The 144,179-nt window shown below is 40.8% G+C and overlaps 4 protein-coding genes across 7 annotated transcripts; 1 reads left to right on the top strand and 3 right to left on the bottom strand.

Annotated features, from left to right (window-relative positions):
• Positions 1–61,011: 61,011 nt before the first annotated feature.
• Positions 61,012–78,437, bottom strand: Mat2b (methionine adenosyltransferase 2B). Of its 2 annotated transcripts, none has more exons than XM_052196780.1 (7): positions 78,007–78,437; positions 70,756–70,950; positions 68,067–68,181; positions 67,328–67,480; positions 64,380–64,573; positions 62,344–62,457; positions 61,012–61,883 (listed from the first exon to the last, which is right to left on the bottom strand). In XM_052196780.1, the coding sequence occupies exons 1-7, from the start codon at positions 78,034–78,036 to the stop codon at positions 61,713–61,715; spliced, it is 972 nt and encodes a 323-aa protein (XP_052052740.1). In that variant the 5' UTR covers positions 78,037–78,437; the 3' UTR covers positions 61,012–61,712. The 2 variants fall into 2 exon arrangements, with proteins under 2 accessions (XP_052052740.1, XP_052052739.1); XM_052196779.1 differs by lacking the exon at positions 78,007–78,437 and adding an exon at positions 75,590–75,784.
• A 6,003-nt stretch (positions 78,438–84,440) lies between these two features.
• Positions 84,441–112,836, bottom strand: Hmmr (hyaluronan mediated motility receptor). 2 transcript variants are annotated; one of them, XM_052196777.1, is made up of 18 exons: positions 112,714–112,836; positions 109,445–109,543; positions 108,878–108,957; positions 106,214–106,261; positions 104,901–105,089; positions 103,091–103,177; positions 102,900–103,000; positions 98,017–98,091; positions 97,393–97,568; positions 96,860–97,008; positions 94,167–94,381; positions 91,520–91,636; positions 89,881–90,027; positions 89,427–89,579; positions 89,230–89,329; positions 87,842–88,018; positions 86,083–86,245; positions 84,441–85,376 (listed from the first exon to the last, which is right to left on the bottom strand). In XM_052196777.1, the coding sequence occupies exons 1-18, from the start codon at positions 112,757–112,759 to the stop codon at positions 85,357–85,359; spliced, it is 2,142 nt and encodes a 713-aa protein (XP_052052737.1). In that variant the 5' UTR covers positions 112,760–112,836; the 3' UTR covers positions 84,441–85,356. The 2 variants fall into 2 exon arrangements, with proteins under 2 accessions (XP_052052737.1, XP_052052738.1); XM_052196778.1 differs by lacking the exon at positions 108,878–108,957 and having other exon boundaries at positions 112,714–112,826.
• Positions 112,837–113,125: 289 nt separating this feature from the next.
• On the top strand, positions 113,126–119,028 carry Nudcd2 (NudC domain containing 2). 2 transcript variants are annotated; one of them, XM_052196782.1, is made up of 4 exons: positions 113,126–113,556; positions 115,697–115,745; positions 115,949–116,100; positions 118,374–119,028. In XM_052196782.1, the coding sequence occupies exons 1-4, from the start codon at positions 113,368–113,370 to the stop codon at positions 118,455–118,457; spliced, it is 474 nt and encodes a 157-aa protein (XP_052052742.1). In that variant the 5' UTR covers positions 113,126–113,367; the 3' UTR covers positions 118,458–119,028. The 2 variants fall into 2 exon arrangements, with proteins under 2 accessions (XP_052052742.1, XP_052052744.1); XM_052196784.1 differs by having other exon boundaries at positions 115,949–116,163; positions 118,374–118,461.
• Positions 119,029–131,894: 12,866 nt separating this feature from the next.
• On the bottom strand, positions 131,895–138,724 carry Ccng1 (cyclin G1). The gene is made up of 6 exons (XM_052196781.1): positions 138,452–138,724; positions 137,277–137,537; positions 135,407–135,660; positions 134,805–134,883; positions 134,629–134,727; positions 131,895–134,442 (listed from the first exon to the last, which is right to left on the bottom strand). The coding sequence occupies exons 2-6, from the start codon at positions 137,535–137,537 to the stop codon at positions 134,251–134,253; spliced, it is 885 nt and encodes a 294-aa protein (XP_052052741.1). The 5' UTR covers positions 138,452–138,724; the 3' UTR covers positions 131,895–134,250.
• Positions 138,725–144,179: the final 5,455 nt, after the last annotated feature.

The raw sequence follows: 144,179 nt of genomic DNA, 5'->3' as shown, positions 1-144,179 counted from the left end.
TCAAGGCTGTCTTCAGCAACATAGTGAGTTTGACATTGAGTTGGACTCTTCGGAACTTGTGTCAGAAGAGAATATTTTAAAAATATGAGGAATGATTTTGGCAATATTTGAAAAAGTTTACTATAAGAGTCCTAAGATTCTGAGAAGAACTTTCCCAAAGCTTCACAACCAGGTGTCCCCATCTGTCACATAACCGTGAGAGTACGTACTACACATATCATTCAGGGCTAAATGAGTTAAATAAGTTAAAAAAAAAATCCAAGTGCTTCAAACAGTACCCATAATATATTAACAATCAACATGCCTTTGCAAGAAAAGGCTGCTCAGAATGTCTTAAAAGTAAGAAGGTCACTGGAGAGATGGCTTGGTGGTTAAAAGTACTGGCTACCCTTCCAGAGAACCCAGGTTCAATTCCCACCACCTGCATGCCAGACCACAGCTGTCAGTAACTCCAGTACCAGGATTTCTGACAGCCTTACATAGACACATAGACACAGGTGAGGGCAAAACACAAATTTTGTGGATGGATAGATGATAGATAGATAGATAGATAGATAGATAGATAGATAGATAGATAGATAGATAGATAGATAGGTGAACAGACAGATGATGGATAGATGAATAAATGGATGGACAGACAAACATACAGATGATGGAAGGAAGGATGGATGGATGGATGGATGGATGGATGGAAGGTTACATAGACAGATGATAGAAGATAGATAGATAGGTAGTTATTTTAGTAAGATTGTCATTCATCATTTATTTGCCCCAGCACCTGTTACAGTCCAGCTGCCTATAAAACAATAAAGACCACCTGAAGATGGTCAGGGTAATAAGTACCTTAGAAATAAAAGGCTTCTGGGAATGTTGCCTACCAATAGACCTTAGGAATCATTCCCCTTTGGGGTAGCCATTAGAAGTGCCATCATCAGGAAAATCTAAGTCAAAAAGCACAGAAAAATGATATCTTGTCCCAGGAATTAATGAAAAGACAAAATAATAATAATAATAATAATAATAATAATAATAATAATAATAACAGCAATAATAATAATGTTGACAAGAATATGGAGAAAGGGGGATGAAGACCTGTGATTTTAGCTAATGTAAACCTCTAGGATGTCCATTAGCATGGAGGTACCTTATCAGTGTAGAAAGAGAAATATTGAGGGATTGAATAATCCCACTAGTGAATAGATATCCAAAGGCAATTAAATCAGTCTAAAGAGGTATCAGTTTAGCTAGGTTTACTGCAGCATTACTCACAAAAACCAAGGTGTGAAGCCACAAGCATCCAGCCCCAGGTCAGTATATAAAGAAAACGTGGTATGGAAATACAACAGAATGCTATTCATCCACAGAAATGAATGAAATCCTGTTATTCAGATCTGGAGGACATCATGTTTAGTTGGATAAGTCAACCACAAAAAGACAAATACTGTAGGTTTTTCACTCGAGGCAGAATCTAAAGAGTTGGCGCCAAAAGTGGTACAGTCACACAGTAGTGACCAGAGCCTGGAGAGAGACTGGGGAAGGAGAACGGAGAGAGAATAGTTAATGGATTAGAGGTACAGATAGCATTCTGTAACAGTGAGGAAATTATAGTTAACCATGATTCACTGAATGTTTCAAAACCTAGCAGGGATGATTTTGAAGGTCGTTAACACACATGAACAGTTACCATCCGAAAGGACAGACATGCCGACTACCCTCACCTAATCACAGACATGCCGATTACCCTCACATAATTGTCTATGTGTATGAATCGCCGTGCATCCCACAAGTATTCACTGTGGGGATTAAAAATATATGAACAACAAAGCCCTTTCCCCAGGCACTTAGCTTACTACCTGACTTGCACGAAGCATCCCGTATTAAGTTTGTGTGTTGAAACACTCGGTTGAGAGCTGGTTGCACTGTTCTGTAAGACTGCAAAGCCAAAATGAAATAGAGAAATTTGCGGGAGAAATAAAGCCAGGTGTGGGTTTGATATCCCTGCTCTAGTTCCTCTCTGCTCTCTGTGAGGGCAACTTGACAGGAGCCTCCATGCCTTCCCCTCCCTGGTAAATGGTGGCCCTTTGTGAACTGTAAGGCAAGCCCTTCTTCTTCCGTAAGTTGCTTCTTGTCAGTTATTTGGTTACAATAGGAATGTAATTAATACCTTTGTTACAATACTGACAAGTTCACCCTTTCTCACAGACCAGATATCAGAAAAGCCACTTTAGGACCCCAGCTCCTCAGGTCAATCCCCTTGGGCATGCATGCGGGCTCAACATCTCTCTCACGGTCCTGTTTCCTTCCCTTCTTCTCCATACGTCCTCATTCTAAATGCACACCCCACTAAACAACCTGCATGTTAGCAAACAACACACACAACCACTCCTAATGAGACAACAGCTGTCTGTTGAAATAAGACTTGGGACAGGGTACATCTAGTGAACTGTGCATCTAGCCAGACTAAGGGTCTGAGTTCCATTCTCCCTTTACTTTTTTACAGAAAAGTAAAAAATAGTGAATGCATAATATTTAGCCATTTTACCTAGCAATTTGTATTAACCAGGTTACTGTAAATGCGCTGTATACCACACCTTATTTTCTCTCTCTCTCTCTCTCTCTCTCTCTCTCTCTCTCTCTCTCTGACTCTCCTACCAGTGTCTCATTTCTTTTCCAAGCCATACAACCAAGCAGTGAGAGAAAAAAAATGAGAACAGCTGGAAGCACTGAGAGTCTTTCAAGAAATCCTCTTTCTTCTTTGGGTTATCCAAGACCACACGATACAACCAGATGCATGCCGGCGTGAGCCCAAACCACTGAATTCTCTCGCATCTCGGACTTTCAAAATCTTAAATTTGCCCTTTACTTAAAAAAGTCAATGATTTCACCAAGAAAGTTTGATTAGTTTCTTTTACTTTCTGTAATGAAGTGCCATCCTTTTTACACTTGAAAGGATCTTTGTAATAATGCAACATTGATCTTTTGAATACAGATGAGCTAACCTAGATAATAGGATTTAGAATGTGAAAAACTGGACCTGCAGCGATATTTAAGGTTCCAGTGCCATCATGAGGAATTATGGCACAAAACATCTGCTTTCCCAAGACAGTGTCTGAGTCTCCATGAATAAATGGAGACTCATGTTTCCTCCTACAAACAGTTTTCATTTCATTCAACATCCTAAGAGAAGTAACATGCTGTGTCCCTAGATGTCAATCATCCCATGTTGAGAGGGAGGGAAGAGGGGCATTTAGCTCTCAGATCTGTCTTCTTCTGTTTTTCGTTTTATGCCTCAAAGTTCTAGAAAGAGGACCCAGATCGAATACTAGGAAGCAGTTCTAATAACAAACTGGAGAGATGTTCATTCAAACCGTTTGCGATCTCTGTTAGAGGGTAAAGATACAAAATGATTAAACACGCTGTAATCTCCTGAAGAGATTAGGGAGTCTCTTCAGGAGATTGCCTCCTGAAGAGGCAAGGGAAAGGGCAGGGAGGAAGCTCTGGAAAATGATGTAAGTCCTCCAAAGAACAATAAGATGTAGCTCTGGCTTGGTATTCCTCATTCCTTGAAGGGAAATTGGAGTTTGGGTCAGGGGGCTTTTGTGTGCCCACACTCCAAGAAAGGCAGAGCAAGCACCTCTTTGTATAAATCCTTACATATACGAAGTAACTTGTACTGTCGGGGTCAATGCCATGCCACCTATAGAGGACCAGTGAGATGGCTCAGTGGGCAAAGATGCTTACTAAGTATTTATAATTATAAAATGTTCAAATTGGGATTTGAACTCATTTTGTCCAGCCTCAAGGCCTGAAATCTTTGATAACTACACTATACCAATTATTTGACAGCAAAGCAGAGAACCAAAGATCAAGACTGGGATACCCAGACAGGTCTATCAAGACGAGCAAATTGAGGAAAAAGATCCAGATGGGTGCAAGTAGTGTCTTGGGGAAAAACAAGTAATATGAAGTTGAGTTTGGAAACAGGGTCAGATGCCAGACCTTGCAATGATAAACCAGGTCAAAGGAATTAGGATAATGCAAAACAGGACAAAGCAGGATGCACTCACTGGACTGTCTCATAAAAGAAGGTCTTAAGGACCAGGCAAGGCAGCAACAGCAAAAATCTAAATGCAAAATTCAAGTTCTGCAGAGCAGTAGCTGGGATGACTGCTGCCCTCATCACAGCCAGATGAGGAATACAATTAGCCCAGGAGTCTGGCCTTCAGCGAATCCTGATTATGAATTCAGTAACCTTAACTGTAATGGTCAGAACTGTATCCCGCAGAAAACATTCACTAAGGTATTCAAGTCCCACAAAATATATTTTTTGTTTTGTATGGTTTTGTAAGTAGGGGAGATTCTAAGTGAACACAAGTTCATTACGTTGCATAAAATTTGGGTCTGGCTAATTTAGGCATGTAATGTCTTTATTAGTGAGGTGGTTTTTTTTTTTTTCAAAAATAATCAAGCTTACTTAAAAAGACAAGTAAAATAATGTAATACATGGAAAGAAGGAAGTCGGGAGGAAGAATGTGGAAGGAAGGAGGGATGTAAGGGAGAGAAAAGATGGGAGAGAAGCAATCTCATCATCTCGAGATAGGGAGGGTGGCTCAGTGGGAATGTGTTTGCTATGCGACCATGAGGACTAGAGTTTGATCTGTAGCATCCACAAAAGCAACATATGGCTATAACCCCAGTGCCAGAGGCTAGTAGCAGGCAGATCGTGAGGCAGGCTAATCCAACAGCAAGCCTCAGGTTCAGTAGAAGACCCTGTCTCAGGAAAACTACACCCATGGAAACACAACAAAATGGCTAGCTAAATGAGACATGGAGAAGAAGAGGTCATGAACTTGTGAAGTAAGGGGAGAGAGAAGTGATGGTAAAGGGTGGAGAGAGGAGAGAGATGGGGAGATGATGTAACTGTATTTCCTTTTTAAACCTTACAAATAAAAGATTTTTAAAGCGAGAAAAAGAGATAGAGTCCCTGTCTCAAAAACAAGGTGAAATGGTTACAAAATGACATTCCCATGTTAACCTCTTGTCTGTATGTGTGTCCACACAGGCAAATGCACCCACACAAGTACATGTGCACACACATATGCAATGTCTAGACAAAAAGAGGATTCCTGAATGAAGCCATATCCATTGAGAAAATGACGGCATACATTAGCATAAAATTCACTTTAAGCCATCAACCTTTGACTTGAGTGCTGAACCCCACGGGGTACTTGCTGGGAAAGTATAGTTTGAGAAGAATACAGTTATCAGCGAGGGAGAACCATGCTACCTTTGGAGGATGATGAAGAGAATTACAGAAGATGTGGACAGCATGAGAGCAAGAAGCTTGAAGAGAAGGCAAAGGTTAGTGGAATCGTAGTCAAGGAAACTCAACAATTCAGTTTGAAAGACTTAGATCTGGACCACAAATCTGGAAAACCTCAATGGGAAGCGGACGTTTTCTGAAGAAGCACTCGCATCTCAAGCAGCTAGGAAGAAGCAACATAGTCTACTAATTTAAGCCCGCACCAAAATGAAATGTTGAGAACGGTAGAACAGAAGGAGATGGTGAGGTGGTTTGTATTTTTACTGGTGGTAAGGTGACCCATTTCAAACAGGTCATATCTGTTTTAATGTCAGCACTATCATTAATGTTACTATAGGCAAGGACCTGGCCCTCTCCTCATCCCTTATCTAGCAGGAGGAGAAACTGAATTTTAAAGAAGTACTTAGCATACTCAACATGGCACTGAGAGAAAACATTATAGCTAGGACTCAACACCAGATGGGATTTCCACTAGAAGCATACATAGTTCCTGACCTCTTACTTTCAAAAACTCCTCCGTCAACAAAGTTTAGTCACTTACCCAATCCCCATGGTGCCTCCTGGCATACACCCCTATATTGTGTTCCCCCAAAATATATTTCCTTTCCCTCACTTCCTACACAGGAAAGTGTTTACCGAACAGAGAGAGGCAGAATATCTGTGCTATTATTTTTTTAATCCACAAAATGCCACCTTTAAGCCACATTACTTTCTATTCCAAATATTAGCAATTTTTATAGGTCTTTCATTTCAAGCTAACAGATCCACTCTGCTAAGTGTAATACTGGCCATTGTACGGGTGACATTCAGTGTCATCTCTTGAAACGATGTATCTTAAACGTATTCTACTCATTGAAAGACCTACTTTAAGCAAGCACCTTTGTGCACTCGATTTCCATATATACATTCTTTGGCATTAAAAAAAAAAAAAAAAAAAAAAAAAAACAGGCTCCCACTATGTGCCTCAGACTGACTTCAAATCCATGACAATCGTTATGTCTCTGTCTCTAAAGATCATGGGACTGAATTTCTTTTTCCAGTTTCTTTATCCACAATAAGATATGATAAAACATTCCAGACTCACAAGATCTTAGGATGTTCGTAATTTGTTCGTTTTCCCTAAATACCCCCATGTCACCCCATGGGGAACCCCATGAGCTCAACCCCAGTGAGTATCCAGGCTAAACCTGTAGCGGAATCTATTCTCTACCGCAGGAGCTAAAGCCTGAAGCCAGCAGCTGTAGCGTCTCCAGTAACAAAAGGCCAGCTACACTGAAGCGAAGGTGCGGGAGAAAGCTCCAGTGAACTTTGGCTTTGACTTGTAAACAAGGGCTTTGAAGGAGCAAAGTTGTAAGTTTGTCTCCACTAAAGCAAACTTCCCGAGCTGTTTGCTTTGGGCGTTTTGCCGAAGTACACGCAGCAGGGAATGGATTTCCTGTCTGCCCTTCTAGCCACTGTAGGCTGTGCTTGGCTCAGTCTCCACAGAAACTGGAGAGCAGGCTTGGAGAGGCATCCGTGTCAGAAGCCCAGAAGCCTCAGCTCGCTATTCTAGTTGCTCCTTTCCAACCTGTTCTTCCCTGCCCAGTCAGGCAGTGACTTTCCTACACGATAGTTAGGGGTTCCGTGGGCCGCCACTTCCAACGGGAAAATAAGAAGAATAAAAAAAAACCTAGGGCGTGGCCGACCCAGTGAGTCAAATCCTGCTAGGCAGGGCACCAGGGAAACAAAGTAAACACATCCTAGGACTGGTGAGAGGGAAGTGAGGCACTTTGTGTAAGGTCCAACCTGAAGCCCTCCTGGGCCAAAGATGGAGCTCTCCCAGGTGCTGAAAATGGAAACTTGCGAGGTCAGTTTATTTCTCTTAGTCTTGATTTTCTTGAGCCATGAATCTCTCCCTGCTTAAATTATCATTTTTCTTTGTTTGACAAAAACTTCCAATGCGTTTACCAGGGCATTTCTCTTTGTTTCTGAAGCAAAGCAAGGGAGGGGCTGTGTGGGTAGCGACTCTACACAACCACAAAGAAGGTGATTGCCCCGATACTCACAGCAACTGTTCAGGGTAGCACTACTACACCGTCCAATGTTGCCAGACGCAAGAAATCTGGGTCTTTAATGAGAACCGTTTGCATTTAAGTGTTGACAGCTAATTTGAAAAGCCTGCACGGGCCAATACAGCATGATAAACCACATATGCCCAAGGCAAGAATCTTAAAACTGTCTACCTTTACAATGCATGAATCTCTGCTTCCTTACACCTTGGGAAGAGGGAGCTGATTAGCTTTGCGTTAAGAGCTGAAGAGCCCAGAGGGAGGCAAGGACATTAGGAACCCAGCAGGAACCAGCCCATCTGTGAAAGGGACACTTCAGAGTTTCTATGATCATAGGGTTAAGAAAGGTCACACAACATCATTCGCACAGAAAGTTTGCTGGATTGTAGCTACTTAAAGGTGCAGAGACAGATAAAACACAAGGACGTCCTGGGAACAACAGGATCTGAGAGGTACTGGAGGGCTTGGTTGAGGATGAGTTTTGCATTAGCCTTGTGACATTTCCAATTAAATGCAAAATCAACAGAGCATCTTCTGCAGGGTCATAGTGATGGAGACCGCTCACCTAAGCTTGTTCACACACTAATCCCTCAAAACAGCAACAAAGGAAGATAAATCAATTGCCTTTGCTACCTTTATCAGCATAAACAAAGAGATAAAAATACAGTATAAAATTTTAACTATCTTTGCCCATCCTACCTGCAAATGTGAAATTCCCCTGTGCTTCAATAAAGGAAAAATACATCCAATGAAGTCTAACAAATGTGCCATCTGTTCAGAAAGGGGTAGACAGGCATTTTTTTACATGTGACACAATTGCCCTCTTGTGGTCAAAGAAAATAGTGCAGCTGTTTTTCCAATGAGGTTTTAAAGGTTACACCTAAAAATGTACTTCTCACAAATATAAATCATTTATAAATAGAGCAATATGTATAGAAACTTCTATTTTAAATAGTTTGGATATTATTTATAAATAAAATATCTATTCAAATTAGACCTTGATCCCTGAGCTTAGTTTTCTTATAAAGGGAAAGGAAATCAAGGGGAAAATAAAATGTCATTTAGAAACAGCTGGGTGGCGGGAACATGCAGCTCATGAAGCTAATGATGGTATCAGTCACTCCTCTGTCATAGTGCCCTTACCTGGTTTCCTGCCTCCCTACCTCCCTGCTGACTCCTGCAAGGGGACAGGGTAAGTTTCCTGTCACTTCCTGCCTTCATTTCCTGGCTCTCCACTATTCCACTACTCCACCTTTGGCTACATCATTTAAGCTCAGCCTGGCAAGATGATACCATTAAGATGTTCCTGGATAGGTATCCTTCAAGCGACTAACAGGAATTCACAGTCCGGACAGAGGAAGAGAAGATTTTCTCTAGAAAAGTGAGCCAGTCAGAATTGGGTGCACACAACATCCGAACCTACATAAACCACCCCTCCCCTGACCATAAAGTGACTTGGTCAGTAAAGAACAGCAATAAATGTCTGTATTTTTAAATGTACACATATAAATATATTATTAAACATTTAGGACATAGATATCACCACAGTCTCAGTTTAGAAGATTTCTAGCAACCAAAAAAAAATAAATTAATTAATTAATTAATTAAATTAAAAAAAAAAAACCAACCTGCCCTTTGAGTACTTCATATTCTCAGCTCCAGAATTTTGATACTTCATGTAAGTGGAATCGTAACTGTGTTCATATATATCACAACATCCTAAGTTGCATTTACCTGTTCTAGAACCTCAGGTATCACACTGGGGACAGATCAGAATCACTCACCCTCCCTCTCTTCCCCCCAGTTCTTCAAGACAGCATCTGGCTTTCTGAATAATCTCCTTCACTTTCTACTGGAAATATGTTGGATTTCACCTAAAGATACAGTGTCCAGCAAAACTCAACATAGCACTTCTCCTTACAGTGTCCCACAGATATCCCTTTTACCCAAATAAATTTAAACTTAACAAGGTGGTATGTTCTATGAAAAAGAAGCAAGCTTGGCAGGGTGGTATCTACCTGTAATCTCAGCACTCAAATGTCATAGACAGAATAATGAATTTTAGGCAAGCATAGACTATAAAGGAAGGCACACTGTCTAAACAGGGGTACAGGAAACTGGAGCAATGTCTCAGCGGTTAACAGCCTGCTGTGCATTTCCAAGGTCTAGAGTTTGGATACCTGCATCCACCTAGCAAGATGGAAATCCTATACCTTCTTATACCCCTCAAAACTAGAAGAATCGCTAGGGTGTGCTGGCTTGCAGCAGCAGCATAGCTAAGACAATGTGGATGCCCAAGTTAAGAGAAGACTCTGCTTCAAAGGAGAAAACAGAGAATAGGAGAGGAGAAATTCAGCACCATATTCTGGCCTTCACACTTTTCTGTGAACATGCACACATGCATACCTGTACACATGCACATTTGCACCTTAGTTTCTTCAACAAGGCAACTGGACTTTTGATAAGAATTGTACTGCATATCAAAATTCCAGTTGCCTTGTTGAAGAAACTAAGGTGCTTTCCCAGAATTCATGGGAAATGCACAGCTCTTCCAAACAGCAAAAATAATTTTGAAAAGAGTAAAGATGTAGGGTAATAATCATACTTTCTAATTTAAAAATGTACTACATGGTCTCATCAATGAAGACTGTGTGTCTTACCACAGAGATGAGAATATAGACCAATGGCATAGAATTCAGAGTCTAGAAGCTGATTAATTTTAAATAAGTTCACTAAAATGATGTCATATGGAAACAATTGTTACCAAATAATGCTGAGACAACCAGATATCCATATGCAAAAATTAACTGAATCTGAATCAAAGACCCAAGTGAAAAACTAAAGCTATAAAATACTTAGAAGAAAACAGGTAAGTCACCTTGCAGTAAGCAATGGATGCAAAGATGCAAAATGATAAAAATTCAAATATGAGGGGCTGGAGAGATGGCTCAGCAGTTAAGAGCACTGACCCCTCTTCCAGAGGTCATGAGTTTATTCCCAGCAACCACTAACAACCATATGTAATGGGATCTGATGCCCTCTTCTGGTGTGTCTGAAGACAGCTACAATGTACTCATATACATACAATAAATACATCTTAAAAAAAAAAAGACAAACATAGTGTGTGTGTGTGTGTGTGTGTGTGTGTGTGTGAGAGAGAGAGAGAGAGAGAGAGAGAGAGAGAGAGAGAGAGAGAGAGATGAAACTCAGTAGTAAAACAGCTGCCTAACATGCATGAAGCCCTGGATGAAAGAGAGAGAGAGAGAGAGAGAGAGAGAGAGAGAGAGAGAGAGAGAGAGAGGGGGGGGGGAAAGGGAGAGGGAGAGGGAGAGGGAGAGGGAGAGGGAGAGGAGGGAGAGGGAGAGGGAGAGCAACTAAAGATAAACAAGACAGGACTAGAGAGGTGGCTCATCAGTTAATAACACAGACTATTTTTTCCAGAAGTTATGAGCTCAATTCCCAGCACCCACACAGCAGTTCACAAACTTTGTAATTTAGACACATAGGATCTGATGCCTCCCTCTCGTATGCAGACATGCATGAAGACAAAATACTTATACACATAAACAAATAGATGTTTTTAAATGCACTGTAGATAAATTAGACTTCATAAAAAGTATTTAAAATTTCTTTTTTCCCCCATTGGATGCCTGAAGACAGATGGGTATCAGCAGCACATGGGAGTCACCCTTGAAAACTCAGCCATGGTTTACTATCTTGAAGTATCTACTCAGATATGGTCTGATAGAGAAACACAGCTGAATGTATGCTCTCAGTGCTCCTGTCACTACTTGAAAGACAATGGGCTTCATTAAGTTGTACTAAGAAACTTTTCTTGACTAGATTATGCAAGAACATCTATTCAAGAGAAAGATAGTACTAGCATTAGTACATAGATATTTTAAAGCGCAAGACCTTTAAAAAATTACTTAAAACTTTGTTTAACAAAATTTCCACTTATTAAAAGGTTAAAAAAAAGACTATACAATAGAAGAGTATAGTTAAATTCAGGATATCAGATAACGGACTAATATACATAATAGAGAACCCAAAACAAAACAGCTAAAAGGTAAACCATCAATTCTGGTCATAAGACTGATGGACATTTCTCAAAATATATATGCAAATGATCAACAAGAATATAAATGATGCCAATACTATTATCAATATACCATTCCATTTTATATAAATAATCATATCTTTTTACTTCATTTATATAGAATGATTATAATGAGAAATACAGAACCAGTCCTGTCAAGGATTTACAGAAGTAGAACCTCCATGTAAGACGGATGTAAAATGTAACTGTTAACTATGGTCAACAATTTAGCAAATTCTTAAATATTGCACACAAACTTGGCACATGACCCATGTAGTTCTACTGCATAGCAAACACCAAATAGCAATGAAAATATAGGTCATACCACAGCAACTTTTAAATAGAAATAGTCCAAATGTCCATGAATTAATGAATAAGCAACATGTCGCATGTTCCTAGAATTGGTTTCGAGTCAATCCATAAGACATAGTGAAGTATTAAGACATGCCACAATGGATGAACATTGATGAAATTTTGTAATGTAATAGAAACTAATCAAGGAAGATCTAGGTTGTACAAAAAGTTTCCAAAGAGAGAGAAACGCATGGAAACAGAAGAGAGGTTAAGGATGGCCTAGAACAGGAGCTACAGCAGGTGAGAGAAATAAAGGTGAGTGCTAAAGAATGCATAGGATATCATCTGGATCTGAAGAAGATAATCTGGTTAGAAAGTAAGGTTTGTTGCACGAGTCTGCAAAACTACTACAGGGTGCGCTAAAAGGGACCGCTCAGACAGACATAGGACTAGTATCTCAAGGCAGGTTTGACTCCATGACTCAACTGAAACAAAACAGAGCACATAAAAATCTGTGGTAAGAGGTAGAACCCAGAGAACCAAATAACCCTATCAAAAAGTGGGCTCCAGAGCTAAACAAAGAATTTTCACATGAAGAACTTCGGATGGCTGAGAAGCACCTTAAGAAATGTTCAACATCATTAATCATTAGGGAAATGCAAGTCAAAACAACCCTGAGATTTCACCTCACACCAGTCAGAATGGCTAAGGTCAAAAAATCAGGAGACAGCAGGTGTTGGCGAGGATGTGGAGAAAGAGGAACACTCCTCCACTGCTGGTGGGATTGCAAGATGGTGCAACTACTGTGGAAATCAGTCTGGCGGTTCCTCAGAATTCTGGGCATGACACTTCCTGAGGACCTTGTTATACCACTTCTGGGCATATCCCCAGAGGATTCCCTGGCATGCAATAAGGACATATGTTCCACTATGTTCATAGCAGCCCTATTTGTAGTAGCCAGAAACTGGAAAGAACCCAGGTGTCCCTCAATGGAAGAATGGGTACAAAAAATATGGTATATATACACAATGGAGTACTATTCAGCCATTAGAAACAATGAATTCATGAAATTCCTAGACAAATGGATGGAGCTGGAGAACATCATACTAAGTGAGGTAACCCAGTCTCAAAAGATCAATCATGGTGTGCACTCACTGATAAGTGGATATTAGCCTAGAAACTTTGAATACCCAAGACATAATCCACATATTAAATGATGTCCAAAAAGAATGGAGGAGTGGCCCCTGGTTCTGGAAAGACTCAGTGCAGCAGTGTAGGGGAATTCCAGAACAGGGAAGTGGGAAGGGGTAGATAAGGGAACAGGGGGAGGGAAGAGGGCTTATGGGACTTGCGGGGAGTGGGGATCCAGAAAAGGGCAAATCATTTGAAATGTAAATAAAGGATATTTCAAATAAAAAAAAAAAAGCTGTAGTAAATGTGTAACCCTTGTTGGTGACCTTGCAGCTACAAGCCTACACCCAAGGTCTGCTTGGCACTGCTCCTAATGGGAGCTTATACTGACTGAAGGAAGAGTGGAAGGCTGCAAGCACACTCTGCTTCCTATCTTTTTCTATCTGCTACTTGCTTGCTGTTCTTGCAAGCCTCAAGGTTATGGCCCTAGGCCCCAGGTCTGCGGCTGACTTTACCCTCAGCCTCCAGCTCTCTAGCACTTCTCAGCCATTCCTGGAGCACTCCTTTGGAAAGGACAACAAAACCAAACAGTAATGCCCCCGCCCTGAGAGACCTGCCCTCTTCTGAGGCACTGATATACACTAACCACATCTTTTGCTTCTCCTTCTGATGTGAGAGAGCTGTTTCCCACAGTGAGTGTCCCTGTGACACCTCAGCAGCCAGCCCTTATTCTCCTTGCAGTCTACCCTTGTAAACACATTGCATGCTAAATTCCCTATACTGAAATATTTTGTTTCTTTTTTTCCTTAATTGCATTCTAATAAAACCCATCACGTGTATTAATAGTCTTTTAACATTCTATAATTCATATGGTAAATCACCTACAATTTTTCTTAATACAATGACATCCTATGTCATACCATAACCTGCTTAACATTATGGACATCTTTATCAGTGTACTTCCACATTATGTTGGATACAGCCAATATATCCTTTTTATGGTAATTGGATCCATTCCATCTTCTTGCATAATTGTGTTCATTGCCCTAAATTTGTCTAAAGTATACTGGTCTTCTGAGGAACTTTAATTGTCTGGATTCTAATTGAAGTTATTTATTTATTGAGTACATGTTCTCTAAAAACATTATACTGGATGTTTGAAGAATGCAATAGATAGTCAGACTTGGAGTGAAAGAGCTAGAATTTAGTAGGAAGACGGAAGAAAGACTGTAACTTGATTTTTCTAAACATGTACAGTTTCAAGATCACTTTCGAAACAATAAATCTTGTGCTCAAGGTTTGGCTTTTTTGAGGTCAATGTCACAGTAAACACAGACGTCCCTTTCCCTAATCATATGCAACTCTTTATCCATCTCTTACCTGCACCATAAAAACAGGGAATCTAATTATGGTTCAATAATGATTTTGAGATTGGAAGAAATCCTGAGAGCACATCTGCATTTAATTGTTTCCAAGTTGGCTGGTCATAGTTCTAAGGATATAAAAAATTTATCAAACTAGAAAACAAATAGTAATAAGCTTACACCTAATATTATACTAGCATTCAGAGAATTATCTGAACCAGTTTCAACTTTGACTGTATTGCAACATCAACAGGACTCCACGGGGGCTCCAAAAGACATTTTCTTAGACATCCTAACAAGGTCATTTTTCTTGGTGAACATTTTACTCAAGGGTGAGATACCAATCCTACATTTCATTTACAAATGGTAGAAGCCCAGAGGCCCAGAACAATTTATTAAGGACATTTTCTTTAAATAAGTTCTCTTCATAAGCCCATAATATATTCAAAAGGGGGGAAAGGGGGAAGTTGGGAATTAAATAAACTCATTGGTCATCACTGAAGAGCACCAACTCATTACTCTGAAATTTGATAATGAAAAGGAAGGGGAGGAAGGTCGCTGTGCATTATGACTTACTAAGTAAATAAATCTCAATGTAAAGCAAATAGCCTGAGTGAAAAAAGAAGAGCTTCCTCTGTTCAAAGAATTCCAGCTAGCAAAGGCAGAAAAATAAATATAATTCAGTAGTCACCAACCCTTATCCTTCAAAGAGATAACCCATGCAGAACATGGTCTTTTAGTTTCCCGGTATGGACATTACAAATTACCTCATACTCACATTGCTTAAAATACCAGAAACCAATTTTCTGACAGGTCTAGAAGGAAGTGTTCCAAGGTCAAAATGACCATAGGTCTATCTCTGTCCCTTCTGCAACTCTCAAATTAGTCTGTCTTTGCATCTCTCTCCCATCTGGCTGAGCTGCCCATCCGTGGTATTTCCGCTGTATCATTCCAACATTTGTGCCTAGCTTCACATGACATTTCCTAATATAAAGTCACAGTCATACTACATTTATATCTATCTTACTGACCTCCCTTGAACTCTGTTATATGAATTAAGACTTTACTTCAACCGACAGAGTCAACTAACTTGGACCCTTGGAACTCCCAGGAACGGAACCATCAACCAAAAAGTATTCATGGGCTGGACCTAGGCTAGCCTGCACGTAGGTAGCAGATGTGCAGCTTGGTCTTCATGTGGGTCCTCTAATAACTGGAGTAGGAGCTGTCCCTGACTCTGTCCCCTGCCTGTGGATCCTGTTCCTCTAACTGAAAATATCTGCTGAGGCCTTGTCTGGCCTCAGTGAGAGAGGCTATGCCTAGTCCTTCAGTGACTTTAGGTGCTAGCTGGTTGGTGCCCAGGGGAGGCCTCCCCCTTCTCAGAGGAGAAGGGGAGAGGGAAGCAGAGGGGCAATGATTGGAATGTAATGTATATAAATGAGTAAATTAGGGGCTGGAGAGATGGCTCAGCACTACTGCTCTTCGAGAGGTCCTGAGTTCAATTCTCAATGACCACATGATGGTTCACAACCATCTGTAATAGGACCCGATGCCCTCTTCTGAGTATCTGAAAATAGCTACAGTGTACTCATATAAATAAAATAAATAGGTTTTAAAAATAAGTAAGTTAATGGGAAAATCTAAAAAAAACATTCAGGCTTCTGTCTTTACTTTCAAAAAAAATCCCTTTTATGGAAAACCACAGCTCAGACACAGTCTTAATTCCTCCATATTGACTATTTGATTCAATATCCTCATTTGGAATCATGAGGAGCATAATCCTAAAACTATTCATTTTCTGATCACCTACTATGTGGCAAATACCAGGGACAGTCAATAACCCCTACTTTCTCCACCAATGCTGAAATATTCATGTGAAACTAGTACCTCTTAAAACCTCCATTTCACAAGTGAAGTATAGATTATAGAGTATTGATTGATGTTGTTGCCTCAGTAGAGTGAGAAGTTCACCAAGATGCTAAGCCTTCATTTCCCCAAAAAGCAGAGGTGTTCAGCCTTCTGAAAAAAGACTGAGAGCAAGCTCACTCCAGTTACCTTATTCACACATTATACAATGTTAATTGGGGCTGGGAAAGGTTCCAGCTCCCAAAGTTATCTCGCCCTTGCTGCCCGTGAGAGCAGACAACTCACACAAATTTCAGTTTGTTTTGACCATGGCTAGCCATATTAAAAAGTAAGAACTCCAGGTTTGCCAACCGTATCTTAGGACCAAGGTCTGTGCAGTTGCAAGTTCTCACGTAGCACCAAGTGCAGATTATCTAGAGAAACATTTCTTCAAGGTTCAAACAGTCTCAAAACAATTTCTCAGCCTCTACTCATTAACCCAAACATAGCAAGGGCTTTGCGGAGACATTTCATTCAAACGAAATGGCTAGAAGGTGAAGGCAGAGAGATCAGAGATTCAAAGTCATGTTTGCCTTCATAAGGAGCTTGAGGCCAACACAGGCTATATGAGACACTGTCAAGAATAAAAGCAACGCAAAGCAAGCAAGCAAGCAAATGAACAAACAAACAAACAAACAAAAAGCTCAGGCACTAAAGAGATAGCTCAATGGTTAAAAGCAGTTATTGCTTTTTACAAAGACCTGGATTTTATTCCTGGTACCCACATGGTGGTTCACAATTGTCTAGTTGCAGGAAATCCAGTGCCCTCTTCTGGCTTGCTTTCATGGGCAACAAGCATGCATGGCATGAACAAATGTGCTAACAGAAAAGATATTCATGCATAAAAGAATTTAAAATGAATCAATTTCATTTAAAAATTAAAAGCAAACAAAACAATCCAGTTGTAGTTTTCAAGAGAACAAAATCCTAAAGATTTCCAATAGAAATATCCAAGAAGCAACCCAGATGTATCAGAGCCCAAACTGATGCCATCTATAGCAGGAAATACCTTAGGTAACATGGAGTAAGAAAGAAACAAAAATGAAATTGGCAGAAGCTGTTTCATGCATAGTCATAGACGCATGATCTATGTTTCATACATAGCCACTCAGCCTTGCCCCTCCTCACAGAGGGCCATTGAGAGCAACAAGGAACAAAAAGCAGGAATCCTTTATCAAAAACAGAACCCAGAGCTGGGCAGTGGTGGCGCACGCCTGTAATCCCAGTACTCTGGGAGGCAGAGACAGGCAGATTTCTGAGTCTGAGGCCAGCCTGGTCTACAGAGTGAGTTCCAGGACAGCCAGGGCTATACAGAGAAACCCTGTCTCAAAAAAATAAAATAAAATAAAATAAAAAAATAAATCCAAAAAAACAAAAACAAACAAAAAAACAACAAACAAAAGCAAAAAAACAGAACCTAGATTCTTGGTACCTGAATTATATCTCTAGTAAAAACATGACCAAAGGCTTCTCTAGGGATTCTGTGTAGCCAAAGGCAAAGTCTCATAGTATTAATATTTTAATAGACCAATGAGGCAACTGAGAACATCACCTTAAGTGACCCTCACAGCTAACAATCTATGTTCTCTATGAGTTTTAAGGCATTTTGTGTTGTGTTCTTAAAAGTTGAAATGACTTGGGGCTGGAGAGTTGTCTCATCATTTATTGCTCTCGCAGAGAAGTCAGCTCTGGAACCCAGCATCTATCCGAAGGCTCACGGATGCCTCTAACTGCAGGTCCATAGTATCTGCTGCTCTTGGCTGGCTTCCATGGGCCCCTCCCTGCATGTGGTACATATACACCCATGCAGGCTCTCACACACATGTAAATAAATTGCTCTTTATTGGAAAGAGTTGACCAGATATGACACATTTGTATACCCCACACTCAAGAAGTAGAAGGAGGAGTGTTTACGATATTCCTCAGCTGTGCAAGGACTGTCAGGCCAGCATGAGCTAGAGACCATGTCTCACAAAAATGTTCAAAGAAAAGGATAGTATGAGAAGGGTAAAAATGAAAAGACTTACATGTTTTCAACTCTATGATATTCTAGAAAAGGCAAGTCCATGAAGCGAATCGCTTCAAGTCCATGATCGTTAGGGCTTGGTATGGAGGAGGGAATATACGGGGCACAGAGGACTTTTGTACAATACCATGCCAGTGGGTACACACCATTGTGCATTTATGAAAAGTGCCAAGTGAACCCTCTGGTCCACTATGGACCTTTTGTGGCAATGAAGTCCACATCAGCTTATGAGTTGTGATAAGCATCGGAACTGTACACAAAGCTAAGGTGATTTCGGGTAATCTCTGTGCCCAACTGCCATACAGAGCAAAAATTGTCCTAAAGAAACAATATCTGATTTATCAAATGAAAAATTAATAATGACCAGACAAAAAAAAGAGAACATTTTCTATCAGGAAGAAAGAAAGAAAAGAAGCAATCAAACAAATGTTTGCTTCATTCATTCCTGATAGCACCCACTCTGTAGAAGATGAAATCCCAAATACTGCCAAATTCCAGCAGTTTCTTCAGGATGGAATGACAGTAAGAGAGGCAAGCTAGGAATCTTAGTAGTGGGGTTGTGACTATCAAAATGACCAAGAGCAAGATCACTGTAACTTTCAAGATGTCTTTTCCCAAAAGGTATTGAAATATACCTCACCAAAAACAATACTTGAAGAATAAGATACATGATTGGTTATGTGCAGTGACCAACAGCAATGAGACTACATTTCTTTCATATTAACAAGGCTGATAAAGTGAAAAAACTCATGATCTGAAATTTTTCTATGAATTTATAAACACGATTTGTTAACAAAAATAAAAGACTACAGGTGACATGAAAGGAGAGGTAGGAAATACTCAGGTTAAAGAATTGTCTGGGAATGGTGGCCTCAGAAACTGAGTGGAGATAGGGAGAGCACAGAGGGTGAGTTGGCCAAAGCTAAGGATACATGAAAGAGCTTTAGGGTATCTCACACGGGTAGATAATGCTACCCCAGGATATATAGGTTATTAAATGAAAATATCAGTGCTAGGCAGAAATTACCTCCCAACAAGTTATAGAGTCAGAAAGATCCTAGATGTGCCTAAAACAACACAGGCTATTTTACTCCTGATTGCCTTCTATAAGTAGATGGTAATATCTAATTGTTTCAGGTAATATGTATAGCTAAGGTAATATCTATTAACTTAGTTTGGATGCTGGACAGAAAAAAAATCAACCTTGAACGGAATAGAATACTACTCTCCCTGTAGGCTAGCAGGCATTGTGCTAGAATGTTCACTATAGGCTGCTGGGGAAGAAAAGATGCAGTGGTTTTTACCCAGTGCTTGCTAAGTCATGCTTCAACACTGACCCACTAACAAGACTGGTTTTACTGGTGCAATAGTGGCAGGAACACTATGGAGATGACCATTTTCTGTTTGGATAGAAGGCATGCTCCATAGAAAGGAAGTCATATGTAGTACTGTAAACCTGCTCAAAAGCCCATGTTTGGGGAGACCATACACCCAAAGGGTAGAATATGGTGTTGATTTTCTAAATGTACCAACAAACTCTATTATAAATATTTATAACCATATATTTAAACCATTGTCAGAAGGGCCTCTTTCCTCAGCAAGTGATGGTTAATGCACAGAGACTCATAACTGGTTAAAATAGCAAGTATAAATAATTGAGTAGATGGGTCATCTATACCAACCACAAGTATTCAGGGTACAGGAAATCTGTGGAAGAAAGAACGTAGGAGCCAGTGGATAGAGAGGAGAGTTGTGAAATGGGAACTTCTGGACGTGCTGTAGTACCATGAAGGCCACCCTCCTTTGGGCCGTTCAGGATTATCAATAAAAATCAACTAAAGAGAATATAAATCTTCGAGGAGCTGGGGAGGAGGGGACTAGGAAGTTGGAGAAGGTAGTAGTAGATGAAAATGACCAATACATACTGTTTAAATGTATACAGTTTTCAAATAATGAAAATTAGTTTTTTAAAAAAATCTTCAAGATGAAAAATCCCACTAAAGAGAAAACATAATGAGACAGGTACAGGGGTGATACGCATAGTCCTAGCACTTGGGAGGTGGAGTCAGAAGGAAAGTTCAAGAAGAGGAGTACATCCCCTTATTTGTCGAGCCTTCTCTCCAGTTTAAGGGAGAGAACTAGGGAGTTCAAGGCCAGATTGGGCTAAATGAAATATTGTCTCAGGTCAAGAGCAAATTTTAAAAGGAAGAAAGATAAACATACAATGAAATTAACATATACATATGTTTGTATATATATACATTTGTATATTTATATACAGCTATACACACTCTTACATTTGCTAAACCTTCTCAAACAGCATAAGAGAGACAGTATAAAGCCTTGCAGAAGTCTCTCAGGAGATACTCACTAAATCTTTTATTCAGAATCGTACACTTAACCGTGATTGGAAATTAGCACAAAGGGAAGAGATACGTTATTTAAACATATGTTTTGTGACTTAACAGCTAAAGGAAGACTTTAGGATCTTTCTAATGGTTCTGTCTGTGGACCCCTGCAGACTGAAGTCTGTCTACCTTATCTTCTAAACTAAACCAGCACCAACCAGCTCCTGAACAGGGCCATGCGTTCTGTCAGCATTAATGAGCAGATCTAAACTTTTGCTTCTGGAAGCTCTTGTGTCTACCTATAATTTCCCTCCCTATATGTTGCTGAGAATAGAACCTAGAAAAGTTTTTGTACTTGAGACAATTTCTTCCAAAAAAGAAAAAAAAAAAAACACACACAAAATTCCTCAGAACTGAGTCAACCATTTTGTGCAACAGAATGATCAAACTAATCATGTTTGGATCTTCTTCACACCTCTGCCACAGACAGGGCTGCAAAGATACTGTTTCTTGGGGATGGGAATATCCTGATACTTCTCACTTTATTCTGATTTTACCCTGCCTGGGAGATGGTTATAGAACAATCAAAATACCTCATCGTGCTCCTCTCAGCAGGGGGAGACATCAAAGCAGAGAGAATCATCACTCATCAAAGTAGTGAGAGTAAGTGACTGCCGAGTGCCCATGCCCAAATGGAACATCTATATCCCCAACTCTGAAGCCAAAGTAATGTCTTGGAAGAGGGAGCAGAAAGACTGTCAGAGCTATAGCGTAAGGAGGAGTTGAGCAAAATGCTTCTGAGTATGGCACGGCCATTGCAATCGCAAACACACAGCACTTGTGAGCACTTGCACACACTTAAAAAAGGATGCAAAGACTTAGAAGTAGAAGGGGAACTGGTTGGGGAGATGAAAGAGTCAACAGGCATGGGAGAGAAATAACAGGAGGTAATAGGAGCAAGGAATATGATCATAATACCTTGCATGCAAGTAAGAGACTGTCACTCACTGAGACTCTGATTAGCTGCACAAGAACTGTACAAGACCAAAGCAATCAATAATTCTAACATGAATGGAGGGACTCATGAGGCTCCACCTCTGGCTACTTGGCAACTGCTGGGAGGAGTCCTGCTTCTTTGGGAGTATGGCTGCTGGTGTATTGCCGAAGTTCATGCAGACAACATTGATTGGACTGGGCAGTTATTGAAAGAAAGAAAGAAAGAAAGAAAGAAAGAAAGAAAGAAAGAAAGAAAGAAAGAAAGAAAGAAAGAAAGAAAGAAAGAAAGAAAGGAAGGAAGGAAGGAAGGAAGGAAGAGAGAAAGAGAAAAAGAAAAAGAAAAAAGAAAAAGAAAGAGAAAGAGAAAGAGAAAGAGAAAGAGAAAAAGAAAAAAGAAAAAGAAAAAGAAAAAGAAAAAGAAAAAGAAAAAGAAAAAGAAAAAGAAAAAAAGATGGGGTCATGGAGAGGAGCCCTGCTATAGAAGCATCATTGGGTGTGAGAAAGTAGAATTGGTGGTGGATATGATCAAGATATATTTAATATGGGTATTAAATTGTTTTAAAAATGTAAAATAATTTTAAAAATATATCCAAAATATTCTGTGCCTACATCAGACAAACCTAGATAGTACTCTTCTTCCCTTTAGGCTTGCATAAGTTTGAGTCACAGAAAACCGTGAGAAAAATCCCTGCAACATTTATTCATGATACTTAGAGACACATGATGGGATCACAAAGATTTTGTCTCTAGCAAGAAGAAAAAATAACTTCCATGAGAAAGTAAAGATGCTCCACTGTTCTCTAAATGACCCAAAGCCACTGTAAAATTTACTTCTGCAAAAGCCTCAGTGTTGCTGACCTAACAGGAGTCAGATTTCTAGTTAATATGAGGCTCATCTTTGCAGTGACAAAAGAAAGCCCAGCAAGGAACTCCAGCTACCAGCTACTTCTTAGTCAAGTTTCTCTTCCCCATTATCTGCAGAGCAGATATTATTGGGGTCTGTCCCTTTCCTTTGAGACACTAAAGCCAAGAATCTCTGCCACAATATACACACAGTGAACCTGAGCCTGCTCCAGGGCAGGCTTTTGTTGGCCTCTCTTAATGATTTGCTTGACCCTAGGAGCACGTAGTAAATAGCACTGTGTTCAACTTGAAAAGAGAAACTAGACTCTGAACACAGCCCCTAACAATATGAATTCTTCACTGATTTAAAAACAAAGGCAAGATGAGGTAGCGGGGTTGGAGGGGGGGCAATAGGCATTAAATCAAATCCTCAAAAAACTAAATGACAGGTTTCAGAAAGCAGACACAGTGTTCGCTGATGATTTTTTTTTTTAAGATTTTATTTATTATATGTAAGTACACTGTAGCTGTCTTCAGACACTCCAGAAGAGGGAGTCAGATCTTGTTAGGGATGGTTGTGAGCCACCATGTGGTTGCTGGGATTTGAACTCAGGACCTTCTGAAGAGCAGTTGGTGCTCTTAACCGCTGAACCATCTCTCCAGCCCTCGCTGATGAATTTAAAAGCTTCCATGCATCAAACTATAACCAGTCACGTCTTCTTCGTCTGTTATCTGCAAAGCAGATATTATTGGAGTCTGCCCATTTCCTTTGACATACTAAAGCCAAGATTCTTTAGGTGGTAGGTCGTTAGTGACGAAACACTAGAGAACGTGTGTTGGAGTCCAGGAGTCCTTGCGCGCCCCTGAATAGACTACCTTGCATGACCTCAGCTGCCTTACATTTTTAATATGACAGTTGTCCTTCACACTGAGAGTCGTTAAGTCTAGACCTATGTAAATGATCCTCATCTTTAGTTGGTATTATATGTTCCTTTCTACCTGCATATTCCCCAAGAGCTTCTACAGGATAAATGCCATGGGAAAATGGTACTGGGAACTCAAGTCTCCACTTTCGTCTTAATGTTTACTCCTAAGTTGATGATGAATGAATTTCAAGGCTTGAGATAGCTACATTTGCTCTTATGTAGCCTATGAAACAGAGATGAGAGCGGTTTAAAGGGCAGGAAATAATACAGGATCTATAGTGGGAATGCTATTTCTCAATTACTTCACAAGAACTAGGAAAGGCCATTCAGAAATCTCATTGGAAATCACTAAGGACACTGTGTCATCAAAGACTTTATCTGTGAACCATACCATCAATATGGTGGGAAACTGTATGTTATATGATTGTATGAAAAATCCTTATGCAACCCCATACCACATACAATGAATATAAACTAATAAAAATAAAATCTTATTTAAGTCAAAAACTAGAAAGATCAGTGGGAAAAATGCTGGCTCTGTGGGTATGGAGACCTGACCCTGGACACACATATTAAAAGCTGGGAGTGGTGACACACACCTGGAGCCCGGGCACTTCGTGAATGTTGCAGACAAATCCCAGGGCCTTGCTGGCAAGCCAATATAAACAATCAATGAATTCTGGCCTCAATGAGAGATCTTAGCTCAAAAACTGAGATGGAGAGAGAGAGATACTCAACATTCATTTTTGATGTGTACACATATGTGCATGGATACATACTCCTGCTACACCCCACACACACACACATTTTGGTGGGTGATCCTCCCATTTCCTGTGTGTCCTGGAATAACCTTTGACACATAGGCAAGTGAAGGCAATGACAGTAAGCTGGAATGCTTCTCTGGCACTCAGAAAAGTTAAGTTTTTATATGCACGCTGAGCAGGTTTCTAAGGTAATTCTTCTACAAATGGTGCATTGAAACAGGACTTCCAAAGCCTATGCAATTACGCAAAGCCCATCGTGAGATCGGAGTTTATGTAATTACACAATGCCAACGGTGCAGTCTGCATTTTACTCCACCTGACTGAACTCAAGTCAGAGTTTTGGCTCCAGCTGGTTTTAAAGAGTTGAAGTGATAAAGCAGTCTCTCTCAGCATTTTGGATTTAAATCCCAATTTCTCTTTTCAGGAATGCAACTTCTATCTCACCCAGAAGCTTCAGACAGTGAGTGCTGTTTTACATTTCCAGTTTGTTTGGCTTAGTAATTATTCACAAAGTGCTTTATGGGGTCTCTTTGGTCTTCCCAGCTTGATCATAAACTCCTGAACTAGGTAGAAAGGTTTCAAAAATTAAAGGAAGTTGGAGAGAAATTTTGCTCAGTTTTCTGTTGCTGCAAAGAAACGCCATGAGCAAAAAAAGCACGTTGTGGCAGAAAGGGTTTATTCTGCTTACACAGTTATCATTGATGTTCATCACTGAAGGAAGTCAGGAACACAAACTTGGCAAGATCCTGGAGGCAGGAGCTGATGCAGAGGCCACTGAAGGGTGCTGTTTACTGGCTTGCTCCCTAGAGTTTGGTTAATCTGCTTACTTATAGAACCAAGGACCAGCAGCCCAGGAACCCAGGAACCTCTACCCACAATCACTTAGGCCCTACTCCATTGATCACTAATTATGAACATGCCTTACAGCCAGATTTTATGGAGACATTTCCTCAATTACAGTTCCCTTCTTTCAGATAACTCAACTTTGTGTGTCAAGTTCAGATAAAGACTAGCTTGCACAATCAGTCAGAGAAGAGCATCTGAAGTCATAGGTAGAAATTTTCTGCTACCTCGTCCATCTCAACTCTGGAGAATGAATCCCTAAATCGCCACCCACTTGGAAGAATTTAAATCAACAAAGTTTTCTTGGCTGGTCTGCTCAGTGGTTAAGAGCACTTATTGATCTTGCAGAAGACAGGTTTCAGTTCTCAACCTGTACCTGGTGGGTCACAGCCATTTGTAACTCTAGTTCCAGAGGATCTAACACCCACTTCTGGACTCTAAGGGTACCAGGCATGCATATAGTACCCATCTGGACATGCTGGCAATGTTTGCAGACACTCATACACATAAAATAAGTAAAGCTTTTTTTAAAAGAAATTAAAGCTACTATGTAATCAGCATGTATATTCTTCTTGCTAAAAGAAGAAAAAAAGAAACACTAGTTGTAAAATATCAGGCATGCATGAAATGGAAACACATTCCTTCACTCATATATTTATATATAATAGAGAAAAGCTATCCAACGTTAATAAAATAGCTCTCATTATTATTATGAGAACTTCGTCTCATTCCATCTCACTGAGTTCTCTAAATGCCCTGAGATGCAGAGGAGGTATGTCTATCTGTTTTGCTTTTTTTTTTTTTAAGATTTATTTCTTTATTATATGTAAGTATGCTGTAGCTGTCTTCAGACACTCCAGAAGAGGGCATCAGATCTCGTTATGGATAGCTACCATGTGCTTGGTGAGATTTGAACTCAGGACCTTCGGAAGAGCAGGCAGTGCTCTTAACCACTGACCCACCTCTCCAGCCCCATGTCTATCTGTTTTATAGCTGGAGAATCCTAAGCACAGAGCTGGCCTGGCAAGTCACATCGCTACCAAGAGCTGCCTTTATTCTGTCTTCTCTTCCCACCACCAAATAACATTGCTTTCTTATCTGAAAAGTGAGGAAATTCCTGTTTCCTCACTCAGCTTTCTGAAGACTGTGGTTAGGGTCCCCTTCCAGCACTCCTTGCTAGTATGTTTATTGTCCGTATGCCCTTTCCTTCACTCAAGAATTAACAGCTTGTCCTCGGATTATCCAGATGGATGGCTGCACCTGGTTAATTGAAGATGTAAGATGAATAAATAGATTAAAGAGGGCAATGGCTGGAGAGCTCGCTGCTGGCCAGACCTAATTAAGACACGGGGCGTGTGCAGGGTCTGCTGGGGCATCAGCAAGAGAAGGACCCAGTTGACCAATTTCCTGAAAACGCTTCAACTGCGAAGTTGTGAGGTGCATTTGCTACTACGTACTTCATTGGCAGAGCGTCGACGCTGCCTTGCTGACAGGGTGCACACTCTGCTCTTTCTCCGAGATGTTCATTTCAAGCAATGCTGCTCAGGATCCATCCGTCAGTCGCCTGTCTGAAAACATCTGGGTGTTTATTAAAAATTCAGATTGCTTAATCTCTTCCAGGACCTACTGATTTAGTATATTATAGGACTCTCCCGGTGGTCGTGATGGGGCCATTACGCTGCAGTATCTAACAGCCTTCCTCTAAAATTGAACTATTGACTCGCTGTCCTTTAATATGCGGGATTTCTGAAATCAGCTTTAAAAGACTGCAAACACTTCTACTTTCTGAAACACCTCTAGTAACATCTTTGACTGTCATCAATCACATCTCCAAAATTATAAAATCCTGGAGTTAGCATCAGACATCAAGAGGGTTTGTCTCAAAATGTGCTTTAGAATGCAAATCCTTAGCCTGGCACGGGGGGGGGGGGGGGGGGGGGCTCCAGAGGCAGGTGCTTTCCCCATGAGTCTGCTGTACTCTCCAACTCTGGGCCGGCCGCTCCAGACTCGTGCTGCTCAAACTCCTGTGAGAGTTTAGATTTTGTGAGGAGCTTGTAAAAAAAAACCCTGTAAATTGTGAATTTAAGAACTGTAGTGCCCTGGGTCATATTGGTGCTGCTGATTTGTAGACCAGACTTTGTGTAAGCAAACCCCTGCATCTTTTCTTTTTAATCTAACACCAGGAGCAAAAATATCGTACTTAGACATGAGAGTAGGGCACGTGATTCAATGGATAAAAGCATTCACTGTGAAAGCAAGGAGACCTGAGTTCAAATCCCCAACATTTAAATGGAAAGCCAAGTACGTGTGTGTGTGTGTGTGTGTTTTAATCATTTATGTATGGAAAGTCATGTGTTGGTTCTTTAAATTATTTTTATTTGTTTATTTATTTATTTTTTATTTATTTTACACTCCAGATTTTATTTTCCTCTCTGTCCACCCTCTGATTGTTCCACATCCAATACCTCCTCCAGCCCCTCTGTCTCCACAAGGGTGTCCCCACCCCCATACCACCAGACCTTTAAATTCCCTGGGGCCGCCAGTCTCTTGAGGGTTAGGTGCATCTTCTCTGACTCAACCCAGATCCCACAGTCCTCTGCTGTATATGTGTTGGGGCCTCATACCAACTGGTGTATGATGCCTGGTTGATAGTCCAGTGTTTGAGAGATCTCGGGGGTCCAGGTTAATTGAGATTGCTGGTCCTCCTACAGGGTTGCCCTTCTCCTCAGCTTCTTTCACCTTTTCCCTAATTCAACCACAGAGGTCAGCAGTTTCTGTCCATTGGTTGGGTGCAAATATCTGCATCTGACTCACTCAGCTGCTTGTTTTATGTGCACATAACTACACCATTGGTGGACAGAAATAGATCCAAGGAACTCATTGGCCTGCCCATCTGATGCTACAGGGTCAGGGATGAATCCGATCTCAAAAAGTTATGTGGGTGTCAATAGAGGAAGACTTCTAACATCCTGAACATGAACCTCTTCATGTTCTTGCATGAACATGCATACCTACACCTGCCCCAAACACAAGCACCACAAAAGAACAAAACAAAATTGAGGAGGGGTATGATATGTAACAATTTTTTTAAAAGAGGATATGAATTGGGTTAAGAGATGGGTTTGTGGGGAATACATGTTGAACCGGAGAAGATAGAGAGGGGAAGGAAATAATGTAGATACAGTATTTAGGTCTAAAGTTCTAAAAACAATTGTTAAAAAATAAACAGAACCAGAAGGGGACTCCAGCCCAGTGTGATGTTCAGTCTTTATTGTCTACTTGGATGGATTTAGAATCATATGGAAACACAGCCTGGTGCATCTATAAAGGTATTTGTGGGGTTTTTTTCCTTAACAAAAATCTCAACTGTTTGATTTTTATCAATGAAGACTCAGGAGCCAGGTACTGAGGTAAAAGCCGGTTACCTCAGAGAAGCAGAGAAAGTACCCAGTAGCAAACCCCTCTCTCTCAAAACAACCTTCTCCCAACTGAGGGCCCCTTCTCCCTACTTCCTGTGTGTCTCTTTACCTGTCCTCCTGACTCCCCCATACTCTCTATAATTGTTTCTTAATAATCCTAAATTCATTTCCTATCACCTGGTTGCTTGCCCTGCCTCTTGGCCGATGATTGATTTTATTTAAAATCCTGTTTACGATATTCAAGCAGAAAGCTCTTGGATTAAAGGTGTGTGCTAAGACTGAGCCACACCAAAACTAAAAACAGGTTTTGCCAGTAACAACACAATCTAGGGGTTCACAGTGTGATCAAATAGCCTACAAAATATTTCCAAAAAGGTTAGGCCACAGGGGGAAGGCTCCTCACACCCCACATGGGGACAGCAATGTTCACTGGACTGGGATTTCCATAGTGAATAATAGGGGTGAAGCCAGTTGAGCATGTGCGGCTATCACTGTTTCCTGACTGTAGGTGCCATGTGGCCAGCTGCCTTCCACTCCTACTACCATGCTTTTCCTGTCAGGATGAACTAACTATACCTTCTCAAACTGAAAACCAAAATAAGCCTGTCGTCAGGTGCACGCTATGAGAAAAATAACCTATGCACTTGTACTGAAGTGGTTGGTTATTCAGTAGGCTACAGACATAGAAAATGAGGTTGCTAATAAACCATCAGGTGTGTGTGTGTGTATGTGTGTGTGTTCAGAGGCTAGAGATTGACTTTGGAACACACATATTCCTCTATTGTTCCTACACCTTTTTAAAAAAGCAGACTTGCTCATTAAAGTTAGAGCCGGCTAATTGGCTAGGCTGGTTAGGCATCAAGGGTGGGGTGGCTCAGCCTTAGCACATAATCTTAGTCCAAGATCCTCCTGGCTTCACCTCTTCAGCACAGGGATTATAGGCCCACGCTACCATTCTCAGCTTTAAACATGAGTACTGGGTATCTGAACTCTAGTCCTCGTGTTTGCAAAGCAAGTACTTTACCAACCGGCTCATTTCCCTAGCTCCTATTTTGGCTTTGAAGTTTAAAAATTAGTGGTGTGTTTGCCCTAACTAGTCTTCAAGCCACCCTCTAAATCCCTGAAATACAAGGCCATACATTTTTATGTGCCTAGGGAAGGAAACTAAAACGTGGCTCAACAGGGACCAAACTTCGTCTTTTTGCCTAGTGTACAATGAAACAGGATTAACACTTAGCTGAAGAAGCTGATAAATTGACTTAATTTGTCTATAGAGAGACAGTATGTTATATGTTGTGCACAGCTCTGGTCTTGGATTTACGAGTCTTACACTGGTCTTGAATTCAGTGATTCTTACGTCTACTCACAGCTCTGACAAACGGAATGTTGACCATGACCGGATCATACCACATCATTTCACCAGGGCTTCGATTCCCTCACGTCCTGAATGATAGGATTTGCCTGCTCTTAAAAAGCCTTGGCTCTCCATTCTGGTCAGTCCTTGGTATGATCCTACTTTCTGTATTACATCCGCTGCCTGAAGACAGCCTTTCCTGCCCTTCACATTTCTGAGTTACCGAAAGCTCAAGAGTTTTGCTCCTCTGAGTCAACTTTTCTTGCTGACTCTGGGATCAGAAGCCTTGGCAACACGTGTAGGAATTTAGATGCTACATGCTTCCTGAGTTGTACTTTCCACCTTTACCTTGATATGTTTTAAATTATTCATCCTTGATGTTCCATCTCACTAAAATTACTAATTTGAAATACGGTCACATAACAGATTAGTTTTCCCGGCTGTCAAGGGTTTACTAAGTAGCTTGCATCCACTGAGATGAGGTATGTATAAATTAGAGAGTGAGGATTTGTTCATAATAGGGACCTTCCAGAATAATTTGTGCAATAAAGACTTTGAATAGCTAGTAGGTTTATAGAATTTCTCTAGTGTAATTAGGAGAGGCATTGTTGTGTAATGAAGAAAATTAATTAGAACTAAATGTTTAGGGAATGTGTGGCTAGGTAACCAAAGGCATATTTGCAGCCTAATTGTTTCTTGGCAGCTGGAGGCATTTTACACCCTTTCAGGATGTTTAGTTAATGGATATTTTAACATGACCTACTGTTTGCTTTCCCTTAAACCATTTCACTATAGAAAAACAGTTCATCAAAGGCTTAAGCCCAGTATATATCCCACTGGAAAAATGCCTGCTATCTAGTTTATTTGATCATACTGTCTGTCAAGTGTTAATTATTTCTAGAAGTCCAAATTGAAGCTAATTGGCATGGCCTCCTGCACTGTATAATCACAGAGTTCTTCTGCATGCTTACGAGATATAAACGCTGAACTGGTTTCCTGTGCTTCACCTTCGTCTCGCCTTACCTACAGCCCACTTTTGGGTGTTCTGCTTAAAGTCCTTCATGCATCCAGGTAGTCTTTAACAATATGATTAAGGGACTGGAGAGATGGCTCAGTGGTAAGAGGTTGTGAGTCCAGAAGACCTGTACTCAAAATCATCTGTAACTTTAGTCCCAGGGGGATCCAATGGCCTCTTCTGGTCTTCTCAGGCACCAGCCACCCACATCGTGAACAGACATCCATGAAGGCAAAAATTAAAAAATAAATAAATAAATAAATAAGTTATTTAAAAGTTTTTGTGGTTGTTGTTGTCAAGGTTAACTTCAGAATCAGGGTGCTGTCGCCAGGTATAGGGACTTGCTACTGAGACTGAGAATATGAGTTATATCTCCAAGACCCATGAGTTAGAAGAGAACTGATTCCTACATCTTTTCCTCTGACCTTCCAAGTATATTGTAGCATACACACAAATACATGCATATATACATATATTCACATACATGCACAAGCACACACATACATCACACACACACAAACACATATACACTTACATACCACGCACACACAAATATCTACCCACATACACATATACCACACACATATACCACACACCACACACATACACATACACACATATACGCATATGCACACCACATACACAAAAACATATACACATATAAACTCTCTCATACACAGCTAAATAAATAAATAGAAATTTAATTTAAAATTTTGTTTAATGTTAAAAGTAAGAGATATTGCTTACACAGTTGCCTGATTGTTTCTGTCTTATTAATAAAAATTTTAAGGCAGGCAAGCATGGAATCGAATCCCTGCTCTATTTTTTTTTATTATGTGATCTTACTTAAGTTATTTAAACATCCTAAGATTTAATTTCTTGATCAGTAGTTGAGGATAATACACTATAAATAATAGGCTTGTAGTAAAAATTCTAGAGAAGTACATACCCTTAATGAAGACATTTTTTGAGTTTTGGATGAAAGAAACTCAGCCTCAAATCATTTACAATAACATCAGGGAACACTATTTTTATTTGAAGTAATTTTATATTTCAAAAAAGAGAAAATATTTTTTGATTTCAAGAACACAGAAATATCACATTGAGTTTCTAGATGGGATTTACCAAGACACACATGATCCGAGCATAAACCTCCCAGTAACTGCATACAGTTAGTAAAGCTCACACACTAACATTGATGAAGTGCTTACTGTGAAGACTTGTCTTGAAATTTTGCAATTGTTCTTACTAGTCTGCCCGCTAGTCTAAATACTACATTGAAGGGCTTCATATCCCCTTAGTTTCCTCTAATGTTGGTTAATTCTTGAGCTTTTCTCTTTCTTTTTAAATAATAAGCAGTATTATTACATAGTTCTTGTGGATCAGTACCTAAAGTACTTCTACTTCAAGGCCTCTTGTGTAAACTCAATGACCTGTCTGAGTTACTTTTCTACAGTCATGACAAAATACCATGGCCAAGGCAACTTATAAAAGATAGCATTTAATTCACAGCTCACAATTGCAGAGCGTTAGAGTCTGTGTTGGTTTGAGTAGGTATGGCCCTTATAGATGCATGTGTTTGAATGGTTGGCCAATAGGGAATGACACTATTAGGAGTTGTGGCTTTGTTGGAGCAGGTGTGGTCTTGTTGAAGGAAATTGGAAGTATCTAGATGAGAGAGCAGACTAGTGAGTTGAAAGTGTGTCACTGAGGGGGCAGGCTTTGAGGACTCCTATACTCAAGCTCTGCCTAGTGTGGAAATCCAGTCTCTTCCTGGCTGCCTTCAAACCAAGATGTAGAACTCTCAGCCCCTCCAGCACCATGTCTACCTAAACACTACTGTGCTTCCTGCCTTAACGATAATGGACTAAGCCCCAATTAAATGTTGTCTTTTATAAGCCTTGCCCTGGTCATGGTGTCTCTTCAGAAACAATGGAAAACCTAATTAAGACAGAGTCCATGACCATCCTGGCAGAGAGCATAGCAACAGACACACAACTAGACAGTTATTTTAGGAAACATCTTGTTGTACAGGACTATCCTCCAGGCCAAACTGCTACTATCATCATCAAAACTGCTCATATAAGATCATCTCAGCTGGCCTTGATGACTCTTTGCCTTCCGTCATAGCAAGAGGAAGTAAAGACCAGGGTCATGGGAACTTTCCCTAAATACCCAGCCACCCGTCCCAAATTACAAGAGGGATAGCTAAGAGACATAGTATATGTCTGAATGACTGAAGAGGGGGTTCCATCTGTGCAGAAATGTATGAGAAAGCTATCATTCTTACTGACTAAAGACTTTCGGGATCTGTACAGCACCCAAGGTCCTGTAAGTACCCTTCCACCTATGTTCTTCAAGGAAGCCCAATAAATTCATTGGTTCCCTGGAGTGAACTCCAGTGGAATCATGCCTCAGTTTGTTGTTGGGCCCTTGCACAGAGGACGGGTAGAGAATGCTCATGTCTTGTAACTGCCCGCAGTTACATCGAACCTGGAAGGGAAGCTGGGGATGTATGGGAAGGTGGCGAAAAGAGATGGAGACCAAGACAACACCTGCTGCTCAAGGTCTCAAAGTTTAAGGGAGGACTCCAAATATGTAGGCGGAGGAAAACCCTTCCCCCCAAAGGCTGGAAACTTCTCAGCAGAACCGGTTTGGTTGCTCCACAGGTGGCTAGTGTTTCTCAGGAAACTGCAGGTCTTTGAAGAACAATTGACTTCACCTTGATCTGAGAGCTCCACCCTAGGTGGAGAGGATTATGGCTAACACAGGAGTTCCTATTCAAAGGCTGGAAGAGGAACTTCACCTCGGTTGATGTCAAGTTCCTGCCGGGTGGCTTGGTACTCCACCAATAAGGTTTTCCACAATGCCTGCCTGTTAAGAAGGAACTGTGAGCAGTAAATGCTAATTTCAAGTTTGTCTTGGATTCCTCATGGTACAGGAATGCATATTCTTGTGAAAGCAACATAAACTCTGTCTCTTTCTTATCTCATCATTTCAAGAGGCATGTGTCAGTGTCTCCTGGCTCGCCATGCTAACTCTGATCCACTTAGAAAGATGCCGCTGTCTGACTTCTTCACTGTGGGATTACTATTTTTCCTGGTGTAAATATTGATTTGTTGTTGTTGTTGTTGAATGACAACCTCATATGATATAAATATGTGACCTCACCCACTACTTCTAGCATCTTCAATGTTGACTCCCTGCAGCAGGCGTTACTGTGGTTAGCACAAAGAGCAAGCTTCTGTTCCCTCCAATGCAATTGATACTTCTGTGTTGGAATTCTAAAGGAAGTAGAATCTGTCCCATGATTTCAAGAATCACTTCTAATTCTATGAACTAATTCATCAGTGTATCATTACTAAAATTTATTTTTACTAAAATTGCCCTAAAATTGGGCATTGGGAGTTTTTTTTTCAAGTTGGTTCCTGAGTCCTCTTGATGTAACATTGTATTTTCTGAGCATATCTTTATGTATCTAGTCTAGGCTCATTTTGTGCTTCTGTCCCTAAAATGAGCCATTTCCCTAAGGAAATTGCTATCTTTGGAAGTTCAAGGTGACATTGCTGACTTCAAAACACAACCAAGTCAAAGAGTTTAAGAGACCTCACTAGGTATTCAAATCTTTCTCCCTTAATTCTGTTTTAATTCGTTTAAAATTTTTTATTCATAGCTATATTTTGATCATTTTTCTTGCTCTCATTACTCATCTCAGATCTATCCTATCCACCAAGTCTTCTCTCTCTTCCAATAAACGAACAAACAAACAAATAAGATAACACAACAAAAAAGGGCTGGGTACAGTCGTGCACACCTTTGATTCCAGCACTCTGGAGGCAGAAGCCTTCGGATTATTGAGTTCCAAGCAAACCTGGTCTACAGAGTTAGTTCCAGAACAACAGGAGTGAAAAACAGAGCAAAACATTGTCTCTAAAACCCTAAAAACAACAACAAAACAAAAACAAAATAAACAAAAAACAAGACCCCTCCTCCCTAAAAACCCATTTACAAAAAGCAAAAATTAAACAAAAAATCCCACAAACGCAAAAAAAAAAAAAAATTATGGTGCTCCTGTTGTGAGCACCACAGGCCTGCCCTGAATATGGTTGATTCACACAGTGCCACCCCATTGTAAAAGCTGATTTTCCCTTTGCCATGAAGCTTCAGTTGCCAAACGCCTTGGTTAAGGGTGGAACTTTGTGTCTACTTCTGCCTATCAGTTCTGGGACCCCGGGCTGGTTTGAGCCTGTGCAGGTCTCCTATCTCTGCCTCCCATCTCCCTGAAAAAGCACTAAGGTTACAGATAACATTACTGTGCCCAGCTTTTATGTGAGTTCTGGGAGATAAAAATGCAGATCATCATGCTTGCACAGTGTGCCCTTTACCCACCGAGCTATCTCCCCAGCTCAAGAATATGTTTTTAATTAATTAATTAATTGCTTTATTTATTTTCATCCCAAATATTGCCTCCCCATCCCAATCCCTCCTTGCAGAGTTCCCTGTCCTGGGGCATCAAGTCTCTACAGTATTAGGTGCTCTCCCACTGAGGCCAGACTAGGCAGCCCTCTGCTATGTATGGGGGTGTGGAGAGGGCCCCAACCAGTCCGTGTATGCTCTTTGGTTGGCTTAGTATCTGTGAGTTCCCAGGAGACGACCTTAGTCATCACTATTGGTCTTCCAATGGGGTTGCCATCCCCTTCACTTCCTTCAGTCCTTCCCATAACTCTTTCATGGGGCTCCTCGATCTCCATCCAGTGCTTGACTGTGAGTATCTCATCTGTCTCGGTCAGTTGCTGGGCAGAGCCACTCTGAGGGCTTGCAGACTCCTGCAAGTACAACATAGCATCAGTAATAGTGTCAGACCCACCCATGGGATGGATCCCAAGTTGGGCCAGTTACTTGTTGGCCATTCCTTCAGTCTCTGATCCACTTTTGTCCCTACATTTCTTTTAGATAAGAGCAATTTTGGGTCAAAAGTTTGGTAGGTGGTTGGTGTCCCCACTCCTCCACTGTGGGGTGGGGTGGCATCCTGTCTGACTACTGAGGTAGTCTCTTCCAGTTCCACATTCCTGCTGTTGGGCATTTCAACTAAGGTCACCCTCATTGAGTCCTTGGAGCACCCACCATCCCAGGTCTCTGGGACTTCCTAGAGGTCCTCCCCAACCCCCAACCCCAACAGCTTCTTATTTCTATTCATTCTCCTGGCCATCTGAGACTCTCTCCTGTTTCTCCCAATATTTGATCTTTCCATCTTCTGATATGTTTCTTCAAGGACTTGAACTTTTTGTCATACAGATCTTTCACTTGCTTGGTTAGACTTACACCAAGATACTTTATATGTTTTGTGGTAATTGTGAAGAGTGTTGTTTCCCTAATTTCTTTATGAGCCCATTTATCATTTGTATAAAAAAAAAAGGCTAATGATTTCCTTGAGTTTATTTTACATTCAGCCACTTTGCTGAAGTTGTTTATCAGCTGTAGGACTTCTCTGGTAGAATTTGGGGGGTCACTTACGTATACTCTTATATCAAGAAAAATGATATTTGACTTTTTCCTTTTCAATTTGTATCCCCTTAATCTCTTTTTGTTGTCTTATTGCTCTAGCTAAAACTTGAAGTAGTATATCGAATAGATAGGGAGAGAATGGGCAGCCTTGTCTTGTCCCTGATTTTAGTGGGATTGCTTCAAGTTTCTCTCCATTTAGTTTGATGCTGGCTATTAGTTTGCTGTGTATTACTTTTGTTGTGTTTAGGTATGTGCTTTGAATTTCTGATATTTCCATAACTTTTCAAAAGAAGGGGTGTTGTGTTTTGTCAAGGCTTTTCAAGCATCTGACTATTTCCTGCCTTCTAACCTTCTTGGCTTTGTTTGCTTCTTTCTGTTTTAGAGCTTTCCGTTGGGCTGTTAACTTGCTAGTGTGGGATCTCTCTAGTTTCTTTATGAAGGCACTTACTTCTACGAATTTTCCTCTTAACACTGTTTTCATTGTGTCCCATAAGTTTAGGTATACTGTGGCTTCATTTTTGTTAAATGCTAGAAAGTCTCTAATTTCTTTATTCTTCCCTGATCAAGTTATCATTGAGTAGAGAGTTTTTCAGTTTCCATGAGTATGTGGACTTTCTGTTGTTCATTTCCTTCACCTGTTTGATTGTACTTTCTGTATGTCTTTAAAAGATTTGTTTCCTCTTTTTAAGAGCTTCTCCCTGTTTGTGTTTTCCTAAATTTCTTTAAGGGAATTATTTATATCTTCTTTAAAGGCCTCTGTCGTCTTCATGAGATGGAATTTAAGGTCAGAATTTTGCTGTTCAGGTATGTTAGGGTATCCAAGACTTGGTGTGGAAGAACTGGGTTCTGTGGGTGCCAAACTGCATTGGCTTCTGTTGATTATGTTCTTGTACTTGCTGTTCACCTTCTAGTTGGCTCTGGTGTTTATTGGCCTGTGTGTCCCAGATTAGAGCAGGCCTTCTGGGAGGCAGGCAGTGCTATGTCTCTGGTTAGAGCAGGCTTCCTATGCCCCTGGTTAGAGCAGGCCTCCTGGGAGACAGGCAGGGCGGTGGGGTGAGGGTTGGGAACTCTGTTCTGTCACAGGTACAGGTGGAGGTGCAGACTGGAAACTGAAGAGCAATTTTAAACAATTAAAAGTTATTCCAATTCTATTCTGATAAGGTAAATGAGTTTGATGAGCTAAGTTAAAGCCGAAACAACAAGGCAAATCAAGAGAGGAGGCTTATATCTGCAACCCCAACACTCAGGAGGTGGAGAGAGAGGAAAACAGTAGCTTATGGTCATCTTTGCCCACATATCAACTTTAAGGCTGGGATACATGAGAAAGTCTCAAAAACAACAATAAGGCAATAAAAAAGAGACTAACTAGTTTCTATTTAATAAGATACCAGAAGCCTACCAAAAATTACTAGAACTACATGTGTAGCTAAGAAATGATAAAAATCATAGTGTCCAATGAAGTAAGTCAAAGGACACAAAACATGCATTATCCTTTTTACCCTTGTTTTAAAAAGATATATGTCATTTAATTTATACACATACCATCTTTGGAAGTTTACCTAAATAATTAATAGTTTATTGTTCAAAGGAATGTGTGTGTGTGTGTGTGCATTTTCAATATGTACCTTGTATTAAAGTTAAGATCCTGAAGATCCTGAGAACAAGAGAGACATTTTGTTTCTCTTGATAATGCTATGCCCACAGAAAATTGCATACAGTAAATACTCATTAGATGTCTGTGAATTGACATCTAAAGATGGACAGATGTTGAAGTAATGGGGCTATATAGCAAAAGGTTTGTCTAAACTGGCCACTGGTTTGTGGAGTGTCCAACTCCACAAACCATATCTTTCTCATCATACACAGAGAAGCTTAGCTGAGATGTGATGAGAGCCTGCTATTGTAATTGCCACTGTGGTTAGTGTAACAGAGATGATCAAACTCTCCTTTCACCCTTAGGAAATATGTACTTTGTCATGTCTACTCTGCTACCCAGCCCTTCGCAATGCCATCTGCAGTTATATTTGACACTGTAAAGTTAATAGACCAAGTGGCTCCCAAGCTTGGGCAGGGAACTTCCCACTACATGGTGCCCAATTAGAAACAGCTGGTCTACCAGGCAGGGAGGGGTGTAGACTGCTTCAGACACATTTGCAGTGTCTTGTTGCCCATCCTGGAGCACTAGCCCAGCCCACTCACTCTTCCTGGGGTGACAGGAACGCACAACATGTGCCAATGGCTGTACTTCTTTATTCAAAACGTAGCTGAAGCCCACATTAACGAGCTCATGAATGTGAAACAGAAAAGTTCTAGACAAAAATGTATACGATGAAAACAAGTGTGCTTTTGTGATGTGTCAGAAAAGATACAGCCTTTGACTTGGTGGCTTGGAGCATTGGGAAGCCCATCATCCCAAAAAAGCCAAGATTCCTGAACAGAACACTGGCCAGGCAACATAATAAACTGCCTTTCTCATCAACATACAAACCATCTGATTTCATATACAATTACAGAGTTAGGTGGAAACACTGAAGACGAGTTCTTGGTGGCTAACACCTTAAATGTTATCAAAAATCTACTATAGATCTACTATAGATCATGTTAGTTTCCTGTGACTATAACAAATGGCACTACCACATTAATGGTAGGTCTTCCCTCCCCGGTAAGTTTCTCTGCAATCACTCTAACGGACATGCCCAAAGGTTTGTTTCCTGAATGATTCTAAACCATGTCAAGTTCACAATCAAGACAGACCACACAACACCACCCAATGGCTTAATTTCCCTCTGGACGGCTCAGATGCCTCCTAATCGTAGCCCAGAGTGGGAAGCAAACCTTTGATACACATGTTTAGAAGACATTGTATATGTAAACAATTTAAATGACAGCAATGTTTACGGCCTTACTGCTTCCTTTTCTTCACAGATGTATCACTGTTCATAGCTGAGGAAAATAAATCACTGAGAAGTTACTCATCTTGCTTAAGATCAGATATTTATGCTGCTTATATGTCAGCACCTGCATTGAAAACCAAGTCCCTCAGACCCAAACGCTAGTATTATGGCTGACAAGATGGCTCAGTAGATAAAAATGGAAGGAGAGAAGCAGCTCGCACAGGCTGTCTTCTGACCTACACATGAGCACCCTCACCACACACACACACACAAATAAGTACATGTGATTAAATTTCAAAAAACAAAAACTGATGATCTCACTACGGAGCTAACACAAGCAGCAGATGTGGGGTGGTTAGGTCATATAGCAATTACTCTACCGCTTACCAGCTGCTGCTGAGACCCTAGGGTCTTTCTCTGTCCGGTTGCTCCACCTATGAAATGGGCACAATAATAGTAACTACCTAGTAGGCTACGTGAAGCAAAATGCAAATTGTACGTGTAATATACTTGGAAAGGTATTTTGTAAGCAATAGTACTGTGTCAAAAAAGACAGCTCAGATATCAGAAAGAAATAAGGAGTGGAGAAGGCTTAGGGTTTCAGCGTACTTGCGCACCCAAGAAGATGGGCTAAAGAGGCTTGTCAGGGAAGAGGGTTTAGAGAACTTATGGGGAGGGGGGAACCGGGCAAGGGAAAATCATTTGGAATGTAAACATAGAATATAGAAAATAAAAAAGTATAATAAAAAAAAAAGAATATGGGCAATGAACGTAACGTGGAACAGAACCGCAATGAAGGCAACCTTAGACATCGTTTGTTCTGTTAAAAATGTCTATCCAGAACTTTGTTTTATTGGCTCCGTGGTGGCTGTTTCCTAGTCTTTAAAGAAGAAAGGCATTTGCTCTGTTGGCTCATTTCAAAAGGAGTTGTGTAGATGATTGTGTAGTCTATGCAATCTGTAGTCCTGAGTGGGATTTATTCCACTTGCTCCGCTCAGGCGGAGGCTTCAGGAAGCAAAACACTGACTTTGATTCCTAAATGAGTATCAGTCCCCGCGGCTCAGCCACTCGGTGCTTCCAGCAGTGGGGCCTAATAGTTCGAGCTGCACAGCTGGGCTCTGAGCCTGGGGCTCCCAATGACTTTTCAGAGTGCTTCATGATTGGTTTGTTTCCATGGGATTTGGATCAAGATGAAAAATGAACCCAAGGTTATTTGGAAGCAGTTCGCATTTAAGAGACCTTCAAACACCACAAATAAAAAGTGATCTATAAATACTGTGTAATAACCCTGTAGTACTACTCCCTACTTGCTAATGCTCATCAGGGGGGTGAGAATTAGTGATGGGGATACCCATGTTTCAAAAGTTAAAAAAATCAACGTAAAATCCAAGTTATTTGAAAGAGTTGTAATTACCATTCAACTCGGAGGGGAAAATAGCGTTGTGTAAGGAGAAAAACATCACATTTGAATTTCCCAGCATTGTGATAAAGAGCACTCTTCAGAGATGAAAGTGCTTCAGAAGCTACCCGTCGCCAATACCCACAGGCTCATTGTCCGCAATCCGTGCAGTTCTACGGCTACCAAAATGGAGTTATGCAGACTGAAAGAGCACATCTCTCTTTTAATGCATAAAGGAGAGAACCCGGTACAGCCATCTCAGGGGCCACCTAAGAACTAAAATGCCTTTTCAATTGCCATTTATCACAACCTTTTTTTTTTTTTTTCCGTGGCATTTGCGTTAACCCTGACCCTGCATTCTGGCCTGGAGCAGCCCTTCCGGACATGCTCTGACGTCATCAGCCAAATCAGCCATTTTTCATTGCAGGCCTGCGGGCAGAACAATCACCATTTACAAGGCAGCTTGTGATGCCGCGAAGCATCCAGACAGAAATGTAATAAACGATGTTTGAATTACAGTTTGGACATTTAAAAAATGCTCTGGGCTCCATTTCACAAGGCATTTGCATTTGTAATGAAAGAAAGACCCACGACTGAGTTTCCAGGCGCAGGTTAACAGGCCCTTTTATGTTGTGAGGGTTTTTTTGGTTTTTTTTTTCAGGAGCAATTACAAATTGTACACAGATTCATTATTTCTTGAGCACTTTATCAGGACATTTCCCCATACATCTAATTTGTCCTGTCTGAAATGTAACTTGACATAAGGGATTTTCTTAATTGCTTTTGAAACACTTCCAAGATAATCACTGCTTTTTGGAGCATGATAAAAGACAGTAGACAATATTGCCAGTCTGTCTCAGGATCATGCACTAAAGTTCTGGGGTAAAAAAATAGCAAAAAACAAAAACAAAAAAGAAAGAAACAGAAACATGAAGTTGGCCTTTTATACTTAGTGTCTATGTTTTAATTTCCTTTTAATTTAAGCAGCATTATCATGTACAAAAATATAAAAAAAAAAGTTGCCCCATTTTTGTCTGCCTGGCTGAAATGACTATTTTCAGGATATATATTGTTAATAATTAAAAGATATATATTTGCTTTATTTTGAGACAGGGTCTCTCTCTGTGTAACCCTAACTGTCCTGGAACTCACTGTATAGATCTGGCTGGTCTGGAAAACACAGAGTTCCGCTTGCTTCAGCCACCCAAGTGCTAGAATTAAAGGAGTGTGCCCCCATGCCTGGCCTGGGTTGTTTGTTTTTAAGTATTTTCCTTGTTTTCTTTTCTTTTCTTAGACATTTTCTTTATTTACATTTCAAATGTGATGTAAATCCTTTCCTGGTTTCCCCTCCAGAAACCCTCTATCCCATCCTCCTCCCCTGCTTCTATGAGGGTGCTCCCCTACCCACTCATCCACTCCTGCCTCCCCATCCTTGAATTCCTCTACACTGGGGCATCACAAACCCTTCATAGGACCAAGGGCCTCTTCTCCCACTAATGCCTGACAAGGCCATCCTCTGCTGCATATGCAGCTGGAGCCATGGGTCCCTCCATGTGTACTCTGGTTGGTGGTTTAGTCTCTGGACAGTTGGGGGAGGGGGGGGCTTCTGTTTGGTTGATATTGTTGTTCTGATATTGTTGTTCTTCCTATGGGGTTGCAAACCCCTTCAGCTCCTTCAGGCCTTTCTCTAACTCCTCCATTGGGGAACCCCATGCTCAGTCTAATGGTTGGCTGCAAGAATCTGCCTCTGTGTTAGTTAGGCTCCTTGTTATCTGTAGAATTTTAACCAGAGGTTTAATCTGAAAGTAAAATATTCAAATTGGGGAAGAAAAGGGAAAACATTAAAAGGTGCTTCTGATGTATTGAAAGGCACACTGTGCTCCATAAATATGCATAGCCAGGATGCATCAATTAAAATAAACATATATTTAAAGCTTGTTGTGTATCTACGGTCTGTTTAAATGAAAACAAACAATAGTGCATTCATTGTGTTTTGAGAAAATATTGAATCGAGTTTTAAAGCTGCCAACTTTGTTTTTAATTTTAGTTATAAATCAACCTATATTCACCCCTACATTCCCACAAACTGACACGATCCGGTAGTAGCAATTTAGTTTATTGACCCTGTGAAAAGGAAGACGATTCTGGAGTCTTTCAAGTTCCAAATCTAATCACACACATCCTTGAAATAACCGTTTCCTGACTATGGCCTAAGGAAGGTAGGCTAGTACCATCAAAGAGAGTTGACATCCAGACTAAACCTGTAGCTTATAAAATGAAGGAAGGTGGGCTGCTGTGAAGGCTCAGTGGTTGAGAGTGACTGCTCTTCCCATGTCTCGAGTTCAATTCCTAGCAACCACATGGTGGCTCACAACCATATGTAATGAATCTAATTCACTCTTCTGGTGTGCATGAAGACAGAACACTCACATACATAAAATACATCAATAAATAATTTTAAAAAAAATAAAGGAAGGGACTCACACACCAAGGAATTTTGTGGCTTCTAGCATCGGGCATTAGTCTTCAGTGCAAAACAAGCAAGAAAACAGAGACATCTTTCTTACAGATAAAAGGAACTGAAAGCCACTATCAACCCAGATAAAATAAAACTTAAAAGCACCATCATCAACCCTGATGAGCTGGAGTCATGTACACACACACACACACACACACACACACACACATACACACACACCTTGATGTTGGCCCAGTTGAACCTCTAGCCTATCAAACTTGTAAAGTAATACATTAGAATTGTTCAAGACTGTGCATCTCTAGTAATTCTTTGATGTCACATAGAAAGCTAAAACAGTTTGGTAACATCCTGTCATCATACCCTGATTATCCAGGTCACTAAAATCAAATTAAACCACATTTTATAAGTGGAAAAGATAGTCTAGTCTCATTTCAAAAGGTGGAAATTATTAAGAAGCTTATTGGAACATTGGGTAAAGGATGGAAATTAATAACTCTCAGATCAAGAATGTTAATATGGATCCTGACCCTTAGTCATATTCCAGTTGTTCTTGGAAAGAATCAGAGCATTAGTTGCTTGCTAGTTTGAAGCTAAACCTTGATACTCTATAAGAAATCCACCAAAGTTAAAAAAAAAATTCATGTCTTTGCAACTACAGAGACTTCAGAAAATAATTGGAATCATGACCAATATTGGCATCCATTTTCTAGGTGAAGGCAGTCAGTATTAATGGGCAGAAATAAAATGGTTAGCTTAGTGTTTCGTCTAAGTTAAATGCTGACCTTACCTAACATTCAGAATGTTCCAGTTGTACATAATTAACTTTCCCAAAGGCATAATGACAAAGACGTACAATTCAAGTGAGCCCAAGGTTCACAAACTATTCTGTAAGGTATTGAGCTAAAGACAGCCAAGACCTCCATCCCATAAGGCAGGTAGAGGCACACAGCATCCAAGACCGCCAACATCAATAATGGCATACAAGTCCTCCATATTAAGAAGCTGAGTGGAAACACAGATCAAACTTTATTTTTTTTTTAAATTCCTCCTTGGGGAAAAGAAGTAAGATATAAAGTAATAAGGACAGAAGGAACAGGAATGGAGAGAGCCACAACAAAATTTTGTATACTAGAAAGCAGAGAGACTCATGCTCGGGGACTTGGTTTACCATCCCCCATCTGCCCATTCTCCACCCCCCGAGAAAGCAGACTTTGAGGCAGCAGTGTGACAGGCAAGGAAGACACTAACTGAATCTGAAACCTCTTCAAAGCATAGATCTAATCTTGGATAAGGGAGTGATGAAGTAAAGAAAGAAGCAAATCAATGTCCTCCCCACTGCCTCTGGCTTATTAGACTTTCTCCTACGGCAGACCAACCTAGATGAGTTCTGGACTGACAAGATATGGATGGGCAGGCTGAGGAGAGACGGACCCGTAGGAAAAATGACCTGAACGTAGGAAGGTAGAATGTTAACTTCCGTATCTTCAAACTGTGTGTGTGGAATGTCAACGTGTTCTAGCACGAAGACCAAAATCGGTTGTCCTACCTCATGAAGCTAGGCCTCCACTAGATTGATTGCATATTCTTAAGAAATATAGGCTATCATATAAAACACATATGGTTGAAGCACAAGCCCTCTACATTACTAATTATGGGATCTCTAAAATGTGATCAGCCAAATAGAAGAGGATGGCTTAAGAGAAGACCCCCACCCCAAAATGATGGTCCTTCTGATCTTCCTGTCTCCTGCTTCTCCAGGGAACTTAAAGGCAAGATGTGTTCAGCTCTGGCCTCTTCTAACTTCTCTTTCCATGATAAACTTTATCTTCATCCACTTTCACTGAAAAGACCTCCCTATGCAGGTCTGAAGTGGTTTCTCATGCACTACTACCAGTGTAACCCGTCCTGCGGGTCAGTTATTCCAGGGTTCCGAAGGGGTGCTACCTGCGGGTCAAAAAGGGGGGAGAGAAGGAGGGAGGCCAAGTACCAAGAACGGCAAGTCACTCTGGGTTGTGTCAAAGTCTCGTTTAATGTTCTGGGGTACACAGGTTTTAAGGCTTTCAGGAGGGGCGTACCCCAAGGCAAGGACAAAGGAAGGAAGGGCAATCCTAGCAGTTTACAGGAAGAGATAAGGGTCCTCCAGTGGAGACAACAGGTGTTTGCACTGGCCGGAGCCTGCCGCAGTTATCTCAGGACTTCCTTCCACCGCAATTACCGGAGTCGGTGGGTGTTGATGCAGGCAGGACCATTCTGCAGTTATCTCGAGACAATGGCTAAACCAATGCCCACGGGAGAGGCTCCAGTTAATTGTTCTTGTATTTTAGCAGCCACCACCTTAGGGCCATGAGTAAGCAATAGTCCGAATAGCTCAGGATGGCTTCCCACATGCCAGAGAATGGGCAGTCATACCTTTACTCTTCAGGGTCATTGATGGTACCATCCACAGTGGCTTGGCCTTTCTATATCAAAAGGTAATCATGGAAATACAGACACACCCACAGATCAACCTAATGGATGCAAATTTTTAATGAAAGCTCTCTCTTGCCAACTGACTCAAGGTTATGGCAAGATGACAGCTAAGGCTAACTATGAGGGTGACCTAGCACAGCTGGGCTGGGATTTGACACCAGGCACTTAGTCAAGGTTAACACTGTTTTCTTATGAACCATTTCTCAGAAGGCTACCGAAGGATGTGCAGTGAGATCTGCAAAGCATGGTACAGTACAAGAAATGGACTACACGGAGTGGGTGACCCAACATAGAGCAGAAGGGACATTTTTAGGATGATGGTCAAGAGATTGAATGAAAAAAAAAGAAACAAAGAGGAAAGGACATGATTGTTCCTAGGTATGGTGGTGGAGAAAGTTTGTTGTATATAAACAGGGGAGCATAGCCAGAATCAGGGACATCTGAGAGAGTCCAGAGTGGACATGACTCTGAGCCATGTGGGGCAGTGTAGAGAAGTGAGAGGGGAGGGAGAGGAACCAGGTGCAGTACCCAAGAGGACAAAATTGCAAAAGGGGGCAGGCAATCAAAATGGCTGGATTTTTTTAGAGAAGAGCCTCTACAGAAAGGCAGCCCAGCCCTTAGGCTGGAGTGTTTGGGGCACAGGGCCTGGTATGCCAGCCATACCCTGAAATGGATAGGGACTGAGGGAAAATGGGAGAACCTGGCAGCCAGGTCTGCTTTGGTGTGTTAAATAGACACCTCAATCATTTGTTCCATGGTGTGAGACTTAACAGAGAGATCAGAAATGCAAGGCTATATATTCATCCTGAAGCCAAGGGCTAAGGAGACAAAACTTCAGACTTGGTAATTGGGCCACATTCTTTTGTTCTTGCTTGGCCAGTTTTTATTGATTATTTTTATACTTAATTATTTTTTTCATTTTTTTATTAGACATATTTTTATTTACATTTCAAATGCTGTCCCCTTTCCTGGTCTCCCCCCCCCCCCACACCCCAGAAAATCCCTTAACCCATCCCCCCTGCCCCTGCTCACTAATCCACCCACATCCACTTCCCTGTCCTGGCATTCCCCTATACTGGGGCATCTAGCCTTCTCAGGACCAAGGGCCTCTCCTCCCTTTGATGTCCAACAAGGCCATCCTCTGATGCATATGCATCTGCAGCCATGGTTCCTGCCATGTGTACTCTTTGGTTGATGGTTTAGTCCCTGGGAGATCTGGGAGTACTGGGTGGTTCATATTTTTGTTCCTCCTGTGGCTCTGCAAACCCCTTAAGCTAGCTCCGTGGTCCTTTCTCTAGCTCTTCCACTGGGGACCCTGTGCTCAGTTCAATGGTTGGCTGAGCATTTCCCCTTCTATATTTGTCATGCACTGGCAGAGCCTCCCAGGTGACAGCTATATCCATCCCCAGTCAGCAAGTACTTGTGGGCATCAATAATAGTGTCTGGATTTTGTAACTGTATATGGGATGGATCCCTAGGAGTGGCAGTCTCTGGATGATCCTTCCCTCAGACTTTGCTCCACACTTTGTCTCTGTACCTGGTCCTATGGGTATTTTGTTCCCCTTTCTAAAAAGGAACAGAGTATCCATACTTTGTTCTTCCTTCTTCTTGACCTCCAGGTGGTCTGTGAATTGTATCTTGGTTATTCCAAACTTCTGGGCTAATATCCACTTATCAGTGAGTGCATGCCATGTGTGTTCTTTTGTGATTGGGTTACCTCACTCAGGATGATATTTTCTAGTTCCATCCATTTGCCAAAGAATTTCATGAATTCATTGATTTTAATTACAGAGTAGTATTCCATTGTGTAAATATACCACATTTTCTATATTCATTCCTCTGTTGAGAAGTATTTGGGTTCTTTCCAGCTTCTGGCTATTATAAATAAAGCTCCTATGAACATAGTGGAGCATGTGTTCTTATTACATGCTGGAGAATCCTATCCTCTGGGTATATGCCCAGGAGTGGTATAGCAGGGTTCTCCAGTAGTATTATGCCCAATTTTCTGACAAACCACCAAACTGATTCCCAGAGTGGTTGAACGAGCTTGAAATCCCACCAGGAGTGGAGAAATGTTCCTCTTTCTCCATATCCTGAGATATGGAGATGTCTCCTGAGTTTTTGATCTTAGCCATTCTGACTGGTTCAAGGTGGAATCTCAGGATTGTTTTTATTTGCATTTCCCTGATGATTAAAAATGTTGAACATTTCTTTAGATGCGTCTAAGCCATTCAATATTCCTCAGTTGAAAATTCTTTATTTAGCTTTGTACCCCATTTTTAATAGGGTTATTTGGTTCTCTGGAGACTAACTTCTTGAGCTCTTTATAGATATTAGATATTAACGCTCTGTCAGATGTAGGGTTGGTAAAGATCTTTTCTCAATTTGTTGGTTGCGATTTTGTCCTATTGACAGTGTCCTTTCCCTTACAGAAACGTTTAAATATTATGAGGTCCCATTTGTCAATTCTTGATCTTAGAGCCTAAGCTATTGGTGTTCTGTTTATGAACTTTTCCCCTGTGCCCATGTGCTCAAGGTTCTTCCCCACTTTCTTTTCCATTAGTTTCAGTGTGTCTGGTTTATTGTGGAGGTTCTTGATCCACTTGGATTTGAGCTTAGTACAAGGAGATAATAAAGAATCTATTTGCATTCTTCTGCATGCTAATCTCCAATTGAGCCAGCACCATTTGATGAAAAGGTTGGTTTTTTTTTTTTTTCCCCCACTGAATGGTTTTAGCTCCTTTGTCAAAGATCAAGTGCCCATAAGTGTGTGGGTTCATTTCTGGGTCTTCAATTCTATTCCATTGATCTACCTGCCTGTCACTGTATGAATACCATGTAGTTTTTAACACTATTGCTCTGTAGTACTGCTTGAGGTACAGGATACTGACTCCCCAAGAAGTTCTTTTATTGTTGAGAATAGTTTTAGCTATCCTGGGTTTTTTGTTATTCCCGATGAATTTGAGAATTGTTCTTTCTAACTCTATGAAGAATTGAATTGGGATTTTGATCGGGATTGCATTGAATCTGTAGATTGCTTTTGGCAAGATAGCCTTATTTACTATATTAACCCTGCCAATCAACAAGCATGAGAGATCTTTCTATTTTCTAAGGTCTTCTTAGATTTCTCTCTTCAGAGACTTGAAGTTCTTATCATATAGATCTTTCACTTGTTTGGTTAGAGTCACACCAAGATACTGTTTATATTGTTTGTGACTATCGTGAAAGACATCATTTCCCTAATTTCTTTCTCAGCCTGTTTATCCTTTGAGTATAGGAAGGCTACTGATTTGTTTGAGTTAAATTTTTTATCTGGCCACTTTGCTGAAGTTGTTTATTAGCTGTAGGAGTTCTCTGGTGGAGTTTTTGGGGTAGCTTAAGTATATTATCATATCATCTGCAAATAGTGATAGTTTGACTTCTCCCTTTCCAATTTGTATCCCTTTGACCTCCTTATGTTGTCTAATTGCTCTAGCTAGAACTTCAAGTACTATATTGAATAAATATAGAGAGGGCAGCCCCGATTTTAGTGGGATTGCCTCAAGTTTCTCTCCATTTAGTTTGATGTTGGCTACTGGTTTGCTATATATTGCCTTTACTATGTTTAGGTATGGGCCTTGAATTCCTGATCTTTCTAAGACTTTTAACATGAAAGGATGCTGAATTCTGTCAACTGCTTTTTCAGCATCTAATAAAATGACCATGTGTTTTTTTTTCTTTGTTTTTGTTTATGTAGTGGATTATATTGGTGGATTTCCTTATATTGAACCATCCCTGCATCCCTGGGATAAAACCTACTTGATTATGGTGAATGATTGTTTTGATGTGTTCTTGGATTTGATTGGCAAGAATTTTATTGAGTATTTTTGCATTGATATTCGTAAGGGAAATTGGTCTGAAATTCTCTTTCTTCATTGGATCTTTGTGTGGTTTTGGATCATTGTAATTGTGGCTTCAGTAGTATTCCTTCTGTTTCTATTTTGTGGAATAGTTTGAAGAGTAATGGTGTTAGGTGTTCTTCAAAAATCTGATACAATTCTGCACTAAAACCTTCTGGTCCTGTGCTTTTTTTGGTTGGGAGACTTTCAATGACCACTTCTATTTCTTTAGGGTTTATGGGACAGTTTAGATGATCTATTTGATCCTGATTTAACTTTGGTATTTGGTATCTGTATAGAAAATTGTCTATTTTATCCAGATTTTCCAGTTGTGTTGAGTATAGACTTTTGTAGAAGGATCTAATGATTTTTTTTAATTTTCTCAGTTTTTTGTTGTTATATCTCCCTTTTCATTTCTGATTTTGTTAATTTGGATACTGTCTCTGTGCCCTCTGGTTAGTCGGGTTTATCTATCTTTTGATTTTCCCAAAGAACAAGTTCCTGCCTTTGTTGATTCTTTGTATAGTTCTTTTTGTTTCTATTTGGTTGATTTCAACTCTGAGTTTGAGCATTTCCTGCTGTCTGCTCCTCTTGGGTGTATTAGCTTCTTTCTGTTCTAGAGCTTTCAGGTGTGTTGTTAAGCTGCTAGTGTATGCTCTCTTCAGTTTCTTTTCTTCTCTTTTCTTTTCTTTCCTTTTTATTTATTTATTTATTGAATATCACCTCATTTACATTGCCAATGGTAAAACCTTTCCGGATTTCCCCCCCTCCCCAAAGACCCCCAACCCCTCCTCCCACCCCTGCCTCCATGTATATGCCCCTCCACCCCACACACTCCAACCTCCCCCCCCCCACTCGATTTCCCTTTGTTGGGGCATCTATTGAGCCTTCACCTGACCAAGGACCACTCCTCCCACTGATGCCCAACAAGGCCTTCCTCTGCCACATTTTTTGGCTGGAACCATGTGTACCCCCTTGGTTGATAGTTTAGTCCCTGGGAGTCCTGCGGCATCTGGGTGGCCAAATCATTGTTCTTCCCATAGGGTTGTAAACCCCTTCAGCTCCTCCAGACCACCCTCCAGCTCCTCCACTGGGGACCCCAGGCCCAGTCCAATGGTTGGCTGCTAGCATCTGCCTCTGTATGAGCAGTGTGGAACAGTGGAACCAACACCTAGGGAGCAGACTTTCGACTTTGGGAAGTAGAGTCTCGCCCCAAAGCCTTAAATTGTGAGACCCCAAATAAATTTTGAGTCTTGAGCAGAATCTAGTCTGGACTCCATGTGTTTTTCTTGTCACTCTGTTTCCTATTCCCAGCTCTCCTTCCAGGGAACCCGAACCATTCGTATGTAACCACAGGTGGCTATAGAGTATTAGTTTTCCTCTTAGCACTGCTTTCATTGTGTCCTATAAGTTTGGGCATGTTGTGCCTTCATTTTCATTAAATTCTAAAAAGTCTTTGATTTCTTTCCTTATTTCTTCCTTGACCAAGGTATCATTGGGTCGAGTATTGTTCAGCTTCCATGTGTATGTGGGCTTTCTGTTCTTTTGTTGCTATTAAAGACCACTCTTACTCCATAGTGATCTGATAGGAGACATGGGATTAGTTCAATCTTCTTATATTTATTGAGGTTTGTTTTGTGACCAATTATATGGTCAATGTTGGAGAAGGTACCATGAGGTGCTAAGAAGAAGGTATATTCTTTTGATTTAGGATGAAATGTTCTGTAGATATATGTTAAAACCATTTGGTTCATAACTTCAGTTTGTTTCACTGTGTCTTTATTTAGTTTCTGTTTCCATTATTTGTCCATTGATGAGAGTGGGGTGTTGAAGTAAACCACAATTATTGTATAAGATGCAATGTGTGCTTTGAGCTTTAGTAAAGTTTGTTTTATGAATATGGGTGCCCTTGCATTTAGAGCATAGATGTTCAGAATTGAGAGTTATTCTTGGTAGATTTTTTTCTTTGTTGAGTATGAAGTGTCCTTCCATGTCTTCAATTTTATCCGATATTAGAATGGCTACTCCAGCTTGCTTCCTGGGATCATTTGCTTGGAAAATTATTTTACAGCTTTTTACTCTGAGGTAGTGTTTTTTTTGTTGTTGTTTTTTTTTTTTTTGACACTGAGATGCATTTCCTGTATGCAACAAAATGCTGTGTCCTCTTTGCATATCCAGTCTGTTAGTCTATGTCTTTTTATTGGGGAATTGAGTCCATTGATGTTAAGAGATATTAAGGAATAGTGATTGTTGCTTCCTGTCATTTTTGATGTCATTTTTCTGTTTGTGTGGTAATCATCTTTTGGGTTTGTTGAAAGAAGATTACTTTCTTGCTTTTTCTAGCGTGTAGTTTCCCTCCTTGTGTTGGCATTTTCCATCTATTATCCTTTATAGGGCTGGATTTGTGGAAAGATATTGTGTAAATTTGGTTTTATTATGGAATATATTCGTTTCTCTTTCTATGGTGATTGAGAGTTTTCTTGGGTACAGTAGTCTGGGCTGGCATTTGTGTTCTCTTAGGGTCTGTATGAGATCTGCCCAGGATCTTCTAGCTTTCATGGTCTCCAGTGAGCAGTCTGGTGTAATTCTGATAGGTCTGCCTTTATATGTTACTTGACCTTTTCCCCTTACTGCTTTTAATATTCTTTCTTTGTTTAGTGCATTTGGTGTTTTGATTATTATATGACAGGAGGAATTTTTTTTCTGGTCCAATCTGTTTGGAGTTCTGTAGGCTTCTTGTATGTTCATGGGCATCTATTTCTTTAGGTTAGGGAAGTTTTCTTCCATAATTTTGTTGAAGATATTTACTGGTCCTTAAAGTTGGAAATCTTCACTCTCTTCTATTCCTATAATCCTTAGGTTTAGTCTTATTGTATCCTGGATTTCCTGGGTTTTGGGTTTTATATTTTGCATTTTCTTTGACTTTTGAGTCAGTGTTTTCTGTTGTCTTTAGCACCTGAGATTCTTTCTTCTATCTCTTGTGTTCTGTTGTTGATGCTTGTATCTATGACTCTCGATTTCTTTCCAAGGTTTTTGATCTGCAGAGTTGTCCCCTTTGTGATTTCTTTATTGTTTCTACTTCCATTGTTAGATCCTGGATGGGCTTGCTCAGTTCCTTCACTTGTTTGTGTTTTCCTTTAATACTTTAAGGGATTTTTGTGTTTTCTCTTTAAGAGATTCTACCTGTTGACCCATGTTCTCCTGTTATTTCTTTAAGGGAGTTATTTATGTCCTCTTTGAAGTCCTCTATCAACATCACTAGATGTGATTTGCAATCCAGATATTGCTTTTCCAGTGTGTTGGGGTATCTAGGACTTGCTGTTGTGGGAGAACTGGGTTTGAATGGTGCCTTGGTTTCTGTTGGTAATATTCTTGCGCTTGCCTTTTGCCATCTGGTCATCTCTGGTGTTAGCTGGTCTTGCTGTCTCTGACTGTGGCTTATCTGCCCTGTAAGTCTGTGTATCTGTAGTCCTGGGAGACTAGTTCTCTTTGGGAGGAATTTAGGTATGGAAAGCTGTGATACAGGGTCAGCTCAGGTGTGCAGACAGAAACCAGAAGGATCCTGTCCCCAGCTGATCCTTTGTTCCTGTGTCCTGATGGATCTTGGCAGGTCCCTCTTGGGCCAGGAATTTGAAGAGAGGTGGTAGTCTTACCCATGCACACAGGTATGTAGACACTCCTGGGAGACCAGCTCTCTTGTGATGGTATTTGTGTATGTAGCTCTGTGGCCCAGGATCAGCTCTGGGTATGGACAGAAATCAGAAGACTGTTGTCCCAGACTGCTCCTGGGCTCTTGTGTCCTCAGGGTTTTGGACTGGTTCCTCTGAGTAGCAGAGGTGGTTCTACCTGTGTTCTCAGGCCTCTCCCCACTCCTGGGTGATCAGCTACCTCTTTGTGCTACCTGGATATGACGCAATGTCTACTTAATTATTTTATTTTTGTATAATCTTTGCTCAAATAAATGTTGGTGCATCATTTGTGTACCTCACACATGTGGAGGTTACAATTGGGAACTGGATCCCCTGTAACTTGAATTATGGGTGTTCTGCAAGAGCATCAAGTATTCTTAACCACTGAGCCATCTCTCCAATCCTGGCTAGTTTTTAATCCTAAGTATATCAAAAGAGGTTAGGCCAGTTTGTTATTGCTCCCACTCCATTTTTCTTTCCTTTCTTTCTTTTTTTAAAAGATTTATTTATTTCATGTATGTGGGTGCACTGTCACTGTCTTCAGACACATCAGAAGATGGCATTGGGTGCCCATTACAGATGGTTATGAGCCACCCTATGGTTTTTGGGAATTGAATTCAGGATCTCTGGAAGAGCAATCAGTGCTCTTAACTGCTGAGCCATATCTCCAGTCCTCCTACTCCAATTTTCATGCAGTGATATATAGAATAACCAAGTGGCCTGATTTTACTCCTGACGAACACTTAGAATGTAGAGGTGGCAATGACTACCTTAAAACTATCCAATTTTGAGCAACTCAGTCCAATCCAGTCCCTCTTAAAATATCCTTCCTGGCCACGTGGTCCTTTCACAAAATACTGTCTTGAAGAATGTCCAGTGTTCCCAAGGTTCATTTGTGTTCTTTCCCACTTGCCCATTACTAACTTTGGCATCCATGTAGTGAGTAAACTGAGGCAAGCAGCCATGGGGGGGGTCAGTTTTTAGAGCCACTGACAGGGTGGGATCCAGATAACTACAGGAGCTGCTGCCTGTGGGAGCTAGCAGTTAGAGAAGTTACTCCACAGACTTTTTCTGAGGGAACAAAGCTTAATTTACTGGGGCTGGCACTCCCTGTGGCCAGGGGAAAAAAAACTATGAACCCATTTAACCCTTTGGGGCTGGTGAGAAAGAGAAGGAAAGAGAGAAAATTTACATACACACACACACACACACACACACAGTGGATGAAACAAAAGGCAGAGTTCAATAATTTCATACACACAACAATATGCATACATACATATAGAGAGATAGACAGACCTACAGACAGATGAAGTGGAAACTTAAGGGTTCTCTGGAAAGTCTGTTGGATGGTGTCTTGCTGGGGAAAACATGTAAAGGGATGTTTGCTGAAGCAGACACAGGAGAGAGAATGTTCTGCTAAAGCAAGCGTGTGAAAGAACATGTGATGAAGGATTCATGACACACATGTAGTGGTTCGCCTTACACTTCCTAGTTGACCTCCATTTGTCAGGAATACATAGAGGGAGTTGCACCAAAAAACTGATGTTATGCAATGACATTTTTTGTTGCTTGAGCAGACTTGGCCTGATTGGCAGAGTGATGTCAGCTGAGATAGACAAACACGCTGAGATAAGACAGGTGGAGGACATATGTTGTTTGGAGGATAAATAGAACTCAGTGGGCAGGAATGGAAGCTAAGGTAGGCTTGTGGGTCTAGAGCTAGCTGTGCAATGTTTGTGGGTCTCGTGTCTTCTCTGATCTTCCGATTTACTGAGAGAGCCACACCAAGAACTTCTCCTGGAGTTCCTCCACATCCCTTCTGCTGACTGGAGCTGAGGCTGAGGCATGATTATCTCTGCTGGATGGTGCCACTGCTGCTGATTTGTGTTTGCTATCCTGACTCTATCCATGAAGTGTTTGCGAATGGATCGAACTGCAACTGTTAACTCGTGAACTGAAATGCCGATTTCCAGACAACACAGAGTTGCTCCAAAGAACCTTTCTAAAGAGCTCCACTTACCCCATATCCGTTCTTTTCCATTACCTCTGGTGGGTGTGGGCTAAAAGGAGTTTAATGCATTTAAGAACCATCATTTAAAATAGGTTTTGGAAAAAAAGTAAGATTACAGACAGACCTATACATATTCACCTATAGAATGGGTAAGCAAAGCTCTAGCAAGCAGAGTCCAAGCATTTCACACATATACAATGGGTGGATGGAGTTAGTTCCAATACAAACCCAGACAAGCACATGCATACACATAGTTGATGGATGGAAGAACAATGTTCTAACTACCCACACACATAAACCTTATACACACACACACACACACACATACACATACATACACATAGTTGATGGATGGAAGAACAGTGTTCTAACCACCCACACACATAAACCTTACACACACACACACACACATACATACACATAGTTGATGGATGGAAGAACAGTGTTCTAACTACCCACACACATAAATCTTACACGCACACACACACACACACACACACACACACACACAAACCTTACACACACACACAAACCTTACACACACACACACACACACACAAACACACACATACATATAAATAGTTGATGAATGGAAGAAGGAACAACATTCTGCCCCCCCACCCTCTATTCTTTTTTCCATTATGTAGCCCAGCAAAATCTTTCAAGCAGTATAAAATTACAATGTGATTACCTCTTAGTTTTCCTCTAGTGAATGACTGTGAAAACAGTATGCTCCTCAATAACTTTACAAGAAAGAACATTATGTAGTTATGTAGTATATGTAGAAAACAAACGAGTCTCCAAAAGCCCATGTACACTGTAACTAAGCAACTTGTTATAGAGCAACAAAGTGTAACCAGGCAAGGTAGTTTTCTCAGCCAGTTTCTCTTACTGGCAGGCAGCAATTTGTGGTTACAAAGAAAAAGTAATAATTTTATTATTTACCTTTAAAGGTAACTTATCTAAACTTTGATATAAAAATCAGTATCTATCTTAAATCCTCAGAATGCATATCTACTCATCAGCAATTCTTAAGAAATCATATCAGGAAGCTGTGGGCAAAAATGGGTATAAGAAATCAACCCTCACCAGTCCAGCCTCAGTGAGTCAGGTCATCCAGTACTGCTGTTGTTCTTGTTCCCTAACCATAACAATACAAACAGGCCTTTTTGAACTTCAAATCGTTTCCTAAGATTTTCTTAATCAGAGCTATGAAGAGAAAACATTTCAGCCTAGCTTCACTAACAATTTTATTTTGCCAAATGTTTTTCTAAGGGTGGTGGTGATTGCTGACAACCTATCCCTAAGTTCTTTCCGAGGATGGAAACTGAGTCATTAATCTGCTCCAGTAGCAATGCCTGACAGAGACCAAGCGTTATTGTTGTGAGTACCAGCGATTCTGTCCAGTGAGGGCCTGGAAGCCCCCTTAAAGTTTTCTTATAATTCCTACATTAAGAAGGATGCGAGGGCAGTAAGCAGAGGAGAACCCCTCAGGACACGTGGTCCTTGGGGTAGTGCTACCCCCAGGCTAACCCAAGTGGTTATAATAAATGGTGGGCCACACCCTATGAATTCTAAAAAGTCTGTCGTTCTTCCAGCATTGCCTTCCACACCCACTGAACCCAAGCAACTCCAAAAATTCTCAGGAAAGTTAGAGTTAAGAGAATTCAGTTAATCTGCTGGGAGCTGCCACACAGCAATAGAAAGATGAGGAAGGTGTGAGCAGAAGGCTCACAACCGTCTGTAATGGGATCTGATGCCCTCTTAAGGGAATCAGAAAACAGCTACAGTGTACCCACACACATGAAATAAGTAAATCTTAAAAAAATATCTATAATAAACTTTCTCCTCCATCATATTTCGGAGCAACTATGTCCTTTCCTTTGTATTTCCTTTTTTCACATAAAATGGGCTGAGACAAGGATTAACGGTTAAGGGAGTGAGTGTATTGCTCTTGCAAAGTTCAGTTCTCAGAGCCTACTTCTGGTGACTCAACAGCCTGTTACTTCAGCTGTAGGGAATCCAAGAGCCTCTTCTGGATGCACACACCAGCACACAAACATATAATTAAAAAATTCCATCTTTAAAATAAACTAAAAAGTAGGTAGCTTGAAACACGTGGGTTATAAATATTTATGTAGATGCTAAATATACTGACAAAACGTCAGAACATCATCTCGTATGCACCAGGTTGTCCACTATCAAGGAGTGGAAAGTAGCAAAATAATGTTAAGGAAGTGGAGAAATTGGGACTTTGTGTTCTCCCAGTGAGAATATAAAATGTGCAGCTACTATAAAAACCAAACCGATAGTCCTCCCAAAACTAAAATTAGAATTACCACACAGTCGATCCAGCAACTCAACTTCTGAGTATTTACATAAATGAATTGAAAGCAAGGTCTCAGGGGGACATCTGAAATGTAGGTTTGCTACAACATTATTCACAATAGCCAAGAGGGAGCAGCAACCCAAATGTCCATCAACAGGTTAATAAAATGTGGTAATATACCACAGAGACCAGGGCAAGACTTAGCATTTGGAAAGAAAGTCTGGTGTATGTTATGAGGATGACCCTTTGGGGATATTATGATGCTAACTAAAACAAACCAGTCAAATTCAAACACTGTATGATTTTCCTTATGTATGAGTCGAACTCAAGAGACTGAAGAATGGCTAGGGATATGGACAGGAGTGATGGAGAGAGCTATCATGCGTACAAAGGTTCAAGTTCTAGAAATAAATGTGTGAATATACTTAACTGTACCAGAATGTTCACCTTAAAATGGTAAGGGTTATATTAGATATTTTTTCCCCACATTTTTTTTAAGGTTGGAAAAAAATAGGGTATCAAGGGTATCAAGAACATCTAGGGATGTTGGCACTATGATTCTTTTTTTTTTTTTTTTTTTTTTTTTTTTTGGTTTTTCAAGACAGGGCTTCTTTGTGTAGCCCTGGCAGTCCTGGAACTCACTCTGTAGACCAGGCTGGCCTTGAACTCAGAAATCCTCCTGACTCTGCCTCCCAAGAGCTGGGATTAAAGGTGTGTGCCACCACTGCCCAGCGGCACTATGATTCTTAATTACATTTTGTCTGACAACTTGGCTGGGCCAAGGGACATCCAGATATTTGGTCAAGCATTATTCTGGGTGTTTTCATATGGGTGTTTTGCATAACAGTTATGTTAGTGGATTGGGAGTCAAGCATGTATCCCTTAATAATACGGGAGGGTTGAAGACTTGAGTAGAGGGGAAATAGAAGTCCCTCTTTTATTAAAGCATATTGCTGTGGTTTGAATGAGAGTGGCCTTCACGGCACATGTGTGAAGGTCTGGTTCCCAATTGGCAGAACTGTTCCAGAAGGACTAGGTGTGGTTTTGTTGTAGGAGGTGACTGGAGGTGGGCTTGGAAGGTTCAGAAGTCCACACCATTCCAATAAGTTCTCCCGGTCTCATACCTGAGGATTGGCTACTGCCCCAGTACCATACCTGCCTGCCACAAAGCTTCCTGCCACGAGGGTCATAGACTCACCTCCTCAAAGTGTAGAAGAAGCTCTCAATTAAATGTTCTCTTTTAAGAGTCGCCTTGAGTCTCCACAGCAACAGAGAAGACATACACAAAGCACCAGGGAGATACTGAACAATTATCCCCAGCCCTCCTCATCACAAAGTGCTTATCATAAAGCTTTAGCATTTCAAATGGAAACATTCTGAAACCCTTTTGTCAAACTCACGTTTTAAAACTGGCAGCCTTAGCGATCTATAACACACTGAGCGGAAATTGAAATTGCTCAGTGACATGTATGTATGTATGTTATGTATGCTATAAAATAGAGTCAAGTAGGGGATAGCAGAAAACAGCTGTTTGGAGGAATGAAGCAACTTCATGGCCATATTTTGATACAATCCATTTGAAGTAAATACATAACCTTTAATGGTTCAGTTTCCAGGGAAAACCATATGTTCCCCAGGACTTGTGAAAATAGGTGATATTTCCTTAAATCCTATTGACATTTTATGAGGTTAAAACACAGAAACAAGCTTTCAGAGTCATTTGACAAAACATACAAAGTAATTCCTCTTTAAAATCTACTTAAATGTATTTCCAGAACTATGTAAATATGCTCATGGCAGAAAATCAGGGGAATTAAGTGCATATATGTGTGGTTTATGTGCACGGTTATGTCCAGAACAGGGCATCAAAACCTGTGGAACTGGAGCTCCAAAAGGACACCTTCCCAAATATCCAGATGCTTCAAGCCTCTGTCCAGAGGGCGACATCATTCTGTGATGGATTTCTAGAAGTAGGAGGTTCTTGTGACACTGGGGCAATACTTTCTCAACTGCTATGATATAGTTGTAAATCCAAGCACTGGGAAAGCTGAGACAGAGGATCTTAAGTTTGAAGCCAGCACGGCAAACTCAGAAACTTAAAAATAGACAACATTCAGCATAACTGATGCAAAACTCTTATTAAGTCAAAACTAGCAGAAAATGTGTGTTGTGCCTTTGGTTAAAGGACAAGAGTGTACACTCGTGCACTGTGGTGGTTTGAATATGCTTGACCCAGAGAGTGGCACTATTAGGAGATGTGGCCTTGTTGGAGGAAGTGTGTCACCATGGGGATGGGCATTGAGACCCAACTCTGCCTGGAAGGCAGTCTCCTCTGGTTGCCTTCAGATGAAGATGTAGAACTCTCAGCTCCATATCCAGCACCATGTCTGCCTGGATTCAGCCATGTTTCCTGCCATGCTAATGAACTGGAACCACCTCTGAACTTGTAAGCCAGCCCCAATTAAATATTGTCCTTATAAGAGTTGCCTTGGTCACAGGTGTCTTTGCAACAATGAAAACCCAAATTTAGACATGCACATCATATTAGCATATTCTCAATATACAAAGTCCTAGATACACAATGGGGATTCACTCCAAAAGAAATGGCAGTTCACACAAACTTACATTTCACACTGTGTGAAATGCAACAATTAGGGAGAGACAGCTCAGCATTGAAAAGCTCTTGCAAAGGACCCAAGTTCTACTCCCAGCACCCATAGAGTGCCCTGACAAGTCTTTAAGTCTAGGTTCCAGAGGACCAGATGCCCTTATCTGGCAGTAGGCATCATGCAGTGTACTTCAGATCAAGATGAATAACTCTCAGCTCATACCCAGCACCATATCTGCCTGGATGTGGCCACGTTTCCAGGTCATTGCAGGCAAAACACACACACACACAATTTTAGAAACTTGACAACAGAGCAATTTGAAGAAAATTCCCAAATTCTCAATTTAGCTTTTTAGCTTTTGCTATGTAATGGAGGCTGGCCTTAAACTCACAGTAATCCTGCCTCAACCTACCAAGGCTGTACCTCCAATACAGGAAATGTACCATCATGCCCAGCTAGCAGGCCTTATTTTTTATATTCTATAACAGTACACAGTCCATGGTATCAGAAATTACAGAGTTAATTCCAAAACACATTGCGATCTGGGACTGCTGCTGTAACCAAACAGTCCAAGTAGGATCTACTCTAATTCCCAAACTCTAGGTAAACTTTTAAAATAGTTAAGACAATGTTGAGGCTAAAGTCATCTGACAGTCCAGACAAGACACATAAGACACTGTTCCATCCTCCTGATAGCACTTCCTACTTGGAAAATGTGACATGATCATGGAGTTGTTTCTAATCAATTGGAACAAAAAGATACTTCTAGATCAAATGTTAAGTTCATCAGTGCCCATGTATACCACACCGAAAGCTGATATTACAAGTATGTAATTTACAAACTAAACCAGTTAGTCCTCACACTTACTTATTTTCTTGAAAAACAAGGTCTCACTATGTAGCCCTGGCTGGCCTGATACTTGATATTTAAACCAGGCTGGACACAAAGGTAGAAGTCTACCTGCTTCTGATGGGACTGAAGACACGCACTACCATATCCAGCAGTCCTTACATTAAAAAGAAAGCAAATACAAAAGAAGTCAAAGTGTTACATGCCAGCAAGTATTTATTATTATTCAGAAGTGGTCAAAAGACTTACAAGGCTCATTATTATAACCACATGTATGAAACATCACTTAGTGGGATAGAAGGAAAGAGACATATATATGTATTTATATTAAAAAAATACACACACGTGCACTCTCTCAAGTGTCTGCCACACGGTGCTATGAAGGAGGCATCAGGCTATACAGGCTCTGATATACATAACACATTAAAGAATCAAGCGTTTAAAAACCATACTTACAGTTGCAAAAATAAAGTTTTCTTTTCTCCAAGCAATTGATCTGGGCTCAAGCAAAGCAAATAATGAACGCCGATGATTTTCATATGATTCTACACACACTGAAGCTATCAATACACAAGAGCCAACAACAAAACAACAAGAAAGGAAGCTGTAGGAATGAACAGTGCATTTCATCCAAAGTCTAACAGTCTGTTTCATCCCGCCCTCAGACATTACGGATCATAATTTATATTACTTGTATAGCAAGGTAAGCCAGAACAGAACAATCAACAGAAAATCATGACTGCCCTCAGTCGGTCCAACGTTCCCCTAGTGCAACAGCATCATTAACCTGAAGGATCATGTGTCACAATTAAGGAGTACTCATACAAAACTATTTCCTTTATTCTTGAAAAAGTGCCACATACTATACTTTTCATTTAAAAAAATACACAACACATAAACTAATGAAAGACGGTCTGTCTCCATCTCTTGTCAATGAGGAAAGGCCATAGGGATTCTTTGATTCCAATTCGAAATGGTGTCCTCTGGCCAATGCCCAAGGTCTCCAATTTGGAGCAATCGAGCTGAGCATTTTTGGGGCGTTGTGCTCCTATGACAGGGCTGTCAGTGATCTTTAAAGAAAAACAAAACAGAGCATTAGTAAGGGAAGTAGCATCTTTAGTTCAGTTTTCTTTTAGTGCCAGAAACCTGGTATCACCAGAGCTACAAAATAAATAAATGCATGTGGCCATCAAGACAGCACACAGCACACAGCGCGCCTGCAGGAGAGCATCTGCAGACAGCACTCAGTATCAGAAGACAGCCAGTGAGTGGCACCCTCCACCACGTGGATGGGTTCAGTCGTCAGACTCCAAAGAGCAGGGGTAACCTACTCCACCTCCCAGTCAGCTCACCAGCCCACCCATGCTTCTCTATAGACTCCATCAGTACATTCAGACTTCTAGGGATAATTTACCACCAGATACTGTCAAGATGCAAGCCGAGTTCATTTTGATTAGCTATCCAAAAGAGGAAAGTATTAGCAACAAGCACAACAGCTCTAAGAAGTCAGGAGGCGGTGCCAAGACTTACAGGTCTTAGGTGACTGCTGGGGAGGTTGAAGGCATCTGCAATCGCACACGCCATTTCATACTTGGTCATCTGCTCATTGCCAGACCAGTGAAAGGTCCCCTTGATGGATGGATCCTAACAGCAATTACAAGGGAAAAAAAAAAAATCAACAGTTTCAAATTTCTGTTTCCAAATAGTAAGGTTTGACAGAGAAAGGTGATTTGAAAGGCCTAAGAATATAAACCTACTTTTTTGAAATATTCTCTTTGAAATACTTAAAATCAATGTTCATAAATATTCTGACAGTAAAAGCAATTTACAGAAATAAAAACTTTTTGAAAAAATACAAATGGCTTCAATTTTAGACAGTGACTAATTTTAGTGATCGTTTTAAATTATTCTAAGGTAGAATTAAAATTTAACACAGGATCTCACACAGCCAAGGCTATCCTCCAAGTGAACTTGTAGCTGAGGCTCACTCACCCCCAGCTTCTCTGGCTCAGGGATCACAGATGTGCACCACCACACGGGACTTATGGGGTGCTAAGACTCAACACAAGTCTTTGTGCATGCTACTAAGCAAGCACTCTACCATCTGAACCACATTCCCAGTCCCATGATTTTTGTTTTAGGCAGTTTTGCTATGTGACCTTGGCTGGCCTGAACTCAGTATACAGAGACAGCAGGCCTAGATCCATAAGGTCATCTTTCCTCTGCCTCAAATGCTGACATAAATTTGCACCACCAAGCCCAGCTAGAAAATCATTTTGAAATGAACCCAATAAGCACAATAACACACATCAGTAACCCTAGCATTTGGGGAAGCTGAGGCAGAACAACAGTCTTGAATGGGAGATTACCCTGGGCAATAAAAAACCCTGTCTCAAGAAACCAGAAACCGGGCGGTGGTGGCGCACACCTTTAATTCCAGCAATCCCAGCACTTGGGAGGCAGAGGCAGGCGGATTTCTGAGTTCGAGGCCAGCCTGGTCTACAAAGTGAGCTCCAGGACAGCCAGGGCTACACAGAGAAACCAAAAAAAAAAAAAAAAAAAAAAAAAAAAGCCAGAAGAGATGAACTAATTAGTTAAGTACTATTAATAATGCTATGACAATAATTTTTAGTGCTGAGGTTAACAGATTTCAAAAAGCTCCTTATATAGTAGAAATGTGTGTGTGTGTGTGTACACGTGCACGCACACTCAGGTATGCATGCTCTAGCATGTATGTGGTGGTCAAAGGGCAATGTCTCGTGCTGGCACTTGCCTTCCATCTATTTTAAGAGAGGGCCAATTTATCCACTACATATACTGGCATAATTTTCATACAGCAAAAACTGTAGTCATGCTGTAATCAGCATTATTAGTACTCTAAATTAAACTGTTTCCAATCTTTTTACTGATACTGTATTTAGTGCCAATTTCCCCAAATGCTTAAAATTCATTCCCACTCTGGGTTGGAAGATGGCTAAGTGATTACTGGTCCTTGAAGATGACTTGGGTTCAGTTCCCAGGGATCCAATGTCCTCTGGCTTCCTTGGACACTTGCACACATGTGGTATACATAAATTCATGAAGACAAAGACATGCATAATAAAACAAACAAACAAAAACAAGAACCTGAGCGGTGTGCAGTTAATCCGCTATGTCTTTAATCCTAGCATAAGGAAGACAGAGACAGGACCTTTGTGTTTGAATTTATTTCCTGCATTTAAACCTCATGAATATAGCCTCTACTCTGTATAACTTGCTTTTGTTTGATTTTCCACTTTTATAAAGCATGTTGGGGAGCTGGAGAGATGGCTCAGCAATTAGAACACTGGCTGCTCTTCCAGAGTTCAATTCCCAGAATCCACATGACAGCTCACAGCTGTCTGTAACTCCAATTCCAGGGGATCTGACACCCTCACATGGACACACATTCAGGCAAAGCACCAATGCACATAAAACAAAAATAAATAAAGTATTAAAAATATCCCAAATCCACATACACAGTTCAAGCCTGGCAGGGAAACAGGCCTCTCCCTAAGCAGAAGTCAGGCCCCACCCTCCGGACTCACCAGCATCCTCTTCTCCGCCAGCTGCCGGCACACACTGGCTACGTCTTTCACATGTGTGGGGAACCTCTGCTGCCAATGGTCCATGTTTGCTGACTTGTTGCTGAACTGCACCTTGTCGAACATAACAGTCACAGCACTTTCTTCAAGCTTTTCAACTTCCCCATACAGAACAGGAATTCTCAACACAGCAGCCCCTAGGGACAATACAGGAAGAGTTTTTTTATGGTTGGTTCATACATTTCCAAGTTTCAGTGGAAAGAGAAATTGTGTGGATGTAAACAGTTGAAAAATAGAAACATTGCCTTTTAATAAAAATATACCAGGATGGTAAGTAGTAGCTCATGCTGAATGAACTTAAGGAGAAATCATGAATATTTTAAGTCCCTACTGTCATATACAGAATTTTATCCAATATGTTATTATGGCCATCATAAATAGAGCCTGTTTGGACAACCAAATAAAGTGAATATTCACGACTGATGGTCAAATGAAGACAATAGCATTGAAGAGCAATTTAGGACCAAGTGGGAAACCATCTTTACAGGCTACATATTTGATAAGAGGAATACGTCAGTGTAAGCTGTTTCCTCCTGACTGTGTAAGCACACTGTTCATTATGGAAACATTGCTGTTGTCCCTAGAAGATACACAACCAAGTGTTTGGGGACTGATTCACCACTGAATGTGGCCAAGTTTACACATACAAAAAAGCATCAAACAGGGGCTGGGGAGATGGATCAGTGGTTAAGAGCACTGACTTGCTCTTCTGAAGGTCATGAGTTCAAATCCCAGCAACCACATGGTGGCTCACAACCATCTGGATTTGACGTTCTCTTCTGGTGTCTGAAGACAGCTACAGTGTACTTACACATATAATAATAAATAAGTCTTTAAAAAAAAGCATCAAACAAAAACTGATCAATCTGGGGGTAGGATTGAGTGCACATATTCTTATAACCTTGGATGAAGAATTATTCAGAGTAAGATTTTATACTCGTCCCAGGTGAGGCGTTTGATAGTCTTTGGATTATTAGCACTTTAAGTAGACATGTGTTTCTTTTTATTATTACTGAGCAAATAAACAAAGGTCTTGTTATGGTTTGAATGTTATACCAGAAATTATATACTGAAATTTAATTCCTAGTCCAACAGTGTCTGGGCATGGCAGGGGCGCGTGGTGGTGTGTGGGGGAGCGGGTGTTGGTGTGAGGAGGTGCACTGGAGAAATGTTTAGGTCATGAAGACACCACTATGAAAGAGCTTAATGGGAGGCGAGCCATCTGGTTAGGTTCTTTGAGGCCAAGCAGAGACGAGGCCTTTACCACACCGGCTGGCTGTTGGATGATGCATTTCACAGCCTCCACAACTGGAAGAAGTAAATTCCAGTCCTTTATAAATGATTTATTCGGCGCATTGTTATAAAGCAAAGCAAGAGGAGAGGCTGGTGCTAAGGAGACTTCTACAGGGCTGCTGGTTCTTTTATAATGTACTTTGTCTGGCCATACTGCAAATTTAACTCTGGGCCCTATGCACGCCCAGCAAGTACTACCACTGAGTCGGAACATTACAAAATCCAAGACCCTGACAAATTAAAATGCCCATAACAAGGGCATCACAAACTGGTGGTAGGTGGTCAAGGGTAGTCTATGATATAAGGCATCAATTTCCACATGGGTCAGGATGTTGAGCATGATGCTGCCACTGATAAAAATTAAGTTGAGAATGATACTTCCACAGACAGGAAGAAGCCATGGCAGAACCGTACCACTTATGAGAAGCAAGTCAGAGTACAGATCAAAACAGAAACACTTTAAAAAACTCAAAACTCCCACCAAACAAAACAACAAAAAACACCTTTCACCTATCTTAAGAACCTTTTTTTTTAACAGCCAAATCATTTTTTATTGGGGGACCCGGTCTCTAGTGGGTGGGCCCGGGGCCCTCACTGCACAGCTTGTTCATTGGCACTGCCTCCACAATCCTGTGGCTTCATCTCTTCTGGAAGCTCTGGAGGGCTGGAGAAGGGCTGTATGCGCAGCTTCAAAGCTGTCATCTGCTCTGAAGGCCAGGCCACTGTGGCTGGGGCCTGTGGCTGTGTGTCTTACTAGTGAAGCCACACTCCTCTATAGAGTTTTTCCGTCATCAAGGAGCTGGTCGTCCTGTACAGCTGCTGCTCTTCCGGCGGCAGCTTGAGGGTGCCCTCCACAATGGATGTCAGTTCGAACAGGGTTCTGACTCCTTGGCGCCCAGTAAAGATGTGGCCCTGGATCGTGAGAAACATGTGCACCCTGGCGGCTGCGCCCCACCCCTTCCCAGCAGCCCAAGTACGACCCAGCCTGCTCTCAGAACCTTCATTTTGTGCTTGTCTTCTTGAGGAATCATCACTTGGGAGAGATTTCATGCTCCCAGTTTTAAATTTATTATTTTTAAATAAGTTATTTTTATATATACATGCATAAGCATAAACAAACGGGGAAAAAAGAAAAAGTATAGAATACCTCAAAAATAATATTCCATTTGTTTATATGTGTGTGTGTGTATGTGTGTATATTTGTGTGAAGATCAGAGGACATCTTGCAGGGAGCTGGTTCTTGCCTTCCACCACGTGGATCTTGGGAATCCACTCATGTCGTCAGCTTGTGACACTACTCGCCTTTATCTACTGACCTCTCACCTGCCCACATGGTCTAATTCCTAGTAACCCATAGTCACTGTTTTCTCTCTTCTTTCTTTAATTAGGAGAGAGAACAGGGACTCACTACATAGCCCAGGGTATCCTAAAACACAAAAGCCTCTCCTGCCTCAGCTTCTGAGTGCTGGGGTTCAGGAATGTAAAACGCAACCTCCCAACATACACACCAATTCTGTATATTTTTAATAAATTAAGAACATATCTCCTCACGAATAACAGTCTTAAAAACTATCAGAGCCAAGGACATTGGATCTTACCTAAATTATTCTCCAGAACCGCCTTTTCTCCATCTAATTTTGTCTTTCCATACAGATTCAGGGGACTTGGTATATCTTCTTCTGTGTAAGGGGGATTTGTGCCATCAAACACATAATCTGAGCTAATATAGATGAGAAATGCTCCAATTGCAGCTAAGGAAAGAGAAGATAAATACATTGCATTACTTTTGTGTGGAATTTATAGAATGTTTTGTGTGTCTCATGTTTTGCTTTGTTTTCTCTGAGATGTAACATGGCTGCAGAACTTTCAACTTGAAAAGAAAAACCCACTGAAGGAGGCTGGGGAGATGGTTCGGCACCTATAAGCACTGGCTGCAGGGCTGGAGAGATGGCTTAGTGGTCAAGTGCACTGACTGCTCATCCAGAGGTCCTGAGTCCTGCAACCACATGGTGGCTCACTACCATCTGTAATGGGACCCAATGCCCTCTTCCGCTGTGTCTGAAGAGAGCAACAGTGTACTCACATACATAAAATAAATAGATTAACATTAAAAAAAAAAAAAGCACTGGCTGCTCCACAAGAGGACCTGGGTTTGGTTCCTAGAACCCACATGGATGTGCAGAACCCCTGCAACTCCAGTTCCAGGGGATCTGAAGCCCTTCTGGGCCTCAAGGATACCAGGCATGCATATGGTGCACAGACATATTACATCATATGAATGCATGGACATAAAATAAGTATGGCTTGAAAACACAATTGAGTGATAATCAGCATTACCTGCCTCCTTTGCTAAATTCCCAGAGGCACCCACATTCAGCTGGGAAGCAGCATCTGGCTGACTCTCAACAACATCTGGTCTTCTCTCTGCAGCACAATGCACTATGACGTGAGGCTGAAAGAAACACTGAGTTTTAACCCAAAACAGAGAGAACAGAGAACCATAGCTTCCTTAGAGTAACTGCAGGGGAAGAAAAGGCTCCTTGGGTCAACGTGCCTTCAATTAAGAATAAATTGGTTTGTTTTCCTTTTATTTCACTTACTTTTTTGTTTGTCTGTTTAAGTTTTTCAATATAGGGATTCTGTTCAGCCCTAGTAGCTGTTCTGGAACTCAGATAGTCACCTGTCTCTGCCTCTAAAGTGCTGAGATTAAAGATGTGTGCTACTACCATTTGTCATACTTCTTTTTTTCTTTAAACACACATACACCACACACACTCACTCTCTCTCTCTCTCTCTCTCTCTCTCTCTCTCTCTCTGCCTGCAAAGGAAAGAACAATTTATATTGTTGTATATGTTTTTTTAGGCAGTGCTAGAGATCCCAGAACTTTGCACACGACCTGTCTGTCAGTCAGGTTTGTAAACCCCTGAGCTACATTCCTAGCCAAAGTAAAAGCAACTTAGTAATCCTCAGACAAAATGCAGAAAAAACTATTAATAACTCCCTGTAATCAAAATAAGCCTCTATCCTAATGTGGTGGGAAATAGTCACCATGGACACGACAACTGTGACTTTTTTAATCATCACATCCCAGGCCTCACCAGACAGCGAAGTGCTCTGCCCCATGCTACGCCCCAACCCTAACATTTACTAAACTCATGACAAAGGACAAGTAGTATTAGTATCAGCTGCAAGTTAAATTTATAAATTCACACTTTTTTGACCACTCATTTAAGACGAAACAGCTATTTATGGAAAGCACATGTTCATTTCACTATAAAAGCAGTAAGCCCCCGTGTCTGAGCTATTTTTCTATTACTGTGGATCAGAAGCAACTTCAGGAAGAAATGGCTTCCCAGATCACTGAAGAGCGTCAGCGCAGGGACTGGTAGCAAGGCAGCGGATGAGCTCTGCCCACGGGCTTGCTCCCCATAGCATGCTCAGCCTGCTTCCATAAGCAACCCAGCTCACCCAGTCATATTAATCACCATATTAATCAATCACAAAATGCTTCATGGACCAGCTTGTTAGAGACATTTCCCAACTGCTATTCTCTTTGCAGACGACTCTAGCTCCTGTAAAATTGACAACTAACCGCAACACAACAGTAAGGTCGAAGAACAAGGTCTTCACATTTGAGAGAAAGAGATACATTTAAAGAGCCCGATCCATCAAAACAGGGATGCAGGAGATCTTCTAAAGAAAAGGTTTGTTTTGTAAAAAATGCAAGATGAACAGAGCAAAAGCTAAGATTGGTGTTTTAAATGTCTGTGTGCTGGAGGCTGGAACACATGACTAACAACCATTATAGCTCGAGTTTCAGAGGCTGGAGAGGGAGCTCAGTGGTTAAAAGCAGGCTGTCCAGAGGATCCAGGTTCAGTTCCCAACACCCACAAGGCAGCTCAGAACTCTGTAGTTGAAGGGGATCTAACACCCTCACAGAGACATACGTGCAGACAAAACACCAATGCATATAGAACAAGAATAAATAGATCAGATCAGTCACCCTTTTCTGACCTCCACAGGCACTATATGCATGTATTATACAGACATACATGCAGGCAAAACACCCATACACAGAAAATAAATAACTGGGGAAGGGAGGGAGATGGAGATGGAGAGGGAGAGAAAGAGGGAGAGGGAGAGGGGGAGCGGGAAGAAGAGGGAGGGAGGGGGAGGAAGAGGGAGGGAGGGAGAAAGGGAGAGGGAGGGAGGGAGGGAGGGAGGGAGGGAGGGAGAGAGGGAGAGAGAGAGAGAGAGAGAGAGAGAGAGAGAGCGAGCACGAGCCAGCCCACACACCCAATTTTCTCAAAAAAATTGCTCAAGGATTGCTAAGAATTATTTTCAAACTTGAATGTGCAGAATTTGGGATGTTTCAAATACAATATCCTAGGCCCATCACAGACTTAATACATTATACTCCAGGCATGCAGCCTGCAATCACTTTCCCCTGTGTTTCTAATACTCATGTTTCCAGAATCATTCTTTTAGAACCATAGATGAAATCTGATGGGAAGGAGAACAAAGTCTTCATTTTCCTCTAACTTTTCTCGGATTAAGGCAAACAGGTTTCTACTGAAGTTCCCTTGACCATACCTTCTTAGCATTAAAGCAGGAATCTTTCCATTTTTCCCTCCACTCCCCAGATAGCACCCTGACACTTCACGACAAGCATCACGAGGGAAGCAACACACTGACACAAGCCACGCCTCCTGACATGGCCTTGCAGGACAGGAGCAGGATACAGCTCAGGGCAGAACACCGCCTAGCATGCTCAGGTAAACACAAGCCTCGCCTCCTGACAGGGCTGTGCGGACTGGAGGAGGATACAGCTCAGGACAGAAGCCCAGCACACTCAGGGACCTCTGGCCAACACCAAGCACCACTCACTCCAAGTCATGTAGAAGGAGAACACTCTGCATTGTGGGGGCTCAACAGGTCACAACTTTCAAGTGCACACTTTTGGTATAAGCCAGACAACTCCTAAGAGAACACATCACATACAACTTCAAATATATAAACCCGTACCTGAAAATCATGAATGAGGTGATGAACTGCTTCAGAATCCAACAGGTTCACTTGTTCAAATTTTGGTCTTGCTCGTCGAAAGCCACAGCCAACGGCGTGCCAGTTGCTCTGCTGAAACTCTTTGTAAACTGCTCTGCCAAGAAGCCCAGTGGCGCCAGTAATGAGAACCCGCCGGCTAGGGATGTTCACTTCCTCCTAGAAGTATAAAAGGGATAAAGCCACAATTCTCTTAAAGACATTACTGTGTAGCAAATACCTGAAATGTTAAGTATCTTTTTAAAATTAATACCACATACCTAAAAGTCAGTCTTAAAGCTTGATTAATCAATCAAACTGCATCAACAACTGCATGACTTAATGAGTTTGTGTTTTGATGTGTCTGAGTATTTTGCCTATATGCATGTGTATGTGTACTACCTACATTGCCTGGGGAGATCAGAAGAGGGTATAAACTCCTGGAACTGGAGTTGTAGTGAGCCAACAGGTGGGTGCTGGGAGCTGAGTCTGGGTCTGCTGCTAATCAACAAAGAACTCTTAACCACAGTCATCCTTCCAGTCCCCACTGCTAGTCAGTCTCCTTGACTAGAGTGATTTGTTTGAGCACATTGCTTTTGCAGAAGACAGACATTGGGTGGCTTACAATTACCTATAACTGCAGATCTGATTGCCCTCTTCTGGCCATATACGCGCGTGTGTGTGTGTGTGTGTGTGTGTGTGTGTGTGTGTGTGTGTGTGTGTTTGTGTGAGAGAGAGAGAGAGGGAGAGAGGGAGAGAAGGGGAGGGGGAGAGGGAGGGAGGGAGAGAGGGAGAGAGAGAGAGAGAGAGAGAGAGAGAGAGAGAGAGAGAGAGAGAGAGAGAGGATGAATATGAATATGTGTAGGAGAGATCGCTTAGTAGCTAAGAATACTAGTTGCTCTTCCAGAAGACCTGGGTGTGATTCCCAGCACCCAAATGACAGCTAACAACTGTCCTTAACTCCTGTTTCAGAGGATCTGATACCCTCTTCTGGCTTCTGTGGGTACCAGGCTTGCATGTGGTACATATACATACACAGATGAAACACTCATGCACATTAAATGTTTACTGCTTTAAATGAATAATAATGTTTCAATAATCAAGAAAAAGAACCTAAGATCACCAATAACTTCCCCATTTGATTTAGATTTCATGTTAACAATGGAAGTTACTCTGCTTTTATGATGGATGAAGTGATCATATGATAGTCAACATGATAGTCAACAGTTTTACATCAGGCTCAGATGATGTGTCACATTTTGACAGGATTGAAACTGTCAACATTTCATAGGAGTTTATTTGGAATAAAGTTAACAAACATGTCCCTCAGTAAGCACTAAATTTACTTACACAAAATACTTTTGACTAATAGATACAGGTGGTTAAAAAAAAAACCTGGGTTGCCATTGGAAAATCATCATTGCATTCATAGAAAAAAGTTCATAATTACTGCCTGAGGAATAATTTGATTTATGTATACCCAAGGCAAAGTTCCAAAAATCAAGCAACACTTTCCTGCCAAATTCTCAAGTAAAGCCAATTTTTCCTTTTTTAAAAAAAATTAATGGTTTCAGCAAGCAGAGTCAGACACCTGTAACTGACGAATGAGCTCTGTGGATGAAACTTTCATTAAATTTTATCCCAAGGTCCTAGTCCTGTTAAAGTTACCTAATTCCGAGTTGGAAAAAAAAGTGTACACACACACACACACACACACACAGGCAATATCCAAAGACATTTTCAGGTACATGATTTAGTAAGCATACACACTGGAGGACATGAAGATCAGCTGTCTCCAGCATATACAAAAGCTGAAAATCAAGAGGCTGACAGGGATTTTGGGGGGGGGGGGGCAGGGACAAACATACAAAAAACTTCACTACTAAGGATTTTAATGCAATCAATTTCAAAATATTTTTCAACATTTTCAAAAAAATTACTAAAAGTTCATGTGGTACCTGTTACACCACTTGGCTCTTAGCCAAGCAATTTATGAAAATGAAGACTTGAACCAGCAAAATGTTTTCTTTGAACTTTGGCAAGAAAACAACAAAGGCTTAACTGTAAACCAGGTGTAGTGATGAATGACCTCAGTAAACAGGAGGATATCAGCAACCTGAATATAGATTGGTCTAAGTAGGGAATTCCGCTGGGTCCATTGAACAAGACTCTTGTCTTAAAAAACATATGTGTAAATGTATGTATGCATACATACATACATACACACACACATACACACACAGTTGAAACGAAAGGAGTCAAAGCATGCTCAGTCTAGTTTAGATTCAGAACACTATACGTGCAACAAATACCATGAAGAGGCCTGGGAACACCATAAGGAAAATGGATGGGGCTGGAGAACCTGCTTTGAGTCCCAACACCTACATGGCAGGTGACGACAATAGGCATGACTCCAGTTCCTGAGAAGTCAACATCCTCTGTGGACCTCACAGAGTACTGCATGCATGTGGTGAACAAGGCCAAACACCCACACACATAGCATTTAAAAAAAAAAAAAAACCCAAACCAAAACAACAACAACAACAACAACAACAACAACAAAAACGTTGTTCTTGTATCAGATTGGAAGTGTGTTCTCAGCCTCCACACCAGGCAGCTCACAACAACCTGTAACTCCAGGTCCACTGTGTGTGTGTGGGGGGGGGGGGTGCAATTTTCTTTTGGCTTCTGGGCATCAGACACATATGGTACACAGCTATACACTTACCAAACATGCATAATTTAAAAAAAAAAAATCTGATGCAGGAGGATCTCAGTGAATTCAAGACCAGACTGTCTGAAATCAACAACAACCTCCTCCCAAAAAACAAACAACAACAAAAACCCAGAAAGTTTCACTTTCAACACTTTCACTCTCTACCTCTCTACCATCCTTGAGCACCATTGGGAGTTAAGAACCAAGACATGCAGGATGCTTACTAGGCACGGAATTCTCAGGGGAGCTGCTCACTCCCTGTCTCCCCACTGTACACAATGGCAGTGTTCTTAACAGGCACCGGTAACAGGCTGCCTCGCTAACATTAACTATGCCAATTCTCAGCTGGTAACGGGCTTGAGTCTCAGTTGCACGGGCTGAGAGAACAACAGGAGTGCACAAATCCCAGCTGTCTGCACCTTCTTGCTGTGGTTTGCTTTTTTGAAACAAGGGTCTCACTAGGCAACCTTGGCTTGCCTGAGAAAAACCATCCTGCCTCAGCTTTTAGAGTGACGGGGTTGAAATATAAGGTGCCACATACAGCTACTGTACCATTTTGCTTTTTTAAATGAAAAAGATTGCTGGGTGTGGTGGCATCATTAATCCCAGTCCACTGGAGGTGGAATCAGATCCCCAAGGATATGAAGCCAGCCATATATATGCAGTGAGACAGTTTTTTAAAACAAAACAAAACAATACCACAAAAAGGTCACCCTAAAAAGCAATCACATCTACCCACCACTACAAACTTCCTGAGTGCAGAGATTACAGACATGAGTTAGCACGCCTAGTTTACCACTCCACTTTTCTTTCACTGAACCATGCAAACTCATTTAACCTACACGAATACATGTTCTTATGCACAGTTGGTCGCATGCTGTCTCCAGCCTGGAATTGCAAACACATTCGAACTTGAGCTAAGGCCCAGTCATTTGGAGAGAATACTGAATGTATATCTCCCAAACATAAACATTTCCCATCAACAGCTGGTTGTGGTGGCTCAAACCTTTAATCCGAGCCCTCTCTGAGGCAGAAGCAGGGGGAATCTGTCAAGTCCAAAGCCAGCCTGGACAACACAGAGTGAGTTCTAGTTAGGGCTCTTATTGCTGTGTGAAAACATCGAAGCAACAGTCTGGCAGGAAAATATTTAGCTTACTGTCTCCACATCTCTGTTCACCTCTGAAGGAAGTTAGGACAAGACCCTGGAGGCAGGAGCTCACACAGGCCTTGGGGAAACTGCTTGCGGGCGGCGTCAGCCTGCTTTCTTCCACAACTCAGAACTACACCAAGCCCAGGGACTCCGCCCTCCCAAGTCAACCGCCAATTAAGAAAATTCGCTACAGGTTTGCCTAAAGCCTAATCTTGTGGAGATAAGGATCGGGGCTAACTTATCTCAATCAGGCTCCCTTATCTCCAGTAACCCTAGCCAGGGCGGACCCCAGCCCCACACCAATTAAAAGTTTGCATTAAAAAAAATGGCCATGTCCTAGACTTTTTTCTTTTTTTAAATATCTGCAAGACACATTAGTTTGGGAATTAAGTCTCATCGACTGTGCTGGATACATTCTGTAAGTCAGTAAGTGCTAAGAGGCTTGAAATGGAACCGTGGACGAGATTTGGAAACATGCAGGGAGACGTTTACCAGACATACAATTTCTGTCAGCAGTCTTCCACCATGCAAAATACAGCTCAGAAACCCTGGGAGCCCAAAACACCTGTATCGGAATTCCTGCACAAATCTTAGAGAATAAACTCGAGGTGATGCCCGTCTTCCTACCCCTGGGCATGGGCGGTTCACAGGAGCGCACAGCTGGAAGGACTGATCTCCCTAAAGTGCCTGAAGTGATGCGTCCTGTACTAACTATGAATTCACCAAGTTGACACCTCCAACACCGTCATTTACGAAAAGCCATTCTCCCCCCTCTTCTTAAAGATCCAGGAATACAGAACAAAGATGATGAATACAGAACTCAAATGGAAACAAGCGGCAGGAGCCGCCACCCCTGAGCTTCCCCGGCTGCAGCGGGCGTAAGCGTAGCCCAACCCGGAGAGAGGTAAACAAACTCAAAGGCGCCACCCCGGGCTCCATGCCCCGAACCTCACCTCCACCAGCTGGCAGCAGCCGGGGACGAAGTGGATGGAGAGCTCCTTCTCCCGGCCCACCATGCCCGCAGTCAGTCTTTGCGCCGCCTCAGTCGCGACCGCAGCCTCCTCTAGCGCAGCACAGCCAGGGGCCGCAGCGCCCGCGCCCTTGGCCCTCCTCCCCTAGGCCCAGGCCGACCCCGGCTGCCGCTTCCGGCTTCCGCCGCCCTGACCGCGCCTGTTGATTGGCCGCCTCTCGCCACGCATTCAACAAGGGGCGGAACCTTAAGGGACGCTGTCAGCCCATGTGCCAGTTCTTAAAGAGATAGAGCGTTTAAACACAGGTGCTGCTGCCAAGCGGTGGATGCGGGCTTCCTTGGGTTTAAGAGTGTTGTTTTTAAATCTCTCCTACTTTTTCCTTCTTAGTGAAGGGGTAAGGAATCGATTCGCCTAAGTTTGCAGACTGCGAAATGCTTAAGGATCAACTGAACGTGTATTTATATAAAGTAGACTAAAACATCTGTAAAGTTAGGAGGCAAGAAGGTAAGGGCGGTCCCCTGAACGCAGAGCTAGGGCTGGATTGGGTTGGTTTTAGGCAGTCCGAACCTCAGGCTGGCCTTGGGCTCAGAGAAAGACGACCTTCAACTTCTGGTCCTCTAGCTTTCCAGTCCAAGGTCTGGGGGGTTACAGGAGTGGACCAGCAACCTAGGCAAGGTGTGGTGGGTCCTTTAAGGCCAGAAGAAAGGATAAAAATAAGGCTGTGCTCTGAGTCATTAACATCTCGGGAGGCTGTTTTTCTGGAATGCTAAAAAAAAAAATGCTGTGAAGTTTGCAAAAATGTTTATTTTTAGCTAATTAAAAATAAAAAGGTGTGGGAGAGAATATTCCTTTCTTCGTTTTTGTTTTTTGTTTTTCTCAGACCCACAGAATGAGAAACTCAACTGTGATAACATGCCCAGTCTACTTTTAAGAGGACTTAGCAGGCGTCCTGCCTGCCCTTTGGTCGCTTCACTTAGGGGCCGCCGCCACCTGAGGCTGCTGGAGCCAAGCCCAGGAGGAGCTGCAAAGACTTAAAATGATGGAGGAGGGAAGGGCGTAACGCCGGGCACTCTTCCAACCCGGTGCAGGTTGTTCAAAAGTTAATCAGAAACAACAGCCCCTAGGGTCTGACTCAGCTCTCAACTGTAGCCTGCAGGTTACAAGCTCCGAAGTACAGCAACTGGCAAGCCTGTGAAATTCACACTGGAAAAAAAAAAAAAAAATCCCGGACGCACTTTTTCTCCGCCCACTTTCCACCCAAAAGTCTGTTGCCATCCAGACACCCACGATAAGAGATTTCAAAACTCCCAAAACGTGACCACTGCCTGATTCTCTCCCCAAGGGCCTTATTTTAGGAATCCCTTTGGTTTATTTTTAAACTTAAGATTAAGCTGCCTCTTGGGAAAAGTATTCCTCAGAATCAGGTGACAGTTCTTCCTCCCCACCCCCCACTAAAGAATTTATTCCCTCACGTAATTTTTTGGAAAACAAAGACAGCCTGAAGCCCCCTACTTTTTCTTTCTTCTTCCTTCCTTCCTTCCTTCCTTCCTTCCTTTCTATCTTTCTTTTTCTTTCTTTCTTTCTTTCTTTCTTTCTTTCTTTCTTTCTTTCTTTCTTTCTTTCTTTCTTTCTTTCTTTCTTTTAATAATCCAGGTTTTATGGCTATTAAAACGGCTAGCTATCCCAACACTAAATTATAAGAATAATTAGAAGAAATCCGAGGGAGGGGCAAATCCAAGATCCCTCATCCTTATTAAAAGTGGGACTATTTCAAGTTTCTAGTTAGGATGTCCGTAGTTTGCTTCCTAGAGGGGATCATAAAACCTACTCGGTAAGAAGACTCAAAGATTTCCTCAATTAGTGTGATTCTCGGAGCAACCTTGCTCTGAGAGTGAGGAAATGTTTTTGCTTGCCTATATCTAAGAATACGGTTAGACACAAGTCGGGTAAAAGTTGGGCATCGCTTGCTTAATAAGAAAAGGTTCTGTTTACAGGCAATGTCTGACTTCCGATGGCGGGGTGGAGGTGGGTCTCTGCTCAAGGAGTGCAAACTGGAACTGAAAGTCCCAGGAGCAGATTCAAGCCCCGCAAGACAAAAGCCTGGGCTTGCACCACGGGTTAAATCTTACACTACACAGAGCCATCACCACAGTTGCACTTAACGTGGAGAATGAAACTCTCGTTCTGCTTCACGTTTTATTTATTAAACTGGGCTTGATTTCCTGGGTCGGAAACCCCCGAGAGGTTATTCTGTGTCCCAAGCTTACGTTTCTTAAGGAAATAAATGGCACCGGCAATATTTTCTTTACACCCTTTTCTGCTCGTAGCGGCCGATTCTGAATCGATTTTAAAGCAACGCCGAGTCGACACCGTCCGTGTCTTGAATTGCTAGCTCTTACCTGTTCCATGGCCTCCGGCATTTCAGGCATGATTCCAGAACTATTTTGGGGAAACGCATCGAGAGGAATCTGGGCGTCTGGCTTCTCTGGCCGGGTCTTTGTTCGCTCCGCCCGCACGGAGGACACGGACGCCAAAAACGTGAGGCGCAGCTCCGCTTGACCTTTTAAATTAGCATTTCCATTCCAATCCAGGAATCTCGTGCAGCTTTCCACAGTGCAGTAAGCTAGCAGCTGATTCCTCCTGCTAGTTTTGAAACTACCCAATGGGAAGTTTCATGTTTAATTGCAAGTCAAGAGAGGATCCATGACTGAAATCCATATGATAGAACTAAAAACAAGCAAGCAAGCAAACAAACAAACCCTGCAATTCCCTGGTAGAACCTGTTGACTTTGTCTCTCGTAGAAAAGACGCGAATGATCCAACGGTTGCGAAGCACACTAAGCCATTGATTCCTGTTGTGAAATATTCCACAAATATTTCACACCTTACAGGAAACTTGAGTAAAACTCCCCAATTGCTTTTTCTTTCTTCCTTTCTTCCTTTCTTCCTTTCTTCCTTTCTTCCTTTCTTCCTTTCTTCCTTCCTTCCTTCCTTCCTTTCTTTTTTTCTTTCTTTTTTTCTTTCTTTCTTTCTTTCTTTCTTTCTTTCTTTCTTTCTTTCTTTCTTTCTTTCTTTCTTTCTTTCTTTCTTTCTTTCTTCTTTCTTTCTTTTTTAGCTTAATGATTTCAAATGCCAATCTAAAAACTCTAGTGGTAACAATACGTAGATCTGGTCATTTCCGTTAACTGTGTTTTGCTTAAATTTAGCCAAGCAGTAAATACTGCTGATCAGTACTTCTCAGACCTGCCTGTAACACCAACAGAGTACTGCCATTTTCCAGGAGTGAAGTGTGAAGCAGACAGCTGTTTTTAGGAATTTCAAGGACGATTTAGGCTTACTTCAGCTTTGAGACACTGGGTTTATGGTATTGCACAATTTTAACTTTAAAATCAACAGAAGCTAGTATTGAAATTGAGCTTTAAAATATCACTCCGAAAGTGGTGACACATGCCTTTTTTTTTTTTTTTGGTGTTTTTTTTTTGGGGGGGGGGGTTGGTTTTTTCAAGACAGGGTTTCTCTGTATAGCCCTGACTGTCCTGGAACTCACTCTGTAGACCAGGCTGGTCCTGAACTCAGAAATCTGCCTGCCTCCGCCTCCCAGAGTGCTGGGATAAAAGGCCTCCACTATGGCTGGTGCATGCCTTTAAAAGCAGCCCCTTGGAAAGAGAGGCTAGATCTCTTAAGTTCCACGCCTGCCTGGTCTACAGACCAGGAGTGGCATAGCTTCATAGAGAGCCTGGGGGAGATCACACAGCAGCTTCATAGTCTAGCCAGAGGACATAGCTCAACTGTAGGAGGCATGCAGAACGCAGATTATCCAACTAGGGTCAAGAAATTGTGGGAGGGGTGTTGGGAAGGTGCTGCATTTAAATATGTATCTTAACAATTAGTCCTATCAAAATGCAAAAGCTACAATATCAGGGAAAATATAGCTCGATATCTTCAAGTATCTGAAGCAACAGTGAAATTAAAATCACCAATTTTTATTAGATAAATTGAAATTCCTCAAAGTAAACCACTTCTACTTAGACTATTAATAAAATGCAGACTGAGCCGGGCAGCGGTTATGCACACCTTTAATCCCAGCACTTGGGAGGCAGAGGCAGGCAGATTTCTGAGTTCAAGGCCAGCCTGGTCTTCAGAGTGAGTTCCAGGACAGCCAGGGCTACATAGAGAAACCCTGTTTAAAAACAAACAAACAAAAAACCCAATAAATAAATAAATAAATAAATAAATAAAATGCAGACTGAAATAATAATTTGAATACATGTAATCTAAAGAGAACATACTCGGAATTATTTAAAGAACTGTAGCTCAATAATTTGAATGGTAATAAGAGGCTAGCTTTGCTTCTAGGAAAGGAAGTGTCTCTACAGCAACTTGATCTCCTACCTTCTAGAAATGAAGATCAGACTCAAGTTTTTGAACCTGGTTTTTAAGTGGTCAAAACAGTGACTGTGTCACTGTGGCTCATTCTTAGTGCTTTGTAAACATTTTCAACAGTTAGAATGGAAGCACTTTGACCCACTGAATCACCAGATCCCTTAACTTGAAATGGCCCGAAACTTAGATAAGCCAAATGGTTGTCCACAGATAGATGGATAAGGAAATTAACATGGAACACTATGACAGTGGGAATATGGAAATGCTGGAACCATCTGAGAAAACTTGGATGCATTCGTGAAGAATGAAAGCATAGACCCCATCCATAAAGACTTACACATGAGTATTCATAGCTGCTTAATTCCACTTTTTGACGTTTAGTTTTTCTGTGCATGTTGCTATGTGGAAAGGGCCATGTGTGCCTGTAGTGTGTGTGTGTGTGTGTGTGTATGACATTCCAGTCAGAGGTTAACTTGCAGGAGCTGCTTTTCTCCTATTTCGATCTAGGTACATGAACTCAGGTTCTCAAGTTTGACAACCAGCGCTCTCACCCACTGAGGCATCTCACAGGGCGCCATTGCTTAGTTCAGAAAGGCATGAAACTTGAAATAAAACCTAACAGGTGTCAACAGAGAAATGGACAAACAAATTCTGGTTCATCCATACTGGGAATATTACTTAATATAAAGAAATAAACTACAGAAATGAATCTAAATCATTTCGCTGGGTGAATGAAACTAGGCACAGGGAATGTGATTCCAGAATAGGTGAAAATTCTGTCTTTGTGAAAGGCATGATCTTGTCTTGGTAGAAGAGTAGGAATTGGCAATGAAGCCTAAGTGAACTTTCTGGGGAATGAACGATATCATTGTCTGTAGAGGGAGTATAGGAAACATAAAGCTATTTACCAGAACTGTGTTAAAATATTTAAGATCTGTTTATTTTACTCTGTTGCTATGTAGTTTGTAACCAAGTTATTATTTTATAAGACAGGGTCTCCCTATAAAGCCAGGCTGGCCATGAACTTACATCTTCCTGCCTCAGACTCCCAAGTGCTGGAATTACAGATGTGCACAACCATACATGGCTATACCTACATTTAAAGATAACACTGTGATTATATTTTGGATCCTTTAAGTCTCAACTTTAGACTCAGTCAACATTTTCTAGGATATGAGCCATTGTACTGATAACAAAACAAATGGACAACCAATTTCAAAATTTGTTTTGACCTAAAATCAATGCCAAAATATGCTTTCCTTTATAGGGTGTGCACACATTCTGCAAAGTTTGAAAGGTATCTTTAAGTTATTATGAGAGTCTCAAGCTAAAGCCCAACGTTTCCCTTTCTTTTTTCTACAAGTTTTGTGCCTCCACAAAAAAGTACAAATGAAATGTGTGCAATCTAACAATTTCCCTTTTGTATTTCCATACAGGAGTTCTTATTTAAAATGAAAACAAGGGCCAGTGAGGTGGGCTTAGTTAGTAACGGTGACACCAACGTGACGTGAGTTAGAACTTGGAGAACCAACTCTTATAGATTATCCCCTGACCTCCATGAGTGTGGCATGACACAAGTGTAAGAGAATTGCACGTGCATACACACACACACACAACGTCAGTAAAGCTGTTGTAATGACCTTGCTACCATGATGTTGACTAGAGGCATTCACTCTATTCGAATAGAAATCATATTGAATGCTGCTGCTGCCGCAGCCGCCGCTACTGCCAACTTGAGGTGAGTGTCCAATGACAGGACTAATAAACCTAGAAGCTTAGCCAAGGACCTAGGGATCTTGGATCTCTTTTGGAAGGCTTATTCTGTGTTTTAAGGACCAGCAGCCCTGGCCTTGGCACATTCTATACATGACTTCTGTCAGCAATGAGCTTTGGCAGCAGAGAGCAACAGGCTATGGCACCTTTTGCTGTTACAACCTTCATAGCTCATCGATGTTGGGATCCTTCCCCCCCCCCCCCCCAGACAGGGTTTCTCTGTGTAGCCCTGGCTGTCCTGGAACTCACTTTGTAGACCGTGCTGGCCTCGAACTCAGATATGGGATTAAAGGCGTGCACCACCACTGCCCAGTGGATGTTGGGATCCTTAACCCTACAGTTTTATAGTTCTTGCATCGATTGCTTAACCCACAAGTCTTGGTAGCTTTCCTTTGGCCATGACAGCCCACGTTTGCTCAATTCTTTAACTTTCTATGTATGGTAATTTGTCTGCATGTTTGTATGCCACACGTGTACAGAGCCTGTGGAAGCCAGAAGGGGCCACAGGATCACTTAGAACTAGAGCTAGACAGTTGTAGTTGCCATGCAGGTGATAGACTTGAACTCAGGTCCTCTAGAAGACTAGCTCTTAACCACAGAGGCATCTCTCTGGCCTTTCTCAACTCTTTACAACCCCTTTCTCATCACTTCTGATCTGGCCTTTCTATCTTGGCTGTTTTGATTCTTCTGCTACTATCCCAATGCTATTGCTACTGTCACTACTCTAGTCACTGCCTTTGCCACCATCCTCTTCCTTCCTATTACCAGCGCAATCCACTCTATGGTTTAGAAGTAGGCCGGGAAGTACCATTCAAGAGAAGCCCAAGCTTCAACACAGAGGCAATAACCACAAGTTTCTCTTCTGCACAAGGAACTGTGTAGCATTTAAATACTTGGGCCTAGGGTGGCCATTCTCATTCAAACCACCACAAATGGCATGCCCCTAGAGTCCTCATTTATTTCCAGTTATCCAACATCAAAGGATTCCATGGGAGTAACAGACTACACGGTGGCAGGGCCCAGGTATTAAAAAAATAAAATAAAAATCAAGTGCCAAAGTCAAGATTTGCTTTTCAGCAAAGAACAATCAGAAAAGTATGAATGCATAAACCCATGCGTGCTTAGGATGTTGCTTATGATTTGCTCATGAGTCAAAGACAAGAACCCTACTGAAATTTCATTTAACCTAAATGAGCCTAACAGTTTTATTTTCGTGTGTGTGTGTGTGTGTGTGTGTGTGTGTGTGTGTGTGGTTTTCTATCACTCTCCATCCATTCCTTTGAGGTAGGATCTCTCCTTGAACCTGAGGCTTGCTGTTTTGGGGGCTAGGATAGAAGCCAGACAGGAGTCTACAGATTCTCCTGTTACTTGTCTTAGACCTGGGGTATCAGCTGTGCACCAGATACCTGGCTTGTTAACTAGGTCCTAAGACTCAAACTCTGGTCCTCATGATTGTGCAGTAAGCCCTTAATCCTTGTAGGGAATCTTCAGCCCCATGAATGCTACCTTGTAGATAATTGTCATTACAAAGTTCACAAAAGAGCTGACTATTCGGGTTTTCCCTGTGTAAGTTATTATGTTTAAATACTATAAGTCTCTATGAAATTCTAAAAGAATGACTAATATAAATTTTCAATGTAAAAATAAATATGTAGTCAGAAGTGGAAATTTCTGGTTTCTTTGGAGACTATTTTGTCATGTGATGTTTTTCTGGATGTTTATCTTATGAGAGGATTTTTTTCCCTCTATCTCCATCTACCTATCTTTACAGGCTGCAGGGTTTTGTTTTTTTTTTTTAAGATTTATTTATTTATTATATGTAAGTACACTGTAGCTGTCTTCAAACATATCAGATTTCATTACAGATGGTTCTGAGCCACCATATGGTTGCTGGGATTTGAACTCAGGACCTCTGGAAGAGCAGTCAGTGCTCTTAACTGCTGAGCCATCCCTCCAGCCCGAGGATATTTTTGCTAAAGCAGACATGTATTTTTCTGGAAGCTGCCTGGAAAAATGGCATGTGATGTTTTGCTAGAGCAGATTATTTGACAGGACACATGATGTTTGGGTAGGATATAAATACAACCAAACAGAAAGTAAACTATGTGAGGTGGTATTGGTTCCCCTTGCCACTCTTTGCTGGTCTTCTTTGACAATGCTATGACATTGATTTGGCTTGCCTTCTTGGCTGATCATTGTTTGTTCTAACTCTGTAGAGAGAAATGCACTATTTGTGAATGGTGTTTCAAGTGAGCCGAGAAACCATTCCTCATTCATATGAACTGAAGTGCTGATAACCTGACAATGCAGATTGGATTTGCCCCAAGTAATTATTTCTGAACAGGTCCCCATCCTCTTTGGCTCTTTATGGTGGGTGGAGGGCTAGAAGAAAGGTGAAAGCATTTAAGTTCATTTGGCCTACAGTAGTCTTGGCTGGCTTGGGACTTGCTGTGTAGACTGACCTCATCCATCTGCCTCTACCTCCAGAAGGCTAGGATTAAAGGTGTGTCCCACTACCCCTGGCATAAATCAGGGGTTAAAAGAGAAAAAGAAAAAAGAGAAAAGGTATCATTTATTATTCTGGGGGGAAATTAGGAGGGAAGGTAGACACAAATACATCTTAAACAGAAGCAATATTGTAATTAATTTAATAAAAATTAATCATTGTTTGGGTGTATGAGCTTCTATATGATTTTATTTTATATTACAATCACATTCAGAAGATATGCAGATGACAAATTCTCTAGAAATCTTACATGTAAAGTCCTTCAGATTTGCTTGAGAGCCTGGGCATGTGATCTTTGCCTTTAATACTAGAAATTGGGAGATATAAGCCAGTAGATTTGAGTTCAAGGCCAGTCTAGTCAAAGGAGGGAGTTCTAGGACAGCCAGGGCTGCACCAAGAAACCCAGTCTCAGATCAAGGGGGTGGTGGTGGGGGAGGGTGGTGGGAATCCAGGTTTCTAGTGTGTCTGAAAAATGAATAGGCTAATCTTTAAAAAAGTGTAGGTTTATAGGACAAACTACGTTAGTGCCAAGGAATCTGGAAATAAATAATTTAGCAACTTTGATTAAAAAAGAAAGAAAGAAAACCCAAGGTTACTGTAGAGATCAGGGTTCCCTTATTTCTGGTTGAGGTGAAAAGGAGAGGGATTGCAGAGAGCAGAGTGAGCATGATCAGTAATCAAGGCAGACAAGACCAAGCCAAAGGGCTTCAGCCTTTCCACTCTTTACTGCAACAGAAAGGAGGTAAGCTAAAAACACTGAGGGAATACAGAATGGGGGGGGGGATTTTAATACTGATCTTAAAAAGCCAGTTTGATGGTAGTGCAACGCATACAGCCAAGCAAACAAAGGGTTCAGGATGAGGTGATGCAGGTGAAGATCAAGGAGACATAATGGAAAATAAAATGTCAAGAGGCATCTTGATAACAAATGCTCAATTACCATTTCATATACCTAAGAATAGGCAAGAGAAATTAAATACATTATATAATATATACTATAAACATAATATCAAGAATAATGAAAAAAATAATCTTCAACAAGTATTTCAGATGTTTACTTCCACGATCCTTGAAGTTGCATCTGAACTTAGCAGCAGTTTGGGTTGCCTGAAAAAGAGTATGACAAAGAGCTTTAAGTCTTTTATAATAAAACTAACAGATGAGCCAGGCTGTGGATGTAACGCAGGTACAACTTGCCTAGCCATCCATGGGCCTAGAAATAAATCATTGAAAATCAAACCAAACAAAATTCCTAAGCCATTATAAACTAAAACTAGACTTATCTTTGTAAAGCCAGAAGTACCATAATTATAATATATAATATACATATATATAAAACATGCATATATTACAAAACATATATACATATATAATATTCAGTATTTCAAGCAGTTAGGACTTACGAAATATACAAAGTTTCTGTCAAGAAAAAAAACTTCTCTAAGCTTGAAATGTAAAAGACTATTATTGATCGAAGACACACTTAGGTTACAATGTAGTTTCTATTCAGAGGGAGACCTTTGGCAAAGAGAAATGCAATTCAGAGGGACTAGGAGGGAGGCTGCTGGTACCAACAATAAAAGACAGACTACAGAAGATGCAATGGAGCTTGAAGGACAGGGGATCTGGATAGAGAAGCAGAGTAAGGGAGGAGAAAGTGGCATCGTGGACATCAACTTGGTAAGAATTTCTTCTATATCAGAAGATACCAACAAAGTTTCATAGGTTATAAAAAGTTATTCACCAACTGCCATGAAAACAAAGGGAAAGAGGAGAATGACAGGACCATAAGCACATTTTTTTTGTTTTTTACCTTCTTTTAATGGAGTCTTGAGGGCCGAATTCTCCTTAGATTCATGACAAAAAGCCTTGGAAGGGTCAAAGTGCCTGATGCCCAGAGCTTTATCCAATTCTCTCTGAAGTCTGAGCTCATTTTGTTTCCTTTTAGCAAGCTGGGATCGGAGTTTTGACACCTCCTGTGAAAGAAAAATATAATCAGTAAAGTGCACAGGTTATAATTGTTGTAGACATATTCCAAAAAGTTGCTTATGTGTAAAAGCTAATGGCAAAAATAACTATTAAACATTCAGTATGACCGACTTAAAAAGGGATTTGGAACAGCTCTGGCAAAGTAAACAAAGTATTTTATATTTTCTTGTCCTTCTATAGTTATGAGTGTACTTTTCTGATTAAAATTGAAGAAAATATAATTGCTCCCAAATCAACTTTTGGTTTGACAGTTTCTCGCAGGCTTCCTAGTAAAACCAGACAATATAAAAAAGCAAGCAATTGTGTTCTTCCTCTGGAGAATGTCCTAAAAGCAGAATAACAAAAGAAGAAACAGCTATTCAAAAGAGCCACAAAAGTTTGCCTGGCATTTGAGACCAAAGAGTTCCTTCCCTCCTACTAGAAACTGTATAGTCAAGAATGCAAGCTTTCCTTTCCCCCAATTCCCAAAGACTCCTAACCAGGAAGAGCCCATCTTGCCAGCATCCCCTACTTGCTGAGGTGAGTCTGTGGGCAAATGTCTTAAGGACAGAAGATCTGTTCTGCGCAGCCACACTTGTGCAGTTCTGGAATCACTGGGCCTGATCACCCTTGCACATAACACATAACAATGGTTCTAAGGAGACGAAAAACCGAGAGAAACCAAGGCTACTCCTCACTTCCTTTCCCTGTAAGTCACTAAGAACCACAGTGCCAAGGGTAGAGGTGGCACTAAGAGAGAGGGTTACCTGTTCCCTCTCTGTGCTAAAATACTAGTTTACAGCCTACCTATGGAGAATATTACAGAGAAGAAAGATGACAGTGGCCTCCTGGGTCACAAATATCAAGGGAGGTCAAGTAGATCACTGAACCTTCAGAGTCCTCAGACCCTACAGAACTGATCCGTAGATTGGAAGCCCCAAAATCCATTACCCCTGATTTGGGGCTCAAGGCTACTTTATCCTATTATTTCACTGGGCTAAGCCTTGCACTGCCTGCACTATGCTTGTGGGCCTTTGCTTCCAGGGCTGTCTCTCACCTAGGGGCCTGTGGGATAGGCTAACTTCAGGCTCCCTGACTTGTGATTGTTTCCTAGTCACAGGCCTCCACCGTAGTTTAGTTTTAAACACTAGGTCCATTCTCAAGATGGCTCCCAACAACTGTCTTCTCAGTTGCACAGTGACAAAAAGGATTTCCTCTCTGCTGACCTACCCACAGGGAACTGCATTTTTATCAAATCTCAAAACTGGATTGGAGATGTGTGAGTGGCAATGTAACACATTATTCTGTATAATGTATGCCAGAAATATAAACTAACTTTCTAAAAGGAAAGAGAAATTAAATAATCATTCTTTTGAATACTGCTTATCTTTATGGTATTTACAAAAAGGAATGGCTATTTTGTAAGTAGAAATGTACGTGTAAAATTTTATACAGTTTCCTTCCAACTATGGCAGTCATTATAAAACTGAACTGAATATCCATCTGGACAAGTAAGTTCATTAGCTCTCAGACGAAGTCTCTTCTACAAATTGTTCAGTTTTTTGGTCTTTAGTATATCTGAATATAAACATTATTTTACAAACCGATTTGAGTTGGCTATTTTCATCTTTCAATTTCACAACATGTTTGATTTTTTGCTTTAGATTCTGGTGTCCCAGGAGCTGTGCATATGAGTCTCTGATTTTATTTAGCTGTTCCTGAGTTGCACCATGTTCATTCAACAATGCCTGCTTTTCTGCTTCAAAGGCATCCAGTTGTTGCTGGAAAAGAAATGCATATATATTAGGACTGAAACCCAGACTAACTTGCTGGACATGTGCACCCTTCCAACATCTGCTTCCGTTCCAATTAGACCTTCCTTTAGTTTGAAGGCTTGTTTGTTTTGAGATAGTCTCACTCTAATCCTGGCTGTCCAGGAGGCTGTCCTCAAACTCAAGAGATCCGTTTGCATCTGCCTCCTGAGAGCTGGGATTAAAGGTGTGTGCTACCACACCTGGCACCTTTTTCTTATAAAAACATCAGGGTATTGCCATGTATGATGGTCTATGGCCATAAATTCAGCATTTAGGAGGCAGGAACAAGAAGTCAGGAATTCAAGGACAAATTGAGTTCCACAGAACATTCTAGGCCAGCCTAGAGTCTGAAGGGAGTCAGGCATAGAGGCTGATATCCCTAATGCTAGAACTTGGGGAGTAGAAGAAGGAACACTTCAGATTGCTTTGTACAATGAGCACCAGGCCAGCTTGAGTTATAGAGCAATAACTGTCTTACAACCAAAGGGCAAAATACAACACAAAGATCACTACAGTAACTTGAGAAATATTGGGATGGATCATACAGAAATACACATCATAGAGTAATAGGTAAATGATTGATGTTCCTACCAGGATAGCCTTCAGGACTACTATTTTCAAGTTGGTGATTGGAAAGCATTTTTTATATTAGAACTACATTAAAATTTAGTGTCTACTAAATTTGTCAGGTGGCTGGAGAAATGACAAATAGTAGTACAAAATGCCTATCTTTATCACTTTCCTTTTGGTTTTTGTATAGTACTGGGAATTGAACCCTGGCCCTTGTACATGCCAAGCACACTATCTACCACTGAGCTCATTACCAGATAAAAATTGAAAACTCTTGTAACCATGAAGAGACACTGCAGAAGCACCAAGTCACAGTCAAGGCTAACCGGGAAGAAATATATTCTTAAAACAGATCAAAGTAAGTTTATTTATTTATTTTAATTAAATTTTATTAGTATGGGTGTTTTGCCTGCATGTGTTGTCTGAGCAACATGGTGCTCAGAGAGCCTGAAGAAGTTGCTGAACAACCTGAAACTGGAGTTGCAGTCAGTTTGGAACCACCATGTGGATATTGGGAATTGAACCTGGGACCTCTGGAAGAGCAGGCAGTATCTTAACCACAGAGCCATCTCTCCAGTCTACGAGTAAGCTTAATAACAAGCACAAACCTGGAAAGGTTTAGTTTTGTCATATAATTCTTCATATAGGAGGCGCCATTTATTAATTTCCATGGTTAATTCTGTCACTGCATTTTCTTTCTCTGTTATTCTGTATGGGAAAATTAAATTTAAAAAATTAAATTATCTTTTTTCAATTTGTTAGGAAGAAACATGTTCTGAGGCATTCAAGGTCTAGCCTAGCCTACCTTTCTCCTTCCTCTTCCAGCCTCTTCCTTAAGTCTTCATCTTGTTGTCTGAGCTGATTTTGCAAATCAGTTATTTTATCAAGAAATGAAGATGTGATTTCTTTAATTTCTGCTTCTTTCAATGTTGATCTGGTCTGTAAATCTTGAACCATCCTTAGATTTGAGAAAGAAGAAGCCACTAAACATCTGCTAGTGATTTCACGTTATACCCCCTTCTTTTTGGAAAAATAAGACAAAACAAAGAACAAATGGAAACAATTCTTAAACATTGCAATTCTAACTGGGTTGTGGTGGTATTCTGTCTTTAAATGGAGAACCTGGGAGGCAGACTCAGGCAGCCCTCCATGCCTGGCAGCCTGCTCTACTAGCAGGTTCTAGTCAAGACTAAATAGTGAGACTCTGTCTCAAAACAAACAATTCTAAGTTTTTTTTAATGGATGCGTTTGTTACTCACTTTGCATATTCTTGATTTGAGCTCTCAGCTGTCAGTATCTGTTGTTGAACATCTTCTACACTTTTTTCAGCCATAGCTACTTTTTCTTGTAGAGTCAAATTTTCCAGTTTAAGATCTTCTATTTCTTGAAGTGTTGATGACTTATAGCTTATAAAAAAGAAAAACAGGTAACACTTTTTTCTTACTACTGAATACACAAGATTCAGATTTTATATACTTCTTGGCAGAAGAAAATCTTCATATTCATTTGCTTACAAAGTTAAGAATTTAGTACTTCGAGTAATGAGTTTACAAAACATTGTCTGTTTGAGTGTCTTGCCTGAACCTACTGAACCACATGTGTGCAGTGCACGAAGACTCAGAAATAACATCTGACATCCAGGAACTGGAGTTAGAGCGGGGTGCTGGAGACTAAACCTGAGTCATTTGGAAAAGCATTCAGTGCTCTTAAACACCAAGTGAACCATCTCTCCAGCCCCAGTGACCTTTTTAAAAAAAAGGAAAATAGTGCCAGGTACAGCAGCACAGCACCTGGGAGGCAGAGGCAGACAGACCTCTATGAATTCAAGGCCAGCTTGGTCTACACAGAGAATTCCAGGACAGCCTGGACTATAAAAAGAGATCCTGTCTCCAATCAGTCAATGAATCAATAAAGGAGAAAGAAAATATGCAAAATATAAAGCAGATGCAGCAGGAGCAAAGGGACTGTGTACACCTGTGTACAGTATGGAGACAACTGTTTCCCAAGAGGATAGATGTGAGAGGAATAGAATTTTGTGCTAAGATGGTGCTGGGAATGATAGTTAATGAAAGTTGAGTATCCGTGAAGTTGTATTCTTTTTGAATTATGTATTTAAAATATGACTGCACATCAAAATGTATTCATACTGACTGAAAACATTACTCACTTTCTCTTTTGCATTCTGATAGGGTCACACTCTCTACACCAGGTTGAACTAGAACTACTAGGTAGCTTGGTCTGGCCTAGGCTTACTCTAATTGGTTTAGAATTTCCAAGTGAAGGGAATGCACTCATGAGCCACCAAGCCTAGCCAAGAATAACTTCAAAGACAAGAAACAAATGATACAACTTCAGAGCTCACATAACATTAAAAAGACTAATATATTAGCTTCTACGGACAACAGAGAATTCCGGTAACATCAGCACTCCAAGGCTGGGGTAGGACTGCCAAACATTTCAGACAGATCTGGGGTATACAGGTAGTATCAGGCTAGCCAGTGATATCTATCAAGGCAAGAGTATCTAAGAAAGTATGGGGAGGAAGTGAGGGAGGCAGAGGGAAAAAGAAACAGAAACTAAGAAATTATCAAATAAGCAGGGAAACAGGATAAATGTTAGATGAAGATCTAAATGCTTTTGATTTCTTTTTTCAATGATGCTATGAGAAAAGAAGGTGGTGCTAAAGGTGCAGGAGGTTTGAACTGGATGGTAGGAAAGAGAACATCTACATAAGCATAGGAAGATTACTAGACGGCACTAAGTGCCCACTTACAGCCACTCATGGAATTTAAGGTAATAGCAGTCACCGTCCATTAGATTGCTTTATTCACAGATTTCTGTAGGTAAGCACTTCTCTCTATTCACATATTCACCAGTGGGTACTACAAAGGAACATACCTTTCCAACTGAGCAGTGACATCTCTCAGATTCTGCACTGTGTCATTATACTTCTCTTGCACAATCAAGGTGGCTTGGGTGTGAGCAGCAGTACTTTTCTCCAGTTCAACTTCTTTCCTAAGAACAAGGAAACATTACTAATGACTAGAAGCTATGCTCCGTATGTCTCATATCCTGCACAGTAACTGCTGTACAGTTTTAAGACATACAGTGATCACGTCATCTCCCTACATGATGGTTTCACTAACTTATTTACTTGCTTCATCTGTATCTATTTTTGCCTGGATTTCTTTCCATGTCTCCTAAATTATGTAGGTAATACAGAGGAAAGAACAACCAAAACCTTTACAGCAACCTCTAAAGCCAATCTTCAGAATAGACATGTCTAAAGACTGAATGCAATGCCAACTAAAAGTCCTGAGACTTAATAAATAAAGTTTAATTCCTTGAATTAAGACAGTAGATATACACATAAAGATACTTCACAGTAAAAGCTCTTTGGAAATGTAGTTATGCCGGGTGGTGGTGGTGCATGCTTTTAATCCCAGCACTTGGGAGGCAGAGGCAGGCGAATTTCTGAGTTTGAGGCCAGCCTGGTCTACAAAGTGAGCTGAGTTCCAGGACAGCCAGGGTTACACAGAGAAACCTTGTCTCAAATAAACCAGAAAAAAAAAAAAGAAAAAAAATGTAGTTATAATACTACGTGCAATGATATTCAGTTTTCTTTTTTGAGCTAAGATCTTGCTATTTAACCCAAGCTGGTCTTGAACTCAGGACCTTCCTATCTCAGCCTACAAATGAAAGGATCCCAGATGCCCAACTCTAATGACATTTTCAACAGTTTTGTATAGTAACAAATAGGTTTTAAGTCATTTTTCTAGATGTATACAACATTCTCAAATTTTTTTCAAAGATTGTATATTAAAACTCTATAACATGTTTGGATAGGGATATGAGCTTATGAGGGATCTCTAAAAGAATTTTGTGAATTAAAAACAAACACTTCACAATTCTAAGTGAACATTCAAATAACACAAACAGTAGGTCAAAGTCAAAGGAAGACAAAAGCAAAAACAATCAATTGCAACTAAATGGTTTGTAATAAAAATATTTTCCTTGTTTCTCAGAAGAGTGACTTTCAGTTCTGTTTAATCTGAGCCTGAAACGTCCAGTGTAGGTAGGACTTGAGGCAGCATCTCACGTAACACCCAATGAGGCAGCGTGCGAAGGCAGCAGGACAGTTTCTCTGGGAATCACAGTTAACCACTTAAGCCACCAAATAAAGACCTTGTATAAAAGATCTTAGTGTAATTAGAACTCTTTAAGCCAGAGTAAATGACTCCCATGCCCCCTTTAGGAAATGGGTTGTTTACCTGACTTATTAGGGGTCCTGTTTCCCGAAATTAGTTATAGTTAAGAACAATTTCCAGAATAACACCTCTGAAGACCTGGTGTGCCTTTTGTCAGGAATCACAAAAACAACCAACCAACCAACCAACCAACCAACCAACCAACCAACCAACCAAAAAACCAAACCAGAAGAGATTAAGAAATAATCAGCAGGGCAGGCATGCAATACACAGCAATACCACAGGCTCATATCCCATCCACAGAGATTGTTTCCTTGATAGAATTTAGAGAACTTAGATGATAAGCTTATTTCGATAATCAAATTACCAGGGCCAGATAAAAGAATTTGTTTCATAGCCTGACCATTCAATGTTGGACTATTGAAACCATGGCAGAGAGGAATGACACCTGAACTTTGTCCTCTGAGCTCTTCCCACACCTGTACTCAGCCACACCGCATATACCCGCCCAAGAGTAAGAAGTCCATATATGTATTTAATGTATTTACTTTTGGTTTTTCAAGTTCGAGTTCTGTGAAATCCTGGCTTTGTAGGCCTTGAACTCTCAGACATCTGTCTGACTCTGCCTCCTAAGTGCTAGGATTAAAGGCGTGTACCATCACACTTGACTAAAATATATCTTCAAAGCAAATGATAAAAGAATAAAACTGTGAATTTTAATTTAAATGCATGTGTTAGAGAAGAAAAGGGGTTTTTGTTTTTGTTTTTTTGTTTTCTGTAGGGGTTGGTTTTCTTAGGGTCCCCCCCCCACCCCCCACCCTTTCCCAGACAAGGTTTCTTTGCCCTGGCTTTCCTGGAATTCATGCTGTAGTCCAGGCTGGCCTTGAACTCATGAGATCTGCCTGCCTCTGCCTCCTGGTTGCAAGGACTAAAGCAGTGTGTCAACACACCGTCAAGAAGAAAGTTTTACCAGGTATTGATTTTTTTACTCTTAATAAGAATGTTGTTTTTGAATGTTTGTCAGCTATCTCTGATTGTTTCATTTCTGTGTTTAATTTTCTTTGAGTTAGCATTTCCACTCTACAAAACAGGCTGGCCTCAGGCTGCCTGCACTCCTCTTGCCTAGGCCTCTTTTTCCTTTAACCGCCATACTTGTTAACATACATGAGTGTATACGTGTGTGAGTGCATGCATATTCTTAACATGTTTTTCTCTTTCTTTGTAAACTAATTCCAACCTCCATGCACATACTTGGGTGACATGAGAATTCTACAAAAACAAGCTAGAAACAGTTTCTATCTGCAGGCCTGTATAAGCACAGATGGGTTAATACAAACTCTCTCAGCAGGTCCTGTAGCCGCCTCAGTTGCTCCGCAGTTGACTTCGTTTCCTCTTCCAGCTGTTTAACCAGCCTTTCACTCTGCTCCTCCTTCTGCTGGACCACATCCAACTCAGCCAGGGCGAGCTTTAGCTCTTCTTGGAAGACATTCTTCTCAGAAGTCATTTCCTCTTGGAAAGCGCAGAGCTGCTGCTGAAGACGAGCAGACAGGTCCTGCATTCAGACAGGAAACCACAACATGGTGAGACATGGCGCCATGACCTTTCCTGAAGATGAGAAAGTGCAGATAAAGGATGGAAACCAAGGTAGAAAGTTTAAAGAAAACAGATGAAGCTCAAGTCCAAGTGGATCAAGGACCTCCACCTAAGACCAGACACACTGAAACTAATAGAAAAGAAACTGGGGAAGACCCTTGAGGTCATGGGCACAGGAAAGTTCCTGAACAGAACACCAATAGCTTATGCTGTAAGATCAAGAATTGACAAATGGGACCTCATAAAACTACAAAGTTTCTGTAAGGCAAGGGACACTGTCTATAGGACAAAACAGCAACCAACATCTTCACCAACCCTACATCCAATAGAGGGCTAATATCCAATATAAACAAAGAACTCAAGAAGTTAAGTCTCCAGAGAGCCAAATAACCCTATTAAAAAATGGGATACAGAGCTAAACAAAGAATTTTCACCTGAGGAATATCGAATGTCTGAGAAGCATATAAAGAAATGTTCAACATCCTTAGTCATCAGGGAAATGCAAATAAAAACAACCCTGAGATTTCACCTCACACCAGTCAGAATGGCTAAGATCAAAACCTCAGGAGACAGCAGGTGCTGGTGAGGATGTGGAGAAAGAGGAACACTCTTCCATTGCTGGTGGAATTGCAAGCTGGTACAACCACTCTCGAAATCAGTCTGGCGGTTCCTCAGAAATCTGGGCATGATACTACTGGAGGACCCTGCTATACCACTCCTGGGCATATACTCAGAGGATTCTTCTGCATATAATAAGGACACATGCCCCACTATGTTCATAGCAGCCCTATTTATAATAGCCAGAAGCTGGAAAGAACCCAGATGTCCCTCAATGGAGGAATGGATACAGAAAATGTGATATATTTACACAATGGAATACTACTCAGCTATTAAAAACAATGAATTCATGAAATTCTTAGGCAAATGGATGGAACTGGAAAATATCATCTTGAGTGAGGTAACCCCATCACAAAAGAACACACATGGTGTGCACTCACTGATAAATGGATATTAGCCCAAATGCTTGGAATACCCAAGACACAATTCACATATCAAATGATGCCCAAAAATGAAGGAGAGGCCCCTGGTACTGGAAAGGCTTAGTGCAGCAGTGTAGGGGAGTACCAGGACAGGGAAGCAGGAGGGAATTGATTGGGGAACAGGGGGAGGGGAAAGGGCTTATGGGATTTTCGGGGAGGGAGGAACCAGGAAAGGGGAAATCATTTGAATTTTAAATAAAGAATATATCTAATAAAAATAAATAAATAAAAATAAAGAAAACTCAGAAAATACAAATACCACATTTACTTTCCCTAGATTATATATTATAATTTAACACTATAAAATGTAATGTCTAGATTTTTTTTAGTGTAAAATCATCACACTGTCTTTTTATATTTGTTTTACAATTTCAATATATTCTATTTTCATCTATACATCAATAAAAAGTATATTATAATATCAATGTTATATAAAATATATATTATACACACATTTCAAAGCTATTTAACTTTAATCATCAAGAAAAAATATTAAATTCCAGATTTTAAGTACATATTAGTTTTCACTAGTCATTATCCCAATCTCAGTTTTCCTTTCCAGAAGTAACTTTTGGTTTAGAGGACATAGTGCCCATATGTTTTCACACATGCATACATTTCTTGAAGGGCTATGCTTGTAAAAATTTTGTAAAATTATAAGAATAGTAGACATCTTTTAAGGTCAATGTGAACACCTTTCATTGTCTATTGACCCAAAATATATCACATGAGTGCATGTTTATTCTTCTTGATTCAGCCTTCACCAAAGTGTTATAGTGAGTGAAATGGCTTAGTTTCTACACACCTTGTTAATAAATATCTCTATTCTATTGATTACTATGAGGGGATAATTTCATGTTTACAAGTTATCTGATCGTCATGTTAGAACTGCCTGTTTCTATTACATGGCCAGGTTTGGTTGTCTTTAGTTACTGGGCTTCTTTTCCCTCATTGATACGTAAGATATTCTTTATGTAAGCTGCATTTTCAAATTGTTGGGTTTTTTCCCTATTATTTTACATATTCTCTCTCTCTCTCTCCCTCCTTGCCCTGACCCCCTTTTTGGTTTTTGAAACAGTGTTTCTTTGTATGCCCCTGGCTATCCTGGAACTCACTCTGTAGGCCAGGTTGGACTTGAACGTGCAGAGATCCACCTGCCTCTGCCTCCTGAGTACTAGGATTAAAGATGTGTGCCACCATGCCCAGCTTAGATATTCTTTTTAAGATACTTACAGATACAAAGTTCATCTACTTAATACAAACATATGCCAATATCTGTGGCTAAACACTCACAGGATATACTCCAGGGTTTTCTGACAAACAATTATAATACAAATAAGTAGCTTTAAAAACAACAACAACAACAACAACAAACAAAAGCAAATGCAGTTAGCTACCTTCTCTTGCTGCAGCAGTGACTGGCTTTGCAATTCTTTTTGTTGCAGCTTTTCATATTCTTGCCTTTCCAGAACCAGCTTCTCTGTTAGAATCTGTATCTCAGCACTGAGGCTTTCAGCCCTTTCTCTATCTTCGCTGACAAGATTGTCTGTAAAAGGAAAGCAGGAAACGTCCATTACTAACTACTGCAAGGCACTCAGTTCCTGTGATATTTCATTGCTTTGGCACACTATACAGATAAAGCATTTCCAAAGAGGGAGGATGATTATAGTCATTACCTTATTATATTCCCTATTCAGATATTCAGTTTTGAGTTTGCACCAATTACAAATGTAACCCAGAGAAGAAGTCATCAACTCTTTTATTTTCAACCAAAGAATGCAATATGTCAAAATAGAAAATACTATACAATTATAAAGCTTCTCAAAAATACACATGAATTTTTGTTATTTAGATAATTATGAAAATGTGTATTTTTTTATATACAGTCTTTAAGTCCTCCCATTGCAAAGCAACAGAAACAGCACAGTACCTCTTTCTGTTTCAAGCAGCTGGCATTTAACAGTCAGGTCTTCTATTTTCTTAGAAAATGTAATGTTTTCCTCAAAAGATTGCTTAAGACTTAAAATCTCACGATCTTTCTCTTTCAAATCTTCTTCTAACTGGGCAATATCTAGTTTGTACTTTTCCACTTGATCAGATGCACAGCTGTATTAAAAGATATTTTGAAGAAAATTTCTCTTAAGGTCCTGGAAAAACATGTTCAGCAAAATAAAGTGCTTTTGTTTTCTATATGTAACATCCTGATTCCAATTCCTGGGCTTCCCATAGGCCAGGCAAATGCTCTATCAACAAAGCCATATTCTAGACCAGTAACATTCATTCCATTTATTAAGTTTTCATTTCAATTATTTATTTATTCAATGTATATGAATGCTTGCCTACATGTATGCTTGTGTCACATGTATGCAGTGCCCATCGAGGCCAGAAGAGGACAAGGAGAGATACCTTTGGGGACTGGAATTACAGATGGCTGCGAGCCACCACGTGGGTGCTGGGCAGTGACATGGATCTACCAGCAGAGCAGCCACTGCTCTTAACTGCGGAGCCATCTCTCCAGCCCAGAAGTTAATTTTAAAGCTACTATTTATATTACCTAATTTCTTCTATGTATTCTAAGAGTTTTTCCATTTCAGATTTTTCATCAATCTTTTCTTTCTCTATTGAAACACTGAAAAAGAGAAAAAAAAAGGAAATAGTAAACACAGATGGTGCACTTATTTAATATAACCATGCACAGTACTTAATAGATATTAAATATTATGTTATATAAGGTAACTTTAGAGGTCAAATTCTTATAATTTCATGTGAGTTTTTTCAGATTGACAAAGATGGACACAGGTAAGATTTTATTTACTTAAGGTTTCCAACCAGGATCTGTTGAAAGAGCTATGACAAGAACCACTTTATATATCAGAATGACTGTATTTTGCAGCTTTCCTAGTTTCCTTCCCAATCCAAAGCACATTTTGTGTGCCAAGAGGCTTTCGTTCCAGGCTGTATGGTATTCAATTACTGTCAAGGTTTAGGCTTTTCAAGATGATCTAGTTTGAGGAATTAATAAGATTTAAATAGACATTTCATAATAGAAGATATGTAAGGTCTATAAATACACATAATAAGCACTCAACATTAACAAGAAATTAAAGTAATAAATTATTGCCAAGTTGTAGGGTTCAGGTCTATAAATCCTAGCAAGGTGGGAGGCTGAAGCGGGAGGATGGAGACTATGAAGACTTCCTGGGTTACCTGAGACTCAGACCTTGTTTAAAACAGGAAGAATGAAGACAAAAGACAAAATTAGCATGCTATACCATTAGAAAGGGGAAATGGCAATATCAAACACTATGAATACAGAACAATTCTAGAGACCATACTTTGCTGCAGAGTTATAGAGCAATACAGTTCTGTGTGCATATGTGTATGTGGTAAGTGGTGTGTGTGATATGTATGCAGGTACACACAGCCATGGAGGCCAGAAGCCAACATTAGGTGGCCTCCTCTGTTGCACTTGACAGGGTCACTCAATGTAGAGCCCATTGTTTGGTTCCAATGGGTTTCCAGTAGGTAGCCAACATCTACCTGTCTCTGCTCACCAGTGTTGAAGTTATAGACAGATCCCGCTGGGTCCAACACTCTATGTGTGAACTGGGCATCTAAATTCATGAACTCTGGCTTGTTCAGCAGGTACTTTGTCCAATGAACTATCTCCCAGCCTTTATGTCCAATATGTATGATTCTGGTTTGAGACGCCTACTCCTTCCTATATGCTTACTAAAGAGATATAAAAAATGAATATTCACAAAGATATACAGCACCTTCATAGCTGCCATATTCAGCAGTGAAAAGACCAAAAGCAGCTCAAGTAATGCTCAAAAAGTGAATTTATAGAGAAATACTCATAGAGTGAATTTAAGCTAAGCAATGAAAATGAAAAAAAAATTTCAGTATACATGATAGTATATATGAATTATGATGGGAAAAATCTTGTACCCTGAACAATGATAACCTTTCCCTAAACACAAATTTAAAAGATAGGAAACTGTGGGCACGGGGAGCATTAAAAGGGTACAGAGGCAGCATTCCCAGGAATGGAAATGCTTTCAGTTTGGTTAATGTTTTCCCAAGTGTATATGGCTATGATGTCGCTGAACTGCAAAAATATGATCACTACATTATATTATGTTATATGGAACTTATAGCTCATTTTTTTTTTTACAAAGCAATGATTGGACATTAATCATACCTTCCTGTACCACGGTTTCAGTTTGAGGTAGTTTTAGACAACTATCTCAATGTAATGATGTAAGAAGAAAGATTTTAAGATCTTCCCTGTTCTTAACTGCAGATGCATTCAAGTAGTGAAAGGTAACACATTCACTGTGGTTGAGAACAATTAGGATTTAATTGGCACTTAACAGGTTAAGTGAAGGAATGAACACAGTATTGAGGAAAAGTCATAGTAACTAGCTTTCAGAGAAAGGCCAACACAAAGGGTAACAACTTGCTGCAGTCTTAAATTAATAAAAGGAAGTATAAAAGCCAGAGCAAAATGTACAAAGTGGAGACCACACGAAGCTTCCTTGGGAGTCAGAATTCACCCTGACCTCCTGATGCGCCTGCCTTCCCCTGAGAAGTGCTGCGCATTATATCTGGCTCTTTTCCTTGATCCCTTGCTATCCTTTGTTTTGTTTTAAAGTTTCCAAGGACCCATCCTCACAGGCCTACTTCCTCTAGCTGTGCCACAGCCTCCCAACAGCATGACCAACTCAGAACAGGTTCTATGCAGTTGATAGAAATCAAGGACATTCTTCACAAAGAAATCTATGATTTTTATGAAAATATGAAATAATGAAAAACCATATAATCAAAAGACATCTTGAACAAAAAAAGTAATGCAAGAATGATTACACTATATGATTTAATGTACTACAAAGCTACTGAAGTGAAAACAGCGTTAGAATGAAAATAAGGCAACTGGATATATTAACAGTGTAGAGCCAAAACAGTAACAAACACAGCCATGGTGCAATCACTGGTGACAGGAGAATCCTCATACAGTGTGCAGAACACATGCAGAGTCCTCACGCAGAAAAATGAGTAGGTCCCGTTCACCCATCGGCTTCCAAAGTCATCTCAAAATTAACTATGTACTGAATACTTAAGACAATTACACTAGTAGCACACACTCAGGGGCAGTGCTTCAGGACCCTGGAACTGGCGTGCGCGTGCATGCGTGCATGTGTAAATCCTCAAAGCAGACAGAAAAAGCAAAAACAGATGAATGTAACTACACCAACATTCTAGACAGCAAAAGTGACTGAATGAGACCACTTACAGAATTGGAGAAAATATTTATAAACTGTATCTCTAATAGTTTCGATACTGTGGAGGTTTGAATAGTAACAGCCCCCAGAGACTTGTATGTGTGAGTACGTGGCCCACAGGGAGTGGCACTATTAGGTACTGGAAGAAGTGTGTCACTGTGGAGGTGGGAGTTGAAGCTTTATAAGCTCAAGTTAGGCCTACTGTGGCACACTTCTGCTGCCTTTGGATCAAGATGTAGAACTCTCAGCTCCTTCTCCAGCACCATGGCAGCCCTAATTCTGCCATGCTTCCTGCCTGATAGACTAATCTCCTGAAACTGTAAGCCAGCCCAATTAAATGTCTTCCTATCTGAGTTGAGGTGCTCACGGTGTCTCTTCACAGCATTGGAAACATTAAAGCAAATACTTAACTTATTTTATATAAGTTAAGTATTTAATAGAAAATTTAATAGAAAAAAAAACAAAAACCAAAAAAACCCAACCTAACCCAATTAAAAAATGGGCAATAGATATAAATGGGCATTTTCTCAAAAATTACACAAGCTTAATATTAATTACTAGAAAAATGCAAATAAAAAACAAAGTATTAATTCACAAGGACTGATCATTAAATAACAAGAAAACAGTACCAGTGCCTACAAATTTACATTTGTGCGTGCATGCGAATGCACTGTCTCTGTCTGTCTCTCTGTCTATCTCTCTGTCTCTCTGTTTCTGTCTCTTTCTCTCTCTCTCTCTCTCTCTCTCTCTCTCTCTCTCTCTCACACACACACACACACACACACACACACACAGAGCATGTGTATATGTAACACTAATAATAAAAGAAAAAAAGACTATCAACATCAAAGTTGGGGTCCACAGGAAGGGTTAGAAGGAGGGTACCTGGGTGAGGCTAAAGAAAGGAAATAATATAATTCTATTTCAATTAAAAATATACTTTAAAACAGGACTGATCATTATAAAAGGACTAGGGTTGCAGAGATAGATCAGTGCTTCAGAGCACATGCTGCTCTTCCTGATCACCCTGGTTCAGTTCCTAGCAGCTCATAATAGATATTCTTTCTGGGTTCAGTGGCAACTGTTCATAAATGGTGAACAGATACACTTGCAGGCAACCCCCCGCCCCTTCCCATTACTGTCCCAAAAAAGGTGTGTGTGTGTGTGTGTGTGTGTGTGTGTGTGAAGATTGATTTTGAAGTCTGAAGAGATTACTTAGCAGCTAAGAGTTCTCATTGCCCTTACAGGGGCTCTTCAATTCCCAGCATCACATGGGGATCACAACTGTCTATTATCTCAGCTCCAATGTTCTCTTCTGACGCCCATGGGCACCAGCATGTACATGGTGCAAATACATACATACAGGCAAAATACTCACACACATAAAAGTGCTGGTAAGCATGTGGAAGAAAAGGAGCCTTTGTATACTGGTGACAGGAAAGTCATTTGGCATAGTTATGGAAAACAGAATGTAGATTTTTTATAAAAATAAAACTACCATAATAAGATCAACAATTCCATTTGTGGGTATATAGGCAAAACAAAACAAAAAAACCCAAAATCACTATACAGAAGTAACTAGTCTCATGTCAACCTCAGCACTATACACAAGGGTCATGTAATACAAGCCATGGACATCTATTCAAGAAATGGATAAGGAAATGTATCAGTGACACAGAATGGAATAGTATCTAAGCATACGTATAGAAAGAGTGCAATTTGTAACATCATGGCTGGAACTAGAGTTCATTATGCCAAATGAACTAAGGGAGGCACAGATAGACAAATGCCATACCATCACACAGACTGTGAAAATAAAAAATTGATTATCCTAGACCACTGTTACTGAAGCTGGGAAAGCAGGGGATGGTCAGCACGGGAATGGTTGGTCAATGAGTTCTAATACAGGCAGGAGCAGGAAGTTGGTGTGCTACAGTCAGGTGAGGACAGGCTGTATAACTTAAAAAGCTAGGCTGTTTTCACTATAAAGAAATGAGGAGAGTCATATATTGCTTCCTCATTAAAAATATGTATTTACATTGAAACAGTAGAAAGAACTCTGTTAATCTGTACATTTTAAAAGAACAGTTAAATGCAGGAAAAAGATTAAGCCACTGTCACAGTCAACAATCTTTTTCTTTGTACCACTTACAGTTTTCCCTCCAGCTGGACTATTTTCCCCTGAGACTCAGCGAGGTCCTTCTGAGTGGCCTGCAGCTTCAGCTCCATGCCTTCCTGCTTAGCCATCATAGTCTGCACAACAGAGATAACTATTTTAGGAAATGAGACATTCTTAGGTCCCCGGAGTCAACAGACAGGCTACACATCAAAGGCAGCACTCACCCTCATCTTTGCCTCTCTCTTACTTCTGAGTTTCATCAATTCCTGGCTTAGAGTTCTCATATTCTTTTGGTGACCATCTTCAGAAAACTGCAATAAACATAAGAACTCAGACATCTATTCTGCCATTATCACATACATAATTCCTTAAAGCTAGGAGTAGATTCAGATGCTTGTAATCTCAGTGCTTGACAGAGGCAAGGATAGTCATGAGGGCAAGATTAGCTTGGACTTCATAAGACTTTATCTCAAACAAACAAACAAACAAAAAAACAAACCAAAACCAAGAAAAAAATGTCTTAAACACTGACTAAGGGAGCTGGGCGGTCTTTGCGCTTGCCTTTAATCCCATCTGTAGGAAGCAGAGGCAGGTGGATCTCTGAGTTTGAGGCCAGTTTGACTTACAGAATGAGTTCTAGGACAGGAGAGCTACAGAAAAACCTTGTCTAGAACAAACAAGCAAACAAATGTCTGGCCACTGTGCCTGTCACCACAGCTATTCACTGTGTGACAGTGAGCACAGCAGGCACTGACTATGTGCACCACTGTCCTCTCCTTTCTTCTTTGCTTTCCTGGTTTATTTTTGAAACAGTCTAAATGGTCACTTACTGTTACATGCTAGAAAGACCTTTGTAAGTCTAAGATAAACCTCAGAAAGACTAGTGGAACTAAGTTTGCTAGACTAGTCTCAGCTACCTGGGACATCTAAAGTATGCAGGACATGGTGCCTCGGCAGGGCCTTCTAGGTCAGAATGCCCCTTGGGCTCTAATACACTTTACTGTCTACATAATGAGCATGGACTCCCTACATAGGTCCTAAATAAATAATGAATCCAACCGAACTGTGACTTGTCTCTTCCTCTATTTCTACCACTAGTTAGCGGAAGCATATTATATTTAGGATATATTAGGACATCAATTACTTATAAACACAATTTATGTATTGAGCACTCTCACTCCATTTAGTTATTTCCAACTGCATTTCCCCAAAACCCTTAGAAGAGCAGGATTTGTTCCTGTGATATGTTGCCGTGGAGTGTATGCTGGCCTCACACCCTTCTGCCTCAGCTTCCGAGTCCACTATCACTCCTACTTGACACTATGTCTTTTTCAGGGGAGACTTTTTTAAAGAGACTTCAAAATGTAAATTCTCTACTACTCTTTTTTTTTTAAAAGATTTATTTATTTACTTATTAAGATATTTATTATATGTGAGTACACTCTAACTGTTTTCAGACACCCCAGAAGAGGGCATTAGATCTCATTACAGATGGTAGTAAGCCACCATGTGGTTGTTGGGATTTGAAGTCAGGACCCCTGGAAGGGCAGTCAGTGCTCTTAACCGCTGAGCCATCTCTCCAGCCCCCTCTTTACTCCTCTTTGATGGTCATATTTACTGTGGTGTGGCAGGGGTGAGAAAATATCAGACATCAAAACAGAAAGCTGCCTTTTGTTTAACCCATGCCAAGTCCCCTTTAAAACTGAAAAGAGAAGGAAAGACTCTCCTACAGAAGTAAGCTAACATTTAAGTAGTTAATTTAACCGTCACAGCCAGACTAATGGCTTGCCATTAACAACTACATTCTATTCAGAACCATTCCAGCATCCTTGACATTGACCAGCACTTGGCATTGGGCATTGCAGACTCTCTCTGGTTTGTGTGATCAGGACCAGTGAGAGCAAGAACTCCTCTGCTTACAGTGTAAGTGAATAAACAGCCTCAACTGCCCTTGTAAGCATCTCAAGCTTAACAGCCTGAACGGGAAGGTGCTTATCAACCATTTATTTTGATGTTATCATGAAGTTCATGCACCTTAGACTTTAGGAGCTCATTGGCTCTGGTTAGCTCTGTAAGCCGTTTTTCCAGTGAAGCATTACTCGAAGAAAGAGATGTTTTCTCTCTGACTGCTGCATTTAGTTTTGCTTCTGTCTTCTCCAACTCAGATTCCATGTCCTGGATCCGTTTGTCCTGAGTCCCACGCTCTTGCAAAAGAACACGAATCTGGAAGAAAAGGAGACGATAAACACTTGATTGGTCCTAGTGGTACCAGAAGCCTCAAAACTAGCAAGCCTACATTTTGATATGGTGTTCAGATATTCTAATTTTACTTGCTACTTGAATAATCATATTCCCCTTACATCTTAAAAATATGCATTATAAATGCAGGATTAGCATCTGAGAGAGAGAAGCAGGTGAATGTATGTGATTTTTCAGGCAAGGCTGGCCTACCAGGCCATTTGGAGGTAAATTACTGAGAACTTGTCTCAAACATACACACAGTCACACAAACATCACCAACAAAATACAATGACTTTTAATTGCCATAAACTTACAAGCTCTGTTTAGTCACTTAAAACTTATAACAATTCTTGTTTTTTGCTAGTCCTAATTACAAATTATAGCTTGAAGTGCTAACTATTTAGAGAAAGGAGTCCTCAGTAGAATTTAATAGGCAACCATGAAGCATCAGTTTCCTTGTTCCTAGTTAAACAAACAGGACCAAAACAAAGAAGCTAACATTTGTCAACAGTAAATAAGGGCTTGCTGCTGAAACCCGATGTTGGGAGTTTAGAGCTCCAGGCCCCTCGTAAATGTCACTAAGGTGTGTGGCCTACTTCTAATCCCAGTGCTTTGGATGGAAACAGACCTCTGGAGCAAGCTAGCTGGGCAGACGAGCTGAAATGAGCAGCTCAGCTTCTGAGAAACTCTGCCTCAGTATTCAAAGGTGAAGAGCAACCTATGAAGACACCGGCTCCCATATCTTACTCACATGTGACAACGCATACATACAAGTATGCATACCACACATTCATGAAAAAAACAAGTCTGGGTAAAAGCTTACCAACCTACAATCTGATGCAAATAATCAGTTGTAGTCTCAGCAGTGCCATAAGCAATGTCGCTAAGCCATCACTGCTTGTGTAAGCATCAAACACAACAGCCACACTGCCATGGAGCCTCAACAAAGACCGTTGATATCAAAGTAAATGAGAGACCAGTGCCCGAGCCAAGGAACCACTTCCTAAAGGTTCTGATATGAAATTGCTAGAATCTTAGCCTGCAAGTCTATATAATTCTCTTTCCATTTAGCATTTATTTTTCTGTAAATTGAAAGTATGGCATACCTCTTTTTCTAATCTCTTCACATCTTTATCATTCTTCTGAGACTCTTTCTGTTTAAAAGTCAAAGAACAATTATGAATTTACATGCCACAAACATCTGATATTTAATCATTTATTTTTGGACCTCTTCCAAATTAAACCACCGAGCAATTTCTCTAGCCCCTAATTTTTAGTCTTTTGAAACATTTCACTATGTAGTATACACTGACCATGAAGTTATAATCCAACTTTCAAGGGCTGGAATTGAAACTGCATACTAACACACCCATCTTCATGTCTATTTTAAACACTGCAGAAGGTCGTTAAATATAAATGAATTTTTATGAGACATAAAATGTGGGGGTTTTTTGGTTTTGTTTTTGAGACAGGGTTTCTCTGTGTAGCCATGGCTGTCCTGGCATTCTGTTGACCAGGCTGGCCTTGAACTCAGATTTGCCTTTGCCTCTCAAGTGCTGGGATCAAAGGTGTATGTCACTACTTCCCAGCTAAACTATTCTTTGCTTTATTTATTTATTTATTTATTTATTTATTTATTTATTTATTTATTTATTATATGTAAGTACATTGTAGCTGTCTTCAGACACTCCAGATGAGGGAGTCAGATCCCATTACAGATGGTTGTGAGCCACCATGTGGTTGCTGGGATTTGAACCCAGGACCTTTGGAAGAGCAGTCGGTGCTCTTAACCGCTGAGCCATCTCTCCAGCCTCCAGCTAAACTATTCTTAAAACCTGGAAATATTTTAGTTTTCAAAATTTCAGCCCATTAGAAAAATAGCTTTTCCTTTACAATATATGTAGAGTTCTGTGACTAAAAGTTTAATTTCCATTTTAACACTAGACAGCAGCATACTTTGAATAACTATGCCACCTAACAAAAATATCTTTTAAAGAAAAATAATTTTAATGTTTACCACTATCCTAACCTGGATTAGATTCAAAGAAAGTAAAAAAAATGTAACCCTACACCTATGATTTTTTTCACGGCATTTATTTACATAAGACAATCTTTACATAATCTTGTGTATAAGACCTTCTGACACAATGAAAGAAAATGTAGTTTATGTAGCATTAATAACAGGTTTGTTCTAGGTGTAAGTTGAGAGAAAGGCCCAACTTTATGGGCACTTCATGCATGCACATACATGTGTTCACACATTATCTTAGGGTTACTTTTGGTGTGAGGAAACACCATGGCCAGAAGACCTGGGGCGGAAAGGTTCATTTTCCCCGCTATCAGTCCATCGCTGAAGACAATCAGGGTAGGCACTCAAACAAGGTAGAACTTGGAGGCAGAGGCTGACGGAGGGGCGCTGCTTGCTGGCTTACTTAGTCTGCTCTCTTACAGCACCCAGGCCCCGTAGCCCTGGGATCGCCCACACTGGACTAAGAAGTCACTAATGAAGAGAATGCCCTCCAGCTTCCTAAAGGTCAACCTCATGCAGGTTGCCGTCTCTCGGATGACTCTAGATTGTGTCAAGCTGCGATGAGTCACGGCTCGGGGCCACAAGTGCTCATCAGCCATTCATCTTAGTGTCTCCACATTGGAGGCACAGGTCTATATTACAGGAGAAGAGACCTTAGGAACTGCCAAATACATCAACAGTATACAAGTTGCAAGATAATACCTGTTAATCTCTACAACGCCTAACAAAGTGGCATTCCTAGGAACTAATGAAAAAACAGTAGGGTCTTAGACAAACAACACTGTACAGCATGTAGGAGTTGTTTTGTTCTTTTCAGACTTTGTGAGGAAACAGTCTCACAGAACCCAGGCTAGTCTTGCGTTCTCTATGTAGTCCAGACTGGGCTTGAAGTCTACAAGGCCACGTCCTCCTGACTCTGCTACACCAAAGGCTCACACAACCATTGCCAGTTCTCTTATGAAAAGTTTAATCTACTGTTTAACAGTTTGAGTAACAACCTTTTAGTCAGTGATATTTTAATTTTTCTTTTTATACTTATCCTTCCCCACCTCCCCCCAAAATCAGACAAGCTAACAATAAACAAAGAAACAAACACACATAACTCCAATGGTGGTAACACACTAAAGCATGACATGTTTGCAAAGGCTTACGAGGTGACTATTAGATTTCTATCTATAAAGAAATGTCTTTGTAATTGTAAACCAGGAGCACATTCAAAGAGATTCCCTAATAACCTCGGCAGAATGAAAAAGCTGCTAGAGTTCTAATGATACTTATTTCATTAACTATATTTCATTCATTTTATTAATTAATGATGCACCTGAAGCCAGGTCTTCTGAGGAGCAGTGAGTACTCCTATTGAGCTAACTCTCAAGCTCCAACTTACTTATATACTTAATTTTCACACTTAGCTATTGTAATCACATACAGTATCTTGTAGGTATGGAGTTAGTGACATAAAGAATATTCTAGAGCTGGGCGGTGGTGGTGGTGCACGCCTGTAATCCCAGCACTCTGGGAGGCAGAGGCAGGCGGATTTCTGAGTCCGAGGCCTCTGTAGCCTGGTCTACAGAGTGAGTTCTAGGACAGCCAGGGCTATACAGAGAAACCCTGTTTCGAAAAAAACAAATCCAAAAAACCTAAAAACCAAAAACCAAAACCAAAACCAAACAAACAAAAAAAAACCCCAAAAACCCAAAGAAAAAACGAATATTCTAATTGTCTTACAGATGTTTCTCACCTTTGACACCAATGTCTTTGATTTTTTAGCTGAAGCAAGTAAGGTCGCATCTTTGTCAATGTTAAGATTTTGTTGAGATTCTGGAAAAACAAAATCATCAACATGGCCACCCCTGATGTTTACCTGTTTTAACCAAATATAATAAAATTTCCCAAGTTCTCACTGCAGACAGCAAGTGAAGTATACAGTATACTTTCCTTTAGATTGTATAATTCAAATAAATGCACAATTATGTTACAGACCTAAAACCTTACAGATATTCTTTAATTTCCAAAGAAAAAATATTTCTTAAAATAAATACCCTTGTCTGTGTGTGTGTGGGGGGGGGTGGGGTATGTGTACTTGAGTACTGGTAACCCGACTCAGTTCTCATGGCTTACCTGCTGAGCTAGCTCTCCAACCCCTTCTTGGTAGTCCCAACATTCTGATAAAAAGGATAAGCTACCTGTAAATGTCTTGCCCACTTTCTCTTGTTACATACAGTCTAATAGAAAATAGCACTAAGTACTCGGGGCTTTCATAAACATACCTAATAAGGAAACCATTGTTTGTTTAAGGACCCATTACCTCTTTGGTTTTTAAATCTTTGTGATTTCTGAAAAGACACTGGTCCTTTAGTTGCTTCTGAAGTTTTAACATCATAAGCACCTGGAGATGGAGCACAACCTACAGAAAAAACAAAATAGCAATATTTAACTTAACATTACTTATTACTACTATCGTAATATTAGCAATACTTACAATAAGAATTCATGATCTTAAGTTAAACTAGTGGTTTTCAATATTCCTGCTGCAAACCTTTAATATAGGTCCTCATATTGTAGTGACCCCCCCCAACCATAAATTATTTTCATTGCAACTTCATAATTTGTAATTTTGTTACTGTCATGAATTATAATATAAATATCTAAATAATAATGTGTGGCTCTGTGAAAGGGTCCTTTGATCCCAAAGGGGTAGAGACTCACAGGTTGAGAACCACTGACAGGTTGAGTGACTGTGTGACTTACACACAGGAAGAGGAAATCGAAGTTGAGGAACTGCTTTCACCAGATGGGACTGTGGACAGTCCACCTTGGGCAGGTGGTCATGGGTTGTACAACAAACAAGCCAATAAGCAGAACTCCATCTGTGCCTCGTTCAATCCCTGCCTTGTTTTCCCTTGAGAATAAGCTGTAACCTACAAACCAAATAAAGCCTTCTACTCTACTTCTTTTCAGTCACTGTTGATGATTCAATAAATTGCTCTAGAAAACTTATATTTCCCAAGATATACTGATATACTATGATGCTTTACTTAATATTCTTTCTTCCGTGGTCTTGATCTCTCTTCACAGAAATCCACTCTTGCTCATCCAGAGCTCACTATATACTCTAGGCTTGACTTGTCTCCAGGATCCCCTCCCTCTGGCTTCCAGGACGCTTAGATCACAGGTTGCACGATGCCCAGCTTCCCTGCACTTTCCTTTATCTAGCACGTTGTCCCTTTGAAGGTATGGGCCAGCTTGTAAGTTCAGGATACTAGCCGTCAGTGAGCTTCAACAGTTTCCTTTTGTTCCTGGCTGTTTGCCATAACGAAAGCAACACGATGCAAGCTTTCCCACAGAAGTATCTCTTAGAAGCAGAGAGCAAAGCATAAGCCTGCTTTCTACATTCAGAATGGAAATCAGTAGAATCCATAAGAACCTGCCAGTGAAGTAAAGGCCAGGTTGTGTCAGAGAAAAACAACTGTCTTCTATTTCACTCAAGTTAAAAGGAAAGCAGCAGATGGGAGGAATACAGTTTTGGAACTCGTAGTTTGTTATATGTTTATAAAGCATGTACACAAAATAAATAAAGCTCATGGCTCTCTTCTGTATGTAGACCTATCCCTGAGCATTGAAAATCTGCCAAGTGACAATACAGCTACAGCTAAGGACTGTAGACAACTGAGTTGGAAGGGACTTTCCAGCTTTTGCAGAATCCCCCCTGCGCCCCCCCCAAAATCAGGCTAGCATCGTCCATCATTCCCAACAATAACTTCTTAGACATTCATAAGGATTTATTTACTGTCTCTATGTTAGAAAAAACTGCTTTCAATCTGGGAGTAGCTTTTACTGTCCTAGTATTTAGCTCATACTTATTGTTGAGCAGTACAGAAAAAAAAAATATCTTGTTTGGGATATGAGAATGGACTAGGTTTTTGTAATTAGCCACATGAAGACTCAAAATTAGCTCAGTCTGACAAGCTACAGAAAAGTGCATGCCAGATACTTTATAGACATATAGAGAAGACAGCGAATAAAAAAAATTAGATTCCCTCCTTTATCCCAGGATGCTTTATGTTTCCAAGTTAGAAAAAGCGGCCATGGACTCACAAATATTAAATATCTGACACATTATCTTTGATACTGTGAGCCTTAACTACTGCTCTTTAAAACCAAACAGCAGCTGAGCCATGTGTGTTGTGCAGGTCTCTTAAGTTTCAGAACTTGGGAGGTGGCAGCAGGAGTATAAGGGCTACATGAAACCTTGTCTCAAAACTAAAAGGCCTACCCTGTTCTGTAGAATCTAAGTTGTTTGAATAGCCTGGAAATGGTGTGGGCACTCAGCAGGATGAATCTGATCACTCACTTGATCTTGTGAATGGAGTGACGTTGATAGAAATCACAGATAAAGACTATTAACCAGTACACTCCGCAGAGGATATGGCCTTTCAAGTCTGGCTCTATCACTTGCTGGCTGCCCGTACAGTCTGGACACTCCCAACTGCTCTCAACAACAAATGCTCTCATTTGTAAGGAGTTGACAACTTTGGCTGGGCAGTGGTGGTGCACGCCTTTAATCCCAGCACCTGGGAGGCAGAGGTAGGCAGATTTCTGAGTTTGAGGCCAGCCTGCTCTATAGAGTGAGTTCCAGGACAGCCAAGGGTACACAGTGAAATCCTGTTAAAAAAAAAAAAACCAAAACCAAAGTACTACAACTTTGGTACTTTTCTCTGGCTTTTCTTTTAGTATTTTGGTCTGGCTGTCCAAAGGAATAACTACTTACAGACCTTACAACAAACAGTACAGTTGCACAGCTAGCATCTGTCACCTCATACCCAAGGCTCTAGTTATTTGTGCATATACCACAGTCCTTAAGAGCATAAGATACATCCACTCTATTTCTACCAATTTTGTTTCATAATATTGAGCGGATTTTAGTCTCATTTTTCATTTACTTACAACATGTTATTAAGTTGTTGTAGGTGTGGGTCACTGGCAGTCTCTGTAGCTCAGGTCACTAGGTCTAGAAACATCTACTTCTTACAGGCGAAAACATTAAAAAAATACTTTATTCTAACTTTTTAAATGCTACCATCATCTACACTCAGTTTACTCTTCCAAATACACACGAAATTCCAGTATTTCATCGTTAAAATGCTGAACATTACTTAAGAATTGTTTCATGAGTGAAAAAGAATTCTTGGGTAGCTGTTATTACTGAACTGATTTCTCAGTCTTCATGCTTTTACACCTGAATGTAAAATGTCAATGCAGAAAGTTCTAATTAGAGTGACTTCTTTGTTTAAAAAAAAGTGCGTAGTGCTTGCCAGTCCCTAATCCCTTTCAACCATCTGTAGTTTCTCCATGGTGTTGGTGGCTTATTTTAGAATTTCACGCTTGAAGGCTCGCTGTGTGCGGGGAGGATTCCATCTCACTTAGAGCTGCATCTCTACCATCCTATACTGAGCTTGCAAAGTGTTTACTGCGTGAATGTGGAGAAAAACACCGCCCCAGCCCTAATCTGGCTTTCGGATGACCGGGGAACGAGAGCGCATCCCCTTCCCACCCTGTTCCCGCACCCGTACGCACCTGAAGGGTCATTGAATCTTTTCAGGGGCGCCTTAGGAAAGGACATTCTGACGTCTGGGTCCAGATGCGACAGCAACCAAACGCCCCAGCAAACCGTAAACTCGTCTGAATTCAAAATTGCCCCAACTTACCCTCGTCAGCCAATCAGAAAGCCTAAACCTATCTGGCCAAGCCTGCACGGGCCACAGAGCATGCGCACGAGATCTCTACCGCCGCCCAATCGGAAGGTGTGTACGTTTAAGCTGATAGCCAATAAGAGACTGTTTCTGATCGCCACTGCCGACAGTTCTATCCAATAACGTCTGGTTTTACTCAGTTTTAATGGATAGCACAGTTCGCGCAAGCGCACTTCACAGGCCCGTGGAGACGTCAGAATTTTGGCGTCACACAGGTTAAAAGATCGCAGGCACGTTTCTCGTTTGTTCCAGCGTCAGTGTTCTTGGGATGTCAACCTATTTAAGCTTCGGTCTCTCTCACCAGGTCTCGCGAGTGTCTTAAATGGGCTCTGAAAGGGAGAAAGGTGCACACCCGGGACACGCTAGTTTGGACTCTTGCGCATGTGCAGTGACCCCAAGGCGCCGAGGGCAAACCCTGAGTCTGGTCCCGCCGGTGTAGCGCTCTCCCGGAGCGGTGTCCCTGCGTGGCGTCTTCAGGATGTCTGCCCCGTTTGAGGAGCGCAGCGGGGTGGTTCCCTGCGGGACTCCGTGGGGACAGTGGTACCAGACCCTGGAGGAGGTGTTCATTGAAGTCCAGGTGCCCCCGGGCACCCGCGCGCAGGACATCCAGTGCGGCCTGCAGAGTCGGCACGTGGCTCTGGCCGTGGGTGGCCGCGAGATCCTCAAGGTAGCAAGCCAGGGCTTGTCCCGAGTTCCTCCTTCTGGCCTCCCCGCACCCCGAACCCTAAAATTCACGGTGTCAGAGGGATGACGGCTGGGTGTGGCAAGGTTAGTTCCTGGCTGGTAGAAAGAAAGCGGTAAATTGTTCTGGCGAGGGGGGGGTCTCTACGGAGCACCTCACACAGAGCAGATCTTGCGCGGGTAGAAATGCAAAGATTTTGTTTTCTACTGCAGACAGAAGGCTAAGTAGGTCAAAAGAACAAATATGCATCTTCTAGGCACTGAGACTAAAGGTTTCTGAACTCTATTTTTGATATATAAGCTAATACAGACAGTATTGGTTGGTTTTCTAAATAACACGCTTCTTGCATGTTGATCTTCAAGATAACGAAAAGGTGTGCGAAGTTATTTGATTTCATCAATCTGGTCTCCTCCTCCTCCTCCTCCTCCTCTTCTTCTTCTTCTTCTTCTTTTTTTTTTTTTTTTTTTTTTGGTTAAGAATTTATTAAGACTCAGATAACAATTAGGCTATATTTTGCACCTAGCCTGTTGGATGGCAATGTAGTGTAGTGGTGAAGGGAAAATGATACCGTGTTTTGTAATCTTGGGCAGGAGGAGAAGAAAAATTAGTCACAGCTAATTTGACATCAATTCTGTAATATGTGATTAGATCCTGTAGGACCTCCTTTTGGGGAGACCCCCCACTCCGTTCTCAGGATAGCGTACACCCAAGGAAACAGGAGAGACCGCCTTGATGCAAATGCATGAGGTAGTTTATTATCAGACCTCTGGATCGACACGTATCTCACACAGGAGACAAAGGAGTCAACCCTGAGGCCCAAAAGTTAGGGGTTTATATAGGAAAAGTCAGGGGGGTTGTTAGGGGGGTTTGGCGCAGTTACACATGATTTGCCGATTCAAACATTGGCGGGGGATTCTGGCGCTCGGTGGGGTTTTTTTTTTTTTGGCATACGTGCAGATCGGGCCGTCAGCAATGTAGGAGGGTGGTTTATTTTTGTTAGCAGGAAGGTCATTTTAAACTGCATCCAAGGACAGGAGACAGGAGACTCTAGTCCAGATAGTGTATAACCCATAGGAGTTTTCCCAGGCATGCCCCTTATCTTTTGTGGCCGGTCTGTTTGTGGAATGGCTCAACTACAACCTTGCTACAAGCTTGTCCAGCATGCCCTGGCTCTAGTCTGCTTGCTGCCTCAACTATGGATTCTGAAAAGTCCCAACTCCCTTCAATCCTTTTTAAGAAACTGGTTTTTCCTAGTGCCAGCTTCTCAAAATAGATTGATCTAGCTTTAATAACATTGACTTTACAAGATAGAACTTTTTTAAGGCAAGTGTGGTGGCACATGCTTTTAAACCCAGCATTTGAGAACCATAGGCAGGTAGATAGATGTCTTCAAATTAGGCCAGCCAGATCTACTAAGCCAGCTCTATGACTACATAGGGCAGCAGTTAGTTCTCAACCTTTCTAATGCTGCAATCCTTTAATAACGTTCCTCATGTTGTGGTGGTTCCCAACCATAAAATTAGTTTCCTTGATACTTCACAACTGTAATTGTGCATTTGTGAATCTGTAATTACATAGCTGGAATGCAGGATATCTGATATGTGACCTTCAAAGAGGTTCAGAGGAAAGGTTGAGAACTGACAATGAGCCTGCTTCAAGAAAAACAAAAAATAGTCACCAGGTGGTGGCTGTACCTTTAATCCCAGTATTCAGGAGGCAGAGACATCCTGGGTTTGACATTCTTGAATTTGAGGAGTAAGTTTAAGGCTCTTGGTCTACAGAGCAAGTTCCAGGACAGCCAGGGCTACACAGAGAAAACCGCCAGCCCCTAAACCCAAACAAGCAAATGAAAGAAGGAAAACAAACAAACAAAAACATAGAACATTTTTTTCCTATGTTAATTTTGCAGACTATCTTAAGGAGTAGTATGTCTTCTGTTTTGTGTAGTAGTCCCTGTGTTTTTTTCCATGGTAAGGTCAGATTTGTAAACTGGATTCCCTTTCATTCATTAGGAGGAAGTTCAAGGTTGAGCACATTCAAAGAGGGGAACTTGGCCTAAGATGTACCTTAGCTGGAGATGAGCCAAATCTTAATGATGAGAATTTACCTTCTATTTATTTTCCAGGGGAAATTGTTTGATTCTACAATTGCTGATGAAGGAACATGGACTTTGGGTAAGAATAATCTGTTATGTTTTAAAAATTGGATCATGGTATCATTTCTCCTTTATAGTACATCTTGTCTTTGTAGATGTCTTTGAAGATGGAGAAAAGTGTTGGGAACACTTGTCTATCAAAATTATCCATTAGCTTTTGCAAAATACAATGTGTAATGATGAGCTATAGTTTCTCTAACTTCTTTCTTATTTTTATCTTAGAGGATAGAAAAATGGTCCGCATTGTCCTGACAAAAACCAAGAGAGATGCTGCAAATTGTTGGACTTCTCTTCTAGAATCTGAATATGCAGCTGACCCCTGGGTGCAAGACCAGATGCAGAGAAAACTTACATTAGAGCGATTCCAGAAAGAAGTAAGTCAGATGCAGGAGTGAGTACGGACAGTTTCACCCTCCAGAAGCACATGTATTCATAAGGTATACACAGTTGTAAAAAGCCTTTGGGTGAATTTTAAAGTGAATGATTAGAACATGGCCTTGTATGTGAGTTTCAAATTTCATAAATGCACGCATTTCTGTAAGACCAATTGCTGAATGCACATCAGTAATTCATGAATAATCAACCGAAAGAACTGGGCCACTGTAGGTGCATAATATAAAGAGAAGACATCCCTTCATTGGATTCCCCACCTCTTGCCTCTGCCTCATTCTCCTTGATCGTCCTCTTTCAGTGGCAATTTCCATCACGTCATGCTCACCTCCAAGTCTATGTCTGACCTAGACTTCTCAGTTACTTGTTGCACATACTCATTGTTCTAATTTCACTCCCACATTCATTCTACTTTTTATTTTAGTTAGTGGAGACTAGTTCGTGATTAAGGCTTGGGAGGAGGGGGTCAGAGAAGGCCCAGTGGCTCTGGCACTTGCTGTACAACCATGAAGACCAAGGGTCTACTAAAGGATCCCCAGAAACCAAGCAAAAGCTGGGTAGATATAGTGGCTGCCTTAGATCCCAGCACTCCTGAGGCACAGAAAAAGGATCTCCTGGGCAAGCTGGCTGTCTGAGTTACCTAGAATTTGGGAGCTTGGGGTTTATTGAGAGACCGTCCCTCAATAAAGGAAGCAGGGAGTGCAAATAAAGAGGACACCCGATGCCACCTTAGTCCTACTGCCTGCCCGCACACCCTCCGGTCGACTCAGGAAATCTCCTTCCCATTCTCTTCTACTCCCATTCACAATGCGACCACTTCACACAGCCCTGTCTGCTAGCACTCTGGTCTGAATTACTTGAATAATTGCTGACTGGTCTCCTGGACTCTTACCGAAGCAGTCCTCAGACAGTGGCAACTGAAGAAGTCTTGATAGGGCAAGTCAGATCAAAGCATTGTTCTTCTCAGCCTTTTCCAGGTTTGTCCTTCTCCTAATGGGATCACTGATAGTTACTTTCTTGCCCTACCCTTACTTTGTTTTTTTCCTTTTTGTTTTTCTGAGACTGTCTTTGTGTATGTAGCAGGCTTCAACTTAGAGTTCTGCCTTCCAAGTACTGGGACTGAAGGTGTGTACCGGCGTGTCTGGCTCTCCGCTGATTGTGACTGCAGTGTTCTGTAGCTCTCTGCTCATCGCTCAGTAAAACCCATTTGACTATCCCCTTAGAGTCTCTAATTCTCCCCTAGTATTTCTCCTGCCCTACTTCCTCTTTATCTTTTTTATAGCACTTACAAGCTTTAACACTAAGTCAGGTTGGCAAAATGTGGTCTGGGGAAATTTGGCCCTCTGTAGGTTTGCTGAGACACCTGTGTCACTCCTCAGGATGTTGCCTTACACGTAGCAGTTTCTTGTCATTGAGTATTTATGACAGGTCATGTGGTCTGCAAAGCCTAAATTGATTACTTACTACCTGTCTCTTGGACAAGTCAGACTTCCTAAGCTCTCTGCTTGGTATTTATGGTTTCTTATTTATGTTTCCCTGGTACTATGTAAGCTCCTCTAGAACAATTTATTTGCTAATTTTTGAAATCCACATTTGTTTAAATGGTATTTTCCAAATAGTAGTTCAAAAAAGGCCCATCAAACAAATGAAATTTCCCCTGAATATTCTAAAGCTTGAATGAATACTTCATACTGTATAATATGTATCAATATGCTTGTATAAACATCGTTCTTAGAACTCTGCATGGCATAGAGTAAGCTTCCAAACCTTGCTGGCTATTGGCTGAGCTGGGGGATACTGACCTTTAATTCCCGCCACTCGGATGGGGAGGCAAGAGAACCTCAAGTTAGGGCGGCCTGGGTGACAGCTACACCACGTCTCAGAAGAGCTAAACACTAAGTGTAAAACTCAAAAGCTCCGCACAGAATACTTGAGTAGCTTGCAAGAGGACCTGTGTTCAATCCATAATATACCCTCCAGGGGAAAAAAGCTTTTAAAATCTGTTTATACAATAAACAGATTTTGTTTGTGAAATGGAAAGGTATGTTTCATTATACAGGTAATACCGTGGTCACATAGGTGTACAGTGTCACTCTTCTAAGTGTTTACAGAGCGGAAAAGACCTCTTAGCTTTAGTTTTACCTTAGGTGATTTCAAGTTTGATATTATTTCTTAGTTTTTGACTTTTTTGTTTTTGTTTTTTGTCAATTATGAATTCAACTTATCTTTGTAAGTTTTAAAATTTTATGTCTTTCAGAATCCTGGTTTTGACTTTAGTGGAGCAGAAATCTCAGGGAACTACACAAAGGGTGGACCAGATTTCTCAAACCTTGAAAAATGACTGCTGTTGCTTAGTTTTCTCTATCTTGTGGACCCCAGCAAGTGCTGGCAACTTAATGCAGCTGATGTTGTGAAGGAGGAAACATCCGATGTCTACAGTTAAAAGATTGCAAAGTGTATTTCAGTATGGTTGTAAAAGATTACATTCAGATGGTTTGCATAGGAGATATAGTAGCTTTCCTGTGGATAGATGGTAACTTTTATTGCTCTGCATTAAGTTTTATATGCTACATTTTCCTAATTTCATATTTAATTGTATTTTTACTATAAAAACATTGGAGTACAAATCATATGAAATGGAAAGGTGCCTTCATGGAAAAATATTTTTTTTGTGTGTGTGTGTGATGCAAAAATAATGTTGAATAAATTTCTGAATATGCATTGTATGCCCTTTGTCTAAATATGCTGGCCCGTACATGGAAAGTGCAGAACTGGAACATTTTTAAGAAAGGACATAAAGTATCCCGAAGTACTTTGGGTAATTTGAGTTAGTGAAAAATTCTAACTGGTCTGGTGCTGCCTAAATGATTATGTCAAGAAATTGAAAATAATAAAACCCTAACAGCAGAAGAGTTCATTGCTTCTTACTGTCAGAAAACAATTTAGGCCCCTGAGTATAAGTTACTGGCTTCATTTACTTTTAATGATTCAGACAAGGTGGTCTAGAAAAAAATTCTTTCATCCTTTTTGTGTTTTTTAATTCTTAAAAAAATTGAAATGTGTATAAAGCTTACAAGTAAAATATTAACAGATTGAAAATCTTATACTTTTTTCTAATAAATTGACATGTTGTCACCTCAGTATTTTACTTTTTCTTTTCTTCAAAAAAGTATGTTCTCTCAACAATGCAGCCATTAAAGTTAGTGGTACTGCTGCTTAGTCCTCAGACTTATGCCGATTATGCTGAATACCTACAGTGCCCTTTACATAACAAAGTCCTGTATTCTGGTTGTGCCGCTCCTGCAGAGGTTCACTTCAGCCTGGAACAACTTCCCACTTTTTCCTTGGCTTTTACTGCTTTGATTTTTTTTTCCCCTCGTGTCAGCATCTTGCTGGGCAGTGTGGCCTCCAACTCATGGGGATTCTCTCTGGCCTTAGCTCCCAGACCGTATAATTACAGGTATGCACCCATGCCTGGCTTAGCTTTTGCACTTGAAAATGATGGAAATTTTGTCTCTTGACTGTTCTGGATGAGGTCTATTGTCTACAATATTCCTACATCCTATATTCTGTCATGAATTAAGGATTTCACCCTATTGCAGAAGCTGATGCCTTTGGTCAGGGAGTAAGGTAGTATCTGTTGGGTTTCTTCACTGTAATACCAATGTTTTGGATGCTTTGTGGGAAACTAGTTTTAAAGTACCTCTTGTTTCTAACCAAATTTTGAACATACTGTCTTATTCAGGGGGTAAAAATTACTACCTTCATTACTTTTATGCTTAAAATTATATAATTTGGCTAGTGTAAAACCAGTCTAGGTAGCTTCTGTGTCCTTTGACATGTTGAATCATTGTTTGAGCAATTTCTTACTCTCCAGACTTAGGCTTTCCCTGCCACAGTCCAATAATGGAGCATTTTGCTAAAGAACCCGGTTCTCTTTAGTGGATATATGTTTTTAAAAACAAGATGTGCATGCTGGTGTATGAACACTGTTGAAGTGTGGTTTACCATGCACACCTTAAACCCCTACATGCACACTGGAAATCATGAGTTCGCATTAAATACCCAGTTCTAATCTTACAGGGTTTATTTTAGTTTTTTTTCTTTTCAGTAGCCTGGTTTCCACCACTCTATTTGACATCCTGTTGTTGATCATCTCCATACAAATGCCTTTCAAGTGTGAGGCTGTGTAGAGCAGGGTGTCTTCACTGCCTGAGCCCAGCACTGATGCCTTTCTGCCTTTTGCTTACTTAACGATTTTTAGGAATGAATTTTTGGGAGGAAAAGGCCTTTTCTTTGGTTAGTTTTAACATTGTTTTCAATAATATTTTGAACTAACTTACAGGTAAAATTAATTTGTTCTAATGTACAATTTGGTGAATTTTAGCACATGTATAGATTTCTGTAAGCACCTTCCCATTTACCCTAAAACAGTGCAGTCACCTGAAAAACACCGAAGTTTGTTCTTTGTAGTCACACTATTAGCTTTCAACTCTGGAGCCACTGTCTCTGTTTATAGCTCTTCTAAATAATTTTGTCTCTTAGAATATATAATGGTAAGCAAAATCATGCAGTCTCTTCAAAGTATTTGTTGAGAAAATTTGTGTCCAATAGATTGTGTAGAATAGATTCAGTAGTATGTAACTCAACATGCCAAGAGTACAGAGCCATTACTTTAGTAAATTTTCAAGCATTTCATCACCACAAATACCCTTGTATTTGCTGTCAAACCTTTCTGGGCCAGCCAGCTTCGGATATTCTGTTGCATCGATCTCCTTGTTAAAGACATCTTGCGTGCAAGTCATCATAGAATGTGTGGTCTTTGGGAAGTTTACCCTGGCTTGTTTTATGTCTGAATACTGTTTCTTTATATGGCCTTATCACACAGTTAGTCCTTTGTTGTTGTTGTTTGTTTTTATTTTTTGAAACAGGGTTTCTCTCTGTAACCCTGGCTGTCCTGGAACTCACTCTGTAGACTAGGTTGACCTTCGAACTCAGAAATCCACCTGCCTCTGCCTCCCAAGTGCTGGGATTAAAGGCGTGCACTACCACTGCCCGGCTTCAGTTAGTCCATTTTTAAGATGTATGATTAGATGTTTTCCTGTTTGGGCTCTGCTGAATAATGCTGTTCTAAATGTATGTGGGACCAGTTTTTATGTACTTAAAGGTGTTTTCTTACTGTTTCCACCAGTTTCAACATGGCATAGAAGTATTTTAGAAGTGAGAAAAATGCTTTCATAGAATTGGGCTGTAGGCAAGACTTTAGGGCTTCTTAATTAGTGCGGGGTGCTCCCAGTCCATTGTGAGTGGCGCCACCCCTGGAGTCATGGTGAAAGCAGGCTGAGCAACCCGAGAAGCAAGCCAGTAAGCAACACTGTCCTTGCCTGGTTCCTGCTGGGTTTGAGTTCCTGACTTGGCTTCCCTCAGTGGATTGAGACTCAGGTTATGTAAGTTGGATTAACCTTTCCTCTCCAGGTTAGTTTTGGTCATTGTGTTTCATCACATCCATATTAACCCTAGCTAAGAGACTTTCATAGTAGAACGTTTAGGTTATGTGCTAAGTCTTCAGGTTAATCGTTTGAAGAACCGCCAGGCTGTTTTCCAAAGCAGCTGCTGCCCATTTACCTGTGCTGGTCTGGGTGTTGGCTTCTCTACTTCGCTGCCTACACTTACTCTTAGCTGGCTTTCCTAGTCATTCTAGTGATAGTAACTAGTTCACTGTCTTTGTGGATGTGAATACTTACAAATGTACATATTTATGTTGTACATTTATTCATTGTTATGTTGAGGAGGGGGAGGGGGCATGCACGTTCCACAGCACACACAGAGCTCACTTCGGTTTTTACCATTTAGGTCTCAGATCTTGGTGACCAGGTGTTTCACCCACCAAGTCATCTCACAGTCCTCTTTGTGTTTTTTATTTACATTTCTCTGAAGTCAAGCTATAGCTAGTATTCTTGTATTTATTGAACATTTGTGTATCTTCCCTAATGAATGTTTATTCAAATCTTTTGCCCATTTTTAGATTGCATTGTCTTATTAAGTAGTAAATAATCTGGTTACAGGTTATCACCTGTATGGTTTTTAAGTAACTTCCTGTGGACTTCGTTTGGTTGTTGTTTTTTTTTTTTTTGTTTTCTGACATAGTCTCGCCATGTAATACAGACTGGCTGTGAACTGGAATGACTCCTGAATTGGCTGCTGCTGATCAGGGATTGCAGGCACTCCACCCTCCATCCATTGTTTTTACTATCTTGATAGTGTTTTTGGAAGAGTTTTTATTTTGGAAAAGTCTAGTTTATCGTACTGTGAGTGGACTATGCTTTTGGCGTCTTGTCTTCCCATAAGAACTTTTATGGGAACTTCTGGTCATAAAATTTTTTCCTTTGCCTTTATCTTAAGACTTTATTTATTTAGACCAAAGTTGAGGTTTTATTAAATAAAGGAGCTTTAATAAAGACAATGCACAAAGGATAAGAGAAGTGCTCAGAAAGAAAGATACTCCAAGGCATAGATATAGGCTTCTCAAAGAAGGGTCATGGATTATTGAAAAACCTAATTAAGAGAAACATGCACAGAGATGGATAGTGAACACATTGTTCTTTATCATTATGTAGAGTGCTACTTGCAAAGTATCCATACTTCCTTTTTATCAGGCTGAAGTTCCTAAAATTTTCTAGCTAGCTGAACTTTAAGAAATGGTGTAAACCGGGTGGTAGTGGCACACACCTGTAATCCCAGCACTCTGGGAGGTAGAGGCAGGCCGATTTGTGAGTTCGAGGCCAAGCCTGGTCTATAGAGTGAGCTCCAGGACAGCCAGGACTAAACAGAGAAACCCTGTCTCAAAAAAACCAAATCCAAAAAAAAAAAAAAAAAAAGGTGTAAAAGCCTGGTGTGCAGAGGCAGAGGGGCAGGTGGGCCTCTGAATTCAAGGCTAGCTTGGTCTACCAGATAGCTATACAGAGGAAAACCTGTTTCGCAAAATGAACAAAAAAAAGCAGACTAACAGAAAAAGAAAAGAGGAAAGGTGTGGAATACTTCCAGATTATGTTTCTGTATCAGCTGGTTTGACCCTTTTCTTGTCTGGACAGTTAATGTGTATTTGTACTAATTTTCAAATTATAAAATAGCTTTTCACGGTCTCTCTCACAAATTTAGCCATAGGTATCGCCCAGTTTACATATTTACATTCATCTCAGATTTGTGTTCATTTGGAATACTGATAATTTTTCTTATGTCTTCTTGTCTTCTAACCTTGTAAAATGAACTGTGAAATAGTTCTGTCTAGAAGAGAGCTATTAAAGCCTTGTGAATCTTTTAAGTTTTAAAAAATATTATTTTATGTGCATTGGTGTTTTGCTTGCACATATGTCTGTATGAAGGTGTTGGATTCCCTAGAGGGAGAGATACAGGCAATTGTGAGCTGCCACATGGGTGCCAGGAGTTGAGCCTGGGTCCTCTGGAAAAACAGCCAGTTTTTAACTGCTGTTAACTGCAAAGCTATCTGTACTGTATCCTCTTTAAAATCTTTATTTAGAGTATAAGAAATCATTCAAATTATTTAATTCATTTTAGTTAAAATTTGGCAGTTCCTTTTTAAGTTTTTTTCATCATTTTATGTGTATGAGTATTTTGTCTGCATGAATGTGTACCACATGCTCACACAATGACCATAACAGGGCATTGGGTCCCCTGGAATTAGAGTTGTAGACAGCTGTGAGCTGCCAAGAGGGTGCTGGGAACTGAACCCAGGTCTTCTGCAAGAGCAGCAAGTGCTCTTCACCACTCAGGTCTCCAGCCTCAGACATTTTGGCAGTTCTTGTCTTTCAAGAACTGACTTGATTATTCCAACTCTGTGTAAGTAGACTTGTTTATCATGTCTTCTTCATGATCCTTTTCTGTTTAAAATCGTTTATTTTGTATATGCATGCAGACATACATGTTCGACAGGCCTTGGAGGTGTCAGAGAACAACTTCCGAATGTCTGTTCTTTCTTTCCATGTATGTGGTTTCTGAGAATCAAACTCGGTTCATCATGCTTGTCAGTAATCACGTTCACCCTCTGAGCCTTCTCTCCGAGCCTTCTCCCCACCCCCCTTGAAAGTCTTCCAGTGTACAGAGCCATATTGGGGCAGTCTTGCACTTGGTCAGAGTTTGACTTTGGTCAAGGTTAACTTCTCCCAGTTAGCCAGGATTCTGCTCCACTTAGGGTGGAGCGCACGTAGTAAAGGTTAAGTTCATTGTTCTTCCAGGCATAGGGATTCCTGAATTAAACAGGTGACCCACCCAGCTGCCGGAGCAGTCAAGACGAAGACCTCCAAGAGAAGCTAGACAGCTTCCACCGGAACTCAGCCTGGAGTCTGGGGGGAAGGGTTTGCCCGAACTGTTAAAAGGTCCGGCGCCATTAAAGTTTACGGCTTCGATCAGTGAACATTGACTTAGCCGTACTTTCTTTTCGCCGCTCTTCCCTATGACCCCAAAATTCTCTCAACAGGTAACCCAGTTTACATGTAGCTGCTGGCGGCTACATAGTGGCGCCTGAACGTGGGAAGACCTGGCACGAGAGAATTTCTTGAGGTAGCCCTATCCAGCGAAGCTTCGTGGAAAAGGTGAAAATTAATGGTGTCCGCACGGTAAGCAACATAGAGGGCAAAACTAGCGCTAGTGAATTCGTGTCTATGGTTGTGAGTGCAGGAATGGATACAGTTTTTCAAGCATACTGCGTGGACCCAGCGCAGGACTGCTTGGGTTGATAAGATAGGGAAATATGGGGAAGGAATTTGGTAGGCATTTGCCCAAAGCTCGTAAGAGCTGATTTCGGCGAAAAGAAAGGGGTTTTTAAAAATAGGCATATGTCCACAGCTTCTAAGAGCTGTTTAAAGAGGAAAATGGATGCAATTGCTTAACAAGCACGCTTAACTTTCTGTGTATCTTTCCGTGTTTGTCCCGGTGCACCGACTGTCTATGTGTATGTTTATGTCCTCTCTGTGTCTTTGTGTGAATGACTGTTTCATGTTAAAAAGAAAAAATTGGTAAAGATTACATCTGCTGGTAACCTCTTGAGCTAGCCACAGTTTGTGTGGGGATTGATTCAAAGCCACGCTGCAGCAGCGTAGCTCACTCACCCAAGACAGAAACATGGCTGGGGAAAAAGCCGCTCTTAAAAGCCCAGAAACCTCGAGATTTGGGAAGACTTTGGTTTGGCTTGTGAAATTCATGTAGTCGCTTTATACTTGTTTCTAATTGGTTTTAATGATATAAGGCTTTACATTTCTTGACTAAAGAGTTATAAATTAATTGGTTATTATGTAAAAGGTATAGTGTTATTAAGAAAAGGTTAGTTTAAAACTGGTGATTCAGTGTTAGAGCTATCTTAACTAACTACACGTGGCCTAACGCCACTCATGCCTTGTTCTTGTTTATAATTGGATTTAAAGGTATATTTTACATGTCTTGACTATAGAGTATTGGCTTAAGTCACTGCACATGATTTAAAAGGTATAATGTTATTAACAAAAGTTAGGTTAAGGCTGGTAGTTTAGGGTAGTCGCCATTTTGAACACGTGGCATGATGGTTAAGGCTGGTAGTTTAGGGTAGTCGCCATTTTGAACACCACATGGCATGACGCAATCCAGGAAATACAGGCCTTTGGGACGCTCCTAAATTGGCATGGTGTTTCATGTGAATCTTGGCCTGGAGATTAGACTTAATGAAGATTAAGATCTAAAATATTGTCTCTTTAATAAGTTACACTGTTATACACTTGAACATAAGAACTGGCATACAAACCTTGTGCTGTAAATATGTGTTTGCCATTAATTTTAAAGAAAATAGATTGTTTAAAATTGAGATTTGCTTCCAAAATTACAATTGTGCTCTAATATTGCAAGAAAACATTGAGTTACAATAAAAATCAGTGTGTCATTAGCTACAGTTTTCAGTTTACAGGCTCATAATTCTTAACATTTTGTAATTAAGATAATTTTGAGAGTGATGCAGCTATGGGTTTTAGGGGCCCATTGCCTCTTTTCCACAAGTTTATAGGCTACAATGGTAGGAGCAAAATTTAACCCTCCAAGATTAAAAAGGAGATCTCTGTAGAAATGTATTTGATATCAAGTAGGTTCCTTTGACCATGAAATTACAGGTTTCTTTTGTTTAATCCTCAAAATGTCCTTGCAGGACAGATAGTTTGGGTCTGGTCTTAGATAAAAGGCTCAGATTAGAAGATATTTACATTTGAGGAATCTCATACAATGTCCTTGCCAAGGACTCAAGGTGGATCCTAGGGCAGAATTTTTACATTTGAGTTAATGCAAAGCTTAGAGCTGCCTCAGGGGAAGCTAGTGAGGAAGCTTGAGAAATTGTTTCTGCCTTACAGGCCCCACCTAGGGAGTGTTTGGCTTTAAAAAAAAAAAAAAAAAAAAAAAAAAAAAAAAAAAGGTTTTTGACTTATCCAGGTGTGGGTTAAAATGCAGTTCAAATCTATGAAAGGTCAAGGAGGCTATAAAAGCATTAACATTTGGCCTGTCTACTCCCTATAAAATTATTGTAAATTTAAAGGGTTGGTTTTTTGCTTTACATTCTGATAATTATAAAAGCATTTGCTTCTAATTTTAAAGAGACAACAAAACAATTTCATTAGAAAGTTTTGCCTCAAGGAATGGCTAACAGCCTTATGTCTTGTGAGAAAAAGTGTTTGTCTCTCTTTCAATACAGAAGTTAAGATCTTAAAAATTTCAGTGTATAATGTTCATAGAATGTTTGTTACAGGCCCTTGCTCCTATAGACTTTTAGAATTTTTAGGTAAATGGCTTTCAAAAGTTGTTAGGATATATTAATTGGCTTTATCTTATTTACCTCATTTTAAGCTTGCCACAGAAGGTCTTAAACCTCTGTTTTCAAGGTAGGAAACATTTGTTCCTTGCTTCAAGCAACAATCAAATTTATTATTAATGGTTGGTCTATTACATGGCAAGCATTTTTAGGCAAAATTAATAATTGTTATCCAAAAGATAATTTGTACTATCAGATCACATGTTTATTCCTTTAAGTTTCTCCCTGCTTCAACACAGATACCTGAATTGGGTGCTATAGCAGCTATTTTTAAGATGTTAAAGGTCAAGCTTTTAATAATAGTAGATATACATAGCTCATGGTTTATAATTGCTTAAAATTGGTCCATTTTTAATACTGCAAATTCTTAATTTCTACAGTTTGTACAAATGTGATTCAAATTTCTAAGAACAAAGGATATATTCTCTAAATGACTGTCCTTTAGGTATTTGAAATAATTTTATATTTTGTGCACATCAAATTATAAAGATTTGTTCTTGATGTCCTCAATTTCTACCTCTACCACGTAATGGTGTTAATCCTAGAGGACTTAGTTATTACAGATAAATGATATTCATATTTCTAATTTAAAGGATTAAAAAAATATGTACATGTGACTAATGATTCATTTTTAGGCTGTCTAGTTGCAACTGCTCTAACAGAAAAAGCAACTATATTTTATATAATTACATAGTTATTGCCTATGTTATGGTTTATACTTTGTGTTCCAACTTAAATTAATAAAACAATATCTTCTTGGAAGAAAGAAGAGAGGGGAAATTGTGTCCCTGTGCATATAATTTAAATTATGCTTACATGTTTTTAAAAAAAATTTTAAAAATTGGATGCCAAGAAACTCCTTGCTAAATGTATATGACATCTTGTAATTAGGCATATTGATGTCTAGGTGAAATGAAGGAATTCACTTACTAACATATGCCATGATCCTGATTTAATATTGGGGGAGAAGGCATGTCCTCTGTTTTTTCCACAGAATGCTGCAGAAGATATGCTGACTGTGTGCTTGCTGAATGCCCAGACCATGGTAACATAAGAGCTATATTGGATATATGTTCTTGACTTACCTCAATTGTTAAATGTCCCAGGTTAGATAAATTGCCTAGCTTCAAGCTTTTAGACTTTGTGGGGCAGAACATGGAGACTGTTATGCTAGCTTAGGAAAAATTAATTAGAAGAGTTAAAATGACTCTTCTCCTTATTGTGCTCAGCTGACTCAACCATAGACTAGTCTAGAAATAATCCCAATATTGAAGATTCCAATTTTGAAGATGGCTAACAATCTTCAGCCAGCTGTGTTAATTTAACATATAGTCTCCACTTTTCCTGAGAAGTAACAGCTTAATTCTTGATTCACAAGGCTACCTCTCCCACCTCAGAGGCCAAGCCTTGGGTCCTTAAAGTTGTTAATTTACAACTGAATTGGATACTTCTGGGACAAGTTAATCCTATTCCACCTTTAACTCTTGACCTTGTCTGTTAAGCAGACTGGCTGTCTCCACCCAGGCTCACCTGGATGGAGAGATTACATGTCTGTTAAAGACACTTGCAAACCCCCCTGGCTTCAAAACTTACACAAGTGGATCTCCAAAGAGGGAGCCACATAGAACTCAGATCTATGTGTGTTTGTTTTTGAACAAACATGGGTACCAGCGAGACGTGCGAGGCAAAGCACTGCATGGGGAGGTGAATTTCTGCTTCTGAGTCCCCAGGAAGTACACCTAATTGCATAGGGGTTAACGTCGAGAGGCTGTCCTTAAAATAATAAGGGAGCCTATTACCCCTCCTCTGAAAAAGACGTTATACAATATTTAAGAGGAATTACGGTCAATGCTTCCCCTCCTGGTTAAGGCCCGCCTTCTTATGAAGGATATTTATCCACTTGTTTTCTACCTCCTCGTGTTCAAATTAATAAAAAAAGGGAGGACATGTACAGAGCCATATTGGGGCAGTCTTGCACTTGGTCAGAGTTTGACTTTGGTCAAGGTTAACTTCTCCCAGTTAGCCAGGATTCTGCTCCACTTAGGGTGGAGCGCACGTAGTAAAGGTTAAGTTCATTGTTCTTCCAGGCATAGGGATTCCTGAATTAAACAGGTGACCCACCCAGCTGCCGGAGCAGTCAAGACGAAGACCTCCAAGAGAAGCTAGACAACTTCCACCGGAACTCAGCCTGGAGTCTGGGGGGAAGGGTTTGCCCGAACTGTTAAAAGGTCCGGCGCCATTAAAGTTTACGGCTTCGATCAGTGAACATTGACTTAGCCGTACTTTCTTTTCGCCGCTCTTCCCTATGACCCCAAAATTCTCTCAACAGGTAACCCAGTTTACATGTAGCTGCTGGCGGCTACATTCCAGGGTCTGTAGTTATCTTTTTTCTAATGCCAGCGTTAATCTCTTCAGTTTTTCTACCATCTATCAGTCTTTCCAAAGAACCAGTTTTGGTTTTGATTTTTCTCTTGCTAATTTGTTTTGAATTTTATCACCCCATCTTTTCCATCGCGCTCTCCCTCCTGCTCACTCACCTGGGTTTCACTTAGCCTCACACTCCCGTTGCCTAAGTAGAATCTTTATTGGCTCTTTTTTTTTGGATTTGTTTTTTTCAAGACAGGGTTTCTCTGTATAGCCCTGGCTGTCCTGGAACTCACTCTGTAGACCAGGCTGGCCTCAAACTCAGAAATTCACCTGCCTCTACCTCCCAGAGTGCTGGGATTACAGGCGTGCACCACCACCGCCCGACCTTTATTGTCTCTTAAGACCATCATAGTCTGTAAATGCAGTGACTGTGATTTGCACTGAGACAGTGTGTTCCACACATGGTGCTCCTTCATTTCCACTCAGTCTAGAGTTCATTGTCTTTTGATGCTTATCCTTAGAACCACAAATGGTTTGGAAGCCTCTGGTTTCATTTTTAAGTTCTTAGAATTTTGTCTATTACTCATTTCTACTTTATTAAGCAAAGACACTCTGTATGATTTCAGCTTTTTACTTTTTGGGACCCAAGACCTAGTCTGTCTTGATGACTGTTCCATACTCAACTGCGAATGGTTACATGCTAGTTAAGGATGCAGTGCTTAGTCAATTAGTTCTGTACATTTCCAGAGTAATGCCTAGTTTCCCAACTAATACTTGACGATTTCTCCTTCCGTTGCTATGCATTTGCTTCACCGTTTGTAAGTAGTGATATATTTAGTGATTTTTCGGTTATGTACTATCTCCCTCCATCAGTTTAGATTGCTCCAATGTCTATTTGTTGAACTAATGTAAAAACCATCTGGTTTTGGATTAGGATATAAGCTTCCCAGGTAACACTGTAAAATGCAGCACATTTTGTTAGGTTTTGTGATGACATGTTTGATAAGGACTACTTTGTTATTATAAAAGAGAGATTCCTCATTATTCTCTCATGATAGCACAGAATATGGTTTGGATTATGGAGATTATGTAATTTCACATGAATTAATTCTCCATTTTGGGACAGCATATGCAGAATCATAAGAGCAAAAGGCCCGGGAGTCAGAAGCACCTGAATTTCACTGTTACCCCTAGTTCCGTGCATAAACCAGGTACTAATGACTTCTTGTGTCTGATGTATTTGGTAACTGATTATCTTCATTCCCCTTAGGACTTATGTGAGGTGGGTTATACTTATACCAGCAAATCACTGCTGGCCATAGTCCTTAGAGGAGAAATAGCAATTATTTATATACGTATATATTTGGAAATACATAAAGTTCAAGTTCTTGGAAAGGACTTTGATATGAGTCAAACACAATGGGTTATTGTCATTCCCTCATAGTGCATGCTTTATAACTCCTTTTAAATGCTCTAAGGAATGTACTCTATTAACATTTCATCTTGGAAAGGGTTCATGAGGCCCCACCTATCCCCGAGGGACTGTTGACTAAGGTGACTGGGGAAGGGATGTGTCTTATTTAGGATTTCTAGTGCCTTGAGAAAATATCAGGATTAAAAGCAAATCAGGAAGGAAAGGGTCTATTGTGCTTCCACTTCCATTTCACAGACCATGGTAGAAGGGAGGCAGGGCAGGACTTCAGCAGGATCAGGCAGATGTCGAGGGGAGTGCTGCTTCATGGCCTGGTGCTCACAGCCTGCCCACAGGCCAGTCTAGTGGAGGCATTTTTCTCAGTGGAAGCTCTCCCTTCTAAAATGACTCAGGCTTGTATGAAGCTGACATAAAACTAGATAGATAGCACAGTTGTTTTCTGCAGGGTTGCACCCATTGAGAAGCTTCCCATGTTCCCGTGAGTAACTTTTTACCCATGCTCAAGTGAATAACCCTGATTAAGCTCAGTAAGAGCGTGAGCCCATTTATGAGGAACATCCACGGTGCTGGTGGGTCTAAATGAAAAACCTGATTCACAATAATGCATACAAAATAGTGTTTTAGTGACCATTCAAACACACTTAATGTGTCTTTTTTTTTTCAGATTTATTTATTTATTATATGTAAGTACACTGTAGCTGTCTTCAGACACTCCAGAAATGGGAGTCAGATCTCGTTTTTTAACGGATGATTGTGAGCCACCATGTAGTTGCTGGGATTTGAACTCGGGATCTCTGGAAGAGCAGTCAGTGCTCTTAACCGCTGAGCCATCTCTGCAGCTTTTTTTTTTTTTTTTTTTTTTTTAAATTACAGTAACTGGGTGATGGTTACTATATTTTTTGAGGTGGGGTCTCACCATGTAGGCTTGGCTGGCCGGGAGCTTGCTATGAAGACCAGGCTGGTTTCCATTTGGAATTAAAAGTGCACACCACCATACCCAGCTTGTTAATTATACTACTAAGAGATTTTGCTTCTGCCTCTGTGCATCTTACTTTAGTAAAATTAAGATACAATATAAAGAAAGCTTATTTTATAATAGTGTTAAAATACTTAAATCACAAAAGAAACCAAAACAAGGAAGGTTGTCTTTCAATAATTTTATTGAAAGGTATATTCAAAACATATTGGTACTTGGTTAGTTTGCTTCTGTCCACTCAAAATCAATATTGTTTTCAGATTGAGGCCTAGCAGCATATAGGCAGAACTGAAGTGTTCTCAGTGAAACATGGTTTACAAGGTTAAGGATAAAATACACCCGTTCTTTGGTTTATTTTTCAGCTTCTCAATGGATAATTTTCCAATCCATTACATGTCAAAATGGTTACAGCTATTCTAGGTAGACTCAGGCTGTCCAGGGCCCTGAGGAGCTGCCTGCATTTTAACAGTGTAGACCACACAGTCAAGGACAGCATGGAGGAGAATATGAGCACAACCATGGTGGTCTTAGAATTATGAAGGCCTCTTTACTTCCCTTAAGACTTAGTAGAGGAAAGTTTTGCAGATATACTCGGTTTCTTTTAAAACAAAATTCTACATTAGGAGTAGCGGCAGTTTTATAGAAACAGTCTGTGTTAAAAAAACCTTCTGGAGTGTTTTATCAAGTCTAAACTAACTTTAGTGCAATAAATAAAATTTCAGAGTGATAACTCATCCAGTTATTAAAATAAAAACAAATTCTCTCAGATGGGACTAGGTTGAAGCAGCAATTCTGATGAATTTTTCTTTTACTATGGATACAAACAACTATCCTCTAGAAGAAATATTAAAGGTAACAAATTTTCAAAACTTGTGAAATCTGCTTTATATAAAACACCCACAATTTTAAATGTAATTCTCATAGCAATAAAAAAAAAAATCCCACCTCTAAATTAACTATTACTTGGTTATGGGTGCCAAGAAACCATTTACTGCTTAAATACCTCTTTTAATACCTTAAAAAAAGTGCATTTGTGAGATGTTGGTTTTAATGTAAACCTCATAGTTTAAATTGAGATTTAAATTAAGCAGTTTACCATTTTTAATACCACCTAAGTATATATTGATCAAATCTGGGAAGTTACATCAATGTTAAAATGAAGGTTCACAGTTTTATTTCACATTTATGTCTTTAGCCTTGATTTGAATGCTTCCTGGGTGAATTCAAATCTAAGCATAACTCTCCCAAGCCTAGAATTGGGAGTTTTCCCAACTGCGAGGCCATTCTGCCAGTGCTACCTGGTAAGGTGCTGAGGCTTTTCAGAGTAAATTCTGTACCATAGGAAACTCAGGTCAGAGTGGCAGAGAGACTTGAGGGACCGTTTTTTTGGTTGCTGCTGCAATCCTGCTGCATAGGCAAACAACACAAACCCAACTTAACAGAAATCTGCCTCGAAACTGCAAGCTGCTAAGGGGGAACTGGTGATATCTCAGATGCTTGATCATATATTTATTTCAGGGGGGAGGTGAGGCATGTGCTATGTGAGAGAACTTGCCAAGGAAATGGGGAGGCTGTTCTCTCCTTCCATCACGTGGGCCCTGAAGAATGAAGTCAGGCTGCCAGGCTTGGGCAAGCACCCTTCCCGTCCCTTCTAAACCCTCTTCCCTATCTTCCCAGCAATGTTTATACATGTTGTTTGTTTGTTTTGAGTATTTTTAAGACAGGGTCTCTCCCTTATGTAGCTCTCTAGCTGTTGCAACTCACTGGAGATCAGCCTGGCTTCGAACTCAGAGATCCACCTGCCCCTACCTCCCTAGTGCTGGGATTAAAGGCGTGTGCTGCCATACATTAAGAAAAAAATTGTTTTTAATCATAAGAAGATAAATCTTTGCTATGATTAAGAAATTTAGATGGCCAAAATGTATATGTAGCAGAGACCAATTTTATATTTTCATGCATATAATTACTTTGTATTAGTCCAACTGCTATAGAGGGAAAATACTAACTATAGAATTGAGATATCCCAGCAGTTTCCAGAAACCTGATGTGGGCATGCCCTATATTTGTAAGTCTGTCACCCAAGTTTACACTCCACTTTCCTAATCAATGGACAGATTAAAATTTGTTCCTATATGGGTCACATCTCTTATTGTTCTCTTTGGGCTTATGTAACTTTAAATAAGCTACAGTAGGGTGATATGTAATTTAAAGAAGTGCTATTTCCGTAACTACGTTTAAAGTTCAGGTTTGGAGGATTCTCTTTGCTACGCTAATCCTTTGACAAAAAAGTACTAGCATGTATCTAGAAGTTTGATATGTCCTTTCTCTTGAGACTGCTAAGCCCTGTACACAGTGAATGCCTTCCAGAATTCTCTATCTGGATCAACAAACTCACTTTTCCTTTACTATTTTCATCCCATATTCTTTATATTGAAGATAGTATTTCAATTCTTTAGTTGTAGCAGAAAATGATCACACTGGACATTTTTCTGTATACAGAGACTAACAACCAGATTTACCAACTAACAAATGGTCTCGGGAATCGTTGGGAGGTGAGTTATTCTATAATAACTGTGCCTCAGTTGCCGTGCAGTGCGTCCAGACACAATCCATTTCAACTTCTGACCGTTTGGTTTGGAGCACTTGTTTGAGGAGTATTCAGTTAAACACTTGGAAACAAGTTCTTGCCAGAAGGTCAGATCTCGGCCACTTATCTGTACATAAATTAAAAAACATATTAAACGTTCCCACTGTATTTATAGTAATAAATATATTCTCATTAATATGTTTCCCCATCCAGAGGGAACTAAGGGAGAACCATTACGCTTCAGAACAATACACAGCATCTTATTTTACTTTAGGAGGTAGAGTGGATACATTTCTCTTGTAGCTTCACGTACCTTGGAATGTTTCTGAATACATTCAACTCCTTCTGTTAACTCTACGCACTTCAGTGCTTGGATCTCCAAAGCAATGATAGACAGTGCCAGCACAGAAGGCTGAAAAAGATAAACTAAAGTAAGTGCCATTGGTTAAGAACAGGTCTCTATTAGGATTAATCATATAACATCTGTACCTTTGCCTTAGAAAATATGATCCTGCAATGGCATGCCTTAAGTTGGGCTTCTAGTCTTTCAAAATTCAGATCCTTTCTCCTTTAAAAAGAAAATGGGATTGATTTTATGTAGACAGTATTATATATCTAGTTGACAGTTTTAGAAATGTACTGAAGGCAGTTTTAAAAATAAAACTCACACACACTATATACAAATTATTTTAAGTAAAGGAAATTCTCTTCTATCAGTGACAGGATCTTCTTAAACAGGAGATTTAAATGATTCTGGTCAGAAAACCATTTAGTGAACAGTAGTGTGGCACAAATACCATGATTTTATTTCAATAAAAATTCTGCATCTTTTTAATGTATTTCTGTAATTTATGTTAAATGCTTATTTTCTAGGTCTTGTAAACTAGAAACCTTAAGAAAGAGCCTTCTGTAAATGACTGACAGGCATCTTTTCACTTCTGTTAGGGAGCAAAATCCAAGAGACCACAGGTCCTTATTTTCAGCAGGATTCTATGATGAAAATCCCAATTTTTTGAAACAGCCAGACAGCCTAAGCTTTTGATTTCCAAACCTTTTTTTTGTTGTTGTTGTTCAAAACAAAGTCCACATACCTCTCAGATGGCAAGGTCTCATGGATGAGTGCGTGGTACAGCTGCAGAAACTGAAAGGCAGTCGTGGCTCTGACTTTCCAGCACACTTTCTCCAACACAATCTTCTCCATTCTCATCAGGTCAGAAACCGTGAACCTATACTGACTTATTCGGATCAAATCAGTCGCCAGTGGGACATTCCTTTCCTCTTCAATCGATTTCACAGCCAAATAAAAGCAGCTCAGTCCAACACACCCAAGGTGCTTCGCCTGTACCTACAAGCACAACAGTGTCTTTAGGATGCTTCAACAGGACACAAAGGGAACCTAGGACCCAAGTGTCATCATTATGAAAGATATATCAAATACAAAAACCTCAGCCACAACAGATTTAACATATTCTTCTTGGACAGGAGCCCGACAGTCTTATGTGCCCTACTTAGAGCCAGTGACTTTGAGTGGATAGAGAAGATAGCTTCAAAGGTAGCTTTTAAGAGTTAAACCTTGAAAGCCATATGAATATTCTGTCAGTTACTGGAAAATGACTCTCTAAATGATCCTCGCCACGACTGCCTCCTTTTCTGTTGCATGCAACCTGGAGCTGGAAAGGCCAGATGGCTAAAGGAATTAGAATTTTCATATCTGGGTAGCGATTAGGAAATATATCCTAATTCCTAACCCACAACCTAACACTGGGAGATTTAACAGAGATTTAACGTTAAATCTACGGATGTGAGTAGATGAGTGGAAATATCCAGTCTATCAAGAAAGGATTTGGTTGGGGCCTGCGTGGTGGCACAGCAGAGAAAAGCTGGTCACCAACACTGATGACCTGAGCTCAATCCCCAGGACCCACACTTAGTGGTCGGAGAGAACTAATTCCTGCATTGGTCCTCACCTTTACATACAGTGTGCCCATTTACACACAAACATACAAATATATGTAAAATGGTTTTTTAGACATTTCTTTTTCTTTTCTTTTTCTTTTTTAAGATTTTTATCTTTTGAACTAGTCTCACTGTGTAGCACTGACTCTCCTGGAAGCCACTACGTAGACCTGGCTAGCCTCGAACTTCCAGAGACCATCCGCCTGTCTCTGCCATCCAAGTGCCAGGATTAAAGGCATTTTGCCAGGCCCTTAATTTTATTTTTATTACTACTCTTTGTAAGGGGGAGATATATATGAGGGCATGTGTTTGCTATGGTGCATGGAGATTTAAGCTGGGCGGTGGTGGCACATGCCTGTAATCCCAGCACTCTGGGAGGCAGAGGCAGGCGGATTTCTGAGTTCGAGGCCAGCCTGATCTACAGGGTGAGTTCCAGGACAGCCAGGGCTATACAGAGAAATCCTGTCTCAAAAAAAACCCAAATCCAAACCAAAAAAAAAAAAAAACCGTCAGATTTGACTATGTGAGGCATGTATAGCAAGTACTCTTACTGGCTCAAAAAAGGTTTTTAAATGCAGCCAGCTTTCCTACTACTGGAGGACTACAATTAATTGCTTGATGTTAAATTACTTTCTACCTCAGTATACTACTACTATGTGATGTATTACTAGTCTTCATTATGAAAGGAAACATTGCCACAGTTGAAAGTGTTTTTTTTTTTTTTTTTTTTTGTATACCAGCCCTAATCCAGCAATTTGATGGCTTTTTTCCTTTTTGTTAATTTTAGTGTGTGTGTGTGTTTGTGTGTGTGTGGTACATTTGTGTGTGTGCCAGCGGAGGCTAGAAGAGGGCATCAGATTTCAACTGCCCACCTAGATATTGGAACTGAATTTAGATCTTCTGGAAGACCAGCAACCCCTGAGCCATTTCTCCAGCCCTCAGCCATTGGCTCTCTCAAACGCACGGAGCAAAATTAAGAGATGAGATACTGCAGCGTAAACATACCTTCATTTTAGACAAGAATCTGTCCAGTAAATTCACAGCTAGGGAAAATGTCTCTGTGTCGAAGCCAAAGAACTGAGTTAGACTAAGTAGATCTTTGACTTCAAAGTCTCGTAGTCTTGCAGTCATTCTGAGGCCATTATCGTGGGCAGACTCGATTAGTTTCAAGCCGCAGACCTTTGGCTGACATCTGGACTCCTGTTCCAACAGGGTGTCCAGCTGGTGTAGCAGTTCCTGAGAGTCAGTTGTCAGTACTTCTATCATCTATAAATAGAGCAAACCCAGAAAAGTGCATAAGAACCCTTCCTGCCTGGCTATGTTTGCATTGTGCCAAAAAGTGCTTTACAGTGCATGTCCTACCCCCACTCCCCCTTCCATTAAGTCTAAGACACTGCAAAGGGCTGTAAGTATTTTTACCTTCACCCAGTTGATAACATTCCTAAATTTTGAGTTTGTACAGGACATGAACTATGGCTTAATTTTTTTCCCCAACTTAAAGACTTCTTCTTCACTGTCAGCACATACCACAGATACTGCCCCCACAAGACAGACCCAAACCAAAAGTCAAAAGGTAGTACATGTTCTGCCATATATGTTAACAATGTGAACCTTCTTAGTTCCTTACCTGTGAAGTAGAAATAAGATTACCTAAGCTCATAGATTGGTTGGTTTAAATGGAGTCACAGAAACCGCTTAGCACATTGCTAGGGGCCCAGTTATTGCCAGATAATGAGCTTATTTCTACATCTGTGAGATGAGGGTGACAACATCTGTTTCTTGGAGTGGCCACGAAGAACACACGATATGACTCAGTGTGGCACGGTGCTTACTTAGCACAGGGTGCTCCGAATAGTCTAACGCCATTTAAAAACCAAAAGAAAAAGTTGGGCGAAGCTGGGAGTCGCATTGGTTTAAGTATGCATTGCACTTCCTCTGAGTCCTGGGCACAACCTAAACCCTGGATACAGACGACGATCCTTCCCTGGTCAATTTAAAGACAGGACTGATGTGAGAGTCGTCGTGGTGAGGAACCACTAACTCAGTTCTGGGGTGCAGGTTGGGACTGGGAGGCATGACACAGGAATACCGCTGCCGCCGCGCCTCTCCAGGCGCAGACTAGCCCGGGCTTGTGTTCCGGAGTTCAGGGCTCTGCGGTCCACCCCACAATCCCCTCTCACCTTGACAGCCACGTCTTCACCACGGTGACCACCCACCCCGGGCCTGCTCTCAGCTCGCCCCACGTCCCCGATCCGACAGGCCGACTAGGGGGACGGACTCGCGGGGGTGGGGGGCAAGTGAGCAGAGGCCCGGGGAGGGGCCGGCGTCGCGGTGGAGGGTCCCTCAGCGCCCTGACTCGGCGCTGTCTTCCTCGGGGTCAGCGCGAAGGGAAGGACTGCCGCCCAGCCCCGGAGAGACAAGCTGGGGACCCGGCTTACACACTGGGACGCATCTTCGCTGCTGATTGGTGTGGTTCTTTTGATGGATGGCTTCTGAGGAAGCTCGACCAATCAGTGCATAGTTCCCATTGTCCAGACTTCATTTCTCCGCCCCCTGAAGCCACACCCGATTCGCTCAGCCTCTCTCATTGGAGCATTTCTGAACTGTTCTTCCTTAAGCTGCGGAACTGAACGTTCAGAGCCAAGGCTTGCCCGGGCAGGTCTGGCTGCTATTAGCCAGATTGGCCTGGGTAGCGGACCAGAATGTCCTGCAAAGGCTTTTGTTTTGCATTGTTTTGGTTTTTGCTTTTTTTTTTTCCTTTTGTTGTTGTTCACTGCAGCTCAGTCCCCTCTTTCTAAAAACACAATGGCAAGTTAAAAAAATGCTTTCGTTCTCTTTACGGGATAATGAGATGATAGGTTTTCTCTATAGTGTGTGTGGTTCTAGAAGGTTCTCTCTGAGTTTTGGGAATCAGTTCATCTTTATCTTATTTTGTTGTTTTGTGAAATTTCTCAGATGTTACAATGAAGTTGGACTATGTAGATTCTTGGTTCTCAACTCATTTTCTGAATTTGTTCTTGATGGTTCAAGCTTGTAGCACCCTTATACCATCCATCATCAGTGGCTTAAAATGACGCGTGTTTGGCAGAAAACAGCGAAGAGCAGTGCTGTTTGGAAACCCCATCTGCAGTGAGCAGACTCTCAGATTTCAGAGAGGGTGTGAAGGAACATTATTCTTACAAAATTAATCTCTATGAGCCTCTTCTCTACAAGGTTAACGGAAAAATAATTATCCTGAACTCTTGCTGGACTCCTTTCCGGGATGGGGGGGGGGGGGGAGGAAGGGCGTGTCCTCCGGAGCCATGCATGCACAGAGTCCGGTTCTCAGACCTCATGACTGCCCTGGGTGCGGAGGTGGGGGTGGAGAGGTGGGAGTGGTGGATGGGGTGGTGGAGGAGGAGGAGGGTGGTGGTGGTGGTGGTGGTGGTGGTGGTGGTGGTGGTGGTGAGGAGCTGGTTTGGTGAGGGTGTGGAGTCGGGGTCTTCAGGAAGGTCCAGTTCAGTGCATCACCTGAAAGTAAGACAGGATCTTTAGTCCTAAGCTGTTCTGTAACTCCTTATGTATGTAGACTAGTCTGGCCTTGAACTCAGAGATCTACCTGCCTCTCACTCTCCTGGTGCTGGGATTGAAAAGATGCACCATCATGCCTGGCCTTTTCTCTTTTAATTTTTTAAAAAGAGTTTTAGTTTTAAAAATTATGTCTGGGGTGGGGGTAAGGTGGGGTATGTGCACAGGAGTGTGGCTGCCCATAAAGACCTGAGATGTTGGATCTGGGGTTTCAGGCAATTAGTCGTGAGTTGACCACGGAACGATATTCATTTGAATCCCTGATTTCTGTAAATCTACAAAAGCTGTGGTGATGGTGGAGTGAATTAAAATAGCCCCCATAAGTTCACAGAGAATGGTACTATTAGCAGGTGTGGCTTTGGTGGAGAAAGTGCTTCAGTCACTGTTGGCTTTGAGATCTCTGATGCTCACAACCAGGCCTACTGGCTGGTTTGTTCTTCCTGCTGCCTGTGGATGCAGGGGACGTGCTCTCTGCTGCCTCCCCAGGACCATGTCTGCTTGCATTCTGCTGGCCTCCTGCCACAATAGTGGACTAAACCTCTGAAACTGTAAGTCAGCCCCAATGAAAAGTTTTCCTTGGTAACAGTTGCTGTGAAGATGGTGTCTGTTCACAGCCACGAAAGTCTTAGTCCCAACTAAGACAAGCTCTAGTGAGCCATCTCTTCCCCGCCCTCCCCCTTTTTTTCACTTGGGTTTCTATCTTGGTTTCTCAAAAATAGGCAGTAAAAATATCTTAATGACATATAAGTGGGAGGATTTAATGCTGGAAAGCATGTGGTAAATGGTAGCCTTTCATTATTAGTTCATTCTTAAGTGCTTTATGTAATTAGTTGGTTCTGTTTATTCTTTTGTCGGTCTTCTCAGCCTAGAAATATGAGAGTGTTAGAACCAACTGATGCTAATAAGAATTTTCAAATTGCTTTTGATGCTTTTTACATATTATGTTTAAAATTCCTGTTGAGAACACTACATTATGTGTTAAAATTTTTTTCTCTCAGGATCCCGTGTTTTCTTCTTTTTTTTTTTTTAATTAACTCTCAATTCTTTACATGAAAATTATTTCACTGATGTTGAAGAAATAACTATCATAGACATTCTTTGCTTATATCTTCTCTGTGATTTCAGTTTAAAAACCATGTTATTTTCATTTTGAATTATGTATATATGTGTGTATGTGTGTGTGGGTTTGGGCAATGCCTGGGGAGTGGGGAAGAGAATGGTGGAGTCCTGCAGCTGCACCACGGGTGCTCTTAACTTTGGAGCCGTCTTTCTGGCCTCTCTTGTTAAATATTAATATTTTGTTTTGGACCATTTCGTATACACTTAGTGTGTGATCAAATCCACTTTCTGTTGTTGTTCTCCTTGGCTCATAGGTTTTCAACTAATCCGTTACCTACTTTAATGTGTGTGTGCATGTGTGTGTGCATGTGTGTGTGTCTGTGTGTGTATGTCCCTGTTGGTCTTGTGAACACCGTGCTGTAACTTCTTGATTACAAAGAACATGTCACGTCCCAGAAGATAGCATTTCATGGCACCACGCCCCTTCAGCCCTGAAAGTCTTTCTATCCTCTCTCAGTGTTCCTGGGCCTTGGAGGGGTTGTTACCGAAACCCTGCTCAGAGCGGGGACACTCTATGCTCCCTTATTCTCAGTACCTTGATTGGTTATGAATCTCTTCATAGCCTACCCCGGAAAGAGACTTTTCTGATCAAGCTGAGAGATGTTGTAGCCTATGACGATGCTCAAACCATAATCCACAGACCCAGCGAGGTTTGGCAGAGAGGATGGATCTTGTGGGGATGCACGGACCTCCCTGGGAAGGGGAAATGGATTCTGCAGGTGGACTGGGGACTGGTGGGGATGGAAGTGGGAACAATCAGGTTGGGGGGATAAAGGGAGAGAGTGTGGTGACACAGCTGGAATTGGGGGCATGGTGTGGAAACCTAGTGTACTAGAAACTTCCTGAATCTATGACTGTGACCCTGTGAGGACTTCTAGTAATGGAGGATATTGAATGTGAACTGGTCATCTTTTGTAGTCAGGTAAGACTTCCACTGGTGAGACTAGGTTGCATTTGGCAGTTGTTGCCTGAGGGAATTCCCAAGGAGATTCCCTAAACAACACAGGCTGATGTTGGGACAGAAGATTACTCTCTGAAAACTGACACCAGGGCTCCATTGCTGAGAACAGCACCCTCCATTAGGTCCCTACCTGATGAACCCTGGGAGCCCTGTGGAAGAGGGGGAGGAGAGACTGTGGGAGTCAGAAGGGATGGAAGACCAAGAGACTTCACACATGGCCCACTGGATCGTCCAAGCAGGACTCAGATGGGCACACAGAGACTGAAGTGGCAGGCCTGGGCCTGCCTGGGTCTGTGTCAGGTTCTCTGTGTATGTGTTATGGCTGTTAGCTGGGTATTTTTGTGGGGCTCTCAACAAGTGTGTCTCTTACTGTCTTTTGTTTGTTTGTTTGTTTTTCTGCTCTTGGGACTCTTTTCCTCCTATTGCATTGCCTTGTCCAGCCTTGATATAAAGACTTTGCATTGTCTTGTTTTGTCATGTCTGGTCGTTGTCTCTTGGAGGTCCGCTTAGAGGCCATTTCTCAAGGAACTGATAAGGAATGGGTCTGGGGCAGAGGGGAGGTGGGGGGAGCTGGGAGAAGTGGAGGGAGGGGAAACTGTGGGGTGTAGTGTATAAGAGAAGAATCTATTTTTAATAACGGTTTAAAAATATTTTTAAAAGCCTATATTTAATCATGAGTTCCTACATTGACTTCTACATTGTTATCTTGACTCAATGATGAATAGTGTGTGTGTGTGTTGTGTGTGTGTGTGTGCTGTGTGTGTGTGTGTGTGTGTGTGTGTGTGATTCAACCCTGGCTTAAAATATTCTTTATATGATGATGAGATTTCAAGGTTATAAAGATTGACAAAATGTAATTTAAGATATATGTGGTCACTGCATGTTTGTTTCTGACTGGTCTTGAATGTGTAAATAAATGCTATTTCTTTTTCCTGACTTCACCTCTGGGCTTTCTCCCCAGTAGATATAATATACTAGAGATTCAAAGATTATTTATATATGGATAATATTAAAACTGGCCTATACTGTTCTGCTTTTTTGCTGACTCTGAAATGGGTTTATAAACTCTATATAGTTTATAAAATATATATATACACATACATGTATATGAGACAGGTCTTTTCTATTATGTTTCTTCTCTGTCCTAGAACTTGTTCTATAGAACAGGCTGGCCTCAAACTCACAGATATTTACTTTCTTCTGCCTCCTGAATAAAGTGCTGGGATTAAAGGTGTGGCTACCATGCCCAGATCAACGGTACTTTTTAATTCCCAGCTTCCTACTTTCTTACTGATCAGCAGTTTAAAAACAAGTCACAATAATGACTCTGAAGCAGGTAAGAAGGAAACATTAACAGGGAGATTTAATCATGTTCTCTAGTATAGTCTAAAGGAGTGCTCTTGAACAACAGGAGCTATAACAGGTAGGTTCAATGGTGTTGGTTTGTGTGATGGGTAGTGTTTCCACCTTGACAAAATCTAGAATTGCACAGGAGACGGATCTCCGGTCTTCCCTGCAGGGTAGTATCTTGATTGAGTTAACTAAAGGGTGAAGACCCACTCACTGTGGGCAGCACTGCTCCCTGGCTTACATGCAGGAAGTGAAGAGAGGGCTCTGAGCATCAGCAGGCACTTGTGGATGGCTCTCCGCTTCTTAACTGTAGAAGTAAAGTCCTCCCTGGTGGTGTACCTTGACCTGTGAGCTCAAACTAACCCTTTTCCCATTAAGTTGTTTTTGTCAGAGTACTTTTGTAACAGCAACAAGAATATATACCATTCTGACTGGTGTGAGGTGAAATGTGGTATATTTACACAAAGGAATACTATTCAGCCATTAGAAACAATGAATTCATGAAATTCTTAGACAAATGGATGGAACTAGAGAACATCATCCTAAGTGAGTTAACCCAGTCTCAAAAGAACACTCATAGTATGCATTCACTGATAAACGGATATTTAGCCTAGAAGCGTGGAATACCCAAGACACAATTCACATATCAAATGATGCCCAAGAAGAACGGAGGAGTGGCCCCTCATTCTGGAAAGGTTCAGTGCAGCAGTATAGGACAATACCAGAACAGGGAAGTGGGAAGGGGTGGATTGGGGAACAGGGGGAGGAAAGAGGGCTTATGGGACTTTGGGGGAAGGGGGATCCAGGAAAGGAAAAATCACTTGAAATGTAAATAAAGAATGTATCGAATAAAAAAAAAGGAGAAAGAAAACCAAGAACAACAACAACAACAACAACAACAACAACAACAA

The sequence above is a fragment of the Apodemus sylvaticus genome, chromosome 10 (assembly GCF_947179515.1).
Source record: "Apodemus sylvaticus chromosome 10, mApoSyl1.1, whole genome shotgun sequence".
In the NCBI taxonomy this organism is placed as follows: Eukaryota; Metazoa; Chordata; class Mammalia; order Rodentia; family Muridae; genus Apodemus; species Apodemus sylvaticus.
The sequence above is the reverse complement of the archived record's forward strand: the minus strand, read 5'-3'. Positions and strand labels throughout refer to the sequence as shown.

Coding starts and splice junctions, on each gene's coding strand:
- Mat2b (XM_052196779.1), bottom strand. CDS start 75,652: ATGGTGGGCCGGGAGAAGGAGCTCTCCATCCACTTCGTCCCCGGCTGC. Junction 70,951..75,589: donor GCTGCTGCCAGCTGGTGGAG/GTGAGGTTCGGG, acceptor TTATACTTCTAG/GAGGAAGTGAACATCCCTAG. Junction 62,458..64,379: donor TGGCGGAGAAGAGGATGCTG/GTGAGTCCGGAG, acceptor AATTGCTGTTAG/GATCCATCCATCAAGGGGAC.
- Hmmr (XM_052196777.1), bottom strand. CDS start 112,759: ATGTCCTTTCCTAAGGCGCCCCTGAAAAGATTCAATGACCCTTCAG. Junction 90,028..91,519: donor GTCACTGCTCAGTTGGAAAG/GTATGTTCCTTT, acceptor CTTTTTTATAAG/CTATAAGTCATCAACACTTC. Junction 86,246..87,841: donor AAAATAGCCAACTCAAATCG/GTTTGTAAAATA, acceptor TTTCTTTCACAG/GAGGTGTCAAAACTCCGATC.
- Nudcd2 (XM_052196782.1), top strand. CDS start 113,368: ATGTCTGCCCCGTTTGAGGAGCGCAGCGGGGTGGTTCCCTGCGGGACT. Junction 113,557..115,696: donor GTGGCCGCGAGATCCTCAAG/GTAGCAAGCCAG, acceptor TTTATTTTCCAG/GGGAAATTGTTTGATTCTAC. Junction 115,746..115,948: donor TGAAGGAACATGGACTTTGG/GTAAGAATAATC, acceptor TTTTTATCTTAG/AGGATAGAAAAATGGTCCGC.
- Ccng1 (XM_052196781.1), bottom strand. CDS start 137,537: ATGATAGAAGTACTGACAACTGACTCTCAGGAACTGCTACACCAGCTG. Junction 134,884..135,406: donor GAGACCTTGCCATCTGAGAG/GTATGTGGACTT, acceptor TTCTTTTTAAAG/GAGAAAGGATCTGAATTTTG. Junction 134,728..134,804: donor TCATATTTTCTAAGGCAAAG/GTACAGATGTTA, acceptor TATCTTTTTCAG/CCTTCTGTGCTGGCACTGTC.